Genomic DNA, 144,179 nt, shown 5'->3' with positions numbered 1-144,179 from the left:
CAATCCCTCTCTGAACTGTAAGGAGAGGAAGGTTTAACTTGGATGCTTAATTTCAGGTGCCTCCCATGGAACATCCAAGGCTCTGAGAAGGAAGGTCACCAGCTAAGGTAAAAGGACTGTCCAAATCCCTGGGGAGGACACCTTACTGTGATTCCACCCAAAGTGTCTGACCAGTAGTTTGACCCTGTCTCTTCTTTGTTGGGTCTCTAACAAATGGACATCTGAGGTGTCTTTAACATATCAAAGCAGACCTGGTAACCAGGTTCTTCAGGGTGTGCCTGGCACACCCCCACCCCCTAGCCTACCTTTCTCTGCCCAGGGGCTGGGTTGTCCTTAGGCTGCTCTTCCCACAGAATCCAGACATTTTTCTTACCTGTGCCTTTTAGGTCTACCCTCTACTCTCTTGGCCCTCCCCTCTCCCTTCCCTCTTCTAACATGTCTCAGGGTCCTGCTCACTGTGGATTTCCCAAGATGTCTTTGCCTCAGGCTATATTCTCCCTCTTATCTACAATAAACCTCTCCCCCCCATTCCTAGGATTGGTCATGTCTTTCCTTATTATTTATCTTTTTCATTCACTGTACTCATCAGGAGCCTTCCTCACTCCATTTTGTATGTACTAACTTTTTTTTAACCTCTTGTTAAAAAGATATAAAGAGATAAAGTTATGAACCCCTTGGCTCTCAATACACCTGTTTCCTTTTTCAAATAAAATGCCAACAAACATTTTTGTCTCTATAACTTCCATGTTGTTTGGTCAAATTTTCTTATTGTCAGGTCTTACTGACATTCCTAATCTAACTCAGTATAGGCTACCTATACTAGTACAGTAGTCTGAGGCTCTTTGGTTTGAGGACTGTCCAATATGAAGGCTCCATACTGGATGTCATCAATGGATCTGGTCAACTTCCTCTTCTTAGTTGTGGTTTTCATGGGAGCAACCAAAGGAGGCAGTTTACATATGAACTGAGACCTAAAACTAGAGAAAAACTGAGAGGGAGCCGTTAGCAGTGCTGTAAGTATTGCTTGGTAAAGTAGGGAGACACAGCCCTCTTTTGAGTAGTGGCTAGGTGCTCATGTGCTGGTGCTTGTATGGGATACCTGACTTGCCATTCTCTCTACTGAGTTGAATTTTTTTTTTAACTGTCTAGTCCAGAGAATCTCCAGCTCTCCCCCAGCCCATAATAAATGTCCACTGTGTACCTGAGGCTTAGCCTGCTCTTTACAGTGTGTAAAATGCTAACACACTAGTCACTAATAATCCTGAAAGGAGCAAATGAAGGCTTCATGAGTAATCACCATACTATTACCATCTATCTTTCATTTTAATATTTTTTTCAGGCATTGATGATTGAGTTTGTCAAGATAATATCGGATGAAATTCTATAGGATTTTGTTTGATTTTATTTTATATCTAAAGGTATTTGCCTACCTCAGAGGCCTGAGGCCCTAAACTGGCATTACAGACAGTTATGAGCCACCATGTGGGGGCTGGAAATTGAACCTAGGTCCTCTGCAAAATCAATCAGTGCTCTTAACCACTGAGCCATCTCTCCAGCTGTCCTAGGAATTTTCTTAAAGATGTAAACCATTACTTTCAGAAGTATTACAAGGGAAACCAGGCAAACAACCTCAAGAGGAAGTATTATTATATTATATTTTAATGTGTTTTGTACATATAAATAAAATCTGGTCTAGGAAGCATGTTGTAGCCAGTTTTTCAAAGCTCTACTGATCCAGTTTTTCAAAGCTCTACTGAGAAAATGCTTGTTAATATAATTTCTCTGTTTGTGTTTGTTGTGTATGTACAGGTGTGGGAGATGAGGGCTTCAGAGGCTCATATTAGTTATCTTCCTCAATCTTCATCTTATATTTTTGGACAGGCTCTTTGAGTGGACCTGGAGTTTAGTGGTCCAGCTAAGTCCTCTGGCCCACAAGTCCCAGGGACCCACTGGGATCGCAGGCCTGTGCCTGTGCTTCTTTCTTTATGTGGGTGCTGGGGACCTGAACTCAGGCCCTTGTGCTTGCGTAACAACTGCTTGACCAATTAAAACATCTCCCCGTCTTAGAAATCCTGTCCTTTGAAATGTCATCTTGCCACATGAGGTAATCACCAGAAATTCATTTTAAAGACCTAAGTTGATTTGCAAGAGGATGCACAGAGTTTTAGTGCATTTTTGGACTTGCTACAAAAAAACCACACAGGCAATTAAGAAATAAAAGAGGGAAAAACCCATATGAATTGACTGTTTAAACTAGCTTCCCCTCAACAACACATCATTTCATAATAGCAAGTGCATATTTCAGTCATCTTCCTCTAGGACAGTGGTTTTCAACCTGTGGGTTGAGGCCCCTTCAGGATTAAATGATCCTTTCATGGTGTCACCTAAGACCATAGGTGAACGCTGATATTTGCATTATGATACACAACAGTAACAAAACTAGCATTATATGAAATAACAATGAAAATAATTTTATGGTTGGGGTTCACCAAAATATGAGGAACTATATTAAGGGTTGCAGCATTAGAAAGGTGGAGAATGGCTGCCCTGTGGGCTGTATTTGTGTGGTAGTTTGAATAGGAATGGCTCCCATAGACTCATGTGTTTGAATGTTTGGCCTATAAGAAGAAGTGGCACTGTTAGGAGGTGTGGCCTTATTGAAGGAAGTGTGGGGGTGGGCTTTGATGTCTTAGATGCTCAAGCTCAGCCTAGTGAGTCATTCCCATCTGCTGCCTACAGATCAAGATGTAGAACTCTCATCTCCTTCTCCAGCACCATGTCTGTCTGTTTGCTTTCATGCTTCTTTCCCACAACGATAATGGATAATGGACTAAACCTTTGAAACTGTAAGCCAGCCTCAAATTAAATATTTTCCTTTATAAGAGTTGCTATGGTCATGGTGTCTCTTGACATCAATCAAAACCCTAGTTAAGACAATTTGCCACATTAGTTCTGTCTCTCTTCCAGTGTGCTCTTACTCTTATCCCGTTAGCGAGATAGATCCTCTTCCGCATCTATAGAAAGCTTGACAGTTATTGGCCTCAGCAGAAGCCTCCACCCAGTGCCAAATCCTTATATCATATCTTTACGGTCAGCATGATGATGGTATTAGGAAGAGAGTGCTTCGGAAGATAAGTCATAAGAGAATACTCATACATGGCATTAGTGTCCTTATGAAAGGGATCCCAGAGAGTGCTCTGTCTCTGGGATCCATTTCTGCTGTGTAAGAAGGCAGATGTGTGTCTGGAAGTAGACCTCACCAGACACTGGATCTGCCCACATTGTGATCTTGGACTTCTCAGTCCTCCAGAATTGGGAGAAACATTCAAGTCATACCTCTTTCTCTCTCCTTTGTCTCTGTCTATATATCTGTCTGTTTCTCTCTCTCTCTCTCTCTCTCTCTCTCTCTCTCTCTCTCTCTCTCTCTCTGTATGTGTGTGTGTGTGTGTGTGAGAGAGAGAGAGAGAGAAAGAGAGAGAGAGAGATTCATGTGCAAGTACATGTAGATTATTAGTACACGTGAGTGCAGACACAACATGTGTGTTAAAGGAAGTCAGAGACCAGCTTGGAATGCTGGTTTTCACCTTTCACCTTGTTTGAGACAAAGCCTTATTGCTATTTCTGCATGAGCTACACTAGCTGGCCTGTGAGCTACTGGGCATTCTTCTGTCTCCATTTTCCATCTTGCTGAAGGAATCCTGGGGTTCAAGATGCATACTACCACGCCAGGTTTTGTCTGTTCTAAGGATCCAAACTCATTCATACCTGGTTTTACCTACTGTGCAAGGTCATGTCTTACGACTATGCCTGGCTTACTTCTACATGGCTTCTGGACATGGGACTCAGGTCCTCTTGCTTGCACAGAAAGTGCTTTCTCAACTAAGTTAACTCCACAGTCCAGGGGCCAAAGCTTTACAGCTAATTAAAGACTTTTGGACTAAGTGGAGTATTTAATGGATAATTCAGCCTTTGTTCTTTTGTAGATAATAAATGCAGTTATTAAAATGTAGTTTCTTTCTGCTCGTTAGAAAGGGATTGTCAAAGGGATAAATTGGTGAAGTTGAACACACTTGTGTTTTAGTAATCAAAATAATCTTTAAATTTCACACTAAGAGACTCACAGTAAGGAGTTCTATACAAGGTTCTATACAAAGCCCAAAGTTTCTAACACTGGAAAAATTCAACCAATCCAGTTTCCTGGCACCATTAGAATTTTCCGGTTCTGTCTTATTGCTATGTGAACATGTGTAAATTATGTGACCAGAGAATCTCTTATTCTTTATTTACAGGACAGCCATGAGTTCATGTGTAGAGTTGTCTAGCATAGGATAACGACCCAGTAAATAGCACTTCATTTAACAAGTTCTCATTCAACATGAGAGTGTATGGTTTGAAGGAGACCTCAAAAAGATACATAGCAGAAGACGTGGTCCATGATGGTGTTAGCTTTCTTCTGTTCGTACAATGCTGGCTGTGCCATCGATGGCAGTGCTCTTTAATGCTTAGGGGCATCCTGTTCTCCTATTTTGAACTTTATAAAATCTCCATCAGAAAGTCTGGTAATGAGCTTTATTCTCGTGATTTTAAGGGTAATACTTCATATACTGTTGTAAATAAGCTCAACAGATTCCGCAAGCATCATACACATACGGTCCTATCTGAATTATAGTTACTTTTTTTTTTTACTTTAAAAAAATACACACTTACCCTGTGCACCCCCAACCTCTTGCTTCTCTGTTCCTGACCCCTTTGTTGTCTTTAGAATGGAAGCAAGTGACTGGATTGGTTGGTACACTCATAAATCAAGCTTTGGAAATGGTGGAACTCTGGGATGAAAGCACACAAATTTGTTGTCTTCTCTTCTTTTTCCCTGGTGCTGGGATTAGCTATAAAATGAGCTTTCCCATGTCTAGCCTCACCCAGTGCCTAAGCTTCTCCGTCCACTGGTCACTATTGGCTGCTATAAGTACCTGAGCTCCCTCTCCAGTATTGACTTTATCACTACTATAGGTCCTGACCTTTGTTTGCTGAACATGTCTTTATTGGTTCTGCATTTTGGAGAGTAAAACAAGGATGTTCTTTGTGTTCTTGAGATGTAGCACAATTTAGGAAAACCAAGGTGAGAAACATGTGAGGACCCACTCGTTCATGTACCTAGGAAACCCAAATCTTCAGACAGAGTTGTGTTTTCTGTAGTATATTGAACAATCTATTTACCCTGCTTTTCATTTACATATGCTATTTTAAAGCTTTTATTACTACATACCAGCTCTGTGTCTTCTCATCTGTACTGTATAGTTAATACCGCCTGACAGCCAAGATTACTGCAAACATTAATAAAGTCTATTTGAATCTTGTAGTTATTGGTACCTGTCTTAGTTTAGGGTTTTGTTGCTGTGAAGAAACATCATGATGAAGGCAGCTCTTATAAGGACAACATTTAATTGGGCCTGGCTTACAGATTCAGAGGTTTAGTCCATTATCATCATGGCGGAAGCATGGCATCATGCAGGCAGACATGGTACTGGAAGAGCCAAGAGTTCTACATCTCACCAAGGGCAATCAGAAGGAAACTGTCTTTGGTATGCAGCCAGGAAAAGGCTCTCTTTTGCATTGGGTGCATCTTGAACATTAGGAGACTTCAAAGTTCACCTACACAGTGAAACAATTCCTTTGACAAGACCATACCTTCTAATAGTGCCTCCTTCCCATGGGCCAAGCATATTCAAACCACCACACTACCGTGCTCATCATCTTCCATTTTTATATTTACTAGAAACTGACATCTCTTTTAATAATGGTTAACAACCAAGTATATACTTTTAGTTGATTTTTAAATTGTTTATAATAAACATGTTCTTCCCTTAAATTTTAAATCACACTCAAGAATCAATATACTACCATGTCTGCAGACACAGTGTAGGGATGGAAGCCTTTTTAAGAATAGTTTGTGAAGGTGGAATTCTAAGATGACTCCCAAAGTCTCACATCCTTTTTCAGTCAATGCCCTCTCCTTGAGTGATCTGTCCTAATCAGTGTATTTTGAGGTAATCAAAGGGGAATCACCCTGATTAGAACTAATGGATTTTGACTGGGTATGATAGCTTGAGCCTTTAATCCTAACACTTAGGAGGTGGAGACAGGCATATCTTTGAGTTTGAGGCTAGTTTAGTCTATAGTGTGAGCATTAGTACAGCCAGGGGTACACATAAAAAACTTGTATTGGTAAAAACAAAAAACAAATATGCAATGCCCCATGAGAAAGCAACCAAACAATCCTCCCAACCCAATTAATTGAATATTAATAAGAAAACTGAGACTCAAGTTATATAAACAAATGTGGTGGTAATGAAGTCCCTTTTATGTTATAAATAATTAGTTTCAGTTAGTTAACTTTTGACTCTATTCAACAAAAGAGCCAAGTGCTATAATAAGGATTTTTTTTAAATTTAATTTTAGTTTTTTTATTTATTCACTTTAAATCCTGCCTATTGCCCCCTTCCTGGTACTTATACCCACAATCCTTACCCCATCCCCCACCCCTTCTCCTCTGAGTGGGTGGGGGCACCCCTGGCTATCCTAGCCTGGAACTTCAAGTCTCTTTAAGATTAGGTGCTTCCTCTCCCACTGAGGCTACACAAGGCATCCCAGTTAGAAGAATATATCCCATGTGCAGACAACAGTTTTTTGAATAGCCCCATTCCAGTTGTTCAGGACCCACATGAAGACCAAGCTGTATCTGCTACACATGATCTTGGAGGCCTAGGTCCAGTTCCTTGGTTGGTGGTTCAGACTCTTGAGAGCTCCAAGGGTCCAGATTAATTGATTCTGTTGGTCTTCTTGTGGAGTTCCTATGCCCTTTGGGTCCTGCAGCCCTTCCTCCTATTCTTCTCTAAGAGTCCCCAAGCTCCATCCAGTGTTTGGCTGTGGGCGTATGTATCTAAGTCAGCTGCTGGGTGGAACTTCTAGAGGGCAACATGTTCCTGTCTGCAAGCACAACAGAGTATCATTAATAGTGTCAGGAATTGGTGCTTACCCATGGGATGGGTCTCAAGGTGGGCTGGTTATTGGTTGGCCATTCCCTCAGTCTCTGCTCCATCCTTCGTGCCTATACCTCTACTGGGTGGAGCCTGGCTACAGGAGATGGCCTCTTCAGGTTCCATATTGCCAATGTTGTGAGTCACAGCTAATGTCACCCCCACTGATTCTTGGGTGCCTCCCTTATCCTAGGTCTCTGCCTTGTCCTGCAGATGTCCTCTACCTGTCAGTTGCAGATTTTCATTCATTTTTGTGGCCAGATAGCCATCTCTCCTGTCCTTTCTTGCACCTTATCCCAACCCCCATTTCCCTCCCCACCCCTCCTCTCAGTTCCCTTCCTGCACCTGCCTCTTATGACTATTTCATTCACCCTTCTAAGTCCTTGCTTCCCTTCCTTCTTGTTTAGCCTCTTTGGCTCTGTGGAGTGTAACATGGTACCTGTATTTTGTGGCTAATATCCACTTATAAGTGAGTGTGTACCATGCATGTTTTGGGGGACTGGGTTACCTCACTCAGGAGCATGTGTAAGTTGGCTCTTGGGTCTTGGATAGGCATTTCCTAGAGCATAGACATGAAACAAAGGTGTATTCAGTGTCTCTGTCCCATTACTAAAACAGATTCAGGGGAAAGGTACACACAGCTGAGGAGTAGAGTCTCACTATGTAGCCCAGGCTGGCCTAGAATTTACAGGCTTCCTGCTTCAGTCTCCCAAATGCTGTGATTACAAGAGCGAACCACCAATCCTAGCAGGTTTGATGTCTAATTGGCACAGTGCTCTTGTATTTCATCTGTGCTGCTGTGTGCATCTGTTTTGCTTTTTACTGTGTTCTGTTGCCAGACTCTACCCAGTGGGCTTATTCCTATGTACTCACAGATAGGTAGTTATACCTGTTTTAGCTGTTCTGAATAAATTTCTGTGAAACATTCCCGTACATCTCTGTGAAGACTCAGGTTTTCATTTCTCCTGGGGAAACGCATGGGAGGGGAACTGCTACCACTCAAAGGTAAGTCTAGCCTCAATATAATGAAACTGTCAATTTGTTTTCCAAAATGGTTCATTCAGGTTTTCCTTTTTTTTTTTTTTTTTTTAAACAGAAAGGAGCTGTTAACTCTTTTGGTGCTATGTACTGATACTCTCAGAGACTCTTATACAAGCTCCTCAGAATGTCCGTGTGCGGCTGGTGGGTGAAAGCAGGGAAGTGTGGATGAGGCAGCTATGCTGGAGACTTCTGCTTTTCTTCCCCAGCCCACCTGCTTAGAGCTAGCCGGGCAGCCTATGCCCCTGCTGGTCCCCTCTTACTTAAGGATGGGTCTATAGAGACAGGAAGCATTCAAACTATTTCAGGATTTATTAGTATTACCCTATGCCCATGGGCAGCAGTGCGTGTCACCCCAGCTGCCAACTCAATTTGGGGTTTGTGAGCTCAGCACTGACCAGCACACTGCACGCTTTTCCAGGGTTCACTTCATGCTGTTACTGTGCCCTGCTTCATAAAGCCAAGCCCTCTGCGCTGGCTTGACTCTGAATCCCCGCTTGGCCTCCCGTGCTGATCCGTAAGAACTAAGCCATTGTTTTCATAATTAATCTCTCCTAATAATGACACCGTGTATTGGCACATTCACTCTTGCTTTATTACCCGGGTAGTAATCTGTACCTATCTAGTTATCTGTACCTATCCCCCAATCTCCTTTAATTTTTTTTTAAATTTAAAATAATGGGTTCCTTGTGATGTGAATTCCATGAACTCTGTTCCAACTTACCCTCCTCTTCTTCCCACCTTCCCTGTCTTCCTCCCCCCAAAGTCTCACACTTATGTATGTGTGTCTGTATGCATGTGTGAATGTGTGTGCCTGTGTGTGTGCAAGCACACCCTCCCTGACAAGAGTCTGAAAGTCGGAAGACAACTTTGTGGACTTGGTTTTCGCCTTCCATCTTTCACAGGTTCTGGGCATGAAACTCAAATCATCAGGTTTATTCAGTAAGTACTGTCACTCACTGAGCCGTCTCACCAACATTGAAATAGGTTTGTTTTTTAAATTATGCATTTGAGAGAATATACAATACTTGTTGTTTTGTGTCTGATTTAATTTGCTTAATGATGGCCAGTTTTATTTATCTTTCTGAAAAGCATGTAATTTCATTTATATTTTATGATCAGATAAAATTCCATTGTGTATATTACATTTTGTCTGTTTATCTGTTAGTGAATATCTAGGTCTATTCCATATCTTATTTAAGGTTCCCTTTTGTGTATATCCAGACATGCTAATGCCTCAATTTTTATACCAAACTCTCTCTCTCTCTCTCTCTCTCTCTCTCTCTCTCTCTCTATATATATATATATATATATATATATATATATATAACATTATTTCACTACATTATTTATATATGTCCATATTATTATATGGACATCTTCAGGCATTGATTATTTCATTAGAATCTCAAACCTCTGCTCAGCAGTGTGTATTTTAGCATTAAGATGAGTTCTAGGTCACCTTCAGACTCTGCAGTGTCTTTGCACCTGTGCCCTCCCAAGCCTACTGGAGGGGCTCATCCTCTCTCTTTGCCAACTGTTTTCTTTCATATGATAATTTTGCAGCTTTTGTACCAAGCCTTCTGGACTGCTGTCTCTATGCTCCTGCCTCATAATGCATTCCTCAATATCAATTTAGTACAAAAATATTAATTCATTGCTACTATTATATACTGCTTTCTCTAAATACACATATTTTTATACTGGGAATTTTTCTCTTTGAAATAATTGTATCTTTGTGTGTGTGTGTGTGTGTGTGTGTGAGAGAGAGAGAGAGAGAGAGAGAGAGAGAGGGGTATGAATTGGAATGTGGAGGCCACAAAAGGTGTTTTCCTTCTGTCCTCCAACTTGTTTTTTGAACTGGTGAGTGCATTGAACCTGAAGCCTACTGTTTCGGCGAGGCTTGTTGGCCAGACAGATGCAGACTGTACTGGTCTCTGTCCGCAGTGCCGGGATTACTGGCACACATAGGTTGTATGATTCCTGACTCTTATGTAGGTAATTGTCATCTTGCATACACAGCAAGTCCTCAGACCCACTGAGCTTCTTCCCCATCACTAGATTTTCTTAGGTGAACTGTTAAATAGTTTAGAAATCATATAGTCCCATAAAAATGAAACAATATAGTTTCTCCTCAAAGAGAGATGAGTCTCATACATATATCATACACTGAATCTGTCTCCAATGCTTAGAAATAGAATAGAGACTCATAGGCAAAATTAATACAAACACTTAATAATCTTCTTCCTTCCACCATGCCCTGCTTAGAACAGACAAAAGTCTGTGCTTTAAACAATGGCAGAATTTTATTTACACTTGTTGGTTTCCACGTTGCACTCACTACTGGATAGTTTTATTACTTTCACTTAGTACTTTTCTTCAAATACTCTTGGAAAGGTCCCTTCTAAGAAACTGTGTCCTTAAATTCAATTAAGTACCCATGTTGTGATTGTTTTTAAAATGAACATTTGATTAACAGGTATGAACAGGTCACTTAAAAAGCAGCTAGTGAAAACGGTTAATAAGCACATTTAAAAGCTTCCTTCACTTCAAAGAAGTTCATTTGAGATTACCCTCTGCCTCCCAAATGAACAGTTTAAAATGGAGGAACTGTGGATAGGACTTCAAACCAGCACACTATTCTGGGCTTCTCATATCCATAACAGAAGCTCTGAAGTATTCTAATGTGCCCATGAGGCACAAGGACCCTTTTAGAGCCCTGGCTACATGAAGACCTATCTTCACTCTGGAAACACTTGATCTATGCTGAGGCTGAGGTGGGGTAGGAGCAGGGCACAGTGAGGGAGGTGCTCTAAGAGACTTATCTCTTAGCAGCAATCCTTTTAGTTTGGTTTCTGCTTTCTGAGACTGGGTCTCATGTAGCCCAGAGGCTAACTTTAGACTCCTGATCCTCCTGTCCTCACTGAGGGCTAGGATTCTAGGAGAGCACCACCACACAGCTCTGTATTCTCCATTCTCCAGTTTCTAACCAAATACAGTCAGTCAACTTCCTGAGTAAGATGTATTAGCAGAGCTTAAGGTTTGCAATGCAATCAGGCTTTCAGACTTGGTGGGACTTCCTCCTACTTGTTGATAAGAGGCTTATGTCTGAAGTCATAGACACAGAATGAAACACAGAAGAGTCAAACATCCTAAGAGAACTTATCTCCTAAATCACTGATAGGGCAACTGAGGGAAAACTTTAAAATATTTTAGTAAATGAATGGGTACTGCTAATGGAGACACATAGAAACTGCTGTCTTCTACCCTGACTCAGACATAGACATCTGAGAATTGGTCTTCACCACATTATTTGGGGGGAATTGTTTTAAAAAAGAAAACCTTTATACATTCTCCATTAATCCATCCATCTATCTATCTATCTATCTATCTATCTATCTATCTATCAATCAATCCTCTGGATATCTGTCTGTCTGTCTGTCTATCTAATCTATGTACTATGTATTTAATGTGTGCTTGTGTGCCCATGCACCCACTGCATGTTACGTTTGCAAGTATGCCAGTGGGAAGACAGCTCAGGGGAATTAGTTCTTTCCTTTCATCCTGTGGTTCTGGGGGTCGAATCCAGGTTCTCAGGCTTGGCAGCTAATACTTTACTCCCTGAGTGATTGCTGGCCAGAGGGATCTATATATAAAGTGGGTGAATTACTACTTTCTGCTTTTGATTTTACTATTTTTCTATAGACACTAAAAACTCCAGAAGATATTTGAATCATCAAATTTTTATTAGCTCCACGTATCTGTTTAAGAAAGTATGCCAACATCCTTATGCCGAAGAAAGCTAGACTTCCCCTTTAGCTTGTCATTGTCTCTGTGTTGCTGATGCCATGTTAAGACCTATCTCACATTGCTCTGTGCACATATGTGTCATATCACGTTTGTGTTGTGATACATTGAAACAGACATTCATACGCACGCATGATGCAGATGGCTGCATATAGAACACTGATGTAGTTACAGTGTGCTGCTATAATCACATTTGTGTTCCATATATATCTGGACTGTACCTATATCAATATTTGCATTGTGGGCACAAATAATTAAGTGTACGTGAAGTTTTCATCATGCCTGACACATTGCAGTAAGTCAGCAGTTGTGTGTGTACAGTGCAAGGAGTGGGAAAGGAGGACTTTGGGGTGTGATTGAAAAATACCATAGCCTGGATAACTTAAACAGAGACACTTATGGAAGTCCAAGGTCAAATGTAGCAGATTGTGTTCTGGGTCTTCAGTTTGTAGATCCTGCCTCAAATGAGTACAAAAGGAAGGACATGTTGTGTGTAAGCGAAACACTTTTCTCATAAACACCAGTCCCATCATGAGAGTATTTTATGGCTTATCTCTAGAAAGTTCAATGTCAAAAGTCTATTCCACTGAGGATGAAGGCTTCAGTGTGAATCTCGTGGACACACATGGAGTCATTTACACAAGTGGTAGTCTGAAGTCTCAAGGATTTGCTTTATATAGGAGAGGATGTTAACAGAAAAAATTTAAATTTAACAGCACTTTGTATTTTCTGTTTTAAATCTGAAAAACCAAACCAAAACAAAAAACTTTTGTATTTTTCCCCTTCATTGCTCTATTGCATCATGGGAACCTAGTAGCTTGTTTCCAGAGATAAGATTTCACATTTTAAAAACAATTTTATATGCAATACTGAATTTGAATTTTCAAAACACCTTTTATGAATAATTTATTTCATGGACAAGCTCCAGAGATTGATAATTTATGACTAAAAGACAGTAGTGCTGAGTGAGTGGGCTGTACTGCCTAACTCACATTCAGGCATCCTCACCCAAGGACACCACAACGTCCACCCAGCACAGCTCACTCACAACACCACACTCAACCAATGACGTGCTCTGCCCAGTTTCTGCATTCTGTTTTCTTTGTGCTATATACTTGCCTGATCTGTTACTGTGATTTCTTTAGGGTCAGCTCCTAAAAGAAAACCCTCGTAATTGCATGGAAATTTAACCCTTCCCTTAACAGTGGCCCCATTTTTTTTTTTTTTATAACCAGATGATCATTGTCCATTGAGAAAGTGATTGAAGCAGAATCGCTGTGGGTTATCACAGTGTTACAGTGTTTCTGTATTATAGTGTTACAGTATCACAGTGTTACAGAATTTCCCTGTTACAGTGTTACAGATGATACAATCTTCTATCAAGGTGCTGACCCTTTAATCCCTAATGGGTGAAGATCTGCCTGAGGCTATGATTGCATCATCATAGCTAACTCCAATACAGGCACATCCTGTATTTTCCTGTTTTTTAAAAGATTTACTTATTTGTATGTACATTGGCATTTTGATTGCATGCATGTATATCTATCTGAGGGTGCCAGATACCCTGGAACTGGGATTACAGACAGCTGTGAGCTGCCATGTGGGTGCTGGGAACTGAACCAGGGCCCAAGCCTGGTACTCTTCACTGCTGACCAATTTCTCCAGCCTTCTTCTTTTGTCCTCCCCTTTCTTCTTTAAAAGGAGCAGGAAATTGGTATCCTTGAGTTAAGTATCTTATTTTAGAACCACAGAAGATCTGGCAGTGACAGATTAGTTTGGGTACAACACCCTGCCATTCAAAGCTATTGTAGTCCATGGTGCACCATGCTTCAGTGGAGAGAGGGTGCACCATGATTCCCTGGATATGTAGTTAGAGATGGGAGTGAATGACCAGTGGTTTTTAGACTCCACTATCCACTTGCATTAGTCCCACATTCCAGAGAGGTCTCATCTCAAATAGTATATCATTCTCCAGACATTACAATGGGATCTCTTCTAGTATATTTACTGCTAGTGTTCAAGACTTGGAGATAGTTTACTTCCCCTTCTGAGTGAGATCCAAGCATCCTTCATTGTTTCTCCCTTGCTTTTTAGCTTTTTTGGGTCTGTGGATTGTAGCATGGATATCCTATGCTTTATAGTTAATATCTACTTGTGGGTACATATGATGCATGTCCTTTTGGGTCTGGTTACCTCACTCAGGGTATTTTCTAGTTTTATCTATTTGTCTGAAAATTTCATGATGTCCTTGTTTTTAATAGTTGAGTAGTATTCCATTGCATAAATGAACCATATTTTCTTTATCCATCCTTTGGTTGAAGGGTATCTGTTTAACCCAAAATTTGACATGCCTACAAGAAGTACAGGGACAAAAAATGGACCAGAGAGACAGAGGGGGTTACTAATCAATGACTGGTCCATCCCATGGTCAAGAGCCAATCTCTGACACTATTAATGATGCTCTGTTAAGCTTGCAGACAAGAGCCTAGACAGGAGTCCTCTGAGAGGCTCCATTCAGCAGCTGAGTGAAACAGATACAGAGACCCACAGTCAAACATTGGATGGAACTCAAGGAGTCTTGAGGAAGAATTGGGGGAAGGATTGAGGGGCCCATAGGGGATAGGAACTCTAGAGGAAGACCAATAGTCAACTGACCTGGACCCTTGGGGGCTCCCAGAGACTGAACCACCAACCAAAGAGCATACATAGGCTGGAACCAACCCCCTCCCCCATATGTAGCAGATATGCAGCTTGGTCTTCATGTGGGTCCTCCAACAATTGGAATGAGGTCAGAGGTGGTTGATGTCACTAAGTCTGTTGACTGCCTGTGGATCTCATTCCCTCAACTGGGCCACCTTGTCTGGCCTCAGTGGGAGAGGATACCCCTATTCCTGCATGACTTGATGGGGTGATATCCAGAGGGGGCCTCCACCTAATAAGAGGAGAAGGGGTGGTGTTAGGAGAGGGGCTGTGTGAGGGGGAGCCAAAAGGAGAGGGAGCTGTGACTGGGATATGAAGTGAATAAATAAATTAATGAGGAACAAAAAGACTTGGAGATAACTTTCTAGGCCATTTTTACCTACCTCTAGACCTACTGTCTTGCTGCAGATGTGGTATAACTCCTGAAATCCTCTGTTTGCATAAAATACATCTTCATAGATTTATATTCTTAGAGATTACAGTAGAAAAGATATGTTGAGATAGGAACCGTAATAAGGCAAACAGAAGTAAACAGGTAAGTACAGTGTAAGAAGGACATCTGTCAAAGCGCTTGGTCACCAGGACACAAGATTACCACCTCACTGCCTAATTCCCAGGATTTGCATTTGGTTATAATGCTCACTCAGGACCTTCACAGGCAATTTTATTATTTTTATTATTTTATTTTTGTAACTAAAAATTGTTTTTCATGCAATATATTCTAATTTTGTCATCCTCCAAGAAGCCAGGGGTTCTGTGGGTCTCTGGTTCAGCTGGAAAAGGCCAAAGCATTTCAGCTCTCAGAAGAGAAGCCTGCACTGGGCAGGGTCCCAGAGCTCCCCCGCTACCATGGCAGCACCAGTGCCAGTGGAAGGGGTGGCTGTGGCAATGGCAGTGGCAGGTGGCAGCAGGCAGATGGTGGGTGGTGGCAGCAGTGGCAGGGATGGCAGGGACATGGGGCCAGTCTGCCAGGCGGGTCTAAGATCCAGTGATGAATGCTTTGAGAGAAAAAACTCTTGCCCAAGGTGTTATAGCTCAGCAAAACAGCCACTCTCAGATGATTCTCCATGAAATAACTTGTGCACTTTAGTCGATGTGGACAGGGACTTTATAAACATTGAGGGGTAGAGTGGGAACCAGGGGTAGATGTTTCCCACTGGCTCAGTTTGAGATGCTAGTGAGGCTCTATTAGTATTGGAAGGACTTCAGGAGTTTTCCTGACTTGACTGATTGTCATGGTCCTTTCAGTGGGTGTCGTGGCTATGAGTTCCAGAGCAGGTAGAATTTGGCAGGGAGTTGACCCCACACCTACCAAGTACTCAATTCCGAGTTTCATGGTGTTTGAATTCACCCAGTGCTTCTGTCTGGTGGCACAGTCTACTTTCCCTGCATAATTACACCCCTCCCCCACTCCTCCCAGTTCCTCCTCACCTTCCCTCCATTTTTGGATTCACTTTTTCTGTCTCTCATTAGAAAATAAACAGACTCCTAAGGGATAAAATACAATAAAACATAATATGATAAAATAAAGCCATGCCAATCAGAAGAGGAAAAAAAAAGGACAAGAAACACATACAGATGCAGAGAAATATAATTTGTACATCCAGAAATCCCACAAAAACATAAAACTGGAAGATGGTATGTATTTGCAAACGACCTGTAAGGTTAAATGCCCTGACACAACATTATGAAACAAAGAGCCTCCAAAGACGCTATTAATTTTTTTTTTTTTTGCATGCAGCCTGTCCTTAAGAGTAGTTTGTTTCCCCAGTGAGACTCCTTTGGAGAAACTAATTTTCTCATTTGCAAGTGGTTATCAATTGGAGGTTGTTTCTGGCCTAGAGATGGGGCATGTGTCCATTTCTTCTTTTAGCTCTAGGCCCCTATCTGGTGCAGACCTGTGCAAGCCCTGTGCATGCTGCCTCAGTCTCTCCACAGGCAATCTTAACTAGCAGTATACCAGGGGAGAGAATACTCACTCATTAAGATGTGCTCATCAAGTGCTCATGAAGAACTTAGCAATGTAAGCAGCAAATGCCCCACAGGCTCCCTGGACCACATGTATAAAAAAGCAATAGAAGATTATTTAAACCTTTCATGAGTATATTGACTTAAATAAGTGACTTTAGTACTCAAATCTCTGTTCGCCTCTCAGAACTGAGAGATTCTGATGAATAATAATTGTGTGTTCCCATTGTGAGGACATCTTTATTACATCTGAGTTTAAGTATTAGAGAGTATTCTTTGAGTTAGTGGAAAAAATAAATTTCTCACAGCTTGCTTTTTTTTTTTTTATTGCTCAGAGCATTAGAAGTATTCCATACCTTGTAGAATGATATAGTAAAAGCAAAGTCACATGCACACACATACACAGATGGATGCATGCACACACACATGCACACACACACACACACACACACACACACGCATGCGCGCGCGCGCGCGCATGCACACACAGTCTATCTGGGGAATGTCTCCAGATTACCCATACTTCTTGATACAGCTCTCTGGTGTTACTCACCATTTCATTAAAATTCTCCCTTCTCATTATTTTTAGCTCTCCACAATTGTTACGCTTAATTAGCTCGATCAATTGTGGATTACTGCCAGTTATATTTGCAGAAACATAGCACTTTATTAATCTTCAAAAATGCCAGAAGATAATAGAAGTGCTGGAGGACTGATAATTAAATGCATCTTTTTAATTTCTAGCCTATAAATTGAATTTAGCTTGCGTTGGAAGGTTTTCATCAATGCGCACGCTCTACGATAGTGTCTTTCCCCTGCTGTGCCCATGTGTGGCACTCCAGGGAAAGAGTGAATCATGGCTAAGCTTCTACACAGGGTACCGAGTATGAGATGTTTTATCATAAGCCATTAATGAGAGACATTTTAAGGTCTTTGGAGGAAGATGTTTCAACTGACAGAGAGAGAGAGAGAGAGAGAGAGAGAGAGAAAGAGAGAGAGAGAAAGAGAGGAGGGGAAGAAAGGGAAAGAGGGAGAAAGGGAGGGGAAGAGGGAGAGGGAGGGAGGAGAGAGAGAGGGAGAGGGAGAGAGAGAAAGAGGGAGAGAGGGAGAGAGAATGTGTGTATATGTCTTGTGTGTAGGTGACATTGGGTGTCTTCCTTGATAATTCTTTATTCTTTGAAACAGAGTCCCTCACTGAGCCTAGAACTCAGGTCTTGTCTTCACTAGCTGCCCAGCAGTAGCTGCGGGGACCTGTCTGTTATTGGCTCCCGTCACCCTCCAGTGCTAGCAAAGATTCATACTGTTATGAGCTTTAGAAATAGCCTATTTCTAAATGCTAGGGATATGGACTCAGGTCCTTGTGCTTGTGTGGCAGGCTCAAATTAACTGATCAAGCAGCCTCTACGCATTTTGTTAGCTACTGCTTGGTTACATCCTAGCCAAGAATCTGTCACAAGAGGCATTTGTTGGAAAAGTGAGCAGTTTCTTATCAGTATTACCTATGGCAGAGAATCCATACTCTCCTGGTCTCCAGATATCATATATCAGAGGACACTTCTGTAAAATGAAGAGTAGTGATGCATTCCACCACGTATTACTAGAGAGCAGTTTACTCATCCAGCCTAGAAAGCATCATCTTGTAGGAATTAATTGGACCTTTGATTCTTGATGTTCTTTAAGCCACATAAATCATGCATAAGACTTAAGTTCATCATCTTAGGTGTGCCATTGACACTGTGAGTTTTGGCTGAGTTAATCGCAGCGCTCAGGGGGCAGAGGCAAGTAGATCATCCTATGTGCTTTCCCTGTTGAATTTAATCTACGCCTTTCACTGTAATAAGCCATAACAGTGAATGTAATGGCTCCCGACTCCCGACTTCTTGCTAATCACCCAGCCTGCAAGTGGTGATCCTGGGTCTTCCCAGTATTCAATGTTTATAGAGTGATGTATTTGAGGCCACTCCCCATCCCATTCCCTTATAGCAGCCTTCTCCCCAGTAGAGAGTGGAACTACAAATGTCTCTGTTAATACCCCCCAGCTCCTCATATTTGCTTGAGCCTCTCTTCAGGGGAGGCTTAGACCTACCTTAATTGCCCTGAAGAAAATAAAAATTTTCAGACTCATCACCTGAAAAAAATTAAACTCTTCCTAAAACCCAGCATATCGGTTGACCTGTGGTTTTGCAGATCTTGCTGAAATGTGGGTTAATAAAATAATCACATATCATCCAGAGACTAGCAACACACTTCTGCATTTGAAATCAGATGGAAATATGAATTCTAAATAGCGATGTCTCCATCCTTCAAATGTCACCTGGAGTTGGTTGTTACAGACATTTCACTTTTGCAATATGTTGCCGTAATGTCCTGAGAAATGCTGAGACGTTGCACAGTTATTAAATTAGTCATCTGTCCCTCTCTCTGAGACCATGCACACTGAAAGCGTGTGTCTGCCTGCTCTTCAGTGCTGTGTGAGCTTATGTTTTGGCATAGAGTAATTGCATTGCTCTTTAGGGTACCTATTTAGATGTCATCGGAACCAGGTAATCTAGTAAAAATTGTGCTGCTCAGATCACTAACAAATTGGTTAAAATAGATTGTATTTATGGTTATTTTGGTCTTTTTTAAAAAATATTGCCTATAACTCTTAAAGCAGCTTTTACTGTTTTATTTTTTAACCTGGAGAAACTTACTTTAGAAATGGAAATATCAACTATAAGTGTATTTATTTATTTTGTTTTCTCTTTGGAAATAGGGTCTTGTTATATAGCTTAAATTGGCCTGGAGGTTCTTGTGTAGCTCAGGTTGGTCTGGAATTCACTTCACTTCTTCTTCAGACTCCCAGAGAAAGTGCTCCTATCTATAGCTAAAACTCACTTATTTAATTGAAATATTTCACCGTTATTTCAGTAAGAATCCAATCTATAATTGCTAGGCGTTATTTCTTTTTTATTAATTAATTAATTACACTCCATATTTTATTTCTTCCACCCCCCCCACCCCATCTACCCTTTGACTGTTCCACATCCAGTACCTCCTCCCCACCCACTGTCTCTACATGGATGTCCCCACCCCCACTCCCCCTGACCTCTAAACTCCCTGGGGCCTCCAGTCTCTTGAGGGTTAGGTACATCATCTCTGAATGAACACAGACCCAGCAGTCCTCTACTGTATGTGTGTTGTGGCCTCATAACACCTGATGTATGCTGCCTGTTTGGTGGTCCAGTGTTTGAGAGATCTCTGGGGTCCTGATTAATTGAGACTGCTGGTCCTCCTACAGAGTCGCCCTTCTCTTCAGCTTCTTTCAGCCTTCCCTAATTCAACAACAGGGGTCAGCTGCTTCTGTTCATTGGTTGTGTGCAAATATCATGTTCCACTATGTTCATAGTGGCCTTGTCTGTGATAGCCAGAAGCTGGAAACAGCCCAGATGTCCCACAACAGAAGAATGGATACAGAAAATGTGGTTCATGTACACAATAAAATACTACTCAGCTATTAAGAACAAGGACATCCTGGGTTTTGCAGGCAAATGGATGGAACTAGAAAATATCATCCCGAGTGAGGTACTCAGACCCAAAAGGACAAGCATGGTATGTTCTCATTTCTTTTATTTCTAAACCATATTTTTATTTTCTGGAGATACAATTTATGTACATTATTGTCAACTAGTCAAGATATTATTTTGACAGGAGATTTGGTATTATAGAATTTATACATTTTAAATGTTTCTGTGCAAACAGAAAAGCTTTATTTGTGAAGAAAATAAAAGCAAATTTCATAGCCGATCTCAACAGATATTTGATAAGAGTTAACCTCATAGTTTGAGAGTAGAAATCAATTGGATTCAATACAGTCAAGAGACTTGGTTCATAAACATTATACTTTTAGTTCATTGAACTCCAAACAAGCTCTTAGGAGCTATAATCTAGAACATGCTGTGGTATGAGATTTTAGATGTATGTGTATATATATTCTATGGGTGTGTGTGTGTGGGAAATCACCTGTATTCTTTCATTCACTGGGCTTATTCAAGGTCTCATGATAAATTCCAAAATCTTTATTGAGCCCCAGTCTTCAATTTTACAATCTCTTTAGTTTTCAAGCCCTCTTTAGCTTGGCACCAGTGTGTTTGATGGAGGGGAGTTCAGTAGAGCTTGTGCCCTATAAAAAAACCACTCCTTTTCCTGTAGTGGTACCTACTTTAGTATAGCTGACATCACTAGCATTCTTTTGGTGTCTGTGCTGGATAGTTTTATGTCCATCTGTCACGAGCTAGAGTCATCTGAGAAGAGAGGACATTAATTGAGAAAATGCACTCGCCCAGCCTCACAGACTGGCCTTCGGGAAAACCTGTGAGGCACCTTCTTGATTGATAATTAATGTAGGAGTGTCCAGCTCACTGGGTCCATTCAGTTCTTGCTCTGACTTCACTTAATGACACTGGGATATGGAAGGATAAGCAAAATCATCCTTTTTTTTTCTCCAAGTTTTTATTTTTTTCCCATCATGGTCAAGCAACAGAAAGCTAACTAAGGCTGTCAAGACCAACAAGGAGTTTAAAATATCGGTTTTTTAAAAAAAATCCTGTCATCCTTTGACTTCCAAGGCCTGCCAGACCAGTCCTTTCAGCATTTTCTTCCACATCTTTTCCTGTCTTACTTTCATCCTCAGGGATTATGCCTGCCTTTCCTCCTCTGAGCCAAATGATACCGGAGCCATCACATTCCCCCAAGTTCTCCGTTTGCAAATGCTCTTCCCTTCGTCCTGAAGGCCTCTTCAGGATCCACTGACTCCCACACAGCCACTGTCTACATCCACGGGGGATAGAACAGACACCTTCTCCTTGATGGTATTTCGGCACAGAGCCTGGTGTGTTGGGCTTATAATTATGATTTCTTCTTTTGGATATCTGCTTCTGCTCAACTGGGATCTGGTCTGCAAAAGTGAAGAGAGCAGGCTTTCTTAGACAGGGGAATTAATTCCTTCTTGGCCAGGCGATGAGGGAGCCCCAGCCCTCCCCACTACTCGTTTTGTTCTTCCCGACACGGAGCTTGTCTTCCTGTGTTTACACTGTGCACTGGGCTCAATGCTCTTCGGGACACGCTCTCCTTTAGCACACCATCTGAGAAGCTTTGCACACCATCTCCATCTCCTCTTGGAAACTGTCTTAGGCACTGTTCTACTGCTGTGAAGAAACACCATGACCAAGGCAACTCTAATAAGGAAAGCATTTAATTGGGGCTAACTTATCGTTACAGAGACTTAGTCCATTAGTGCATTCATGGTGCCAGACAGCTGAGCACTGTTCGGAACCACAAGCAGAGATGGAAATACTCATGGCTTGGCATGAGCTTTTGAAACTTCAAAGCCCACCATCAGTGACATTTCCTCCAACAAGGCCACACCACTCTTTCCTTCCTTCCTTTCTTCCTTTCTTCCTTTCTTCCTTTCTTTCTTCCTTCCTTCCTTCCTTCCTTCCTTCCTTCCTTCCTTCCTTCCTTCCTTCCTTCCTTCCTTCCTTCTTCTTTTCTTCTCTTCACCACAGTTCCCCCTCCCCCATCTTCTCTCAGTCCCTCCCTATCACTTCCCCTCCATCCCTTCCCCCACTCCTCCATTTCTCTCCAGAAGAGGGCAGGCCTCCCTTCCATGGATACCAACCAGCCATTGCCTATCAAGCTGTAGTAAGACTAGCCACCTCTTCTCCTTTTGAGGCTGGATGAGGAAAGGGTCCCAAAAGCAGACTACAGAGTCAGAGAGCCCCTGTTCCTGCTGTTAGGAGTCCCACCAGAACACCAGCTATAACTATTACATGTGTGCAGAGGGCCTCGGTCAGCCCTGTGCAGGCTCCCTGGTTCGGTCTCTTTGAGCCCATATGGGCCCAGGTTAGTTGATTCTGTGGGTGTTCTTGACCCCTCTGGCTCCTATAGTTCTCCCCCCCCCCCAGCCCCTTTTCTTCAGGATTTCCCCCAAGCTCCACCTAATTTTTCACTGTGGGTTTCTGTATTTATTTCTGTCAGTTGAGGATGAGGCCTCTCTGACGACTGGGGCTAGGCACCAATCTATGAGTATAGCAGAATATAATTAGGAATTATTTGATTGACTCCTCTTTCTGTTGCAGGTAATGTTTGGCTTAATCCTGGGTGTGTCTTGGCCCTCCAGGCAATGACAGAGGTGAGCTTCCTCTCATGGCAGGGGTCTCAAGTTGAACCAATCACTGGTTGAAGGCCACACTTCTTAATCCTTTCAAGCATTGCCACTCCCCAGTGGCAATTAAATCTATGAGCTCCTGGGGCCTTTCCTACTCAGACCACCACAGAAGCTCCAAACTAACCTGCCTTTGTTCTGTGCTGCTTGTTTTTAAGGTACATTGCTTTGTTCATGTTGATAATTCATTCTTTATATAGTAACCTTTACATTTTGTTGTTTATCTCTATTTGTTTCTTATAGTGAGCTTTTGTGTCTACAAAGTACTTAGTATAAATTGCTTGGCTCCTTAAGTCTTAAAAATCATAATCAAATTATCCTTTTCAAGGCTTCCTGAACATTCTTTTAAAGTATGATAAACAAGTAGATTGTTTAGTGTTCTTTCTTAATCTGTCCTCACATTCAAGGACTGTTACTTTTGTAATTTAGGTTAATTTCTTGTCTCAGTGTTATGGGGTACATTATTGGGAGTGTATGTGTATCTGTACTGAGAGACTCAAAAGGAATTACTCAAGATGTGTCACACTGCCTGAAATGTGACGAATTCTTTAATTGAATAAGAATCTCTTTCAAGGGGGTGATTTGATTGGCAAGGTATGTCTGTGGGGGAAATGAAAATTGGAGTGAGGAGTCACTCTCCACCTCTCTGAAATGCCTGACAAATGTTAAGGGCAGCAGAGGGTAGGAAGTCAAAATGGTGGCCAGGGTTTTGGTCTCCACACCTGCTGTGCTCTGTCTACAAGTCACTCTGCTTTCCGAGTTGAAGTTTTCCTATGTCAATGGGTACCATTACTAAAGTGGAAACTTGGCTTACTTATATTTTAGGGTATTTTGGGGTGGGGGATAAAGTTATCTTGTTGATATGTATTTTAAACTTTATTGTTATAAAAGAAATTTCTAAAATAAGAAAACTAGCAAGTATGAGGTAGTATTTTGGTCAGCCATTTTACCTCTGATGATGGCTCATTCAAACATATTTTTCATGTAAACTTCATTTCTTCGGGGATGATTCTTATCATTAAAGGTATTTTATGGCAAAAAGGGTGGTGGGAGGTGTGTAGGAATGATTGAAATCTTGGAAGTTGAGGTTCTTTTTTAAGTTTACCAATATTCCAAGGTCCATTGTGTACATGCGTGTGTGTGTGTGTGTGTGTGTGTGTGTGTGTGTGTGAGAGAGAGAGAGAGAGAGAGAGAGAGAGAGAGAGAGAGTGTTGGGGATGGATCTATGATGCTCAGAAATTCTGTAAAAAGAATGAGTCACCTCTGAGAAAGCCATATGATTTTAGAAAGAAAGCCTGGGCTTGGAAGGATGCACAGTGTGAGTTTTCTGTCCAGGCAACACTGGACAGGACTTACCTGGCTGCAGCTGGTGTAATGATTAGGAAAGACATATTATTCACAAGGTTTATGTCTTCACACCACGAGGACAGGAGTCTGGTAGCTGGTGGCATCTAGTCATCTCTGCTGTCTAACACACAGCCTGCAAACTTCCTTGCAGCATGGTCATGAGAGTCCCATCACGAAGGTGAGTCCTGGAGGCTAAAGTTGGAAGCTAATGGGTTTGTACAGCTGGGCCAAGTTGTACAGTAGCTTCCAGTCTGAGCATCTCAGAGCTCAGACAGGGAGGAGGCTCAGACCACCAGCTCTCAGGGGAAAGTATAAGTCAAAAGATTTGGAGGACATGTTTGAAAACTACAGATGGAGAATGGAGGGGAAGAAGCAGGCAGAAGAAGGCGGTCGGAGGGGAGCAAGTGTGAGGTGTCAGGTGGCTTGTTAGCCAGAAACAAGAGATGCCTCACATAATTATTCAAGAAACAAATACAAGGCTTTTGTTAATTTACAAGTTAGGGTGAATATGGGTTGGAGGGAAGACTGCCAAATGCATACTTGTCTAACTTTTTAATTTTCTTCAGGCTTTATCTTGGCCGAGGTGGGCCCTGTGTTTATTAGTTATGTCGTTTAATCCCCAGTAGAAAAACTTTAAGATTTGCTATGGCTTCCTTTTCATTATGTTTTCTAAAGCTACAAGTTAATTACTTAGTATTTTATAATAGGCTTTGTAAATTGCTAATTATAAGTTGAATTTGATCAACTATATGCAGGTATTGACAGACACCAAACCTGCTGTCATTTATGTAACTCTGTAGATTTGATGACAGAAGGTTTGTTAGCCTGATCATTATCTCGGTTATCACATAAACATGGTGAAGCAGGCAGTCAGTTTTGATGGCCACTTTTCTTGACATAGGGAGAAAGGCATTTATTTGCCTGTGAGCTACACACATCAGCATGGATGCTAGACTGAAGCACTACCCTTGCAGAGCCCTTTTCTCTGACGGATAGCTATACCTGGCCCATTCCTCCCGTTAGGTGCCCAGGGCTCTCTCTGCTCTTTGTTGCCGCTGTCTTTCTCTAGAGCTCCAGGCAGAGGCCCTCCAGGACAGAGTCTCAGATATTACAGCAGAGCGGACTGTCAAGTTCTTGGCTAGAGGTCCTTGACATCTGGGCTTGATGAATGGGATTCCTCGCTGGGTAAATGGCAAGAGGCTCTGCTCACTCAGCTGCAAATCCCGCTTTATTCCTTAACCCTTCTAGGAAGCTGCAGGTGGGATTTAGAGGGTGTTATCAAACTTTTATCCTTCAAACTATCTTCCCCATTAACCAGACAGATTCTAGGGCTGAGAAGACAGCTCAGCGGGCAAAAGTAAGCATAATGATTGGGGTTTGGTCTCCAGAGCTCAGGTGGAAAGGTCTGGGAAGGATGGTACATGCTTGAAATCCCGGTGCTGGGGAGATGGAAGATGCATATGTCCTTAGGACCCAGCCAGCTTGGCCTTGTTGCTGAGTTCCAGGCAAATAAGAGACTTTGTTTCACACACACACACACACACACACACACCTACACACCCGAGGAGTAAGAGCCATTCCCACATAAATGAATATGCACACACACACACACAAAAGGTAGATTCTTTAACAAATGATGCTATATTTATTCATTAGTCTAATTTTTCTTTTTTAGAAAAATCAGCCATTTTTATTCTCAAGAGCCTCCAGATTATTTGCATTTGCTGCTTGGAAAATCCTGACTTATGAAGAGGGGAGCTGTCGCTCAAGAAGCCAGAGCTGTGTGCATTAGCCCAGTGTCTGCACTAGCATTTGTTGTGACAAGATGAAAGTAGGCTTCATGGACCACTGGCCTCCACCGCCCTGAGAGCTTGAAAGACACTGGCACCTTAGTCTTACAGAAAAATCTCCTCACGTTACCGCAGAGAATGTCAGAATCTTCTGGAAGACTTCCTGCCCCTTTGTAGTCAGACTGCTTGGAGACATTATTTTATGATTAAAAAAAATCTTCTCGAAGAGGAAGGAATCCTTTGAAGAAACATGTTTCCACTTCCTGGAGTTTAATCTTGGGGGGGGGGGTGTGTGTGGCAGTTACTTGTATTTTGGTTAATGAAAAACTCTTTTGTTATTTCAAAAATGTTACTTTTTTTGTTTTTTGTTTTTGAGACAGGGTTTCTCTGTATAGCCCTGGCTGTCCTGAAACTCACTCTGTAGACCAGGCTGGCCTCGAACTCAGAAATTTGCCTGCCTCTGCCTCCCAGAGTGCTGGGATTACAGGCATGCACCACCACTGCCCGGCTAAAATGTTACTTTTTTATGTAGAAAAATTTTGGGCGTCCAATATAGGACAGTAGGAGTCGTACATGGATACTAGGTACTTAGAGAACCTGTTAAATTGCCATTAAATTGAATACTTTTAACAAGCTAATTAAAAAATTATGAGTGGTACAAAAGAATGAGAAATGATGTTTGATGGAAAGAGTCTACATTTTCCAGTTTATGCAAAACCCAAGTATGTAATATCTTGGCATAAAATCAAAAGAAGAAATAATAAAATGGTGAGTTAGCTCAGTGGTCGGCGCTTACCTTCCGACTGGAGGCCCTGATTAGATCCATAGTATTGCAAAACAAAACACTGATGAATTTAGATACATTAAAAGAAAAAAAAACCCTTGACGTTGATTAAAATATTAAAAGTTAAGGTGAGGATAAACGTGTACAACCATAGCAGCTGTTATACAGAATATTGCAAATATAGACAATATTCTTCTGTTCAACACAGCCCTTTGCCCATTCATAGATTGAGTTGTCACAACCACAATCATCATCATCATCACCATCATCATCAACCATATTAAATACACTTAGAGGATGCTACATTTTAAACTCAACTTTCCCAATAAAGTTTTGAGCATACAATCTGACCCAACGCTTACGTTCTCCCAAAATTCATATGCTCACAGCCTAACTCTAGAAAGCGGAGTTTTGTGAAGTGGTTCGGTACAGAGAGGTGCAATAAATAGTAGCAGTACCCTGATGAGGGATCCCAGAGAGATGCCCTTGCAGATCCTGCCGTGGGAGGTTACAGCGAGAAGAAGGGGAGGGGCAGGCAGAACACACTCTGCCAGTGCCTTGACCACCAACTCCGCAAAACGGAAGTTACTCCAAAGCAATTGAGAGTTCAGGGAACAGGTTTAGCAGGAAGCTAATGGTTTTGGAGGATTTGCCACAAGCCTTCATTTTGACCTCACCTTTCTAAGGGCTGCATTAAAGCGATTGAAGGCAAATCCTGATGCTCGACACAAAACTCCGTGTTTGAAGACGATCATCAGTGCTTCGGTGAGCTTGGAGGAGGAGAGGAGCTGCAGTTTACTGCACTGGTCCACCCTGATCAGAACGAGTCTTCAGAGACAAAACCCCCAAACCGAAAATCAAAACCAACCAACCAACCAAATAACCAACTAAACAAACAAAAAACAACAAAACGTTGCTAGAAATAACTGAAACATTTCTTTTGGCGCTTTGAGCTTTCTCAGGACTGAGTCCTTTTATCGTCAAAATGGTATTTCTCATTAGTAATTTGTGTATAGCGCGCGCGTACACACACACACACACACACACACACACACACACACACACACACACACCTCCCATATCTGCTAGCCTTCATCCCTCCCCACCCTGGCCATATCATTGAAGCGAGGAGAAAATGAATTAGAGAACTTGTGCTGCGGGTAGCTTCAGAGACCGACCCTACAGGTCTGGTCTCAGAAGCCTTTAATCACATTGGCGTCTTGGTGGCAGATGGTCAGTGCGCATCTGGGCAGGAGGAAAGTTTTGGGCCATTCCTCTGAGGACTTAGGGCATTCCCAGAGAAGACGTGGGCATTCAGTGTAGCGAAGCAGACACAGGAGAGCCAAGTCTGGCTGCAGCTCTGCTTCGGGATCGCATGGCTTCTGAGCTCCTGGGTGGCGGACAGAGTGACTGGCAAAGGACTCACCCATGTCCTCTGCCCCCTCCCTGCAGCCATCCTCGGTAGAAGGCGGGACAACACAGAGCCCTCGGGGGACCCGGGTTCCCAGACTCTAGGGAGCTAGCAGTCAGACCCCCTGAGAGTCCTGGCTCCTGCTCCGCAGTCGCCCAGCCCAGCGGTACCTCGCTCCCCATCGCAAGTTTGGCGCATATTGAAGAAGTAAGCGAGTCTGGGATAGGGACTGCTTGTACCTTGGGAGGTTTTGGACATGGCCTGGCTGGAGGTTTTACCCTACATCTGTGGATGGCTGATTCTCCATAGCTGTTTCCTGGTTGGCGCGCAGGTAAGAGACGAGACGCGAGCCGAGGGGCGCCGCACCGCACTGGTCCCTCCGTCGGACCACATCCTCTTTAGGCGGGAGGTCCCAGTTTGGGGCATCAGACCAGTATCTTGGGGATCTGGGAATGCACTGCTGGAAGGGAAAGAACTTTGTTTTTCCTGATAATCTCCGGGGTACTCGCTCAACCACCACAGTGGGTTTATTGTCAATTCACCTTCCTGTTTGAGAGCTTAAAACTTCTAGAATCGATGATACAGTGTAAAGGTATAACTGTTTCTCTCTCTGATACAGAAGCACGTATTTACGAAAAGGAGCTAGCCTGAATAAATATCGTATTAAATACAGCTCGGGTCTTAGTCGTTGAATAGCAGTGGTTGTAATTTTCTTATTGCCACTGTCGCTTAGGGGGTTTCTGGGAGTCTTTCATAGTGGGTCTCTTTAATATGCACGAAACAGTTCATCCTCAATTTTTTTAGAGTCAAAGAATATGTAAGGTTCATAGTTTTATTTATTTATTTTTCAAACGAACTAGAAAGATGTGGTGTGTGTTCTGTGGTTTGAGTCCTATGATTTAAAACATATTCAAGGTTATAGATGTCCGGTTCGGTAGAGGGCGCACATTGACCGTCAAATAAAGATTCGACTGGTTTAAAAAAAAATTCTTTCCTTCCACATAGTTAAAAGCACCCATGACTATGTTCCAGTGGTACTTAAAATGATATCTTAGTCCTTTAAATGACCAAATTAAATTTTAATTATTCCAAAGATACAGTTAAAAAGCCCCAATCTTCCATAGTCGTAACTACATAAAAACAGAAGGTATTCTTGAGAAATGCTGATCTTACTTAGCAGGATCAGGATATGTCATGTAGACTTATTGTGTTATATAAAAAAAAAAGAATGAGCAGTGTATCATAAAATGGACACTTAAAAATAGGTTCTCTTAAATTCAAAAGTAGCTCCTAAATTGGCAGAAGGAATAAGCACGCATGGGAGAAAGCCTTCTAGACTGGAGAAGACATTTCCATAGGGTTACAGAACCCAGTGATCTCCCAGGTGCCACCTACGTTTCTGTCTTATGAGGCCCTTGGATACTATGTTAAAACCCCTATCTAATTGTGTAAGGGGCAGATCTGCTCTGACCAGTTCTTTTCACTGGTCAGAAAGGAAGTTATGGGTTCCTTTCAAGAAATTAGGGATAGTATTTAGCACAATAAAGAAACAAATCACTGTGAAGTCAAGTGTAGATTGTTCCAATTGCCTTTTGCTTTCAATAAAACAAGTTGGGTCTTCAGCCTGGGCACTACAGCCTTGTGGGGACACATACCTGTCTCTTTTGGAGTTGTCTCCTGAAGTGACAGGACATTCAGCAGAGGCTCTGTACTCTGTCCACTAGAGGCCAGTGGCACCCCTGTGGCCCTTACAGTAGCAAACATTTGCAGATATTGCTAGATGTCTTTGGGTGTTGAAATTCCTTCTGGTTGGGAATTATTTAACACTGATTTTTATGTCTTTTTTTCTTCCCTTTCATTCCCTTTCACCCTCTCATTGTGTGTGTGTGTGTGTGTGTGTAGGAATTTGTAACCTGCAGTATGATGACATTATATACCAAATTTTTAATCCTTAAAGAAAAACTGTAGTTTTAAACATATATGTACCCTCTGACTTTCAGTTTTTTGTATTAAAAAGAATTATATTGGACTATTTTTTAATAAAAATTTGGTAATTCTTAGCTTATTACTTTAGTTGTGGTTATTATATATTCTGAAATTATATTAGTTAATTGGAAGAATTATAGAACTGAAATGCATCGTGGGTATTATTTATCCAAGTGCTACCTGCTGATTCTATTAGCTAAAGCATAAGAGACGGGGTGTTTATGAAAAAGTGAGTGATGAATAGATTTCTATATTGAAAAAATACCAAATAAGACTCACTTGAAAAGAATAAACTGGTATAGAATAGATGTTTGTCGATCAACATTGGCTCACATCACAAAATAGATAACATGGACCAGTGCTCATCAATTCTTATAAAGATCGCTATGGGTTTTGTAAAGAATTAGCCTTGCCTGAAGCACAGTTCAGTAGCCATGTGTTCACACTCCTAATGTTATTAGAGAGTCTGGCAGTGCATGTCTTAAAACCAGATGATCACTTAACACCAGGACTATCATAGAGACATACTTTGCGTTTCCTCTACTGTGCCAGGGAGCTACCAGGAAAGAGACTTTGAGATGGAGATAGGGGTGTACAAGGTTTGTTGAGGGACAGAGTGATGTCTGTGGAAGATAAAAGAACCATGAACAGGAGAGAGTTCACACATGTGATGCTAGCTCTAGGTCAGACTGATACACAGTGTGTGTATTAGGAAGTAGATATAAAAGATCACAGAGTCTAGACAAAACTCCCAGAAGCAGCTCATTTCAATGGAAGGAAGTATGTAACCCTGTACAGTACACAGTGTGAACAGAGACCAATGTGCTGATCCTGCCTTCCTGCAGCCACTCTGAAGGGGGCGCTAGCCCTGCTGTGGTCAGTCTCTGGGGTTGGGTGGAGTGAGAGCCGCCTCAGGAACCTGGGGCACTGCATTCACATCTCTTGGTCTGCAGTAAATCTTTGTGCACAGACCTGGGTCCCTCCACTTTAAATGCCCCCTTCTGTGCAGTGAGGCAGGGGTTTGTGAACTCTACTGACCTACCCTGAAGATGCAGTCTCCTGGCAAGTCAAAACATGATTCCACTTAGTCACTAAATGCCCAATAACGTGCTAAGCGTGTTGGTCTCCCATTTAATTCCCACAAGAACTCCATACTTACAAGTCATTACTTGCATTAGTATACACAAGGAAAGTGGGCTTTGAAATGTCAGAGAATGTACAAATGCACATAGTTGCCATTACAGCAGAGAATTTACACTCTGGCTTTGGCTTTCAGAGCTCCCATCCCCTGCTGGGTGCTCCCTTTGTGGAGGTCAAGGTAGCACAGCTCAGCTAATTTATGTGCACACACTCCCTCTGTCCAGCAGTGCTCACTCCTGAGATGTTATAGTCTATAGAATTTCTCGCCTTGGTCTATAAGGAGCACCAAAGCAGGTCTGTGCTGCTACAGAATTGGGCACAACCTGAATGTTCATAACGGGGCACTGTGCACAGCAAGAAGCAATGGGTTAAATATGGCCTCACCAGCATGATGATATCACAAAGCAGGATGAGATGTGACAGAGAAGCCCTGGGAGAATAAGGAAATGCCATTTACATATGTTAAAACACGGATAATGCAAAGCACTAACGCACGCTGTGTAAATGTGTTCAGATAAAAATGTATGTCTCACATAACATTTATAGGGAATAGGGAAATGTGAGTGGGAAATAGGGAAGAGGACAGACAAATCAGCACGTGGTCACTGTGCATTGTGCACCTCAACGCCTCATTGGGGTTTTGTAAGAGATGGAAGGACCAAGGACACATCACTGGTGGATAGAACCGGGAGGAGAGCCCTAGGGCCTGGGCAGCTAGGGGACTCTTTTTAGCAAGATCAAGCAGAAGTGTGACTGCTGATTATCTCCCCATTGTGCAGATTGCTGCAAGCCCTGTTGTAGCTAACAGGGGAGAGGGTGTGTGTTTTGAACTGACACAGGAGAAAATTTATGAGGCCTCCATCTGTGATTTTCTCCTCTTATTCCTCATGACTCTCTAGAATCCTATTTCTTTCTGACAGCAACTGGATCCTTTAACCATATTGCTTATGCTTGTTATAACACGTGTATTATTTAGAGGATTTGACTAATATGATATGAGTCAGGGTTATTGAGAGGAACAAAACCAAAAGCATTGGATTCGGTTTTTTGTTTTTTGTTTTGTTTTTTTGTTTTTGTTTTTGTATTTTGAGACAGGGTTTCTGTGTAGCCCTGGCTGTTCTGGAACTCACTCTGTAGAGCAGGCTGGCCTCAAACTCAGAGATCTACCTGCCTCTATCTCCTGAGTGCTGAGATTAAAGGCATGCACTACCACCATCTGGTTCTTATTCAAGAATTTTAAAAGTCAGTTTTGCTAAAAAAGCAAGTATCACTGGCTAAATTATACCCCGAGAGGCCAAGAACCTGGTCCTTGCCTGGTCCTTGAGGCCAGGCGCCTCATCAGTTCCCATCTCGTATTGAGAACCTGAAAGATTCACAGGGAATCCCTTGTCCCTCACTGTGCGATAGAAGCCTGGAAACACTGGCTCTGATATCAGCAAAGGACTCATTATCATCAACAGCAGGGTAAGTCAGCTGAGCTGTGGGTGGGAAGGCCAAGCAAGGTGCAGTGGGCTGCCCACCCCAATGATTTATATTCTTGAATGAAAGACACAGACACACACACACCGTCTTTGTATTTTAATAAGCAGAACAATAGCTGGGCGACTACCTAGCCTCCATGCTGCTAGAATCTACCTCCCACCGATAATTCTGAGTTACTACTTAGTCAATTCTTGGTTCCATCTTGGCTGCTCAGGATCCACTTATACAGCCCTCTGGCCCACGCTTTCTTGGCCCAGAGCAGAGCCCAGCGTGCTCTCCTTGCTTCTCTCTACACCACTGTGTGTCTCCTCTCGCCGCACTCTCCTAAAGCATGGCAGATCAATCGCTCCCTTCTCCTGCTGGTCCCAAGCCCGGGAAACCTAAAACCCTGCCTCTGCCTGTTCTCCCCAGCTATTGGCTGCTGGCATCTTTATTTACCAATCAGAACCAAGTGGGGGCGGGTTCTCAGAAGCTATGTGCAGACCCTCTCCTCCAAACAGGGTTTGGGGGAACATAATTAACATTTTGTAATACAGGCAGATACACTTTGCTTTGGGCATACCCTGCGCATACCTGACTGGTATCAGAAAGTGCCACCCGCAATTTGGGCAAGGCTTCTCATGTCAGTTAAGGGAGCCAGGACAAGTCTCTACTGAAGGTTCCTTACCACGCTGATTCTAATTTCTGGCAGGTTTCTATTAAAACTGACCGTAACAATCGACTTAACCTCTTTCGTCAGGGAAAACTCAGAATCATAAGGTAGTTAAATCACCATGTTAGGAGAAAGGGCTTGTGGTGGAGTAGAGGTACACTGACTGTTTGTTCCAAAATGATCCTCCCATTGCTAGGTCCATGGTCTCTCAGTCTCTGTGAGTCCATTCGACTAGCAAATTCAGTTAAACTGGCTAAAGATTTTCTTCATGTTACCTAGTTGACTGTACAACTGGCACAGTTTTACCTCAAAAACAGTATCATATTTTCTCTTTGTATAGATCCTAGAAAACTGAGAGTATCTTCCTAATCAAAATACAAATGCCAACTCATGACAGTTCAACTCGGCAGGTGTCCTGAATGTCTCTCATGCTCCAGTCTGGGAGAATCTGCAGAGACAAAGTCAAACGCTAGTCCATGTTTGCCAAAAGATCATGTCTAATATTTTTAAAGAGATGTTTCTAAATTTGAGTCAATGCTATAAACAAATTTGGAGTGATGACAGTTCAGTAGGAGGGAGATGAAACAAAGACATGTCTTATTCTCAAATTGCTACCTCTTGTGTGTTGTCCCTCAGTCTGTATAAAAGTCTGGGTCACAAATTACGTTTATACTTCACAATATTGTCCAGTGTAACATTTTACCCTCATGTGGATCTGGCTTTGCTGACAACACATAGAGTTTCTCTTTTAGAAGCCTTCACTTTTTCCCGGAACTGTTGACTAAATTGCCCAGACATCTGATCTAGTCTAAGACTACTTTCTCTTTGGCTTCTTTCCTTTCACCCACAAAGGCTGATAGTCATATCTTTATATTGGAAAATGAGGAAACTAAGGCTTCACTTCCAGATTTAGCACTAAAAAAAAAAGTCTATGTACTTATTTACTGTGTGTCAGCTCTCTCTCTCTCTCTCTCTCTCTCTCTCTCTCTCTCTCTCTCTCTCTCTGGTGTGTGTGTGTGTGTGTATGTGTGTGTGGTGTCTTTGTTGATTGTATGCCTACATGTGTGTACAGATGCTTGACTCTGGCTAAACCTGTAGCTATCAACTGTCCCTCTCTATGAGTCTATACATTTTATTTGAAGCAGAGTTTCTCCTTGGGCCTTTCATTGTTTTTTTCTGAGTCAAAAGCCAGCAAGTCCCAGGGGTCCTTCTTCCCCTGAGAGCCATGGTTGCAAATGTAAATAGGATACCTCCTTTGTTGCCTGGGTGCTGGTATTCAAACTCTGTCACCACAATTGCCCAGCAAGCACTTTGAGTGATCACTCTAGCCTTACTGGGTTCAGCCTTTTGAAAGGCTGTAGAAAACTATTTAATTGTCTAGGTCTCATGTTAAGTTTTCCTTGTGTTCTTAATCGACATGCATAGTTGTTACTATGGTGGGTATACAGAGTTTCCATTGTTGTATACAAGTTTATAGTTTGGTGACTGTATTATTAATAATGATTTTAATCTCATTGCTTCTGTTCAAAATTGGCCTTCTCACTGATGATTGATATTAGCCTTGTTAGTTTTCCTGATCTCTACTTTCCCCCAGTATGGTACAACTGTGCCCCATGGCAGATGCGTTGCTTCAGGGTGGCACTAGTGACAAATGGCTTGCCTATTGGCCATTGATACTATTTTGTGCCCATCTATAATTTGGCCCACACTCCGATTCTGTAATCTCAGATTCTGTCTGTTAACTGCCTGAGGAAATGATCTCCTTGACAACTTGCCATGTCTCAAATTAGGCCGACGTTGTTTGTATGTTAGAACCTATTGAATGCTTGTCATTTCCGGATGGAATGAACGCCATGGTGGTCGAGCATATCAGGAGTCACCCTGGGTAACAGCAGGAGCTCTACAAAGTCCTCCTGGGAGCCCATACCTTTCCAAAGGGTTTCAACAGGCACATGTCTGACTACCACATCTCATTTTATTCCAGAGCAACAGTAGAAGGTTTTGAGCTCTGACATAATAAGGGAGTCAGATTTTTTTGGGCTACCCATACATTTTTTTGCCTAAATCTGAGTTCAAGGCAAAAATGATTTATATCCCTATTTATTATTTAACTACATTCATATTAAGCTAATACATACTTTGAGTTATATGATACGTAAGATTTTATATTACAGCTCTCATGCACACAGATATATACACACACACACACACACAGAGAGAGAGAGAGAGAGAGAGAGAGAGAGAGAGAGAGAGAGAGAGAGAGAGAGAGAGAGAGGATGTTTGTAGAAGGCTGACAATTTGAAATTGTTAGATTATGTTCCAAATGAACTGAGGGCATTGTCTTTGCTGTCTGTGCTCTTGCGCTGTTTTGGGTATGCTACTCCGTGAGGCTGCCAACACTGTTCCAGATGTGGCTGCAGAGAAGTAATTATTATGGAAACTTTAAGATCTAAAAGGCTCATAGCTTTCGGATACAGTCCGATATCACTGGTGTGCAGAAAGGAAACTTGGCTTTTAGAAGTGAGGGTATCTAAGAAACCAGCCCTTACAAATGGTCAAGTAAATTAGGTCAACATGGAATTCAGTCATGTAAGAGCCACATAACAGTATTATGTTGATATACTAATTTTGAAAATGGTTTACATGGAGAATATAAAGTATTGATAAATCTGATCATGTATCGTTTTCACACTTCTGAAGTGTTTTAGTACTGAAAACATTTTACTTATCGATTTTATCTAAGTAGCTACCTTGAGTAATTTCACAACTAAAATCAAAGGATCATTCACTCTACAGATTGCATTCTTGATATAAATGGTGACGGTGTAGCACATCTTATACAGCTGCATGCCCTGAAGCAGTCCCCTAACTATTCCCCAGGTAATAGCCATTGGACTATTTATTTTCTTACATGTTTTGCATCTTTTACCAGGCAGTGAAGGCAGTGAATATTCTCTTAAAGTTATTCCCATTATAGTAGGTAATTTTGAGTTGATATAATTCCAGTTCTGAAACTTTATTTCAAAAACTCCATTTACTTAAACATAAATTGACAAAAACTGTGGTCTGACATCTAAATATGACCTACAACCTGCTTCTCTCTATAGGTTGTGAGCTAAGAACGTGCTTTACATTTTTAAGGGTTGAATAAAGATCAAAAGAAAGACCTAGGTTAATGTCGGCAGTGAATCGTCTTGATTCTGGATGCTGCTGCTATGAATACTTTATGAATGGTGTCTCACTTCTGTGAACTTCTATTTCTAAGTCACTTCAAGCCAGTCTCAATCAAAATACTGGATACATCATCCCTAAGGACTTCACATAAAGTGCCCAATCACTGCTCCTCAAAACTATGAAGATAATTAAAAATGAGGAAGTATGGAAACTTAAGAAAACATCATACACTGAGCTGTGTATTCTGATGAGATGTTGGAACATAAAACATTAAGAGCTATCAAATTGGGGTTTCTCTTAGACTTTATGTCTCTGACACTGGAATTCAATTTTATTTCAAGTTACAAATGGTCACACGTGCCCAGAACAAGTGACTGTCTCTTGTATTAGATGTAGCACTTTGTTGTGGATGCTGTGATTGGTTCTGGAGTAATAGACACTGAGGAGGAAGCTTTGCTCCTGTGTTTTAGCTACACTATCATTTTCATGTCACTCTAAGGCAAGGAACAAAGCTTGCACAGTTGTGCTCCATGTCCTTGATATGATGTTCTCCTCTTCCTTCATAAAGCATGTCATTTTTATATGAAACTAGTAAATACTGGCAAAATGGATAATTAGTATGTGGGTGCATATCTTACCATTATAAAGTCCCCAGTTTTAAGCCAAGGAGATGGATGAGATCATTTAGAGCAATCTATTTCTTTCACAGATAAATAAACTTAAAATTGTGTCGCATGCTGTATCCAGGTTTCACTGATAATTTTTATGAGAGTGCTGAATTTAGTCTTCTATTTCTATGCAATATAATAGCCACATTGTGAAAGAATTTGTAATGCACTATGTCTTGATACTATGCTTGGGATTTTTACTCTTTACTATTTCTTCTTGTTACATTACGTTTTAAATGTAATCACCTAATTACAGTTTAGAGCTTCCTTGCATTTTCTGGTGGTACATTTAAAATTATCCAAAGATGTTGCTATATGAATTATCTTTTTATTGCTATAATCAAACACCAGAGAGAACAAACTTAAGGGAAGACTGATTGACTTTGGCTCACAGTCTCAAATGATTTGGTTTATGTGGTTGCTTGAACCCTTGCAATCCGGTAAAACAGCATGATGGTACAACCATGTGGTGGTGGTGAGATGTTCACTTCATGACCAAATAGGAAGCAGGGATGAGTTAGGAAGTGGCCGTAGATAATAATATACCCCTAAGGACCCACCCTGGGTGACCACCTAATTCTTTCAGGTCTACCCCATCTGGTAGGTTCTAAAATGCCCCCATGTAGCACCATTATCTGGGACCTAGCATTCAGTTCCTGAGCCTGTGGAAGACAGTACATATTCAAATCACAATAGCGTATCCTGATGGGGAACTGTTTCAGTTAGCTTGATTGGAAATGAAATAAGGAGAGCGTTTTCCTCCCTTTAAGATGATGGGGAATGATGGTGTGTCCTTTGCATCCACAGCTGGATTCTGATGGCACCATCACTATAGAGGAGCAGATTGTTCTTGTTATGAAAGCTAAAATGCAATGTGAACTCAACATCACAGCTCAGCTCCAAGAAGGAGGTAATGATGCCAAGAAATGTCTTTTCTTTGTATTCTTCACTGTAACCAGTACAAACATCACAAAATCCTCCTTACTGCTAGGGAGGTCCTCATCAATCATCTTCTGTGTTTCTATATGAAAGGTATGTAGAAAGAACAAAGGTCTTCCGTCTTTTTACCACACATACCTTTTCTCTCCTATGAATGAAAGGACTGGTCTGATAAGTGAGTTTTGGGGTATATCAACTGGGCATGTGCATACCTGGCCTCTCTTTGGGTTTATCTATTGTGTGGGGTGAGCATGTTGGCTTGCTCTTGATTGAGCAGTGAGCTGGGAGGAGGAAGAGGAGACACAGCCCCTGTGGATATCATCTCCAGTCTCAGGTCGTGATCTCAGCTCGGACCAGCCCCTAAGCCATGCTCTATCAAAAACTTTTAAAATAAAATAATAATTTTCCAGGAAAATTTATAATTTTCTGAGTTTTCGAGTCATCTCTTACTTATTTCTAAATTCAGGTCAGAAAAGGGGGTTAATTTACTGAGTCTCCTAAGTCTCGACTAACTGAATGAAGCAACGTCTCTAAAGCTATTTATACCTCATATAATTTTCAAGTTAACATCTGCTTATGCTGATTTGTAAGTGTTGAAAGACTGTGAGTGATTTTTCCATTTGTTATGATCAGAAAATGTAGTTTGCATGATGGTGACTTATCAGAGTGGGTTGAGACCTGGTGGTATTTACCAAAGCCACTCCTGATGAGTGATCTATATGGTTTTCAAAGGAATGTATGTGCTCCACTTTACACCATTGTGTTTTATAGACTCCTCCAGGTTAAGCTAATCAGTTCTGTATCCAGAATAATGATCACTTGACCTATTATTTCTTAAGATACATGTTGTTATAATAGCATGATGGTGAGTTTTTCATTGAAAAGTTCATTGAATGTTTCTCAATTCACGTACTTTGAAACTGTTACTAAATATATTCAAGTTTAGAAATTTATTTCTAGTGCTTAAACATGTTATCAATATAAAGAAGGCTTCTATAACTCTATAGATGCTCATGGTTGGAATATTAAAATTATATATACTTAAGCAATCAAATTAAAATAGTAATATTTAATCAACATCAATTTCTTGCTTTGGTAATTTAGTGTAACTGTTTTTAATCCTTTAAAACTGTTTTAAATGTGATATGTACACAATTTCAAAGTTACAATTTTACCTACATCTAAGTTTACTATTCAAGTGCTAAGTATGTTCACATTATTATATATCTTACCTCCAGAAATTTTTCATCTTGAAAATTTATAATAATATCTTTGAGATTAGTACTTATATTTTCTATTATTTTATTAAACTTTTCATATATGTATATTTTAGAAATATCTTTTTTTGTTTTGAGATAGGATTTCTCTATATAGCCAGGAACTCACTGTGTAGATCAAGCTGACCTCAAACTCACAGAGATGCACCTGCCTCTGCCACTCAAGCTCTTAGATTAAAGGTGTGCACCTTATTTATTCTGATAATCTTTGTCTATTAAATAAATAATTCTGACCACCTGGAACAGGAGTTACAGATGACGTGCGTCATCTCTGCTGCTGTACTTCACTTACTTTAGTCTATCCTGCTCCAACATCTATAGCTAATTATTAGGACACTTAATTCCTTTAGTGGTTACCCTAGAATTAAAAGGTATATATTTAATTTAGAAAGTTTAAAAGTTATTCTAATTTCTTCTTTCCAGAAAACATCAGAATATTTGGGCACTTTTATTGTTTCCAAATTGTAAGTTATTGTCACACAGGATTTTAGTTTCATTTTAATTTTATATTATTTTTCCCCTTTCCTCATATATTTTTGTCTCTCATTTATTTTTATATCTAGTTACATTGGAATGTGCTTATTGTGCATATATATATATTGGATCTATTGTCCTTGTTTAAAGTGCGTCTGGTAGCGTCAGAACATACTATCTCATTTTTGTCCTAGATCCTGTTGCTTCTACTGCTGAAGCAGTTTTCAGTCTTTGAATGTGATCTGTTTTTCTTCCTTGCTCTTTTTAAGAACTTCTCTTTGACTTTTATGTTTTCAGTTTCACTCTGCATTCAGGTAGGAAATCTAAAGAACTGGATTACTAAGGGTTGGCTCTGCAGGGTCTCCCCAAAAGGCTTGGTCTTGAGCTGGTAGCATTATTTTGAAAGGCTTTGGAAATTTGAAGCAAGCTTAGCTGGCAGAAGGAGGTTATTAGGCATGTTTCTTTGTTGTTACTGTTTTTCCTTTAATTTATTTATTCTAATTTTACATCCTGATTGCTGCCTCCTCCTAGTCCCTCTCACACAGTGCCCCATTCCCCCACCACTTCCCTTCTGAGAGGATGCGTGTCTCTCTTCCATCTCCTGTATCTCTCCATCTTGTAGCATCAAGTCTCTGTAGGGTTGGGGCATCATCTCCTGCTGAGGTCAAACAAGGCAGCTTAGCTAGAGGAACCTATTCCATAGACAGGCGACAGCTCCCTGCTCCCATTTTAGGACAAACCTAAAGTCCAAGCTGCAAGTTTGCTACATAAGTGTGGAGGGGCCTAGATTCAGCCCATGTGTGCTCTTGATGGTTCAGTCTCTAAGCGCCTCCAAGGGTCCAGGTTAGTTGACTCTGTTGGCCTTCCTGTGGAGTTCCTATTCCTTTTAACCATCAATCCTTCCCTCAATTCTTCCATAAGAATCCCCAAGTTCCATCCACTGTTTGGCTGTGAGTGTCTGCATCTGTCTGAGTCAGCTGCCAAGTGGGGTTTCTCAGGGGACAGTTATGCTAGACTCCTGTCTTATAAGCATAACAGAGTATCATTAATAGTATCAGGGATTGGTGCTTACCCATGGGATGGGTCTCAAGTTGGGTCAGGTATTGGCTAGCCCTTCCCTCAGTCTCTGTTTCATCTTTGTCCCTGCATTTCTTTTAGACAGGACAAATTTTGGGTTCAAAGTTTTGTGGGTGGGTTGCTGTCCTCATCCCTTCTCTGGTGGGTCCTGCCTGGCTACAGAGGGTGGCCTCTTCAGGTTCCATGTCCCCACTGTTAGGCATCTCCACTAACGATACCTGCATTAACTCCTAGGAGACTTCCCTATTCTAATGTCTGTCACATTCTAGAGATAACCCCCACCCCTGCCAGTTAGCCAAGAGGAGAACCTCCTTGAGGAAATGGCAGCGTCTGCTGTAGTGTGGGTATGGCCAACTACTCAACAGTGCCTCCTCAGTCAGTTGTCTGACACAGCTGGTGGCTGGCCGTGGTGGTGGAGGAAGAGGAAGAAGAAGAGGAGGAGGAGTTAACAATGCTTTTTTTAAAAATTTTTTTTCTATTAGATATTTGGTTTATTTACATTTCAAATGTTAACCTCTTTCCACATTACCCCACTGAAAACCCCTATCCCATCTTCCCTCCCCCTGCTCACCCCACCCCTGCAATTTCCTAACTTGCATTTCCCTATTCTGGGGAATCCAGTCTTCACAAGACCAATGGCCTCTCCTCTCATTGATGTATGAAATGGTTATCTTCTGCTACATATGTAGCTGGAGCTGTGGAACCCTCCATGTGTACTCTTTGGTTGGTTGTTTAGTCCCTGGGAGCTCTGGGGGTACTGGTTGGTCCATATTATTGTTCCTTCTGCGGAGCTGCAAACCTCTTCAGCTCCTTGGGTCCTCTCTCTAGCTGCTCCATTGGGGATCCTATACTCATTCTATTAGCTGGCTGTGAGTCATGGGTGTTTTGGTCCACTTTCCAATAAGGATCAAAGTATACACACTTTGGTCCTCCTTCATCTTGAGCTTCATGTGGTCTGTGAGTTGTATCTTGGCTATTCTGAGCTTTTGGGCTAATAACCACTTATCAGCAATTGCATACCTCATGTGTTGTTTTTTGATTGGGTTGCCTCACTCAGGATGATAGTTTCTAGCTCCATTCATCTGCCTAAGAATTTCATGAATTCATTGTTCTTAATAGCTGAATAGTACTCCATTATTTAGATATATCACATTTTCTGTATCTATTCCTCTGTTGAGGGACATCTGGGTTCTTTTCAGTTTCTGGCTATTATAAATAAAGCTTTGAACACAGTGGAGCATGTGCCCTTATTACATGCTGGAGCATCTTTTTAGCTGGGTCCTCAGGTAGTACTATGTCCAGTTTTCTGAGGAAATGCCAAACTGATGTCCAGAGTGGTTGCACCAGCTTGCAATCCCACCAACAGTGGAAGTGTTCCTCCTCCACATCCTCACCAGCATTTGCTGTCCCCTAAGTTTCTAACAATGCTTTCAAAGATGCTGTAGAAAGTGCAGCAGATTGCAGCAAAAATTGGAAGTGATGCTGGTACATGATTGAATTGAAATGACTGTGCTTATGGGCGACAAAAGAGACCTTTAGAAGATGGAGATCAACCAGATGCTAAGAAAGAACCTTCACAAAATGACTCTTGGAGTACAGTTACCTTTCATGCATCAGCAGCAAAGCAGATCTATAATGACAGAAGAATACAAAGTTCTAGATGGAATGGTTGGATTTATAATTGAAGGAGGAGGTGAACAGATTGCACGCATACAGCAGGAATCTACAGCAAAATACAGATAGATCCTGATAGTGGTGGCCTTCCAGAAATGTCTTATATGCTAACTGAAACATCTGGATCTGTCCAATCAGCAAAAAGATCATTGGATCAGATTATTGAAAAGGGAAAACCAGCCCCTGGCTATTTTCATGGTGATGGGCCTGGAAATGCGGTTTAGGAAATAGTGATTCTAGTCAGCAAAGCAGAACTAGTTATTGGAAAGGGGGTCGGGGGAAGACTATTAAACAACATCAGGAATGGGCTGGTGTTCAAATGGTTATGATTCAAGATGGACCTCAAAACACTGGTGCTGATAAACCCCTTAGGATTACGGGTGACCCAGACAAAGTTCAGCAAGCCAAGGAAATGGTATTAGAGTCAATTCGTGATCAAAGAAGTTTCAGAGAAGTGAGGAATGAGTATGGCTCAAGAATAGGAGGAAATGAAGGGATAGATGTCCCAATTCCAAGATTTGCTGTAGGCATTATAATAGGAAGAAATGGAGAAATGATTTTTAAAAAAGTACAAAATGATGCTGGTGTTCAAATTTAGTTTAAGTCAGATCATGGAACAACACCTGATAGGTGTTCTAAAGGTCTCCGTCTTCTAAAGGATAACACAGATAACAGGAGCTCCAGACAGATGTCAGCATGCTGCAGAAACTATCACAGACCTTCTACAAAGTGTGCAGGCTACCAATCCTGGTGGACCTGGAACTGGTGGTAGAGGATGTGGTAAAGGGCAGGCAACTGGAATATAGAACCACCTGGTAGACTTCAGGAATTTAAGTTCATTGTGATAACTGGGTAAACTTGATTGATAATTGAAAATGGCAACACATTTTAAACTCGTTGTTTTGACATACTAATTTTTTCTGGACACTTATAAACAAATGATACCATTTATTTTTTAATGCATTTCAATAGAAAATGGGTCTTATGTGGCAACTAAAACAAGAACAATCTTAGTGTATGTTAAAAATGGGATTGTGGGTACCACAGTACCCAGAGCTGATCCTGTGCTACAGCACTCTATACCCTGCTGGGAGAGAGCTGATCTCCCAGAACTGCTGGCATACCTGTGAGCCTAGGTAAGAGCACTACTTTTGCTCAAATTCCTAGCAGAAGAGGGACCAGCCCAGAGTCATCAGGACACAGGAACCAAGGAATAGGCAGACACAGGATCCTTCAGCTTTCCATCTATGCCCCAGAGCTGACCCCTGTGCCACAACTCTCTATACCCAAATTTATTCCAGAGAGGACTGGTCTCCCAGGAGGACTGACAGGCTTGCAGGAGAGAAAAACCACAGTCAGAGACAGCAAGACCAGCTAACACCAGAGATATCCAGACGGCAAGAGGCAAGGGCAAGAACATAAGCAACAGAAACCAAGGGTACTTGCCACCATCAGAGCGCAGTTCTCTCACGATGGCAAGCCCTGGATACTCCAACACACTGCAAAATCAAGACTTTGATTTAAAGTCACATCTCATGATGATCATAGAGAACTTTAAGAAGGACATAAATAACTTCTTTAAAGAAATACAGGAGAACACAGGTAAACAAGTAGAGGCCCTTAAAGAGGAAACACAAAAGTCCCTTAAAGAATTACAGGAAAACACAACCAAACAGGTGAAGGAACTGAACAAAACCATCCAGGATCTAAAAATGGAAATAGAACCAATAAAGAAATGACAAAGGGAGATAACCCTGGAGATAGAAAACCTAGAAAAGAGATCAGGAGTCATAGATGCAAGCATCACCAACAGAATACTAGAGACAGAAGAGAGAATCTCAGGTGCAGAAGATCATAGAAAACATTGACACAACAGTCAAAGACAATGCAAAATGCAAAATGCAAAATGCAAAAAGCTCCTAATTAAAAACATCCAGGAAACCCAGGACACAATGAGAAGACTAAACCTAAGGAAAATAGATATAGAAGCAAGTAAAGATTCCCAACTTAAAGGGCCAGTAAATATCTTCAACAAAACATAGAAGAAAACTTCTCTAACTTAAAGAGATGTCCATAAACATACAAGAAGCCTGCAGAACTAGAAGTAGATTGGACCAGAAAAGAAACCACATGATCATCTCATTAGATGCTAAAAATCACTTGACAAAATTCAACATCCTTTCAAGTTAAAAGTCTTGGGAAGATCAGAGATTCAAGGCCTATCCTAAACATAGTAAAAGCAATATACAGCAAACTTGTAGCTAACATCAAACTAAATGGAGAGAAACTTGAAGCAATCCTACTAAAATCAGGAACAAGACAAGGCTGCCCACTTTCTCCCTACCTATTCAATATAATACTTGAGGTTTTAGCTAGAGCAGTTAGACAACAAAAAGGAAGCCAAAGGTTTACAAATTGGAAAGGAAGAAGTCAAAATATGACTATTTGCAGATGATATGATAGTATACTTAAGTGACACCAAAAATTCTACCAGATAACTCCTACACTTCAGCAAAGTGACTAGATATAAAATTAACTCAGACAAATCAGTAGCCTTCCTATACTCAAAGGATAAATGGACTGAGAAAGAAATTAGGAAAATGACACCCTTCACAATAATCAGAAACAATATAAAATATCTTGGTGTGACTCTAACCAAACAAATGAAAGATCTATACAAAATGAACTTTAAGACTCTTAAGAAAGAAATTGAATACCTCAGAGGGTGGAAAGATCTTCTATACTCATTGATTGGCAGGAAAATATAGTAAAAATGATCATCTTGCTGAAAGTAATCTACAGATTCAATACAATTTCCATAAAAATTCCAACTTAATTCTTCATAGACTTAGAAAGAGCAATTCTCAATTTCACAGGGAATAACAAAAACCCAGGATAATGAAAACTATTCTCAACAATAAAAGAACTTCTGGGGCAATCACCATCCCTGATCTCAAGCTGTACTAAAGAGCAATAGTTATAAAAACTACATGGTATTGGTACAGTGACAGGCAGTTAGATTAATGGGAATATAATTGAAGACCCAGAAATGAACCCACACACCTATGGTCACTTGATCTTTGACAAAGAAGCTAAAACCTTCCAGTGGAAAAAAAGACAGCATTTTCAACAAATGTTGCTGGTTCAACTAGAAGTCAACATGTAGAAGAATGCAAATTGATCCATTCTTCTCTCCCTATACAAAGCTCAAGTCCAAGTGCCTTAAGGATCTCCACATAAAACCAGATACCCAGAATCTAATAGAAGAGAAAGTGGGGAAAAGCCTTGGACACATGGGCACAGAGGAAAAATTACTGACTAGAATACCAGTGGTTTATGCTCTATGGTCAAGAATTGATAAATGGGACCTCAAAAAATTGCAAAGCTTTTGTAAGACAATGTACACTGTCAAGAGTACAAAATGGCAAACAACTGATTGGGAAAAGATATTTACCAATCCTATATCTGATAGAGGGCTAATATCCAATATACAAAGAACTCAAGAAATTAGACTCCAGAGAACCAAATAAGCCTATTAAAAATGGGGAACAGAGCTAAAGAGAGAATTCTCAAGTAAGGAATACCAAATGCACAGGAAGCACCTAATGAAATGTTCAATATCTTTAGTCATCAGTGAAATGCAAATCAAAAGAACCCTGAAATTCCACCTCACACCAGTCAAAATGGCTAAGATCAAAAAGTTAGATGACAGAAGATACTGAAGAGGATGTGGAGAAAGAGGAACACTCCTCCATTGCTAGTGGGATTGCAAGCTGGTACAACCACTCTGGAAATCAGTTTGGCAGTTCCTCAGAAAATTGGACATAGTACTACCTGAGGACCCAGCTATACCACTCCTGGGCATATACCCAGAAGATGCTCCAACATGTAATAAGGACACATGTTCCACGATGTTCATAGCAGCTCTATTTATAATAGCCAGAAGCTGGAAAGAACCCAGATATCCCTCAACAGAGGAATGAATACAGAAATCTGGTACCTTTAAACAATGGAGTACTACTCAGCTATTAAAAACAATGACTTCATGAAATTCACAGGTAAATAGATGGAACTTGACAATATCATCCTGATTGAGGTAACCCAGTCACAAAAGAACAAACATGGTAAGTGGATATTAGCCCAAAAGTTTGAAATACCCAAGATACAATTTATAGAAATATATATGAAACTCAAGAAGAGGGAAGACTAAAATGTGGATGTTTCGGTGCTTCTTAGAAGCAGGAACAAAATACTCATAGGAGGAAATATGGAGATAAAATGTGGAGCAGAGACAGAAGGAAAGGCCTTCCAGAGAGTGCCCCAACTGGGGATCAGTTCCATATACAGTCAGTCGCCAAACCTGGAAGCTATTGTGGATGCTGGGAAGGGCTTGCTGATGGGATCCTGATATGGCTGTCTCTTGAGAAGCTCTACCAGAGCCTGACAAATACAGAGGTGGATGCTTGCATCCAACCATTAGACTGAATGCAGGGTCCCTAATGGGGGAGTTGGAGAAGGGACTGAAGGAGCTGTGGGGGTTTGCAGCCCCATGGGAGGAGCAACAATGTCATATGTGGCAGAGGATGGCCTTGTTGGACATCAGTGGGAGGACTAGCCTTTGGGCCTGAGGGCTTTGATGCCAGGAAGAGAAGGCGGGAATGGGTGGGTGGGTGGTAGAGAGGCAGGGGAAGAGGGTACATGGGATAGGGGGCTCCCAAGGGGAGACCTGGAAAGGGGATAACACTTGAAATGTAAATAAAGAAAATATCCAATAAAAGAAAAAAAATGATATTGTGTCTCGACTGCTTCTAGGAAGAGGTGACCAAGAAAGGGTCAATTATCTTTGATCCTAATTCAAATGGGCTATGTTGGTGGTTTGTTTTTGTTTCAGTTTTTGTTTTATATTTAACTTTTTTTATTTATAAAAGCTGTTTATTGAAATATTTTTCTGTTCTAACTCACATTAGGTTATGTATATATTTTAGTAGATTTTAATGTATTTTGTATGAGTTCTGTATGGAAGAATAGAATAAATAGGAAATCCTACCCATCTAACCCCAAAAGTGAGTAACACCATGTGAGTCCTTTGGGGTCTGGTTTACTTTGCTCAGGATGATATTTTCTAGTTCTTTCCATTTGCCTACAAAATTCATGGTGCCCTTGTACTTAATAGCTAAATAGTATTCCATTGTGTAAATGAACCACATTTTCTGTGTTCATTCCTTGATTCTGGACTTCTGAGTTGTTACCAATTTCTAGCTATTATGAATAAAGCTGCTGTGAACACAGTGGAGTATGTGCCCTTGGGGCATGGTGGAGCATATTTTGGTATATGCCTAGGAGTGATATAGCTGAATCTTTATGAAACTGAAAACCTTCTGTAAGGTAAAGGACACTGTCAATAGGACAAAGTGGTAGCCTACAGACTGGGAAAAAAACTTCACTAACCTTACATTTGACAGAGGTCTAATATTAAAAATAAATAAAGAGCTCAAGAAGTTAGACACCAACAAACCAAATAACCCAATTAAAAAATGGGGTGAAGAGGTAAACAAAATTCTCAATAGAGGAATCTCAAAGCTGAAAAGCACTTAGGGAAATGTTCAATGTCATTAGACATCAGGGAAATGCAAATTAAAACAACCCTGAGATTCCACCTTCTACCAATCAAAATGGCCAAGATTAAAAACTCAGGTGACAGCAGATGCTGGCAAGGATGTAGAGAAAGGGGAACACTCCTCCATTGCTGGTTGGATTGGCAACTTATATAACCACTCTGGAGATCAATCTGGCAGGTTCTCAGAAAATTGGAAATAGTTCTACCTGAGTCCTCCTTCTCCCTTTCCACCCCTCATCTCCACCCCTTACCCCCTGTACCCCTTCCCTCTCTTACTCCTCTCCTCTCCATCTCTTTCCTGCTCTCTTCTGTCTGTAAACTATGAGATAAATGCTTTCTGACTATTCACTCAACCATTATGATCTGTTGCACCACAGACCCAGAATCAACAAAGCAAAAGTTTATGGAGTAGAACCCCTGAAGACACGAGCCCAAATAAATCCTTCTTTCTTTATATTTTCAGGTTCTTATGGGTGTTTTGTCACTGTGAGAAAACCAAGATAGGTGTATTTGGTGAGGGGAATATTATTGATCTTTCAAAATCTGCCCTCCTCTATGATCCCTAGTATCATCTGGAACTTCATGTAGGTAACAGTGAGAGCATCTCATACTGATTCTCTGGGTTAATGTCTTATTTATAGTCTTTTCCTTTGTTTCTTTGTGCCATTTCAGTAATTTATTCAAAGCATTTTTCACTTTCCCAGTTCATTGTTTAGCACTGTGTAACAGTTATCTCATGCATTGAGTTTTTTTTTTTTAAAACTAAAACCTTCATTATCCTACTTTAAGTCTTTTGTACTTTTAACAGTCTCTGAATCTCTTTTATTTTCCAGATAGTAATTTCAAACTTTGTGTTTGTGAGTTTGTTTACCTACAGACTTTGCTGGTGAACCAGAGTTCCTTATGTGTCATATGAGATATGATGAAGATCTCAAGGTTTTAATTATCTATCTATCTATCTATCTATCTATCTATCTATCTATCTATCTATCTATCTATCTATCTATCTACCTATCTACCTACCTACCTACCTACCTACTATAAGACCCATATAGGAACTATTGACTTGACTTTAAACTCAATTAAAACAACTTATTGCATATGAGCTTATAGTTACAAAATTTTGGATTAAATTTTTCCCCTCACTGTGTTTTTGGCTCTAAATCTTCCTGAGTTTAAAAAGGAACAATCTCTGTTGAGAATGATGGTTTTGTTTCACATTTGCTCACAAGTGTTTGGGAGCATCTTTTGAGGATACTGACTTTATAGCAGGATGTGCAGTATCGTGGAAGTTTCATAGACTTGTTATGGCCTAGGCTTATCTTTCATTACTCAAAGACAGTTAGAAATCCAACAGGTTAGTGGGAGCTTCTCAGATAAGACTTAAATACAGGGATCAATGCCCCTATAGGATAATTTCTACCCTTATATTTATTCCTTTTACTTTATGGTCCATGTTATAGGAGAGAAGAAAAAAATTTTTCTTTTTTTCAGAAACAATAGTAACTCAATCTCTGGGCACAGCAATTAGAATCCTAATCTTGTAAGCCATAGGAAATCTAATTTCTCTGGTGGTGAATCCTGGTTGATTTGCCATAAGCTAGGAAATACTAGTAACTACATCTTGTCCTCATGCTATCCCTGGTCCAAAAAAGACTCTCTCCCTCTCCTCCTCCTTTCTCCCCCTATCCAACCTGGAAGTTCCTCCTACTTGCCCAGTTATTGGCTCCTTTATTTGTTAGGGGATTGTTCACAAGAAGTCACCTCGGTAGTGACTGAGTAGCTGTTCCCAGGAGAGCAGAATTAGCATCAAAATACAAACAGCACCAGGTCCATTCCCAACACTTCTCCCTTTCTGTCCTGATAAAACCAAAGCACTTCTCTCAAATATAAATAGAGCACAACTATTACCATTATGTAATTTATAAAGTATAAGATAGTCCTAACACCTTGTCCATCATTTTTGTTAATAAAATAGGACAATATCACCTATTCTAACTTAAAAAAGACTTATAATTCTATACTTGACTTATGTCCTGGCTTTAGATTGTATGCCATCTGAAAACCATTCTCTCAAATCTGTTCTCTCAATGTAAATAGCCTGGGTTGGCTATGAGACTATAAGTAGTCTTTCAACCCTGTCAGAAACCTGAGAATGACAAACATTAACTGAAAATATATAGGAAGCCTAACACAACGTTCAGAACTGAGACAAATTGTAGAGACAGGTGCCTACCTATACAGCCCCAGTAAGTCAGTAAGTCTTCAGCCTTGGCCTGGGATCATCTGACAGAACTTAGAGAAATAGAAATATTAAGGACTAGTCTATTCTGTCTCAGCAGAACTAAGCTGTCGTAACCTGTAAATTGTGTCCTTTCTAGAACAGTACAGATCTGCAGGAGAGATTGGCAAATTCTGCCCAGTGGCGACTGAGTCACAATGTACTACCTCGCCTGGAGGTAAGGTGCTCAGGTGCTTCTTTGAATCCATGAATGGGAAGCTGATACCAAAACCACACAAAGATCCAACAAAGAAAGAGAACTTCAGACCAATTTCCCTTATGAACATCGATGCAAAAATACTCAATAAAATTCTTGCCAACTGAATCCAAGAACACATCAAAACGATCATCCACCATGATCAAGTAGGCTTTAGCCCAGGAATGCAGGGTTCGTTCAATATACGGAAATCCATCAATGCAATCCACTACATAAACAAACTCAAAGAACAAAACCACATGGTCATTTCATTGGATGCTGAAAAAGCATTTGACAAAATTCAGCATCCTTTCATGCTTAAAGTCTTGGAAAGAACAGGAATTCAAGGCCCATACCTAAACATAGTAAAAGCAATATACAGCAAACCAGTAGCCAGCATCAAACTAAATGGAGAGAAACTTGAAGCAATCCCACTAAAATCAGGGACTAGACAGGGCTGCCCCCTTTCTCCTTATCTTTTCAATATTGTACTTGAGGTACTAGCTCAGGCAATTCGACAACATAAGGAGGTCAAAGGGATACAAATTGGAAAGGAAGAAGTCAAACTATCATCATTTGCAGATGACATGATAGTCTACCTAAGTGATCCAAAAAACTCCACTAGAGAACTCCTACAGCTGATAAACAACTTCAGCAAAGTGGCAGGTTATAAAATCAACTCAAGCAAATCAGTGGCCTTCCTATACTCAAAGGATAAGCAGGCTGAGAAAGAAATTATCGAAATGACCCCTTCACAATAGCCACAAACAGTATAAAGTATCTTGGGGTGACTCTTACCAAACATGTGAAAGATCTGTATGACAAGAACTTCAAGACTCTGAAGAAGGAAATGGAAGAAGACCTCAAAAAATGGGAAAACCTCCCATGCTCATGGATCTGTAGAATCAATATAGTTAAAATGGCCATTTTGCCAAAAGCAATCTACAGATTCAATGCAATACCCATCAAAATCCCAACTCAATTCTTCACAGAGTTAGAAAGAGCAATTATCAAATTCATCTGGAATAACAAAAACCCCAGGATAGCTAAAACTATTCTCAGCAACAAAAGAAAGTCTGGGGGAATCAGTATCCCTGACCTCAAGCAATACTACAGAGCAATAGTGTTAAAAACTGCATGGTATTGGTACAGTGACAGGCAGGAGGATCAATGGAACAGGATTGAAGATCCAGAAATGAACCCACACACCTATGGCCACTTGCTCCTCGACAAAGAGGCTGAAAACATCCAATGGAAAAAAGATAGCCTTTTCAACAAATGGTTCTGGTTCAACTGGAGGTCAGCATGCAGAAGAATGCGAATTGATCCATCCTTGTCTCCTAGTACTAAGCTCAAATCCAAATGGATCAAGGACCTCCACATAAAGCCAGACACTCTGAAGCTAATAGAAAAGAAACTGGCGAAGACCCTTGAGGACATCGGTACAGGGAGAAAGTTTCTGAACAGAACACCAATAGCGTATGCTCTAAGAGCAAGAATTGACAAATGGGACCTCATAAAATTACAAAGTTTCTGTAAGGCAAAGGACACCATCAAGAGGACAAATCGGCAACCAACAAATTGGGAAAAGATCTTCACCAATCCTACATCAGATAGAGGGCTAATATCCAATATATATAAAGAACTCAAGAAGTTAGACTCCAGAAAACCAAACAACCCTATTAAAAATGGGGTACAGAGTTAAACAAAGAATTCTCACCTGAAGAACTTCAGATGGCAGAGAAGCATCTTAAAAAATGCTCAACTTCATTAGTCATTAGGGAAATGCAAATCAAAACAACCCTGAGATTTCACCTTACACCAGTCAGAATGGCTAAGATTAAAAATTCAGGAGACAGCAGGTGTTGGAGAGGGTGTGGAGAAAGAGGAACATTCCTCCACTGCTGGTGGGGTTGCAAATTGGTACAACCACTCTGGAAATCAGTCTGGCGGTTCCTCCGAAAACTGGGCACCTCACTTCCAGAAGATCCTGCTATACCACTCCTGGGCATAGAGGATTCCCCACCATGTAATAAGGATACATGCTCTACTATGTTCATAGCAGCCCTATTTATAATTGCCAGATGCTGGAAAGAACCCAGGTATCCCTCAACAGAAGAGTGGATGCAAAAAATGTGGTATATCTACACAATGGAGTACTATTCAGCCATTAGAAACAATTCATGAAATTCTTAGGCAAATGGATGGAGCTAGAGAACATCATACTAAGTGAGGTAACCCTGACTCAAAAGGTGAATCATGGTATGCACTCACTAATAAGTGGATATTACCCTAGAAAACTGGAATACCCAAAACATAATCCACACATCAAATGAGGTACAAGAAGAAAGGAAGAGTGGCCCCTTGTTCTGGAAAGACTCAGTGAAGCAGTATTCAGCAAAACAAGAACGGGGAAGTAGGAAGGGGTGGGTGGGAGGACAGGGGGAGAGAAGGGGGCTTACGGGACTTTTGGGGAGTGGGGGGCTAGAAAAGGGGAAATCATTTGAAATGTAAATAAAAAATATATCGAATAAAAAAATATTTAAAAAAAATAAATGGATCCAGCTGAAAGTTCAAGACATAAAGAGTTTAAGCAGGTCAGGTCAGCATGTCTAAGGATGACACTCACCAAGGCTGTATATTCTGTAATATACAAAACTCAAAACAAAATTTTAGTATCATCAAGATAATTTTTTTGTTTTATTCTCTGGAATCTAATCCTCTGGGGGCCTCCCTTTGTTATATCTGATCCATATAACTCTGGAAGGTGTAAAGACCCTAATTACCTTTTCTAAAGACACAAAAACAAAATGTTTCTCCCAAAATTGCATATCCTTCAGTCAACAATCAGGAAAGCTTGTATCCTGCCCTCTCTTACAGAGGAATAATAAAACCACAAAACTCAAAATCACACCCATTTTGAAAGTTACAACAAACCAAAACAAATGAACTATAATATGTGCCCATTCTTAAGCCTTATCTATTTTGAAAAGCAGGATAAAACCCCAAGATTCCCGTGGAGCTCATGTTAGACAGAATTTGAGTATACTGTGAGGTGAAAAAGCAATCTTCATACCATCTTACTGCTCAGCTCTCTGTCTAGAGCAACCATCTTGTTATACCATTTATCTGTTCTGCTCGCTGTCTGGAGCCACAGATATTTTTTATTAATACCTGTGTAATATCTATCTGCTGATCTCTCTACCTGGAATTACAGACAATAATTAATGCCTGCACATAGCAGGCAACCAGGCAATTATTATTACTGTATCTCTACTAGGAGTCAGTAATTAATTTTCCCTATCCTAGTTCTGAACCACAGGTGAAATTCCCCAGGATTCGGGCAAAATCTGTATATAACTCTTTCCTAAATGCAAATAATCCAAATTTTATAAATTCACAGTTAAATCATCTCTGCCCTAAGAAGTAGGCAACTTCATTCTTCTCCTGTTCAGAGCAGCCTGCAATTCCCCACAGCAGGGGACCTCAGAGCCTGCTTTGTTTCTTTTTTTTATTTAAATTTTTTAAATTTATTTTCTATATTCTTTGTTTACATTCTAAAAGCCTTCCCCTTTCCAAGTCCTCCCCCCCTCCCCATATGTCCCATAAGTCCTCTTCTCGCCATCCATTCTCCTATCTTTCCCCCTCCCTTTTCTCTGTCCTGGTACTCCCCTACAATGCTGGATCAAGCCTTTCCAGGATTAGGGCCCTCTTCTTCCTTCTTCATGGGAATCATTTGATATGCTAATTGTATCTTCAGTGTTCAGAGCTTCAGGGCTAATTAATATCCACTTATCAATGATTGCATTCCATGTATATTCTTTTGTGATTGCGTTACCTCGCTTAGGATGATATTTTCCAGTTCCATCCATTTGCCTAAAAAATTCATGAATTCATTGTTTTTAATTGCTGAATAGTACTCCATTGTGTATATATACCACATTTTCTGTATCCATTCCTCCATTGAGGGATATCTGGGAATTGAAGACCCAGAAATGAATCCACACACCTATGGTCACTTGATCTTCAACAAAGGAGCTGAAAACATCCAGTGGAAAAAAGATAGCCTTTTCAACAAATGGTGCTGGCTCAACTGGAGGTCAGCATACAGGAGAATGCGAATTGATCGATTCTTACCTTGTTGTACTAAGTTCAACTCCAAGTGGATCAAGGACCTTTACATAAAACCAGACACACTGAAACTAATAGAAAAGAAACTGGGGAAAACCCTTGAGGACATAGGCCCAGGGGAAAAGTTCCTGAACAGAACACCAATAGCTTATGCTCTAAGATTAAGAATTGACAAATGGGATATCATAAAATTACAAAGCTTCTGTAAGGCAAAGGACACCGTCAAAAGGACAAAATGGCAACCAACAAATTGGGAATAGATCTACATCCGATAGAGGGCTAATATCCAATATATACAAAGAACTCAAGAAGTTAGATCCCAGGGAACCAAATAACCCTATTAAAAATGGGGTACAGATCTAAACAAAGAATTTTCGCCTGAAGAAATTCGGATGGCTGAGAAGCACCTTAAGAAATGCTCAACATCATTAGCCATTAGGGAAATGCAGATCAAAACAACTCTGAAATTTCACCTCACACCAGTCAGAATGGCTAAGGTTAAAAACTCAGGAGACAGCAGGTATTGGCGAGGATGTGGAGAAAGAGGAACACTCCTCCACTGCTGGTGGGATTGCAAGATGGTACAACCACTCTGGAAATCAGTCTGGCGGTTCCTCAGAAAACTGGGCATGGCACTTCCGGAGGACTCTGCTGTGTCTCTCTTGGGCATATACCCAGAGGACTCCCAGCATGCAATAAGGACACATGCTCCACTATGTTTGTAGCAGCCTTATTTATAATAGCCAGAAGCTGGAAAGAACCCAGATATGCCTGCTTTGTTTCAATTCTGGGTGCTTGAGTCCACATGACTCATCGGCACTACCCAGCTAGTCTCTAAAAAATTAAAATAAAATAAAACTCTAACTCTCAGGCTAAGAAACTTAAATTTCTAGTGGACTCTTGCCCAACACTTTGGTTCGCCACCTGTTGCGGGAAATATTAAAAAAGAATGGCGCGTTCCTGTGTTTGTGCCAGCAACTCTCTGCCCCCATGGTGGAGACTCTTCACTCACAACTCCAACATTTCTCCACCTAGCTGGCTAGGTTCCCACTGGCAGGTCGCTACCAGGCCAGCTCCATGCTTCAATATCCCCTTGGCTTTTGTGGTGCACATCAGGCAAACTCTTGCTTGGCTGCTGTACCTTTCTCTCTGGAACCCAGTCAAGTTGCTGCAAGAAGAAAGCACCACACAAATTTAATTCAGAAACAATGGCAACTTTAATCTCTGGACATAACAACTAGAATCCCAATCTTGTAAGCCATATTAAATCTAATTTCTCTGGTGGTGAATCCCAGTGGGTTGACCATAAGCAGAGAGACACTAGTAGCTACATCTTGTCCTCACGTTATCCTGGTGAGGATAAAAAGAGAATTTTTTTATATTAATTTGGCTTTTATATATGCCATATAAGACAAGTGCTCTTTGTTTCTTTGTTTCCTCCCTTCCTCTCTTTCTTTCTTTCTTTCTTTCTTTCTTTCTTTCTTTCTTTCTTTCTTTCTTTCTTTCTTTCTTTCTTTCTTTCTTTCTCTTTCATTCTTTTGTTTTCTCTCTCTCTCTCTCTCTCTCTCTCTCTCTCTCTCTCTCTCTTCTTGAAACAGGGTTTCTTTGTCTAACAGTCCTGGCTGTCCTGGACTCCATTTGTACACCTCGCTGGCCTCAAACTCAGAAATCTGCTTGCCTCTGCCTCCCTAGTACTGGGATTAGAGGGGTATGCTACCACGCCCAGTGAAGAGTATACTTTCTGAAATGCTACTCTGAGAGTATCCCAAAGGAAAATGTTCAAGGTGCCATTAAAGAACACTCAGATATAAACATCTATTAGCAAGAAGTAGTGCATGAAAGAACTTGGAAAGATTATCCTTGATATTCATGAAAGGTGAATGAATTGTTTTCTATGATGTCTCCCCAAGTGTTGAACTGTATATCTTAGAGATTATCTAGCCTATCCCAAACTTCTGTGTCTCTCTAAAAGTCGTATGAGTATTACTGTGTGCATCCAGGGTGCGGCTTCAGTAGTAACCACTGAAAACCATGTGTAAGATGCTATTCTTTGCCCCATGGGCCTGATGGTTTCATGAGAGTGGTAGACATGCTTCAGAATGGTACATAATTTTTTTTTTTTTTTTTTTATTATTCGATATAATTTATTTACATTTCAAATGATTTCCCCTTTTCTAGCCCCCCCACTCCCCGAAAGTCCCGCAAGCCCCCTTCTCTTCCCCTGTCCTCCCACCCACCCCTTCCCACTTCCCCGTTCTGGTTTTGCTGAATACTGTTTCACTGAGTCTTTCCAGAACCAGGGGCCACTCCTCCTTTCTTCTTCTACCTCATTTGATGTGTGGATTATGTTTTGGGTATTCCAGTTTTCTAGGTTAATATCCACTTATTAGTGAGTGCATACCATGATTCACCTTTTGAGTCTGGGTTACCTCACTTAGTATGATATTCTCTAGCTCCATCCATTTGCCTAAGAATTTCATGAATTCATTGTTTCTAATGGCTGAATAGTACTCCATTGTGTAGATATACCACATTTTTTGCATCCACTCTTCTGTTGAGGGATACCTGGGTTCTTTCCAGCATCTGGCAATTACAAATAGGGCTGCTATGAACATAGTAGAACATGTATCCTTATTACATGGTGGGGAGTCTTCTGGGTATATGCCCAGGAGTGGTATAGCAGGATCTTCTGGAAGTAAGGTGCCCAGTTTTCGGAGGAACCGCCAGACTGATTTCCAGAGTGGTTGTACCAATTTGCAACCCCACCAGCAGTGGAGGAGTGTTCCTCTTTCTCCACACCCTCTCCAACACCTGCTGTCTCCTGAATTTTTAATCTTAGCCATTCTGACTGGTGTAAGATGAAATCTTAGGGTTGTTTTGATTTGCATTTCCCTAATGACTAATGAAGTTGAGCATTTTTTAAGATGCTTCTCCGCCATCCGAAGTTCTTCAGGTGAGAATTCTTTGTTTAACTCTGTACCCCATTTTTTAATAGGGTTGTTTGGTTTTCTGGAGTCTAGCTTCTTGAGTTCTTTATATATATTGGATATTAGCCCTCTATCTGATGTAGGATTGGTGAAGATCTTTTCCCAATTTGTTGGTTGCCGATTTGTCCTCTTGATGGTGTCCTTTGCCTTACAGAAACTTTGTAATTTTATGAGGTCCCATTTGTCAATTCTTGCTCTTAGAGCATACGCTATTGGTGTTCTGTTCAGAAACTTTCTCCCTGTACCGATGTCCTCAAGGGTCTTCCCCAGTTTTTTTTCTATTAGCTTCAGAGTGTCTGGCTTTATGTGGAGGTCCTTGATCCATTTGGATTTGAGCTTAGTACAAGGAGACAAGGATGGATCAATTCGCATTCTTCTGCATGCTGACCTCCAGTTGAACCAGCACCATTTGTTGAAAAGGCTATCTTTTTTCCATTGGATGTTTTCAGCCTCTTTGTCGAGGATCAAGTGGCCATAGGTGTGTGGGTTCATTTCTGGATCTTCAATCCTGTTCCATTGATCCTCCTGTCTGTCACTGTACCAATACCATGCAGTTTTTAACACTATTGCTCTGTAGTATTGCTTGAGGTCAGGGATACTGATTCCCCCAGATTTCCTTTTGTTGCTGAGAATAGTTTTAGCTATCCTGGGTTTTTTGTTGTTCCAGATGAATTTGATAATTGCTCTTTCTAGCTCTGTGAAGAATTGAGTTGGGATTTTGATGGGTATTGCATTGAATCTGTATAGTGCTTTAGGCAAAATGGCCATTTTAACTATATTGATTCTGCCGATCCATGAGCATGGGAGGTTTTCCCATTTTTTGAGGTCTTCTTCCATTTCCTTCTTCAGAGTCTTGAAGTTCTTGTCATACAGATCTTTCACATGTTTGGTAAGAGTCACCCCAAGATACTTTATACTGTTTGTGGCTATTGTGAAGGGGGTCATTTCCCTAATTTCTTTCTCAGCCTGCTTATCCTTTGAGTATAGGAAGGCCACTGATTTGCTTGAGTTGACTTTATAACCTGCCACTTTGCTGAAGTTGTTTATCAGCTGTAGGAGCTCTCTAGTGGAGTTCTTTGGGTCACTTAGGTAGACGATCATGTCGTCTGCAAATAATGATAGTTTGACTTCTTCCTTTCCAATTTGTATCCCTTTGACCTCCTTATGTTGTCGAATTGCCCGAGCTAGTACCTCAAGTACAATATTGAAAAGATAAGGAGAAAGGGGGCAGCCTTGTCTGGTCCCTGATTTCAGTGGGATTGCTTCAAGTTTCTCTCCATTTAGTTTGATGCTGGCTACCGGTTTGCTGTATATTGCTTTTACTATGTTTAGGTATGGGCCTTGAATTCCTGTTCTCTCCAAGACTTTAAGCATGAAGGGATGCTGAATTTTGTCAAATGCTTTTTCAGCATCCAATGAAATGACCATGTGGTTTTGTTCTTTGAGTTTGTTTATGTAGTGGATTGTATTGATGGATTTCCGTATATTGAACCAACCCTGCATTCCTGGGATAAAGCCTACTTGATCATGGTGGATGATCGTTTTGATGTGTTCTTGGATTCGGTTGGCAAGAATTTTATTGAGTATTTTTGCATCGATGTTCATAAGGGAAATTGGTCTGAAGTTCTCTTTCTTTGTTGGATCTTTGTGTGGCTTTGGTATCAGCGTAATTGTGGCTTCGTAGAAGGAATTGGGTAGTGTTCCTTCTGTTTCTATTTTGTGGAATAGTTTGAAGAGTATTGGTGTTAACTCTTCTTTGAAGGTCTGATAGAATTCTGCACTGAAGCCATCTGGTCCTGTGCTTTTTTTGGTTGGAAGACTTTCTATGACTCCTTCTATTTCTTTAGGCATTATGGGACTGTTTAGATGGTCTAGTTGGTCCTGATTTAATTTTGGTATTTGGTATCTGTCAAGGAAATTGTCCATTTCCTCCAGATTCTCCAGTTGTGTTGAGTATAGGCTCTTGTAGTAGGATCTGATGATTTTTTGGATTTCCTCAGTTTCCGTTGTTATATCTCCCTTTTCATTTCTAAGTTTGTTAATTTGGATACTTTCTCTGTGCCCTTTGGTCATTCTGGCTAAGGGTTTATCTATCTTGTTGATTTTCTCAAAGAACCAGCTCCTGGTATTGTTGATTTTTTGTATGGTTCTCTTTGTTTCTACTTGATTGATTTCGGCCCTGAGTTTGATGATTTCCTGCCTTCTACTCCTCCTGGGCGAAATAGCTTCTTTTTGTTCCAGGGCTTTCAGGTGTGTCATTAAGCTGGTAATGTATGCTCTCTCCATTTTCTTTTTGGAGGCACTCAGGGCTATGAGTTTTCCTCTTAGCACTGCTTTCATTGTGTCCCATAGATTTGGGTATGTTGTGTTTTCATTTTCATTGTGTTCTAAAAAGTCTTTAATTTCTTTCTTTATTTCTTCCTTGACCAAGGTATCATTGAGTAGAGTATTGTTCAGTTTCCACGTGTATGTGGGCTTTCTGTTGTTTCTGTTGCTATTGAAGACCACTTTTACTCCATAGTGATCGGATAGGAGGCATGGGATTAGTTCGATCTTCTTATATTTGTTGAGGTCTGTCTTGTGGCCAATTATATGGTCGATTTTGGAGAAGGTACCATGAGGTGCTGAGAAAAAGGTATATTCTTTTGTTTTAGGATAGAATGTTCTATATATATCTGTTAAATCTAATTGGTCCAAAGCTTCAATTAGTTTCATTGTGTCCCTGTTTAGTTTCTGTTTTCCTGATCGGTCCATTGAGGAAAGTGCAGTGTTGAAGTCACCCACAATTATTGTGTTAGGTGCAATGTGTGCTTTTAGTTTTAATAAAGTTTCTTTTACAAAAGAGGGTGCCCTTACATTTGGGGCATAGATGTTCAGGATTGTCAGTTCTTCTTTTTGTATTTTTCCTTTGACCAGCAAGAAGTGTCCCTCAGGGTCTCTTTTGATGACTTTGGGTTGAAAGTCAATTTTATCTGATATTAAAATGGCTACTCCAGCTTGTTTCCTGAGACCATTTGCTTGTAAAATTGTCTTCCAGCCTTTTACTCTAAGGTAGTGTTTGTCTTTGACCCTGAGGTGTGTTTCCTGTAAGCAGCAAAATGTAGGGTCCTGTTTACGTATCCATTCAGTTAGTCTGTGTCTTTTTATTGGGGCATTAAGTCCATTGATGTTAAGAGATATTAAGGAATAGTGATTGCTACTTCCTATCATTTTTGACGTTATTTTTTAAATTTGAATGCTTAACTTCTTTTGGGTTTGATGAAAGGTTACTATCTTGCTTTTTCCAGGGTGAAGTTTCCCTCCTTGTATTGGTGTTGTCCTCCTATTATCCTTTTTAGGGCCGGGTTTGTGGATAGATATTGGGTAAACTTGGTTTTGTCATGAAATATCTTAGTTTCTCCATCTATGGTGATTGAGAGTTTTGCTGGATATAGTAGTTTTGGTTGGCATTTGTGTTCTCTTAGAGTCTGCATGAGATCTGCCCAGGACCTTCTAGCCTTCATAGTCTCAGGTGAAAAGTCTGCTGTGATTCTGATAGGTCTTCCTTTATATGTTACTTGGCCTTTTTCTCTTACTGCCTTTAGTATTCTTTCTTTGTTTAGAACATTTGGTGTTTTGATTATTATGTGACGGGAAGTATTTCTGTTCTGGTCCAGTCTGTTTGGAGTTCTGTAGGCTTCTTGTATATTCATGGGCATCTCTCTCTTTAGGTTAGGGAAGTTTTCTTCCATAATTTTATTGAAGATATTTGCTGGCCCTTTAAGTTGTAAATCTTCACTCTCCTCTATGCCTATAATCCTTAGGTTTGGTCTTCTCATTGTGTCCTGGATTTCCTGGATATTTTGGGTTACAAGCTTTTTGCATTTTGCATTTTCTTTAACTGTTGAGTCCATGGTTTCTATGGAATCTTCAGCATCTGAGATTCTTTCTTCTATCTCTTGTATTCTGTTGTTGATATTTGTATCTCTGTCCCCTGATTTCTTCCCAAGGCTTTCTATCTCCAAAGTTGTCTCCCTTTGAGTTTTCTTAGTTGTTTCTACTTCTGATTTTAGATCCTGGATGGTTTTGCTTAGCTCCTTCACTTGCATGTTTGTGTTTTCCTGTAATTCTTTAAGAGATTTTTGTGTTTTCTCATTCATGAGCTCAGCCTGTTGACCAAAGTTCTCCTGTATTTCTTTAAGAGATTTTTGTGTTTCGTCTTTCATGACCTCAGCCTGTTGAGCAAAGTTCTCCTGTATTTCTTTAAGTGTTTTTTGCATTTCCTCCTTGTTGGCTTTTGTATTCTCCTGGATTTCTTTCAATGATTTTTGTGTTTCCCTTGCAAGGGCTTCTACCTTTTGATCCATTGTCTCCTGAATTTCTTTACGTATGACCTTCATGTGTTCCTGTACCAGCATCATGACCAGTGATTTTAAATCCAGATCTTGTTTTACTGGTGTGATGGGGTATCCAGGACATGTTGGTAGAGGAGAATTGGGTTCAGATGTTGCCATATTGCCTTGATTTCTGTTAGTGACGTTCCTGCGTTTGCCTTTTGCCATCTAGATCTCACTGGTGTTAGCTTATCTTGTCAGTGCTGGACTCACCAGTGCAAGCTGCCCCTTCCCAGTTGGCCTCTGGTGCACAGCTTACCTCCTGCACTGCTTGTAGACAGTGTGCTGCTGCCCAGGCTGTTCAGATCCCAAAGCAGGCACCCGAAGGCTCCCGCTGGGGCCCGCTGGATTCACTGGAGCACACTGACTTCTCCCAGCTGGCCGCCCGGAAGCCCAGCTAGCCACTTGCAGGACTTGGAGATGTAATGCTGCCGCCCAGACTGATCTGGATCCGGAAGAGGAGAGAGTAGAGCTAAGGCCTTCTGTCTGAGGCCTTGCCCCAGATTGTGTCTGTGGAGCAGATGGAGCCCGTGTGCACTCCCAGGGAGTGCCGACGGTGTATGCTACTGTGACCTCCCCTGAGTTCCGCTCACTCCGCTGGGCAGCCGATCTGCCAACCGGGCTATCGCACACAAGGTTAGCCTGGCCGCCCAGTCCCTGAGTCCAGGCAAAAGCCTGGGAGGCCAAGGTCCGAGCAAAGTTCCCCTAAGGCTTTGACTGTTAATTGGGTTTGCCAGGTGACTAGGATGGCGGGCGTGTGCGCCCGCGCTCCCTGAAAGCGCCGGGAGAGTCTGCTTTGCTAACAATCACCTGGGCGGGTTGACTCACAGATGGCCCACCAAGCCGCCCAGTTCTTGGGGTCAGTCCTGTGCCTTTTGGGGCCTGGACCCCCGCTTTGTTAGCCTTAGGCTATGCCTGTTACAGGTCTGCCCGCCTGAGCTCCCTGTCGTCCTGCAGGCAAAATGGCGGCGGCGCGCTCGCAGGCCTGGGCAAAAAACCTCCTGGTTGGGTTGGCACCCCGATGGCCCCCCGACCCGCCCAGGGCCTGGGTGCAGGCCAACGCCCGTCGGGCTCAGACCACCGCGGTGTTGGCCTCGGATTATGTTTGTGTACCTCAGTCTGTCCGATTCCTGGAGTACGGAACCAAGATGGATCCTCCTCTCCTGACTGGTGGGAGGCCGAGTTCTGAAGTGGCCTCCGTGCAGGAAAGGCGCCGCACAACTGCAGCTGCTTGCTGTCCGGCTGGTCAGCGAAGGTCAGTGGTCGTGGGCGCAGGGCCTAACTGGACCCTGTGACGCCTTGGTTCCACTGCTGATGGCCCTTCAGCTGGAGCAGCCACTGCTGCCGCTGCTGCCGCCGCCGCCGCCGCCGCCGCCGCCCCAGAATGGTACATAATTTTAACAGTAGAAACACTCACAACTGTGAAACCATTGCAAATGTCTCAATCTGTGAGGGGTCAGACAAAGTTTCTTGGGTACACAATTATCACATCTTAAAATTAAAGGGGGAAGAGTTAGGTGGATATAGCAAGAAATCAATAAAAAAAAACCAAACAAACCAACAAACAAACAAGCATTTCAGGAAGAGGGATTAGGGCAGCAAAGATTAGTAAGTATAAATCAGTAGCATACTGTAGAAACATCACATAGAAAACTAAATTATTTAGATGTATTAACCTGTGTAACACCTGATATTTGTGAATATGTGCATTATGTTTATGAATAAATAGTAATATAGAGAATCTTGTTTTACAGTTTTTCTTTATACAGAAGTAATATAGAATGAAATATGGTCAAACTCTGGCCTACCTTTCAACAAAATGCTTAATTATATGTATAATTAACTAAAACACTCTGCACCTTAATGTTGTTAAAATCTAGACTGACATTTTGAATTTATTAGCTAACTAAACAAAATTTCATTTTAAGTGATCTGAAAGTTGAAAACAGTTATAAAAATGTTTAGAAAGAGGCTGTCAATGCTACATATAACCATTGTAAAGCTATATAAACACGTGAATATAGTATTCATTATATATAATATAATACATGAATAATAGTATATAATAGTACATGAACATAATAATATTATACATGAATATAATATAAATTTTATAACACACTAACAACTATCAATTCTATGTTATAAGCATATAGTCTTCTTTTTTATTTCTGAAAAAATTTGGGACTGGTGAGATGGCTCAGAGGTTAAGAGCTGTTTTTGCAGAGGACTCTAGTTCTATTCTTCGGGCCTACATAATGGCTCACAACCATCCATTACTCTAGTTCAATTCCTAGTGCCCATATAATGGCTCACAACCATTTATAACCCTAGTGCCAGGGGTTTGAGCCTCTTCCTACCCCCTTATATACTACATATATGTGGCTCACATTCATGTGCTCAGACAGACAGACGGACACTAAATATTTAAAAAATCTATAGTAAGAATATAGAAAATTCAAATGTTTGTAAAAGGAAAGTGATCCATAAATGCAAATACCTAGTCCTAAAATTATTGAAGATTTAAAAACAAAAAACAAAGGTTTTATGCCTCTGGTCCTACTTCCAAGTATGATCTTATTTTGTTATGAGTAACTCAAAAGCTAAAAGGATAAAATCTGGATTTTCTAAATTTTAGACCATTCTGTGTAAATATCATGACTGTACAATAATTAGCTTTGCTTAGCATACAGAAGGGAGTGAGAGTTATAATTAGTGGTGTTAATTTATAAAAATGAGAATGACGAGGGATTAGTAATTAGTGTTGTGTCAGATAGTCCAAGTATTTCTCATGGGAAGACAAAGGAGAAGATATTAAGAGCTCCACATTGTATGCTTGAGGTCCAAGCTTCCCTAGTCTTTCTAACCCTTGGTGAATATTTATTCTTCTTCTTGTCAAAGAGACACCTGAGACATTAACGCGTTCTATAAAAATCTTGTTTTAAAGGTTGTTGGTTTTCTGAATTTGGGGGTGAGGTCTGAGGCTGTGTTCATTCACTTATGTGGTAGCATCTTATAGAAACCAGAAATTTTTCTCAGAACCTAAGAAAAATTCTTTTCATGAGTGTTCTAATACTGAGCAATTGTACAATATACTGGCTCATAGATTTGACACTTACATGAACACTTTAACTCATCACTCTAACTCCCAAACATAGTACATGACATTATAGCAAGCATTTTCCAGACAGGAAAACAAGACCAGGCTTCCACAGGCCCAGTTTGTGTTGTGGTGAAGTGTATATTAGGTACATATTGATTGGACAGTAGCATTAGACCTCTGAAACAATAACAAACTGGGCTAAATAAACTTCATAGAAAAAGGATTATTTGGCTCTCACAGGCTTAGTTTTATTCTAAGACTGGCTGCCTCTGTTGCTTTGGGCTCATGGCAGGATAACATGGCAGAAACATATTGTAAAGCAATACTTCTCAACTCCTAGAAAGAGGAATGAGGAAACCCTGGTCCTTGCAGGGCATGCTCCCAATCACCAGAAGATGCACCACTGGGCCTCACACATTGAAGTTCCCACCGCTTCTCAATCACATATCTATGACTAAGCCCATGGAACTTTGTGGGACATTTAAGAGCCAAACTTTAGCAATGGTCCAGCTTTGAAAAGACACATGCCTTACTAACAACAACACAAATGGGCAGGAAGTCATAGAGAATTCTAATACATTCTATAAGAAACTGATGGGAGATTGAGTTGTTAGTCACTTTGAACAACAAGAAAAGCAAAGGACCATTGCCACATCCAACAACAGCAACAACAACAGTGACAGCAGCAAGAGTCACAGCAACAGCAACAGGACAGCAACAGCAGTAACAGCATCAAAATCACCACCACCACCACCACCACCACCACCACCACCACCACCACCATCAGCAGCAGCAGCAGCAGCAGCAGCAGCAACAGCAGACACCCCACAGGAAGAGAGGCAGATGCAGTGGTGGCAGAAGTAAGAGGCAGTGGATGAATTCCCGGGTTGCCTGTGGTGTGCAAAATCAGACTGTGATTGTGAGGGAAGTGAGGCTGCTTCCAGGAATATGTTCTCTTCTGTAAGAACAGTGTGGGTGAATGAAGACATTTTCTTTTCTTATTCCTTCAGCAAGCCACAAAGCAGACCAAATGTTTGTTTATGTGTAACAATCAGACCCTGAGAAGTTATTCCAGGTTGATGCTGGATAATTACCGGGGATGTCAGTGTTTGCATGAAGTTCTATTGGGCTGACTTTCCTACTAAATAGCTGGACATGATGAGTGTTAGTGAGTACTTATGATAACAAAATAATGGAGCCCCTGAAGAATCCACTGCTAGCACATGGTGGTATGCCCATGTATGCTATGCTGCAGAGCCAAAGGGACGTTGTAGATGGAATTAAGTTTATGTACATTAAAATGTGGAAGTTATTCTGGATTATCTAGGTTGGCATAATATAATCATCTGGTCCTTGTGTAATGGAGGAGGATGGTGGCTGAATCAGTTGAGTTGTAAGAAAAGGAGAACCGAGAGAGATTCAAAATGTAAGGAGGAGCCAGTCTATACTTTTGACTCTGAAGATGAAAGAAGTCAAGAGATAATGATGTCACCTGCTTTCTGAGGCTGGGCAAGTCCACTGCTAACAGCCAGAAAGAAATCATTTTTCCAGTGGATGAACTGAACTCTGCAAACTATTGAAATGAGCAAGCAAACATGCATATCTTCTGAGTCTTCAGAAGAGAGCACGGCCTGTCAGCTCTTGGATTTGCTCTAAGTTCTACCGAGCCAAGGTTCAGACCTTGTTTAAAACTGAAATTTGTCAAGGAAAATGAATGCAGCACTTACAACAAGTATCTCTGTTGAGGCTGTGGGGCTGTGATGTGGCTGACAAACTCTCTTCTTGGTAGTTCAATGTATGACCAAAGGTCAGGAGCCCTGAAGAGCACAGCATCGACAGTGAGCATTTGTTAAAGCCACTCGGTGTCAGGGGCTGTGCCTGGAGTCTGACACACGCATGAGACAGAACAGACCAAAGAGCTCTACTCTCGGGTTTCTTCAACTCTATGACTTAGGGAAACAATAGAAAAAAGAAAGAAAGAAAGAGAGACATTGGGAGTGTTGAGAGCTGTGGAAGAATGATAACAGGAGTGGGGAGGGGTGGTTTGGGGTGCAATTTTAGATTGGGAACATTTACTCAGAAGTTGACATTTAAGAAAGAGTCTGGGGGAGGTAAGGGAAGGAATATTTAGGTAATGAGGAGGAACAATGTTGAAACCCCAGAAGAGCAAGCTGAGCTGAACCTGGACATGTCCGTGACACATCTTGGGGGAAGGAAGATCCTTAGTGTCTTCAGAAATGGCCAAGAAGTAGACTGTGTCTTGGTGAGCTGGGGGTTGGGGGCTTTGGGTGCCAATGGGATAAGAATAAATGTGAGTGCACATTCAAGTGTTTGAATCAGGTTTGGTAGAATACTCAAACATGTAACAGGAAACAGGAAGTAGCTTTACCTGCTAAACAAGTAGAAAGGACAAGAGAAGCCAAGGATTCATCATGCGCTTGTGGCTTGAGGCTTATCCTTGGGAGCATTCGGGGGTGGATAGACTCTCCACTGCACACTTACCACTTTGCAGACACTTGAGTCACCCAGAAAGCTTCCTACCTTGTGATGTACAATGCAGAGAACACATAGTATGATGCAGGAACTTCCTGGGTCTGAGAGGGGGCTGAACACAGGCAGGTCTTCCCTAGTCAGTCTTCGGCTGTATCCTAACATGTTGCATTCCCACACTTTACACAGCTAATCATAAGAAGCATAGAGACAGAGGTGGGGAGGACTATAGAAAATTGTCCTCCAGGAGGATGGTTGTCCTCCATAGAGGGTTGGGGTGGAGGGAGAAAGAGGAAGAGGAGATGGATGAGATGGAGATGGAGATGGAGATGGAGGAGGAAGAGAAGAAGGAGGAGGAGGGGGAAGTGGGGAGAGGGAAAATGTACTAAAATGGCTTACTGAATACTCATAACTCTAGCTAGGGGTGTGACAGACTGGGAGGTTGTAAGAATGATGAGATTACATTCATCATGAGAAGTGTAGATTTATGACAGTTGTGTGAGGTGAGTACAGACTAATACTTTTTGGTAAAAACCTATATCTTGAATCACCTTTGTGTATCAAGTTCTTCAACAGCAGTTAAAAAAAAATCTCAGATAAAATTGTAGCTGCTACCAAGATAGTTGGAAGAAATATGCCACATCTGTTCACAGTGATGTCCAATGTTTTTTATACATTAATTGTCATTGCTTTTATAGTGAGTTTCCTGGAATGATTTAGATACTTTCATTTAGTAGATCAAAGACTCCTGCTAATGTGCCCACGAGTTGACCAAGCAGGTGATTTTGGGGGGGGGGGGGCAGTTACACCTCATCTCTTCTGGGTTAGTTTCCAAACTTGTCTCTTTGTTTTACATTTCACCCCAGGGAATGAGCTGAAGTTTTCTGTGTTGAAAGTATTTGTTCAATGTTGTTTTCTTGTCTTTCTTTACTTCCTTTTATCATCAGAAGGCAATTGCTTCCCGGAATGGGATGGACTCATTTGTTGGCCTAGGGGAACAGTGGGAAAAACGTCAGCTGTGCCATGCCCTCCATATATTTATGACTTCAATCATAAAGGTATTGCACTTTTCTGTGATGATTGGTCGTGACTAGACATTTACTCTTGTCTTTGATGTTTAATAACAGACTTGCAGGGAACTTCAAATCTCAGCGACTTTTTTGTCTTTCCAGGAGTTGCTTTCCGGCATTGCACCCCCAATGGGACATGGGATTTTATTCATGGCTCAAATAAAACATGGGCTAACTATTCAGACTGCTTTCTGCAGCCTGATATCAACATAGGAAAGGTAATGATGTTTCTGTTTGTGAATCCCCAAGGAGAGCAGAATGGTGTTTTTACACAATTTTTGCTTGCCAGCCATTATCTACAAAATCCTTTTCATTTAATGACATGAAGATCATGAAAGTTAAAATCTCTACTAGAATCCCTTCAGATATACTTGAACCTTTCTGCTGTTTTCCTTACGTTAGAGTTATCTGACATGCATACGCGTGTGTGCTCACACACATTGTTTATTATATTACCTTGTTATATTATTCTATATCATGTTATAGTGTATATACAAATAGGTGGTGAGCAATGAGACTCATGATTCATTCTTAATTAACTATGAGTAGCCAATCCCACCTCACTATATTCTGAAGGATCTTTTCATTTTAGTGCAGTGTGTTCCATCTCAGAAGATTGCTCCTGATGGTTTCATTTTAAGTGACAAATCAGAGTTGTGCAATTACACTGAGCAAGGGTCAGCATTATAGGCCTTTAGTACAATACTGTTATTTCACAGATGTGAGTCAACTGTGAGTCAGTGGAACAGTGCGGACCCAGGAGACAGTTTATAGATGGCAGGGTTGAGAGCCAAACTACAGTGTCTGAGTTTCCTATTAGAGTGGTTTAGGGCGACAACCATGTATTAATGGGAAAACATTATTCTTGGTGGTTTAAGAGTCATCAATGAATTCTAACCACTTATACCCAACGAGCGAAAGTGTGTGGTGGCACATGCCTAGGAAGCTGGTGATGACTGTCATGAGCTGTCATAAGTTGCTTAACAAGACCAGACTGTCGTGCAGGAGCTCTGTTAGGAGAAAGCACCATAAGGGGAAGTGTTTGAGATGAAGCATTATTTGTCAGTTCTGTGAAAATAGATCTTCCTTTCTTTTGTTCTATGGGAATCAGCACCCCAGTGAGTACTCTGGTGATTTTCAACCTTTAGTTTTGTACTTTCAGGTTGAAACAGGCAATGTGAGATTGCTATATATTTTACAAGGCAACCCATGCTGACACTGAGGTGATGAATATGAAATACTACAAAAATTATTTCAGTTCTTGACAGGAAAAAAACCCAATCACTGATAGCTAAAGGTAAAACAACTAGTAAGCTAACTAGTGGTGCTTTAAAATGCAGATATGACTTGAGTGAGAAAGAAAAACAAAGCAGTCACCCTGACTAGTCCTGTGCCTGTGGATGAAACAATAACAAAACCCTATCTCAAGTTCTTACATGGCTATCCATCGACATGGCTTTATTCACACAGAGCTCTAATCTTTAAACTATTCCTTGTGAATTTTAAGAAGTATAATACTGAAGGATGTTTAAGGAAAATAAATATTATTTTACCCCATTTTCTTGTACATGTGCACATGTGTATGTGTGTGTGTGTGTGTGTGTGTGTGTGTATGTGTGGTGTGCATTCTTGTGTGTGCATATGTGTACTTGTGTGCCTATGCATGTGGAGTCCTGATGTAGGTACATCTCAGTCATTCATCCACTGTCTTCATTGAGGCTAGCTCTCTCAGTCAAACCTAATGCTCACTCACCCTGGGCTTTTAGGGATCCAAACTCTGGTTCTTACACTTTCCCAGTAAATGCTTTAAACATGGAACCATCTTATAGTCTCCAGGTGTATATTCTATTTCATGTGAAAATTACTTGAGTTTATTAAGAGGTAAAAAATATTGTGAACATTAAACAGTTCTATTTATTTAATAAAACACGCAGAGGACTTAGGTAGAAAGAAGGCTCAGTGGCTAAAGGACTTGGTTCATGATGATATACTTTGGCTCTCCAGCACCCATGGAAAAGCTGGGGGCAGCAGGATGTGTCATAACCCAAGTGCTGTGGATTGGAGACAAACAGATCCTTGGTGCTTGCTGGTCAATCCATGGTTGCCAAAATGGTGAGCTTTAGGTCAGATTATATAAAAAAAAAATTGCAAGTATGAAATCAGGCAGAACTTGGGGGAATCTTGTTGAAGAGGGGAAGAAAGAATTGAAGAAGTCAGAGAGGTCAAGGACACCCCAAGAAAACCTACAGAATCAACTAATTTGGGCTCATAGTGTCTTGCTGAGATTGAACCACAATCAGAACATTCATGGGGCAGACCTAGGGTCCTTTGACTCTGAGGTATGCCTTTGGATCATTTTCCCCAAACTGGGCTGTCTTGTCTAGCCTTAATAGAAGAAGGTGCACCTAGTCCTACAGTAACTTGATATGCTATGGTGGGTTGATATCCATGGGAGGCCTCCCAGTATGAGGAGAGAGGGAGGATGGGGGAAGGGAGAGGAGAGGAGGAAGTGGGAGAAGGAAGGGAATCTGTGGATTGGGATGTAAAGTAAATTAATTAGTTAATGAAAAACTTGCTAAAGAACAAGTTTAATTAACAAAAGAATAATAATTAAACTTAATTGTCTAAAAAATAGAATGCAAGAAAGAGTTCCAATACTCTTTGTAAACACATGGAAGGGTTAGCTAACTCCATTTGAGCCTGTTTTATCAAGCAGTAGCTTTTTATAGAAAGTATCATGCAAGCTATCTCTTGCCTAATAGCTATATCCAACTTAGAATGCATTTAACAATTTATATTAAACACCTCAAAGGGCTGTCATGAACGTAGTTTCCCTCTTATAACTAGAAGGTGCAGTCTCACAGCAGGTTACCTGATCGCTTTGCTCTTCAAAACTTTCTGCCCCTTCTTCATGTTTTCTGAGATTGAGGTGCAGGAACTGTTTTCTAGATATTTTACTTGGGAACAATATGGTTGAGTAAACAGAACTGGAACAATTCCAACACCAGGTGACATGTCAATACTGATGGAGGAAGCTCCATTCTTAGATAAAGAGTGACAGCAATTAATCACTGCTGAGAGAGGGAGGAGCAATCTTCCTCAGGGATGACTGGCAATCTGATACCAGATGGTTAGCCCTAGAAACATACTGAATGGACTCAGCAGGTTTTTGTATATGTATGTGTATGTGTGCGTATGCGTGTGCGCGTGCATGCGCGTGCGTGCATGCGTGTGTGTGTGTGTGTGTGTGTGTGTGTGTGTGTGTGCATGTATATGTATATATATATTTATTCATTTATTTGTATATGTAACAACAATGGTTAGAGAAGAGTGAGCTGTGAATTTCAGGTAGAAGTGGGAAGAATATGAGACAGGAGAAGAAGGGGGTAAATGATGTAAGTATGTTTTCATTGGAACCTTACAAGGATGCACACACCCCTGGGACCTTACAAGGATGCACACACCCCTGGGACCTTACAAGGATGCACACACCCCTGGGACCTTAACAAGGATACACACATCCCTGGGACCTTACAAGGATGCACATACCCCTGGGACCTTAACAAGGATGCACACACCCCTGGAACTTGACAAGGATGCACACACCCCTGGGACCTTAACAAGAATACACACATCCCTGGGACCTTACAAGGATGCACACATCTCTGGGACCTAACAAGGATGCACACATCTCTGGGACCTTACAAGGAGGCACACATCCCTGGGACCTTACAAGAATGCACACATCCCTGGGACCTTACAAGGATGCACACATCTCTGGGACCTTAGAAAGATGCACACATCCTTGGAACCCTGTGGCTATACTAATTGCCTTCCACCACTCTGTTTTGCCACCTTTGTGCTTTCCCCTGCACCTCGACATTGTAAATATTAAATCTCAATTGAGGGTTTAAAAAAAAACAGTAGAGAGAGAAACAAAATTTCAAAGGGCCATGCTTCTAGCTATCATAATCTCACTTCCAAGATTGATGATAAAGATTTGAGTTGGGAAGTTGGTTTGAAAAAAATCTTCATCAAACAGTTAGTTGTTGTAATGTATATTATGAATGACTTAAATTGTACTCCAAACCAATAGTTTGTAGAAATCCATCCATACAAGTAATGGGTAATCTTTTTTGTTTAGAAAAGGAAGAGGCTCCTGGGGCCATTTATCTGTGGGTGTGCAGCAGAAGGAAGAAAGCAGGTCACAGTAAAGAAAGTAGGAAAGGATAAAAGCATTCAAACCAACTTTTAACATACAAGAACTGGCATAAAGGCTCAAGAGTTCCAAGGACTAAGCCCTTGGGGTCTTTACCATGTGTAGCACTGAAACTTGCCAAAGGCTGGGACGGTGAGGGATGTGATGAGAAGTCTCTCCAGATACACACAGGGCTGACACAGATAAAAGGTGTTATCTGAAGTTATCTGAAGTCATGCAGAGGGAGCACAGGAAGGGAGAAGGCCCCTTGGGGCACATGAAACTCTCATTAGGTATATGAGGAGTGCATAGCAGGCAGACCACAGGAAGAAACACTCTCTGGCCACACATACAGGGCTCCTTGAGCACAAGACTACAGCCTGACAAAGGAGCTGAGAAAGGTTTTTATCTGATGCCAGATGGCTGGCTGAAGAGTGTCTCACAGCAGCAGGTGAAGGAAAGCCCCTGAGATGCAGAAAGAAAATGAGGGTGGTATCTGTTATCTTCTACTTATTTTAACTCTGGACATTCTCGCAGAGAAAGAAAGGAAGAGATAATAAGAGGCATACGCATTGGAAAAGAAGTAATTCCGATGTAAAAGACGAAAAAGAAAACCCAGTAAACCATTCAGTTTGCTGGTAATTGCAGATGTTGTAATTTTATAGAAAAATCCCAGAATCCAAAGAAGAAAACTACTAGAGCTGATGAATGAATTCAGTAATGTTTCAGTGCCCCCCACCCAAAAAGTCTTCAACCTAACCGAGGATTTACTTACATTGATAAATTACCCAAAAAGAGGAACAAGAAAATAATCTTATTTCTGTTCTCTACATGACATGAAATAATTAGAGATAAATTACTCAGGGAGTTTAAGAACTGTACACTGAAACTATAAAATGCTAATGGAAGAAATTAAAGTTACAAATAGGTAGAAAGGTAGCCAATATTCATGGATTAAATGAATTAATATTATTAAAATGCCCACAGTAACAAAATTGATCTACAGATTTAGCTAGTTCGTATGAAATTTTCAGTGGCTTATCTTTTTTTTTCCTCCCCACTTGTGATTTCTTTCTTCTCCCACCCAAGTGGGACTAAGGCATCCTCACTTGGGCACTTCAGCTTGCTGAACTTTTTCAGTTCTGTGGACTGCATCTTGGATATTCTGTACTTCTATTGGGGGGGGGGGTAATATTCACTTATAAGTGAGTACACACCATGCCTGCCCTTTTTAGTCTGAGTTATCTCACTCACCATATTTTCTAGTTCCATCCATTGCCTGCAAAACTCAGGATGACCTTGTTCTTAATAGCAGAGAAGCAATGAATTGTGTAAATGAACCACATTTTCTGTATCCATCATTCTGTCTTGGGACATCTGGGTTGATTCCAGCTTCTGGGTAGCACAAACAAGGCCACTATGAACATAGTGGAACACATGCCCCTGTGCCATGGTGGGGCATCTTTTGGGTATATTCCCTAAAGTGGTATTGCTGGGTCTTCAGGTAGATCTATTTCCAAATTTCTTAGGAACCTCCAGACTGATTTACAGAGTAGTTGTACCAGTTTGCAATCTCATCAGCAATGGAAGAGTGTTCCTCTTTCTCCACATCCTTTCCAACATGCACTGTCACCTGAGGGTTTTGATCTTAGCCTTTCTGATTGGTGTAAGGTGGAATCTCAGGCTCACTTTGATTTGCATTTCTCTGGTCACTAAGGACTTTGAACATTTCTTTAGGTGTCTCTCAGCCATTCAAGAGTCCTCGGTTGTGAATTCCGAGTTTAGTTCTTTACTGCAGTTTTGACTTGGTTGTTTGGTTTTTTGGTGATTAGTTTCTTGAGTTCTTTATATATTTTGGATATTAGCCCTCTATTGGATGTGGGGTTAGTGAAGATTTTTTCCCAATCTGTGGGTTGCTGATTTGTCTTGATGACTATGTCCTTTGCCTTACAAAAGCTTTCCAGTTTCATGAGGTTCCATTTATCAATTCTTGATCTTAGAGCATGAGACATTGGAGTTCTGTTTAGAAAATTTCCCCCTATGCCAATGAGTTCAAGGCCCTTTCCCACTATCTCTTCTATGAGATTCAGTGTATCTTGTTTTAGTTGAGGCCCTTGACCGACTTGGACTTGAGCTTTGTGCAAGGTGACAAATATGGGTCTATTTTCATTTTTCTACATACAGACAACAAGTTAGACCAGTACCATTTATTGAAGATGCTTTCTTTTTTCCATTGTATATTTTTGGCTTTTTTGTCAAAGATCAAGTGCCTGTAAGTATGTGGTTTTATTTCTGGGTCTTCAATTCTATTCCATTGATCAACATATCTGTTTCTGTACCAATACCATGCAGTTTTTATCACTATTGCTCTGTAATAAAGCTTCAAGTTAGAGATGCTGATCCCCCAGCTGTTCTTTTATTGTTAAGATTCCCCCCCTGCTATTATGGGTTTTTTGACTTTCCAGATGAATTTGACAAATTGTCTTGGGATTTTGATGGGGATTGCATTGAATCTATAGACTGCCTTTGGTTGGATGGCCATTTTTACTATGTTAATTCTGCCAATCCATGAGCATGGGGCATCTCTCCATTTTCTGAGATTTTCTTTGATTTCTTTCTTGAGAGACTTGAAGTTTTTGTTATACAGGTCTTTCACTTGTTTGGTTAAAATTACCCCAAGATATTTTATATTATTTGTTGCTGTTGTGAAGGAAGTTGTTTCCCTAATTTCTTTCTTAGCCTGTTTATCATTTGTATAAAGGAAGACTAATGATTTATTTGAGTTAATTTTATAACTGGCTATATAAAATTAACTGTTTATCAGTTAATAAGATATCTGTTTGTCAGCTGGAGAAGTTCTCTGGTAGAATTTTTGGGATCGCTTATGTATACTATCCTATCATCTGCAAATAGTGATACCTTTATTATTTCTTTGCCAATTTGTATCCCCTTAATCTCTTTTTGTTGTCTTGCTGTTCTAGTTAGCACTTTGAGTACTATATTGAATAGATATGGGGAGAGCAGGCATCCTTGTCTTGTCCCCGATTTCAGTGGAATTGCTTCAAGTATGTTTCCATTTAAATTGATATTGGCTGTTGGTTTGCTGTATATTGCTTCTATTATGTTTAGGTATGGGCTTTGAATTCTTGATCTCTCCAATACTTTTAAGATGAAGGGGTGTTGTATTTTGTCAAATGCTTTTCTGCATCTAAAGAGATGATCATATGATTTTTTTCTTTGAGTTTGTTTATATATTTGATTACATTAATGGATTTTCATATATTAAATCAACCTTGCATCCCTGGGATGAAGCCTACTTGATTGTGGTGAATGATCGTTTTGGTGTGTTCTTGGATTCGGTTTGCAAGAGTCTTATTGAGTATTTTTGCATTGATATTTGTAAGTGAGATTGGTCTGAGTTCTCTCTTTTGGTTGGGTCCTTGTTTGGTTTAGGTATCAGAATAATTGTGGCTTCATAGAACAAGTTAGGTAGTATTCCTTCTCTTTCTATTTTATGGAATAGTTTGAGAAAGTTGGTATCAGGTCTTTTTTGAAGATCTGGTAAAATTCTGCACTAAATCTGGCTTACCCTAGGCTTGTTTTGGTTGGGAGGTTTTTAATGACTTCTATTTCCTTGTGAGATATGAGCCTATTTAGATAGTTTACCTGCTCTTGATTTAACTTTGGAATGTGGTATTTATCTTAAAAAACTATCATTTCATCTAGATTTTCCATTTTTGTTGAATATAGGCTTGTATAGTATCATCTGATAATTTTTTGAATTTCCTCTATTTCTGTTGTTATGTCTCCCTTTTCATTTCTGATTTTGTTAATCTGGGTACTACTTCTCAGTCCTTTAGTTAGTTTGACTAGGGGTTTATCTATCTTGTTGATTCTGTCACAGAACCAGCTTCTGGTTTTGTTGAATCTTTGTATTGTTCTCTTTGTTTCTATTTGGTTGATTTTGGCACTGAGTTTGATTATTTCTTGCCTTCTGCTCCTCTTGGGTGAGTTTGCTTCTTTTTGTTCTAGAGCTCCCAGGTGTACTGTTAATTTGTTAGTGTAAGTTCTCTCCAATTTCTTTATCTGGGCAGTAATGCTATGAACTTTCTTCTTAGCACTGCTTTCATTGTATCCCATAAGTTTGGGTATGATGTGTGAATATCGGGAAGTCTTTAATTTCTTTCTTTATCTCTTTCCTGATCAAGTTATCATTGAGTAAAGGGTTGTTCTGTTTCCATGTATATCTGGGTTTTCTCTAGTTTTTGCTGTTATTGATGACCAGCTTTAGGCCATGGTGATTTGATAGGTTGCATGGGATTATTTCAATCTTCTTGTATCAGTTTAGGGTTGTTTTGTGACCAATTATATCGTTGATTTTGGAGAAGGTTCCATGATGTGCTGAGAAGAAGGGCTATTCTTTTGTTTTAGGGTGAAATGTTCTGTAGATATCTATTAAATCCATTTGGTTCATAACCTCTATTAGTTTCACTGTACCTCTGTTTAGTTTCTGTTTCAATGAGCAGGGTGTTAAAGTCTCTCAGTGGGAGTGTTAAAGTCTCCCAGTATTATTGTGCGGCGTTCAATGTATGTTTTGAGCTTTAGTAAAGTTTTGTTTTTTTTTTTATGAATTTGGTGCTCTTGCATTTGGGGCATAGATGTTCAGAATTGAGACTTTCTCTTGATGCATTTTCCCTTTAATGAAAATGAAGTGTTCTTCATCACACTTGATAACTTTTAGTTGAAAGTCTGTTTTATTGTATTTTAGGATGGCAACTCTTGCTTGTTTCCTGGGACCATTTGTGTGGAAGACCTTTTTCCATCCTTTTACACTAAGATAGCACCTGTCTTTGTTATTGAGATGTGTTTCTTGTATGCAGCAAAAATGCTGGATCTTGTTTGCATATCCATTCTGTTAGCTTATGTCTTTTTATAGGTGAGTTGAGTCCATTAATATTCAGAGATATTAAAGGGATAGGACTGTTGGTTCCTGATGTATTTGTTTTTATAGATGGCGTTATGTGCTTGTGGTTCTATTCTTTTTGGTTATGTTGTGAGATGCTTAATATCTTGTCCTTTCTTTGGTGCAGATACCTTCCTTGTGTTGGAGTTTTCCTTCTGGTATCCTCTGTAGAGCTGGATTGGTAGATAGATACTGTTTGAATTTGGTTTTGTCCTTGAATATTTTGGTTTGGAATACAATGGTTCATTGTGTCTTGACTTTTCTGGATGCTTTGGGTTAGGAGATTTTTATGTTTTGAATTTTTTTTCTACAGTTTTGTCTATCTCTTCTATGGTATCTTCAACCCCTGAGATTCTCTCCTCTATCTCTTGTATTCTGATGGTGATACTTAAATCTGTAATTCCTGACCTCTTTACTAGGTTTCCATTTCCAGGTTTGTCTCCATTTGTGTTTTCTTTATTGTTTTGACTCCCACTTTTAGGTCTTAGATTACTTTATTCAATTCCTTCACCTGTTTACCTGTGTTTTCCTATATTTCTTTCAGTGAGTTATTGATATCCTTCTTAAAGGACTCTATTATCTTCATGAGATAGGATTTTAAGACAGATTCCTGATTTTCAGGTGTATTGTATTCAGGGCTTGCTGTGGTGGGAGAACTAGGTTCTGATTATGCCCACGTATATTGGCTTCTGTTGCTTATGGTCTTGTGCTTGCCTCTTGAAATCTGGATATTCCTGATGTTTGTTGGTCTGGGTGACTGCGTCTGGAGTCTGTCTTTTTTGTTGCTGGGTTGCTTCCGGTCTCCTGGTAGGCCTATAGTCCTGGCTATAGCAAACCACCTATGGTGCCTTCCAAATGGGGGCTCTTCAGAGGGGCAGAGAAACTGCTGATCTGTTGCCCTCGCTGCAATAGACCTCCTGGGTGGCCTTCAGACTGTTGGGTCTTCAGTGTAGCAGTTATGCTCTTGTGCTGTGTGAAGATGTTCTTCAGGGCGCCTACAGACTGTGGTTTTTGTTTCCCTGTGTGCAGCAGAATTCTAGGGAGGCTGTCCGTCTGCTGGATCAGTTGCCCTGCATGCCTTCTAGCTGTGGTGTCAACTACTCTGAGTGAAGTGGATCCTCTAGGATGGCCTAAGATATGGTGTCTTCATGGGAGCAAACCAGCTGGCAGTCAACTCTTCTAAGTACAGTGGATCCTCAACTGCTCTGAGTGCAGGCTATCCTCTTCTGCTCTGAGTGCAGTGGATCCTCAACTGCTCTGAGTGCAACAGATCCTCTAGGATGGGTCAAGATATGGTGTCTTCATGGGAGCAGACCTACTAGGAGTCTGCCCCAGCAGAAAGGACCAGGAAGAAGGGGCAGAAGGACAGTGGTATTCAGGAGGGTGGGGGTTTTGGTGGGTGATGGGTTCCAAGTCCGCTGGGCTCCCAGAGGCAGCTCTGAGACTTTGGGGGCAGGGAGTTCTTACCAACTGCTCTGAGTGCAGTGGATCTTCTAGTATGGGTCAGGATATGGTGTCTGCATGGAAGCAGACCAGTTAGGAGCCTGCCTCAGCAGAAAGGACTGGGTGGAAGGGGCAGAAGGGGAGTGCTTTGTTTTTTCTAAACTTTGTTTTTGTTTCTTGTTTTGATTTTTTATTTGTGTGTTTTCTTAGTTTGTTTTGCTGGGGAAGATGTAAGGGTGGAGGGTAGATACAAGTGGACAGGGAGATGACTGGGACTGAGATACAGGAAGCTCACAAAGAATCAGTAAAAAGTTGAAAAAATGTAAGAGTGTTCACGTGTGATAAGATTATATGTGATAGCACTTAGTACTTTGAAATTGTATTGAATTCTTGGTTTTATATCTTAGTTATGATAATTTTAGATATAACATTAAAGGATAATAATGGATGGAGGGTACATGAATCACCTTTTACCATGTTTTCTATGATCTTACCATTTTAAATAAAAAAATTAAAAGGAAATAAAGTATAAAAACATGCAACAGTATTGAAGATTATGAAACATAGTTTGTTGACAACAGAGCATACATTTTATAATTTTTAAGCCTTTTAAGAAGACTCTGGAAGAATATGAAGTGTGTGAACAGAGAAAGCTAATTTGTAGTGACAGAATCGAAATTGTGGTTGTGTGTGGGTGGACAGTGGGTGGCTTTTTTACTAGCAAGGGGTTCCAATGAACTTGGTGTGTCAAAACATGTCAAGTAGCTTGTCTTAGATTTGTCCATTTTACTGCATGTAAATTACAGCCCATAAAAGCTAGAGAGACCCAGACAAGATATTCCAAATATGATATAATTGTTTTCAACCATTTTTTTTTTTACATATGTTGACTGTCTCTTCTCCTATAGCAAGAATTCTTTGAAAGCCTCTATATCCTGTACACTGTTGGCTATTCCATCTCTTTTGGCTCCTTGGCTGTAGCCATTGTCATTATTGGCTACTTCAGGTGAGTAGTTAATGTTGTTTTCTCCCCAGAGTGTTCTAATGTCCATCTGTAGAACACATCCAATGTATACAATCTGTGGTCTCTAACTTTTTCCTGTAGAAAGTTGTTTTCTGAGATAGGGTCTCATGTAGCCCAGGCTGGCCCCAGATTCACTGTGTGGCTATCCACGATCTGATCATAATCCTGCATGTGTCTACTTTCACTGTGCTTGGATTGTAGTATAAATACTGTACCTGGTTTATAAGGTCCTAGGGATTGAATCTAGAACTTCATGAATGCTACACAAGCAGTCCACCAACTGAACAAGATCCCCACTCCAACTCCCCATTTTAGCTTGTACAAGAATTTTAGGGAAACCTATTGTCTTGGACAATTCATTTTCACATTTTCTAAAATCTGAAAGCATTAAGTGTGTGAAGCCTTTATGCTAATAAATCTTTATCTCGATCCATTGGTTTGCGAAGTGCTTGGTACTGCATGCAATTTAACAAAAATATTCATTCATGGTGGAGTAACTCATTTTCCCAAATTATTTTGATACTATTGTATGAAGCTATGTTCTGAATTATTTGATATCAGTCCAGAAAACAGCATTACATTTGTGACCAACAAAATTCTATATAATTTAAATTGACACAAAATTGTGACCAACAAAGTTGAATTACACCAGAGAAGCATAGGATGGTTATACTACTATATGCACAGTCAGTTTTGAATCTACATATGCACAGTCAGCTGTGAGTCCAGGAACTGATAAATGAAGTAGTAGATGATACTCTAAGTGCCCTGAAGGAGCACACAGTGCTTTCCACAATGTGAACCAGGGTGGTACTTGTTTTGGAGGGTAGAAAGAAGGGTTTCTATTGAGACCTCAGTGATGCCTAAGTATAAGATGTAAACAAAGAACAGACAGGGTAGGAATAATCCAATCCTGTCTAAGACAAGAAATGTTGGGTTATCTGAGAACTCAGAATTTCTTTTCATTTAGTGAACATATAACAGATTCTTACTGATGAAATCAAAGAGAAGAGTGGCATGAGACAGAGACAGAGACAGACAGAGAGAGAGAGAGAGAGAGAGAGAGAGAGAGAGAGAGAGAGAGATTAGAGATTGCCAGGACTGTATTGACAGCAAAAGTTGGATTCCAATGATGGTAGGTTAGAATATATTTGAAATGAATACTAACCAAGTTACATTTTGATTTTAGAATCAAGCTATTTTTTCTTTTCTTTCCTTCTTCCTTTCTTCCCCTCCTCCTCTTCCTCCTCCTCCTCCTCCTCCTCTTCCTCCTCCTCCTTTTTGGTGTAGGGGAATGCCAGGCTTGATCCAAACCATTTTTGTTAGAAACCTAGCAATGACTTTTCACCTTTGAGTTTATTGTGTTTTTCCTTTGTGAGTGTGTCTGTGTATGTAGTGTGTGTGTGTGTGTGTGTGTGTGTGTGTGTATTTTCTTCTTCTGTTCTAATTCTGTCCAACCTAAATAATTAATGTTTTCTCTGCACAGGCGATTGCATTGCACTAGAAACTATATCCATTTGCATTTGTTCGTGTCCTTCATGCTGAGAGCCATGAGCATCTTTGTCAAGGACAAAGTAGCCCAGGCTCACCTGGGAGCAGAGGCACTGCAGTCTCTGGTGATGCAGGGTGACCTTCAGAGCTTCATTGGAGGACCGTCTGTGGACAAATCTCAGTATGTACGTGCTCTCATTTTCTCTCATTACGGAATTTTTATAAATAAGTTTCACATCATATTCCACAAACATGTATTATTTTGGGTTATTCTGCTTCTTCTTTAAATTAATTAGATTACACACACACACACACACACACACACACACACACACACACACACAGTCCTTTCATGTCTAACCACTCTTTTGAACTCCAAGAAAATTCTATAAAATGCACAAATGTAATGGAATCTGATGTGTGGGTCATGGTAGCTGTCATGGTTACTTTCAAAAGTAAAACCTCATCAGCAAAAACAGAAGTCTGAGATTTAAAAGGCTACCATATTCGGTTCCCTTATTCTATTTTTGAAGTCTTGACACAACATTAATTTCCAAGGCATATGACTTTTCTCTTAAATGCCCCAGTCTTAGAGTTTAGAATCACACAGTAGTTTAGTAAATTTGATCATGGGGCTGGGGATGGAGGTGGAGATGATCAAACCTGGCACTTAACTATAGCAGATTGATTTTCTCCATAGTCCCTGGGAATGACCATATGTAGCTCTGTTTCCCTTTTGACTTTATGTTCTGTTGTGTGTTATAGGCCTGACCTGTGATCTGTTTTTCCCAGTGTTGTGTGGTCAAGTGACAGGGTCCTGGATAAAGCAAACTGAGGGAGTCTGGCAAGGGTTAACTGAGCCCAGCTTAGCTCAGCAGAACTGTCAGCCCCTTATATCAACAACCCTCAGATGTGAAATGTTTACTGTTTCCAGTCATTAGCATTTGGTGTAATTTATTTGCTGAGGTAGTCACATGAAAAGCCCAGAATGAAACAAATTTGTCATAGAAACACGACTAATAGTGACATTTTCCTCATTTTTTATCCTTCTGTTTTTTCCTGATGATTATGTTATTTTTATATAAAGAAAAAATTATGAAATTTGGTAACACTGAAAGAAAAATGTTATTTTAAAAGTGGAATCAAGTCTGTAGTCTGCAAAGTCCTGTATTAAGACAACTTGATTCTGGTCTTTTCAACATTCTTAGTGTTCTCATCAATTGAGACATTTTTAATTATCAGAAGGTAAGTGGAAGAATTATTTTTTAGGGGATCTTGGGGCGGCATCCAGCACAATAAAATGTCCTAATTCAAAGCACTTCTGGTTCATTCATAACAGGTGGGGTGCAAGACCGCTGTCGTCATGTTCATTTATTTCTTGGCTACAAACTATTACTGGATCCTGGTGGAAGGGCTCTACCTGCATAACTTAATCTTTGTGTCTTTCTTTTCTGACACCAAATACCTGTGGGGCTTCATCTTGATAGGCTGGGGTAAGCACGCAAGTCCCTTCCTTGTGATTGGTTATGGGATTGAGTACATTGCAGCCTGTCCCTCACCAGCCCTCCTTCAGCCATCTTTTTTTTTTTTTTTAAAGAATCCCACCCATCTCACTTATTATTTTTCTCTTGTTTCATTGTTCTGTTAATGAAATACATTTAACAACATTAATTTTATCATTCTCCTAGGAGTAACAAACTTTTCAAGGTTAAACTGTGGTTAGTGTTTCTAGGTCAAATTCTAGCTGTGGACGAAGCTGGAAGGACTTGCTAGCCGCACTTGTTCAAACCTTTCAGGCCCACGCCTTATGCCAAGCCTGCTTGCTCCGCAGTGACGTCCTCCTAACAGTTTTGAAGTTTGACTTTGACTTTATAGACTACACCAGTGTCTCTGACTTGTATTTTTAGGTCAAATAATGAGAGTGTCATAAAAGCATATTTTGACTTCATTGAACACATAAAGATACAAACTAATTACAGAGCATTACCATTCTTGAATGGTGATTATTCAAATTAATTTCAGTAGAGTAAATTTAAAACATGATATTCAGCTCACATTTTACAAATGACTTTCAAGGACTGAAGCAGTTATTGGCCCAGGAAGGATATCAACATGGAACAGAGAAAAGGATTCTGTGCACTTGTTAAAATTTTAGGATAAGGAAAGCTCAGAGGTGGTTAAAAGAGATGCGCCTGGAGATTTAACAACTGCAGACAGATCTAAGTTGCTACTTTAGTGTTTGAATTGTAAGGAACTCAGCATATGAGAAGAACACAATTTAGTCTCAGGTATAAATTGGAAGACTTGTTTTTTTTCCCCTTAAAAATTGTCATGACAACCGAAAATGTGAAATACTGAAAAGGAAACTTTTGGTTAACTCACTGAAGGTCTTTAGGATGACGAAATGTAATGTTGTACTTACTCACTTTGAAATGATGTTTGGGGATATATTTGTTCCCCAAGACAGCTTGCTTGTTTACTTTTTGCATTTCTACATTGATCATGTGCACTCTAAGTTCATTTTTCTCTAATTTCTTATGGCTTGATAAGAAAGAGGGCTAGGCCTCTTCACCAACTCTTTACTTGAGCTCTGGACACTCAGTGCAGTCTACCTTTGTTCCGTTAAATTTGGGAATTCCTCACAGTGAAACCTTGGAGGAATGAAAAAGGATAAAAGTTCCCTGTTTCTCCTATACTTTTATGCAAGTGTAGGTTTCTAACTTTTTTTTTTGCAACTTTTTCTTAATTTGCTCACAATGTTTTTGTCATTGGGATGATGCAAGAGTAAATTAGCAAGGTCCTTTGAGATCTCCATCTCACAAGGGAGGTGTGACTCCACTAAAGGTCATAGGATCCTCACAGGCACCAATACATGGGCATTTTTTTACCCGACGTTAGGTTGATTTCATCTGAACGATGCCACACAATAATAACTACTGTACCTAGTGTATCTTTGAACTTTATTCACAATTCCAGTCCTTAAAAGATATTCTAGATCAGTGGTTCTCAACCTTCCCAATGCTGTGACCCTTTAGTACAGTTAAACTCATGTTGTGATGACTTTCAACCAGAAAATTATTTCCATTGCTACTTCATAACTCTAATTTTGCTACTGTGGTGAATCATAATGTAAATATTTGATATGCAGGACAGCTGGTATGTGACTCCCGAGAAAGGGTTCTTCAATCCACAAAGGGGTTGCCACCCACAGGTTTAGAAATATTTTTCTAGGCATATTTAATGAAAAGAATAGTAATATCCATCTAAGACTGACTCCTGGCTCCTAAAGCAGAACTCTTAAAAAACATTCATATTCCATCGTTGATTAATAGATTGCTGCCCTCATATTTCAAAAACCAAGAGACTGATCTTATTTTTACAAACCCATTCTTTAATGCTTGAAACCATGATGGTGGCTTTGCATGTTATAGAAATAATTCACAGAGACTCCAATTGCATATCTTCTCTCCATGTCATGATTTATTGGGTTTATTGTAGAAGGGAACTTGGTTGCTCTTTGTTTACTGCTCATTTGGGCCAATTATGGCTTTAAACTCTTTCATCTAGGCAAGTACTCAGAAACCTAGTACTCATCTTGTAGTGATATTGGGCTACTCTATTTACATTTTTTTCAGTTTTCATTTTTTCGAGTCAGGGTTTCTCTATATAGCCCTGGCTGTCCTGGAACTCACCCTGTAGACCAGGCTGGCCTTGAACTCAGAAATCCACCTGCCTCTGCCTCCTAAGTACTGGGATTAAAGGTGTGCACTGCCCGGCTACATTAATTTTTAAAATACTGATTTTTAAACAATTCAAAGGAAAGTTTTAATCTGAAGAAGAAACAAGGCTTATCTGAATGTTACTTTTTAAATCCAGTATAACTTTAGACAAATATTAAAGTGACTGCTTTTATACTGAGTTTAGTTACAAAGATACAGAGAGGGGACTGGAGACTGACCAGCAGTTAAGAACTCAAATCCTTCTACCAGAGGACCTGAGTTCAATTCCTACTACCCAGGTGACTCATAACTGCCTGTGACTTTAGCTTATAGGGACCCAATGCCTCTGGCCTCAGTATGACCCCCTCCATCCTCCCTCCCCGCCCCCACATGACACACACCTTTACACACACATGTTCATACAGTTAAAAATAATTTTTTTATAAACAATGCACAGAGGAGTAAACATAAATATTGACCTTTTCTCTTTTAACTCCACACTTCCTTACTTCTCTCTGTCCTTGCCTCAGTTTCCCCACAGATGATACTTTATTTTCTTTCCATTCATTCTCTCATCTACATATCTTTCTATATTTTAATTTTTAGTTTAAAAGGTTTCAGTTCTAGTTTTCACCATTATGAATATGATACTTAACTTTTATATACTTAATCTTCAACTGTCAAAAATGGTGCCAGTGTCTGTTTATTTGTATATAAAGTACTTATTCTGGTTATTTCATCTGCTCATGGACCTGTTGTCATCCTTTGAAGGTAGAAAAAAAATCACATCCTGTGTTTTTTTTTTTTTAATCATCAGCAGATATAAACACATCATTACCTGTATATAATGTGTTACCTGTCTCAGTCTAGCAAACAGTTTTCAATTGTTCATTTGGTGGTAAATTAAATATGGAAGTATATGTGAGCATCTCTGCCTTAGTTCATTTTGTGTCGCTATAGCAAAATAGCTGAATCTGGATAAAGAATAACCAGAAGCAAGGCAACAATTCTGGAGGTCTGGGAACGTCTGCTTCCGGTGCAGGCTTCGTGGCAAGTGACAAGGTGTTGCAGAGTATGTTCGTAAGGGCGAGCAGCTGCTGAGGGAGGAAGCCAAAGAGTGGGCCGAGGAGCCCTGACTCACTTCATAAAACCTGCCTTCTAAGTGGTCGGTTCAGTCCCTCGAGTGTGGACAGATGCTTCTGTTTGGCGTTGGACTTAGGTCCAAGAAAGGACAAACTTTCTTTCTGAACTTCCTGACATTAGAAGCTTCTGGAAGCCTTCCTCTTCCGCTTTTAAAACGTGGAAGTGTTCTAAATGTGCCGTCGACTGAACACTGGAAGGATTTTAGGACCGCAGCTTCTCCCAGCTTTTCTCTGTCATTGTTGCCGCGCTCCGTGTGGCTAGTCAGGGTGGACCACTCTCTGCACGGCTATGGCTCTGCCAATTTTAGTCCCTTCCTAATGTGGCTTCCTCCCCATCCCTTCCAGAAAAACTTGACAAAACAGCATCACCCTCAGACTTCTGGGGGCGATGTGCCTTTCCGGCTGCTACTCATTGCTCAAACAAGAGGGCATTAGGTGCAGTGTACGTGTCTTACTGAAAACAATATTATTTTGTGTATTTATTTATTTTTCTCTCTTAAGTGCTAATATTATAGTCACCTGAGGGGGAAAAACAACAGGCAAACAAAACAAAAAGTATCAATCTTTGCTCTGAAAGTAAATATGGGCTCCAAATCTTTCTCTGTTTTCAGGATTTCCAGCAGTATTTGTTGTGGCCTGGGCAGTGGCACGAGCCACTCTGGCGGATACCAGGTTAGTGGAAATCAAAATGGGGTGGGAGTTTCTGAGGACTGAGGGTTTCTGTGGACTCCGGGTTTCTATGGGCTCGGGCTTTCTCTTGGCTGCGTTTGCTGATGCTGTGATCCTTTGCGGGAGTCAGGTGACATTGCCTGTATGCCGTGGTAGACGCTCACACATTGTCCGGAAGGTGGAAGCAGTTTAGCTCCTAGGTTAGGGGAGCTTAGGAGGAATGAAGACCAGGGTGTGGATGCTTCAGCCCTGCATTGAGGGGAAAACAGGATGATTACAGGAGGTGGAGGGAGGGGAGCACCTGGGAGAGAGAAAGGAGGGGGAGGAAATAAAGGGGGGGCAGTAGTATCAGGTACTGGAGGGAACAGAAGAGAGGAGCAAAGTCCTATTCAATTCCTATTCGATTAGGAAATTGAATAAAAATATGTAGCATGAGGGCATGAGGAATTGGGGTTAGTCACTGGAAGATCCCAGACGCCAGGGAAACGAGAGGCTCCCAGGATCCAATGGGGATGATTTTAACAGAGAAGGAGAGATAGAACCTGTAGCGACCACCTCCAGTAGATAGGCACTAGTGGTGCGATGGGAGCCACACATCCATTTCAAAGTTTTTAACCCAGAAATGATCCTGTCCAAAGGCAGAACAGGGACAAAGAGATAAAGCAGAGACTGAAGGGAAGGCCATCCGGGGACTGCCCGCCCAGGGATCCCTCTTGTCTGCAGACACCAAACCTGACACTGTTGTCTTTGCCGAGAGGCACTTGCTGACAGGAACCTGGTGTGGCTGCTCCTTGGTGAGGTTCAGCCAGTAACTGATCAATATAGATGTGGATGCTTGGAGCCAATCATCAGACTGAGCTCAGAGACGCTGATAGGGTAGCTTGCAGAAGGACTGGAGGAGCAGAGGGGGATTGCAACCCCTTAGGAAGAACAACATCAGCTGGTAGGACGGATCACCCAGTGCTCCCAGGGACTGGACCACCAACCAAGGAGTGTACAGGGAGGGATCCATGGCTCCAGATACATAGGTAGCAAAGAATGGCTTTGTCTGACATTAGTGGGTGGGGAGGCCCGTGGTCCTGTGGAAGTTTGATGCCCCAGTGTAGAGGGATGCTGGAGGGCTAGGAGCTTCACCTTCCTGTCCTGCTGTGTCAGAGGTGGTGTAGCCCAAGTCGAGCTTGTAAATAAAGACCCTAGTGCAGCTGCAGTTGGCTCCTTGGTGGTCTTTTGGGGTTCATGGATGCTTCCTGGCACAACAGTTTAAATTAGGTTGCCCTGTGAGCATGTCTTAAGTGATATAGGACGACCCTGATAACTGTGGGTAGCACAGTTCCTTAGGCAGGGGTCCTGAACCATATCACATAGAAGAAATCGAGCTGAGTACCTAGCACACAACACAAGCAGGCAGCATGGGTCCATTTGTTACTCTCTGACTATGGATGTGACAGGAGTAGCTATTTGGATTGTGGCTTGGTTTCTCCTCATTGATGGACTATAACCTAGACATGTAAGCCCAATAAACTTCTTTCTCCATAACTGCTTCTTGTTTGGGGCATTTTATCACAGCATCAGGAACTAAGCCAAAATGGTACCTTACTACTTTATTCTTGCTTCATTTAGAGGTGGTAAGGGGTACCATCGAGTGGAGGACCTGTAACTCCTCTGTTCTACTTTAGCTTCAGAAGAAAAGGTGGGATGTGCAGTAGAAAAGGCAGCAATAATGTACTTAAACGTATATTATTTACGCTCAGGAGTCACCCCACAAACCACACAAACACCATCTCAGCCAGACAGAGATCGTCTATTGAACGCACACCCTGATGCTGATTGATCTGGATCACAAAAAGGAATAACCTAATTGTGGTACCAGCTTGTTCTCAGGGAAGGCTTTTTAATAGGAAAAACCAAACCCAAAAGTTTAAGAAGGCAAGGAGGAGAACAGTATTATGTTTTGACTTACTAGGCAAAGTATTTTCTGCTGAGCTTTAAGCTGATTGGTCCTGAGTGAGGTAAGAGGGGTGGTAGACGAGTGGTGAACAGGGGAATTTTTGAGCATTGAGGTAACAGAGCATGAGTATTATAATCATAACTCTTTGGCTTATTAGTAGCATTCTTCAACATTAACCGTGAAAACCACCATGAGCTCAGACAGAGGTGTAGGAGGTTCTGCCTGGTGGTCAGCTCTGACTCAAACCATAGCAGTTCATATTGACCTTTAGCTTGATGGGACCTACATAAAGATTTGTGGGGTTGCTTAAGATTAGCAAAACTCTGGACGTACAGAACAGAATGTAACAGGGTATGTGATCAGCATGAATTTGCTCTGAGTCAAGTTATTTTTCCGTGTCAATGACTGACAGGCATGTCACAGCAATAATAAGAAATAGCTGGCAGGCATGGAACAAAATGGGTACAGGTATTCTGGGGGTGGGGTGGGATCAGACCACAACAAAACATTTTACAGTTTGCATAATCTCCAGGGCCTAGCCTTTCTTCTCTATTTTTACTGAATATGGTAGAGAGGGAAAGGGAGGGGAAGAGGGAGGGAGAGAGAGAGGAGAGAGGAGAGAGGAGAGAGGAGAGAGGAGAGAGGAGAGAGAGAGAGACAGAGAGACAGAGAGACAGAGAGACAGAGACAGACAGACAGAGACAGAGAAAGACAGATCCACTCACTGAATATCTATGGTAGGCTGATACAAGTTTCAGTGTTGGTGTAGAAATTCCTACTGCCTAGTCAAATCTTTTAGCCTGATACTACAACATTCAGAATTTTATTTCTTAGAGTGTTAAAATCTATTTTAAAACATCCGAATAGAATTTAGTCCTCAGCTGTGTCTGATTTGGGGCATTGAAGAATTAATTTAAAATAAGGAGTTATAGCATTTTCTTGAAAATGCCTGAAATCTCACTTGCCTCTCTTATTATGTCAAAAAAGAAAATTTGAAACGTTGACATCCTAACCCAGAGAAGTCAAATTTTTGATGTGTTTAGAGCCAGCCAATTTTGTCCTACTTCCAAATACAGTGATTTTTTTTTTAGAACTAGAATTGTGTGATTGAGTCTCATATGTTAGGAGACACGATGGTAAAATGTCATTGAGGCAGAGAAAAAATAATTGTGAGGATAGTATCAAATGCTCAAAACTAGAATGAAAATGTATGGAATCTAAAAGCCTTGCAGCTGGTCCAGTAAGACTTTTGTTACTGATGAAAGCTTTTGAGGGAGGTGTGGCCCAGGATCTGTGCAGTTCAGTTAACAATGCTTTATCTTTCTTGTGCACTGAGTAATGTGAAAGAGAGGCACCTATACATGGTTCTGTAAATGTTCAATTCAGTGTTCAGGGTACAAGTGTCTTGATCCCATGCTAGTAACCTTCCAAGTTCATTGGCTGTACAGATTTCAGGTGGGCAGGGCCAGAATTAGTATGATGTGGGGGTGTTGTTAGTTTGTATATACTATTGTAACAGAATATGTGTGCCTGATATCTCTTGGTAACAATGTAGAAACCTATTTATGCACTTTCATAGGTATATTCAAAGGAAAATAATTGCACAGCCACATATAAATGACAGCATTTTGTGAGATAAGTGAGTTAGTGTTTTCGTTTAGTTTATTGCTTCTGTGACTAAATGCCAAGACATCAGGAATTATTTCTGTTCACGGTTTGAGGGTTATGCTGAGAAGGTGGTGCTCTGCTCGCTCTTTCTTTTTTATTCAGTTCAGGACTCCAAACCATTGAATGGTGACACTCATCTTTGGGTGAGTCTTCAGAATTCAATCACCCAATTGAGAAATGCACAGACATGGCCACGGGTTTGTCTTGTAGGCGATTCTAGATCATATCAAGCTGATAATCAATATCAGTCATCACAGATTTCTGTTACTGTGACTTAATACTCAAGACAACCAACTTAAAACAGGAGAAACTTTATATTAGACTCTGCGAAGAGGTTTGGATCCATGGTTGTTTGATCCATGGCCTTGTTGGGCCTATCTAGTCCATCACAGTGAGAGGGGCTATTTAGTTTATGGTATCTGGAAAGAGAGAAGGTACCAGCCCCAGTTTAGCCCTCAAGGGCATTCTCCTAACACTTCAGCTTCCTTCCAGTAGGACCTACGTTGTAGGGATCCTTTCACCTCCAGTAACACCGTCCACTGGGGCAAGGCCTCTACCACATGGGATTTTGGAGGGTAATTTAAACTCCAAATACAGCAATAAGGGAAAGTAAGACTATGATGTCTGTATTTGTTTGGAAATGCATAGGCACTATGAACATATCTAACACAATGAGAGAATATGGGGAAGGTCAAACTGTCTCAGTATCTGTCTCCTAGTTTATGGATTTTGAGATGAGAATGTATTAATTGTACATGAAAACTATGCTTTAAGAAATACATCATTGTTAGGTATGGACTGAAAATGTTTTGCCTTTTAAAGTTCAAATAGCACTTCATTGTCTATGTTACTTATAAAGTATAATTTCTTGATGAGTTTATCATCTAGAATTTGAAAAATTAATGTTGTGCTCTCCAAACTCTTTATATCATTTATCATTGGAATAATCAATGCTGAGTTTTGTCTGTGTAGAAAGAAACAGAAGCCTTTTGTTTACATGTCTGTGAGATTAAACAGTTGCTTCAAGTGTTACATTAAACTTTCAAGTACAATAATAATATAAAAACCTTTTGTACTATTTAATCTAGTTTATGACTTTTACCAGTACAAACCAGATTAGGTGAGGATGAGTTAAACTTATTTTGACTTGAATTTATGTAATTCCAATAAAACAAATATTTAATGACCATCTGTATCCTATTTAGTGTTCCAGGCACTAGGGTAGTCCACTGTCTTTCATCACCCCAGACTGATCTCTGCCCATGTATTACTTAAATTTTAGTTAGGAATTAGAAATTAATAGTAACAAGTAGCTAAATTATGGGTTATTTCTTTATCAATGCTATTTATACTGTAAAAGTTAAATATAAAATTATATGTCATAAACTAATATGAAATGAATACCTGCCAAAAAATTTAATACTTTATTGAATGAGGAATGAGGAAGATGTTAAATTGGTTCAAATGAGGCATCAATGAACCATTTATATTTATGAAATTTAATACTGAAGATTTACAAATAAATGCAAAATACCCAGGCAGGATTCAACAGGACACTAATGGGTTATAGTCTGTCAAAGACAGCTGAAATTTTATTTCTATGATAAGAACCATTTGTGTTCAATTTTATGATGCATTTCTATAGGTAATAAACTACAAAATAAAATTGCTCTAAATTCTGAGAGTTTTTTTTGCCAACAACTTTTAAATTATTATGTTTCATTTTAATGCTAATTAAAACAAGGTACCATTGTGCCACACTTAGGAGACTAGTTGTTTTGTGGTCTTAGAAACAAGGTATTGAACCTGACTAGTATAGAAGTAACTCTCTAATGTTATAAAACTCATATACAGGCTCCCTCACAGTAAGGAAACCAGGACCTATAGTGTTTTCACTGGTCTGGGTACTTCAGAATAAGAATTTTAAAGATGTATTCGTTTTTCCTACCAAGAAGGTAGGGCTAGCATCGATTCTCATTTATTTAATTTGGCAAATTTATTCACTAAAATTTTTTTTTCCATCTTAGGTGTTGGGAACTTAGTGCTGGAGACAGGTGGATTTACCAGGCTCCGATCTTAGCTGCTATTGGGGTAAGTTGTAAAGTTTGTGTAGCCTCAATGAATAATAAATGAACAAATGAAATTGCTACTAAAACTCTGGGCAAATTTGCTTGTTGCTTTCCTGTACGGTAGGTTGAGGACGCTTCACATGTGTCACAATAGCTAAGAGAAGCAGGGCTTGGGTTCAGACCCCTATTTGTGGTTGACACTAAGACTTGTGCAGAAAGCGCTTCCAATTCTATGAATTGGGATAACTGGGTGGCCCCTGGAGACAGTTCTGAGGCTCAACTACTGTTATGACTTATTATTATTATCTAACATTTTTTTACAGTCTGGACTTTAACCCCTCCCCGTCTACCTTCTGACTGTTCGACACCCCATACCTCCTCACCACCACCGCCCCCAACCCTGTCTCTACCAGAATGTTCACAGTCCAATGGTTGGGTGTAAATATTTGCATCTGACTCTTTCAGTTGGGTCTTTTGGAGGGCAGTCATGATAGGCCCCTTTTTGTGAGCATGCCATAGCATTAGTCAGGCCTTGGGGTCTCCACTTGAGCAGGATCCCAATTTGGGCATGTCACTGGACCTCCTTTTCCTCAGGCTCATCTCCATTTTTGTCCTAGCAGTTCTTTCAGTCAGGAGCAATTCGTTTTTGACTGTGGGATGGCAATCCCATCCCTCACTTGATGCCCTGTCTTTCTATTGGAGGTGGGTGGGCTCTACTGTAGAGCATTTCATCTAGGGTCCCTCCCTTGAGTCCTGAGAGTCTATCACCTCCCTGGTTTTGGTGCATTCTGGGGAATCCCCCAACCCTACCTCCCGTTTCCATTCTTTCTGCTGGCCCTCAGTGCTTTAATCCTGTTTCCCCCACCCAGTACCTAATCATGTTTTCCTCTTCCCCTCCTTGTCCCTTTCCCCAGCCAAGTCCCTCCCTTCCCCCACCTCCTCTGATTGCTTTCTTCTCCCTCCCAAGTGGGACTGAGGCGTCCATACATGGGCCCTTCAGCTTGTTAACCTTTTTTGAGTTCTGTGGACTGTATCCTGGGTATTGATGTATTTTTTTTTTTTTTTTTTGGCTAATATCCACTTATTAGTGAGTACATACCATACATGTCCTTTTGAGTCTGAGTCACCTCACTCAGGATGATATTTTCTAGTTCCATCTAAAATAAATGAATACAGCCAGGACAAGAAGACTCTCAAAAATGCTTAGTTTTCACTGAGGAGTGAAAATGAGAGACTTTATAGCATCAGTTTTTCTGTGGTTTGATGAAGATTATGCTAGCTAACATTCTCCTGGACAACTCATGATGTCCTCTTTAATAATAGCTGAGTAGTATTGCCTTGTGTAAATGAACCACATTTTCTGTATCCATTCTTCTGTTGTTGGACATCTGGGCTGTTTCCAGCTTCTGGCTGTCACAAATAAGGCCACTGTGAACATAGTAGAACATGTGTCCCTGTGGCATGGTAGTGTATCTTTTGGGTATATGCTTGAGAGTGATATAACTGGGACTTCAGGATGTTGTGACTATTTACACATGCAGAGAATTTTAAGGCCCTACATTACAGCTCCTTCTTCATCAATTGCATCTGGAGTTAATGTTCTCAACACCTATCAGTAAAGCAAGGTGGCAAGGAGGAAAGGGTGGGGCAACGGAAAAAGAGTATAGTGGGGACCTATGCACAGCATTGTGGGAAATTTCTGTTTCTTGTCCTTGCTCTGTCGAGACTGTTCTGTTCCTCAGGAAGAGATGCCCTACAAGACTGTCTATTAGGTAACAGGGAAAAAAGCTAGAGTTCATGTGTTGTGCTTGAGCCCTATGTATTTGACTGTCTCTACTGTGTACTGTACCTGGGATGCAGTGGAAAATAAATGTATACAGCCAGGACAAGAAGACTCAGAAAAATGCTTAGTTTTCACTGAAAAGTGAAAATGAGAGATTTTATAGTATCAGCTTTTCTGTGGTTTGATGAACCATAGAATGCTATTATGCTAGCTAACATTCTCCTGGTGTTCTTGTATGTAATACAAGATAGTACACATCCTAAAAACACAAATGCTAGATAGATATTAACACACTAGAAAGTAACTTGAAAAGACATATGGTCACTTAATATTTGACAAAGGAGTTAAAAACATCCAGTGGGAAAAAAGAAAGCATTTTTAACAAATGGTGCTGGATCAACTGGAGGTCTGCATGCAGAAAAATGTAAATCGACCCATTCTTATCTCCTTGTACAAAGCTCAAGTCTAAGTGGATCAAGGATCTATACATAAAACCAGACATGCTGAAGCTTATAGAGGAGAAAGTGGGGATGAATCTTGAACACATGAGCACAGGGGAAAAGTTTTTGAACAGAACACCAATGGCTTATGCTCTAAGAACAAGAATCAACAAATGGGACCACACAAAACTGCAAAGCTTCTGTAAGGCAAAGGACATGGTCAATAGGACAAAACAACAACAAATTGGGAAAGATCTCTAACCCTACATCTGATAGAGGTCTTATATCCAATGTATACAAGGAACTCAAGAAGTTAGTCTTCAGAGAGTCAAATAACCTAATAAAAAATGGGGTACAGAGCTAAACAGGGAATTCTCAGCTGAGGAAGGCTCTAAAGCACCTAAAGAAATGTTCAGCATCCTTAGTTATCAGGAAAATGCAAATCAAAACAACACTGAGATTCCACCTCACACCTGTCAGAATGGCTAAGATGAAAAACTCAAGGGACAGCAGATGCTGGAGAGGATGTGGGGGAAAAGGAACACCTCTCCATTGTTGGTGGGATTGCAAGCTGGTAAAGCCACTCTGGAAGTTTGGCAATTCCTCAGAAAATTAGGCATAGTATTACCTGAGGATCCAGCTATACCACTGCTGGGCATATACCCAGAAAGTGCACCTACATGTAATAAGGACACATACTCCACTATGTTTATAGCTGCCTTATAATAGCCAGAAGCTGGAAAGAACCCAGATGTCCTTCAACAGAGGAATGGATACAGAAACTGTGGAATATATACACAATGGAGTACTATTTCAGATATTAAAAACAATGAACTCATTAAATCCTTAGGCAAATGGATGGAACTAGAAAGTATCATCCTGAGCAAGGTAACCCAATCACAAAAGAACACACATGGTATGCACTTACTACTAAGCAGATGTTAGCCCAAAAGCTCAAAATAAACAAATTATAATTCACCCAGCACAGGAAGCTCAAGAAGAAGGAGGACTTAAGTGAGGGTGCTTTGATTCCCCTGAGAAAGGAAACAAAATATTCACAGGAGCAATAAGGGAGACAATGTGTAGAGCAAAAACTGAAGTAAAGGCCACCCAGAGACTGTCCTACATGGGGATTCATCCTATAAACACTCACCAAACCTGACACTACTATGGATGACAAGAAGTGTACACCAAAAGGAGCATGATATGGTTGTCTCTAGAGGGGCCCTGCCAGAGCCTTACAAATACAGAGGCAGGTGTTAGCAGCCAACCATTGGACTGAGCATGGGGTCCCCAATGGAGGAGCTGGAGGAAGGTCCAGAGGAGCTGAAGGGGTTTACAGCCCCATGGGAAGAACAATGATTTTGGCCACCCAGACACCCCAGGATTCCCAGGGACTAAACCATCAACCAAGGGGTACACCTGGTTCCAGCCAAAAATGTGGCAGAGGAAGGCCTTGTTAAGCATCAGTGGGAAGAGTGGTCCTTGGTCGGGTACGGGTCAATAGATGGCCCAACAAAGGGAAATTGAGGGGGGAGGGGGAGGGGGTTAGGTGGAGGGGCATATATGTGGAGGCAGGAGGTGGGAGGAAGGGTTGGGGGTCTTTGGGGAGGGGGAAAATCGGGAAAGATTTTGCCATCGGCAATGTAAATGAAGACGATATTCAATAAAAAAAGAGAACGTAACTTAAAAGCCCAGTTACTCCATCTGCCTTTCTTCGATCATGTTTCTTCTCTCTGCCCCTCCCTCCCCCCTCATATCCATCCTTCCTGCCCCTCTCTCCCCTTCTCTTTCCTGACAATGTTAACTCACGTTCCCAGCCTGTGACCACACTGAATCCAGATGAGCTGCTGGTTATATATCTGGTCTCTTCTAGACAAACAACAGGAGTTTATTTTGTTTTAGATTTGGTAGAAGGACAATTTGTAAAATTGGTAGAAGGACAGAGTATAGATCAGAAAGAACCCTCTCAGGAGGATATGGATGTCTAAATTGGGAAATGAAACGGTGTAGAGATAGGTTCAGGAAGGCAGTTTGTACCTTACCATCATGTTGAAAAACTAGACCTGTGTCTCCAAAGTTCAAAAACTGTGTCAGGATAAAGGAAGGAGTGACTTCAATAATCCTTACCTTACAAGCAAACTAACGGCTACCCTGCGAATGCAGTGACAGCTGGAGCTGCAGCGTGTCTCTGAGACAGCATCTGTAGCCTGAAGGAGCCTTTGACTACACTAAGGGTCTGCTGGTCTCCGCTCCGATTTCTCTCTTCCCATCAGCTCTTCCAACCTTTGTCTTGTCCATATTTCTAGTTTCTTCCCTGAGCATTTGCTTGTTCATGTCTGACTTGTCTTTTTTAGGAGTGACAATGTTTCTCTTACTACTTTTGTGTTTTCAGTTTAATGATCCAAAATGTACCTGTGGTCCATACAGCAGCTGTTTTATTTTTTTCATTTAAAAAAATGAAGGAAATTCTAAGTCTAAGAACTATTTACAGAATTGTTGGAATTGAAGTTAAAAAATAGTAAACTATCAGGCATGTTCTTTTTAAAAAATGTATTATTGTTATTATTATTATTGTTGTTGTTGTTGTTATTTTACTTATTCACTTTACATCCTGCTCACTGCCCTCCTCCTTGGGTCTTCAGTATGATAAAAGAGGTGAGAAGGTATTTCAGCGTCTTCTTAGGTAAGTGGTATGACAAAAGGAGGAAAGGAGAGTCTTCCATTTTCACCATAAAGAGTGAAGTCTTTGACTTTTATTTGTTCATATCTTTACTCCTAGCAGAAGTCCCCAAGTTAGTTTCAATGTAAAACCATCTTGAAGAGACTTCTAGGGAACTCTCCTACATCATATTCTTCTCCTGGGATTTCAGATTCTTTGGGGATTTCTGTGCCAGGCATCCCATATCCTCTAACCTGTAAAAGGAAGTGAGGCCAGAGTTCCCTCATGCTGTTCAGAGAGTGCTCTCTCTCTCTCTCTCTCTCTCTCTCTCTCTCTCTCTCTCTCTCTCTCTCTCTCTCTCTCTCTCTCTCTGTGTGTGTGTGTGTGTGTGTGATTCTGTGTTGTGAAACCTGAGTGAACCAAGAGAATGGTCACAGATATGACACAGTGCTCACCATGTGCTGGGTACAGGGGCAGGCAGCTCATAAGAATTCTAAATGAGAAAACGAACCAGGTTGCTAAGCTAAGTGGGGAGAGCTGAGATTCTAATGTGAGGATCTACATCATTGCCTGAGGAGCTCCAGACTTCTTTAATAAACCCAACATCTCTCAGGATGTAGAGAGGAGCTGCCACGAACGCTCACACTCCTTTACACAGTCCGTTACCTGAGCTTTTTCACCTCTGCTGATGCTGCTCTGTTCCTTCTGTCTTTCTAAACCACTGGAAGGCTAAGATGTGTTTCTCTTGCTTCCTTGGAATGCCACATCTTCAGGTGACCTTTCAAATTGCTTCAAAATTCCAAGAAACCAAAGACTGTCTACCTTGCCCACTAAGCTGCATGGTATATGTGAATAAATACAACACAGCCTTTTAAATGCCTGTTTTCGTAATACATCTTGAGAGTTTCTTGAAGCACAGTACTCACTGGATCAATGGTAGTTGAAAGAATCAACTACTCATACAAAGTCGATGTGCTTGGGGACTGAGACAGAGGATAGGCAAAATAAGTGCAGACAGTGTAGAAATTCTCAGTCTGTTTCAGGAGATTTTTTTTTTCTGTCTAGAGGAGAAAGGACAGCCCTACAGATAAAGGTCATATAGCCTCATGACAAAACAAAGATCATACCCTGCATTTTGACCCTATTTATTTCATTTGCACTCGAAAACATGACAAATTCTGCCTTGAGCAATTATTGGGAAAAATCTTTCCATTTCAACGGGCACATTTATACTTTAAAAAAGTATATTAGCTTTATAATGTCATGTTTGTTTTCTTTATGGCCTTGTATGCCATGGCATTATGGAAACACACATGCTTCCTGTGTACAACCACAAAAATATGTAGCACAGACTTTTCAATCCAAATCGGGTCCCTAGCCTAATTCTGGATTTGGCTGTTGTAACAGTGCAGTATCTCTTAATGGAATGCTTGTGCATCTGAGAGTAGAACCAGAGAGAATGAGGTCAGAATTTCTCATTGGCATACAGAACAAAATAAGTTTAAGGGAATAAAGGAGTTCTGGGAAGTGGAAGAAGTATATCAGAGAACCCAGGTTTCCAGATGAACACTGACTTCAGCATAAATGTGGAAGTATCAAGCTGATTTTGAAAGGGTAGTACTGAAAAATCAATCATTGTCCTGTTCAGTTTCATTTTCCTGTGTTAAAATGTTTAAGAGAGTCAGTTAGTCATTAGAAAGTAATGCTGTGTAATGAAAATAAACATCCCCCAATTTGGCAGTCGCCTATTATACTGGCTAGTTTTGTGTGTCAACTTGACACAGGCTGGAGTTATCACAGAGAAAGGAGCTTCAGTTGGGGAAGTGCTTCCATGAGATCCAGCTTTGGGGCATTTTCTCAATTAGTGATCAAGGTGGGAGGACCCCTTGTGGGTGGTGTCATCTCTGGGTTGGTAGTCTTGGGTTCTATATGAGAGCAGGCTGAGCAAGCCAGGGGAAGCAAGCCAGTAAGAAACACCCCTCCATGGTCTCTGTATCAGCTCCTGCTTCCTGACCTGCTTGAGTTCCAGTCTTGACTTCCTTTGGTGATGAACAGCAATGAGTAAGTGTAAGTGGAATAAACCCTTTCCTCCCCAACTTGCTTCTTGGTCATGATGTTTGTGCAGGAATAGAAACCCTGACTAGGACAGTTATTAAACCCGCTGTCTTCATGTTGATGAGTATGGTTTTTGAATTATCCTATACAGTACCAAAATATAAGGGGAATATGTTCTAACTAGCAGCAGATAGACCAGGCATGCAAATGATACCTCTAATTTCAGCACTCTCTAGGCTGAATCCGGAGGATCAAAGTTCGAGGTCATTCTCATTGGGGTTGAGAATTCAAGACCAGTCTGGGATACATGAAATTGTGTCTCAAAAAAAGTAAAAACAAACAACCAAACTGGAGCAGGATTTTTGTTTGGATTCTGGGCCTTCCATAGCTTCATCTTAAGGCTCAGCGACTGGAAGAGTGGGAAAGGGAGCAGCAGGGCCAGCCAGGCCTGAAACACAACGGCAGATTCAGGAGGTACTCAATAATCGGGGGCTCCCCTGAGACACCAAGACCTGCACCTAAGGTCTGAATCAGTGCGAAAGAGTGGGATCTGGAAAATATCATCCTAAGTGAGGTAACCCAGTCACAAAAGAACACACATGGAATACAGTCACTGATAAGTGGATATTAGCTCAGAAACTCTGAATACCCAAGACACAATTCACGTATCAACTCATTCCCAAGAAGAAGGAAGGAGAGGTCCCGGATTCTGAAAAGGCTTGTTTCAGCACTGTAGGGGAGCACCAGGACAGAGAAGTAGGAGGGGGTTGATAGGTGAATGGGCAGAAGGAAGAGGGCTTAGGGAACCTATGGGGGAGGGGGGAACCCGGAAAGGGAAAATCATTTGGAATGTAAACATAGAATATAGAAAATAAAAAAAAAAGAAAAAGAAAAAGAAAAATGCAGATTGACTGAGAGAAGAAGCAGACTTGCTTTGGGACTCTTCAACATGTCTTTGAGGATGCTCATTGGGTAGAGAGTGGCTTGGGTATCACTAGACATCTGAGATCTTAAATTCATAGATTAGAAAAAAGTAAAACATAAATAGATATTGGCTTTTATTTAAGCATCTCTTCATACAAGGTGTGTTTCCTGTCCCAGGAATGAAGGCACAACTGCATACCACATAAAGGGTTAATCGCCAGTCAGATGGCAGTACAATCGCCAATGAGTATCATTTCTTTTAATTATTTTATTTGTTTATATTTCAAGAGTTATCCACCTTCCTAGCTGTCCCTCCACAAAACTCCCCATCCCATCGCCCTCTCCTTTTCTTCTAGGAGGGTGCTCCTCCGCCTCCTCAACCCACTCCTGTCTTACTGCTCTGGCCTTCCCCTATACTGTATCATCGAGCCTCCACAGGACCAAGGGCCTCTCCTCCCACTGATGCCATATAAGGCCATCCTCTGCTACACATGCGGCTGGAGCCATGGGTCCCTCCATGTGTACTCTTTGGTTGGTGGTTTAGCCCCTGGGAGCGCTGGGTGGTCCAGTTAGTTAATATTGTTCTTCCTGTGGGGTTGCAGTCCCCTTCAGCTGAGCATCTTTTCTACCTAATGTATGTTGTAGTTTTCCATAAAAGCCCAGTGACACGTGGAGAGATTTAGAGAAAATTAGAGATTGGAGTGGTGTTTCTTTTTTCCCCCAGGCTGGCCTTGAACTTGCTGTTACTGAGCATAGCCTTGAACTCCAGACAGTCCTGCTTCTACCTCTCCAGTGCTGAGATTATAGATAGAATCTCCAAGCCCATTATGTTTTGTTTATTTATTTGTGTGGAAGGCAGGCAAGGGGTGCACATACACTTGTATGGAGACAAGTGGGGCTGGTTTTGTCTACCATAGGGATTCTGAAACTGAACTCAGATAAATCAACCTAGGCAGAATATACCTTTTCACTCACTGAGCCAGCTTGATCCCTCCCTTCGTTTTTTTTTCCTTTCTTTTTTTTTTTTTTTTTTTTTTTTTTTCTGTAATGCTGGAAACCAAACCTAGGGCTTTCTGTCTGTTGTTTGAAAATTATGCCGATGTTCTCTGGCTCAACTCTCGCCGCAGAGTTTTTGGTTTTTCTCTCTGGTTGTCGCCTGCTCTGATCTCATCCTTCCTGCTCTGCTCTGCTGCTCTGCAGAGTGAAGAGGCTGAATCATCTCCCCACCCAGTTCGTGCCTTTCTTCTTTTTCTCACCTTGGCTGCTGCAGCCACTGCTGCTCAGCTGCTATCTGTGCAGCGCATTTCCCCCACATAGTCCTCGCAGCCTATGGCGGAGGCCGCCTTGGGTATTTATGCTCAAGGCAACCACAGCCCTCTTTAAAATTCCGCTGAAACCGCTTTCCTCGACTCTTCTCCCAGAGAACTTTCTGACCGAGTATACAATTACCCAGAAGGCCTAGGAGAAGTGCTATATAGAGAGCAGTTCGGCTTCAAGGCTGAGACACCTTGGGAACCTACCTGATGATGGGGTTGGGGTGGTGGTGGTTCCATCTCCTAACTTGTCCATTTTGTTGCGTATTCTAAGGACCCAGACATAGGCTTGGTAGCCCTTCTCATGTTTTTCCTGGTTTATGACTTTCGGCATTGTGGAATACGGCTGAGATGAAATGATTTATTGACCATGCAAACTATTTCGTTGGCCTGTTGAATGAAGGAACAAACCTTGGAAATGTTATTGATAACTGTGTTTATGAACATACCCTAACAGGGAAAAAATGCATTTTTTTGTGGGGGATCTTGGGAAGATTGTGAAGAAGCACAGTCAGTGGCAGAACGTGGTGGCTCAGAAAAAGCCACTTTACATGGTGAAGTGCAACTCCACTTCAGCTGAACTTGAGATCTTGGCAGCTCTTGGAACTGGGTTTGCTTCTTCCAGCAAAAATAAAAAAAAAAAAATTAGTGCAAGAATTGGTTGTATCTCCAGAAAATATCATTTTTACAAGTCCTTGTAAGCAAGTGTCTCAGATAAAGTATGCCGCAAAAATTGGAGTAAATAATGTGACATGTGACAATGAAATTGAATTAAAGAAAATTGCAAGGAATCACCCAAATGCCAAGGTCTTACTACATATTGCAACAGAAGATAATTGGAAGTGAAGATGGCAGCATGAAGTTTGGCACTATACTGAAGGACTGTAGGCATCTTCTGGAATGTGCCAAGGAACTTGATGTCCAAATAATTGGGGTTAAATTTCGTGTTTCAAGTGCTTGCAAAGAATATCAAGTGTATGTAAATGTCCTATCTTATGCTCGATGTGTGTTTGATATGGCTGGAGAGTTTGGCTTTACATGAACATGTTATAGACATCGGTGGAGGCTTCATAGGAACTGAAATTCAGTTGGAAGAGGTTAATCATGTTATCAGTCCTCTGTTGGATATTAGTTCCCTGAAGGATCTGGTATTCAGATAATTTCAGAACATGGAAGCTACTACGTATCTTCTGCATTTACACTTGCAGTCAATATTATTGCTGAGAAAGTTGTTGAAAATGATAAATTTTCCCCTAGAGTAGAAAATAATGGGAGTGATGAACCAGCCTTCCTGTATTACACAAATGATGATGTTTATGGTTCTTTTGCGAATAAGCTTTCAGAGGACTTAAATACCATTCCAGAGGTTCACAAGAAATACAAGGAAGATGAACCTCTGTTTACAAGCAGCCTTTGGGGTCCATCCTGTGATGAGCGTGATCAAATTGTGGAAAGCTGTCTTCTTCCTGAGCTGAATGGCGGAGATTGGCTTATCTTCGATAACATGGGAACAGATTCTTTCCAAGAACCATCTGCTTTTAATGATTTTCGGAGGCCAGTTATTTATTTCATGATGTCATTCAGTGATTGGTAAGAGATGCAAGATGCTGGAATTACTTCAGTGTAATGATGAAAAACTTCTTCTTTGCACCCTCTTGTATTCATCTGAGCCAAGAAGACAGCTTTTCCACTGAAGCTTAAACAGGCATTAACGCTTCTTTAGATCTGAAGTCGCAGGTTAAGCTTATCTGGTCTACATTCCAGTGTAGGGGAAAATATTCAATCAATCTTTATTCTGTTAATTTTCTTGGAAACAAATTCATAGTAATAGCTACTTGGGACCAGACAACATCAGCTTTCATCTATAATTCATTGGGGGTAATAGGGGATTCAGATAATGTATCCAGATTTAAACATAGCAGTTTGACCCAACCCTTAAGCGTTTAAAATAAAATATGCAACCAAATGGATGACTTAGTGGAGATAGAAGCCCATTAATTGGGTTCCCCCATCAAATCGTGTGCATACAAGTACACAGTTTTTATAATAAGAATTCCTGTTAAAAGTCTTGTAAAGTTGATGTCTTTCACCCAGATATATCACACGTGAGTGGAAGACCAGTATGACTTTATTAGATATGTTTAGTGTATTTAGAATATGTAAATTTATGCTTTTGAACTGTAGTTTAATAAATGTAAAATTGCATCATAATATTTGTTGTATTTGACCTAATGTAACCCTTGTATGATTGCAATAAAACTTTGTGTAGATTTTGCTGTTTTTTCAGACTAAAACTTTGGGAATGGGGCTAGCTAGCAAAGGTAGTTTTGAACTAGCTGTGTGTATGGTCTGTTTTGAGGGTTAGTTTTCTTTATAGCCCATTTAAGTTTGGTTTGGCTCAATATATTCTCAGTTACTTAATTAGTAATTTAAGTAAAAGTGTTCGGTAATCATTGTGAAGTTCAAATTTATTATGAAGAGTTGATATGCAGTAAGCATGATGTGTAACAATTTTAACACCAAAAATGTTAATCTTGCACAAACCAATTATAATAATAATAGGTGTTTCTGTATAGATAGGATACATAAGTGTACTGTAGTAAATCTTTGAATCACAAATCTTTTGGCTGACTGAAAAGATTTTATTAAAAACTGAGAACTTGGTGAGAAGGGAGAAAGACTGCAGAGAACTGCAGAACCCTAACCTTAAAGAAGGGGTATGTCTGTCTATTTCCCGTATCCTGATGCCCCTTTGCACAGAGATTTAAATCCAGAGGGCTTTAGGGTGGTGAAGCATACTTTCTCACTTGTAATAGTATCAGGTTGTATTTTCTTTTTTGGTATTGATATTGATTTGAACCTAGTCCCTTAGTTTCTTGTTATTTCCCATTTGTTCAAGCTTAGTAATTCTTCCTTCTTACTAAAGCTTGGTGGTTGGGGGAGGATTTAACCTGGCAGTGTTGCCAAGAATTTTGGCTTTGTTCATTGCTGGTATGTTAGTTCTAAGTTCAGAATCACAGTAGTAATGAGACAACTTACAGGGGTTACTTTTCCTAAGTTAACTCTTATGTTCACAAGTGGAATTCCTGTCCTCCAAGAGGAAATGTGACTTCACTTTGGTGCCAACGGACAGAACATTCTGCCTGTGCTACATAGAAGTATGGGATGCACTTGAATAGCTAGCTGGATTTTACACCTTGATTTCAAGGTAGAAAGAAATTAATCATGAATCTCTAATTTCAAATCAAACCAGAAGGTTGCTAATATTTTTGATTTGAATATTGCCCACTTGAATATCATAGGTTCTATTAATTAGAAGAATAACTAAGGGCCCCAGTCCACTGTCACCTGGTTGCCCTTGGACTATTTCCCAAGGTATACTACAGGGTTTTATGCAAAATTCCAAGCTACCTTGTGCATTGTTATGGTCCAGAAATGCCAAAACTTAAAGGGTGGTACAACTTGAGTCCTTGGCTTGATTGTACAGGCTTGATCTTTGTGGCATATCAGTTTTGCCATCTGCAAAGGAGAGTGGTTGTATGTAACACAGCCCAGAATTGCTAACCTCACATGTGAATGATAGGTAAACTTAAGAATGTCTGTATTGTATTTGAAGACTGTTTGCCATAAATCTAAAATCAAACCTATGTATTTCAATTTGGTATGCTTATGAATAATTAATGTAAAATCTTTTTATATGATATTGTCATCAGTTCAAATTTAATTGCAAATATAAAACCCAAATGATTTCTTTTTTTTCTTTTGCAAAGTATTTTTTTATTCGATATAATTTTTTATTTACATTTCAAATGATTTCCCCTTTTCTAGCCCCCCACTTCCCGAAAGTCCCATAAGCCCCTTTCTCTTCCCCTGTCCTTCCCACTTCCCCGTTCTGGTTTTGCCGAATACTGCTTCACTGAGTCTTTCCAGAACCAGGGGCCACTCCTCCTTTCTTCTTGTACCTCATTTGATGTGTGGGTTATGTTTTGGGTATCCTAGTTTTCTAGGTTAATATCTACTTATTAGTGAGTGCATACCATGATTCACCTTTTGAGTCTGGGTTACCTCACTTAGTATGATGTTCTCTAGCTCCATCCATTTGCCTAAGAATTTCATGAATTCATTGTTTCTAATGGCTGAATAGTACTCCATTGTGTAGATATACCACATTTTTTGCATCCACTCTTCTGTTGAGGGATACCTGGGTTCTTTCCAGCATCTGGCAATTATAAATAGGGCTGCTATGAACATAGTAGAGCATGTATCCTTATTACATGGTGGGGAATCCTCTGGGTATATGCCCAGGAGTGGTATAGCAGGATCTTCTGGAAGTGAGGTGCCCAGTTTTCAGAGGAACCGCCAGACTGATTTCCAGAGTGGTTGTACCAATTTGCAACCCCACCAGCAGTGGAGGAGTGTTCCTCTTTCTCCACACCCTCTCCAACACCTGCTGTCTCCTGAATTTTTAATCTTAGCCATTCTAACTGGTGTAAGGTGAAATCTCAGGGTTGTTTTGATTTGCATTTCCCTAATGACTAATGAAGTTGAGCATTTTTTTTAAGATGCTTCTCCACCATCCGAAGTTCTTCAGGTGAGAATTCTTTGTTTAACTCTGAGCCCCATTTTTTAATAGGGTTGTTTGGTTTTCTGGAGTCTAACTTCTTGAGTTCTTTATATATATTGGATATTAGCCCTCTATCTGATGTAGGATTGGTGAAGATCTTTTCCCAATTTGTTGGTTGCCGATTTGTCTTCTTGATGGTGTCCTTTGCCTTACAGAAACTTTGTAATTTTATGAGGTCCCATTTGTCAGTTCTTGATCTTAGAGCATATGCTATTGGTGTTCTGTTCATAAACTTTCTCCCTGTACCAATGTCCTCAAGGGTCTTCCCTAGTTTCTTTTCTATTAGCTTCAGAGTGTCTGGCTTTATGTGGAGGTCCTTGATCCATTTGGATTTGAGCTTAGTACAAGGAGACAAGGATGGATCAATTCGCATTCTTCTGCATGCTGACCTCCAGTTGAACCAGCACCATTTGTTGAAAAGGCTATCTTTTTTCCATTGGATGTTTTCAGCCTCTTTGTCGAGAATCAAGTGGCCATAGGTGTGTGGGTTCATTTCTGGATCTTCAATCCTGTTCCATTGATCCTCCTGCCTGTCACTGTACCAATACCATGCAGTTTTTAACACTATTGCTCTGTAGTATTGCTTGAGGTCAGGGATACTGATTCCCCCAGACTTTCTTTTGTTGCTGAGAATAGTTTTAGCTATCCTGGGTTTTTTGTTGTTCCAGATGAATTTGATAATTGCTCTTTCTAACTCTGTGAAGAATTGAGTTGGGATTTTGATGGGTATTGCATTGAATCTGTATATTGCTTTTGGCAAAATGGCCATTTTAACTATATTGATTCTACCGATCCATGAGCATGGGAGGTTTTCCCATTTTTTGAGGTCTTCTTCCATTTCCTTCTTCAGAGTCTTGAAGTTCTTGTCATACAGATCTTTCACATGTTTGGTAAGAGTCACCCCAAGATACTTTATACTGTTTGTGGCTATTGTGAAGGGGTCATTTCCCTAATTTCTTTCTCAGCCTGCTTGTCCTTTGAGTATAGGAAGGCCACTGATTTGCTTGAGTTGATTTTATAACCTGCCACTTTGCTGAAGTTGTTTATCAGCTGTAGGAGCTCTCTAGTGGAGTTTTTTGGGTCACTTAGGTAGACTATCATGTCTGCAAATAATGATAGTTTGACTTCTTCCTTTCCGATTTGTATCCCTTTGACCTCCTTATGTTGTCGAATTGCCTGAGCTAGTACCTCAAGTACAATATTGAAAAGATAAGGAGAAAGGGGGCAGCCTTGTCTGGTCCCTGATTTCAGTGGGATTGCTTCAAGTTTCTCTCCATTTAGTTTGATGCTGGCCTCCGGTTTGCTGTATACTGCTTTTACTATGTTTAGGTATGGGCCTTGAATTCCTGTTCTCTCCAAGACGTTAAGCATGAAAGGATGCTGAATTTTGTCAAATGCTTTTTCAGCATCCAATGAAATGACCATGTGGTTTTGTTCTTTGACTTTGTTTATGTAGTGGATTGCATTGATGGATTTCCGTATATTGAACCAACCCTGCATTCCCAGGATAAAGCCTACTTGATCATGGTGGATGATCGTTTTGATGTGCTCTTGGATTCGGTTGGCAAGAATTTTATTGAGTATTTTTGCATCGATGTTCATAAGGGAAATTGGTCTGAAGTTCTCTTTCTTTGTTGGATCTTTGTGTGGCTTTGGTATCAGCGTAATTGTGGCTTCGTAGAAGGAATTGGGTAGTGTTCCTTCTGTTTCTATTTTGTGGAATTGTTTGAAGAGTATTGGTGTTAACTCTTCTTTGAAGGTCTGATAGAATTCTGCACTGAAACCATCTGGTCCTGTGCTTTTTTTGGTTGGAAGACTTTCTATGACTCCTTCTATTTCCTTAGGCATTATGGGACTGTTTAGATGATCTATTGGTCCTGATTTAATTTTGGTATTTGGTATCTGTCAAGGAAATTGTCCATTTCCTCCAGATTCTCCAGTTGTGTTGAGTACAGGCTCTTGTAGTAGGATCTGATGATTTTTTGGATTTTCTCAGTTTCCGTTGTCATATCTCCCTTTTCATTTCTAAGTTTGTTAATTTGGATACTTTCTCTGTGCCCTTTGGTCAGTCTGGCTAAGGGTTTATCTCTCTTGTTGATTTTCTCAAAGAACCAGCTCCTGGTTTTGTTGATTTTTTGTATGGTTCTCTTTGTTTCTACTTGATTTATTTCGGCCCTGAGTTTGATGATTTCCTGCCTTCTTCTCCTCCTGGGTGAAATAGCTTCTTTTTGTTTCAGGGCTTTCAGGTGTGTCATTAAGCTGGTAATGAATGCTCTCTCCATTTTCTTTTTGGAGGCACTCAGGGCTATGAGTTTTCCTCTTAGCACTGCTTTCATTGTGTCCCATAGATTTGGGTATGTTGTGTCTTCATTTTCATTGTGTTCTAAAAAGTCTTTAATTTCTTCCCTTATTTCTTCCTTGACCAAGGTATCATTGAGTAGAGTATTGTTCAGTTTCCACGTGTATGTGGGTTTTCTGTTGTTTTTGTTGCTATTGAAGACCACTTTTACTCCATAGTGATCTGATAGGAGGCATGGGATTAGTTCGATCTTCTTATATTTGTTGAGGTCTGTTTTGTGACCAATTATATGGTCGATTTTGGAGAAGGTACCATGAGGTGCTGAGAAAAAGGCATATTTTTTTGCTTTAGGATAGAATGTTCTATATATATCTGTTAAATCTAATTGGTCCAAAGCTTCAATTAGCTTCATTGTGTCCCTGTTTAGTTTCTGTTTTCCTGATCGGTCTATTGAGGAAAGTGCAGTGTTGAAGTCACCCACAATTATTGTGTTAGGTGCAATGTGTGCTTTGAGTTTCAATAAAGTTTCTTTTACGAAAGAGGGTGCCCTTGCATTTGGGGCATAGATGTTCAGGATTGAGAGTTCTTCTTGTTGTATTTTTCCTTTGACCAGCAAGAAGTGTCCCTCAGAGTCCCTTTTGATGACTTTGGGTTGAAAGTCAATTTTATCTGATATTAAAATGGCTACTCCAACTTGTTTCCTGAGACCATTTGCTTGTAAAATTGTCTTCCAGCCTTTTACTCTAAGGTTGTGTTTGTCTTTGACCCTGAGGTGTGTTTCCTGTAAGCAGCAAAATGTAGGGTCCTGTTTACGTATCCAGTCAGTTAGTCTGTGTCTTTTTATTGGGGCATTAAGTCCATTGATGTTAAGAGATATTAAGGAATAGTGATTGTTACTACCTATCATTTTTGACATTATTTTTTAAATTTGATTGGTTAACTTCTTTTGGGTTTGATGAAAGGTTACTATCTTGCTTTTTCCAGGGTGAAATTTCCCACCTTGTATTGGTGTTTTCCTCCTATTATCCTTTGTAGGGCTGGGTTTGTGGATAGATATTGGGTAAACTTGGTTTTGTCATGAAATATCTTAGTTTCTCCATCTATGGTGATTGAGAGTTTTACTGGATATAGTAGTTTTGGCTGGCATTTGTGTTCTCTTAGAGTCTGCATGAGATCTGCCCAGGACCTTCTAGCTTTCATAGTCTCAGGTGAAAAGTCTGCTGTGATTCTGATAGGTCTTCCTTTACATGTTACTTGGCCTTTTTCTCTTACTGCCTTTAATATTCTTTCTTTGTTTAGAACATTTGGTGTTTTGATTATTATGTGACGGGAAGTATTTCTGTTCTGGTCCAGTCTGTTTGGAGTTCTGTAGGCTTCTTGTATATTCATGGGCATCTCTCTCTTTAGGTTAGGGAAGTTTTCTTCCATAATTTTATTGAAGATATTTGCTGGCCCTTTAAGTTGTAAATCTTCACTCTCATCTATGCCTATAATCCTTAGGTTTGGTCTTCTCATTGTGTCCTGGATTTCCTGGATATTTTGGGTTACAAGCTTTTTGCATTTTGCATTTTCTTTAACTGTTGAGTCCATGGTTTCTATGGAATCTTCAGCATCTGAGATTCTTTCTTCTATCTCTTATATTCTGTTGTTGATATTTGCATCTCTGTCCCCTGATTTCTTCCCAAGGCTTTCTATCTCCAAAGTTGTCTCCCTTTGAGTTTTCTTAGTTGTTTCTACTTCTGATTTTAGATCCTGGATGGTTTTGCTTAGCTCCTTCACTTGCTTGTTTGTGCTTTCCTGTAATTCTTTAAGAGATTTTTATGTTTCCTCTTTCATGACCTCAGCCTGTTGACCAAAGTTCTCCTGTATTTCTTTAAGTGTTTTTTGCATTTCGTCATTGTTGGCTTTTGTATTCTCCTGGATTTCTTTCAATGATTTTTGTGTTTCCCTTGCAAGGGCTTCTAACTTTTGATCCATTTTCTCCTGAATTTCTTTAAGTATGTCCTCCATGTGTTCCTGTACCAGCATCATGACCAGTGATTTTAAATCCAAATCTTGTTTTACTGGTGTGATGGGGTATCCAGGACATGTTGGTAGAGGAGAATTGGGTTCAGATGTTGCCATATTGTCTTGATTTCTGTTAGTGACGTTCCTGCGTTTGCCTTTTGCCATCTAGTTCTCACTGGTGTTAGTTTGTCTTGTCAGTGCTGGACTCACCAGTGCAAGCTACCCCTTCCCAGTTGGCCTCTGGTGCACAGCTTACCTCCTGCACTGCCTGTAGCCAGGGTGCTGCTGCCCAGGCTGTTCAGATCCTGAAGCAGGCACCTGAAGGCTCCCGCTGGGGCCCGCTGGATTCACCGGAGCACACTGACTTCTCCCAGATGGCCGCCCAGAAGCCCCCCCTGCCTCTTGCAGGACCTGGAGAGGACCTGGATGTTGCCGCCCAGGCTGATCTGGATCCGGAAGGGGAGAGAGTTGAACTGAAGGCTCCAGCCAGAAGCCTCAGGACTGGGACCCAAGCTCTGGGCAGCAGGAGCAAGCTGTGCTGTTAGCTCTCAGACTGCCTCTGGGTGCACACTGGGTCTCCAGCACTTCCTGGAGACTGAGCGCTGTGGCCCTGGTCGTTCAGATCCCAAAGCAGGCACCCGAAGGCTCCCGCTGGGGCCCGCTGGATTCACTGGAGCACACTGACTTCTCCCCGCTGGCCTGCTGATGTGTTCTTGGGTGCCCTTGCAGCTCTAGTGTGCTTTGCCCCAGATTGTGTCTGTGAACCAGATGGAGCCCATGTGCACCCCCAGGGAGTGCAGAGGGTGTACGTTGCAGGGACCTCACCCAAGTGCTGATCACTCCACTGGGCAGCTGATCCCCCAACCGGGCTGGCGCACACAAGGTTAGCCTGGCCGCCCAGGCCCTGGGTCCATGCAAAAGCCTGGGACTCCAAGGTCCGAGCAAAGTTCCCCTCAGGCTATGACTGTCAACGGGGTCCACCAGGTGACCAGGATGGCGGGTGTGCGTGTTCCCGAAAGCGCCGGGAGAGTCTGCTGGGCTAATAACCTCCTGGGCGGGTTGACACACAGATGACCCACCAAGCTGCCCAGTTATTGGGGTCAGTCCAGGGCCTGTTGGGGCCTAGACCCCTGCTTTGTTAGCCTCAGGCTATGCTTGTTAGCCGTCTCTGCCCTCCCGAGCTCTCTGGGTCCTGTAGGCAAAATGGCGGCGCGCGCCGGCCAGGGCAAAAAACCTCCTGGCTGGGCTGGCACCCCGATGGCTCCCCGAACAGCCCAGGGCCTGGGTGCAGGCCAACGCTCGTCGGGCTCAGACCCCTGCGATGTTGGCCTCGGGTTATGTTTGTGTACCTCAGTCTGTCCGATCTCTCTGGAGTCCGAAACCAAGATGGAGGTGAGCCTCTCCTGACTGGCGGGAGGCCCCCAAATGATTTCTATATATAGTAAATTAAACTGTAAAGGTAAAAAAAAGAAAGAAAGAAAGAAAATTATACTAACTGATCTATATCTTCAGCCTGAAATATGAGTTTTGAAGAGAAAATTTTTGAGGCATCATGTGGCCACATTAGGTGAATTTGTTTGGAAGGGCTGATCTCTGTCTTAGAGAGGCTGGTTACTGACCTTAAACATGCAGTTCTGTTTGACTCTGGTGTCAGTTGTGGTATTTCGAAGGCAAAGGAGACACTCTACTCTTGATGAGTAAGACCTAAGGGAGAAAATCATAAACCATGCTGCTGTTGTAACTAAGGGAGGTCAAAGCTCAACAGCCTGCAGCTGGAAGCTTTTTGTAGTTTTCTGGGAATCAATCTCACATATTCCTTTCCTGAAATGAGTTCTTTGGAGATCACATGAAGCCTGCATGTGTTTTTTTTTTCTGTCTAGCGTGTTGCCTTACCTTCTTAGATGAATTAGATTGCTTATGTCCAATAAAGTGAACCTTTGTGTGTGTGTGTGTGTGTGTGTGTGTGTGTGTGTATGTGTGTGTGTGTGTGAGAGAGAGAGAGAGAGAGAGAGAGAGAGAGAGAGAGAGAGAGAGAGAGGGAGAGAGAGAGAGAGACTCCTTTTTTAGTTCTAACTGTCCTACAACTCATGATGCAGGCTAATCTGTCCTCCAACTCAGATATCTGCCTGCCTCTGCCTTGATTAAGGATATACGCTACTAAGCCAAGCAAACAGTTTCTTTTGAATGAACCCAGAAAAGTAAATGTAATCAGGGCATATAAACATAAATGGGTATCACTAGATGGATAGAAATTTCTTCCAGAATCTATCAATTTCTTCATCCTTCTTCCTTTTCTTTCTGGTCTTCCTTCTTGCCCCTCTGTCTCTATAGTGTCTCATTGTATGCCTCAGTCTATGCCTTTGGACACACTGTGGAGTGGGTGCTTTTCCTTTCCCCTCAGTCCTGAGTTCTCCTTACACTGGAGGGGCTCATGTGATGTGAACTTCTTTTGTTGCTTTTCTCATCTCTGGGGAAATGGGTTGAAGCCCTGGTCATGAATGTAAGACATGGAGTTGGCTTCAGGTAGCCCATCTGTTGTTCAGGGAGTTTTCCCTGAGCAGTGTCTTCCAGATCTCCAGGGATGCATTGCCCCTCAGCATCTTATGCCTCAGTGGGGAAGTCTCCACTATTTACAGGGTTCTTTAAGTGGTCCACTGTTTGAATAGACCTAATATACATCCTCTAGCCCAGCTGTCAGTAACAAGACTTCTGTTTGGTTAACCCTTTTCATAACCTTCACCCTCTGTTGCAACACGTGTCTGTCTTAAAGTCAAATGCTATATAATCATTCCCATCAGAGAACCCCAAAATGCAGCACCACACCACACCATGGAATGGCTTACCTCTTAATCTGTTGAAATGAGGAATGTTTTTACTTTATTGACAGGCATATTGTTATGGATTAATGAGCTTTTAAACTATAAGTAATACACTTCTCCATTATAATGCTAAAATTTGATTCTATAATAAATATAAATGTAAAATGCTTAGCTCATTTCTTATTAGTCTGCAACTCATGGACAGTATCTATTGTATATATTAGAGCTCAAATTTCATTTGCAGTGTTATTTTGAGATATTTGAGAAGGACTTCTGGAAGGAAGATTTTTCTTTAGGAAAAAGTCAATTTGGTATTTGCAGTTCTGTCAAATACCAAATACAGATACTAAACTGAATCTCTATAAATCTCTCCTTTACCAATTTTTCTTATCTCTACCTCTTGATTCTGGAGGTTGACCCTCCTGTGATAGCAGTGGGGGGAAATAATTCCTTGACTTAAAGAACAGAGAGTAGATTATACCTGTTTATCTTCTCTTCATATTTTAAAAATTAATCACTATAGTATTTTTAAAAGTCATCATTTAAGATGTTCCTAAAAGTTTTTATGAGAGGTGCCATCCTGTTCCTTCTGTTAGAATTCTCTGAGATATCTTTTTTATGGGTGTGTAGAGCAAACCACACATAAGATGACAAAAAAAAAATGCCAAGAAAGTCTGAGCTTTGTATTAAATGTACTTCCTTCAAAGTAGACCATTAGTTATTTGAATAGCCTGTCTGCGTCAAATACACAGAGACTAGCTCATAGCACAATGATGGTGAAAAGTGAATAGACCAATGAAAGTGATTCTGAAGAAGTACTCACTCCCAGTCCAGTTTTTCTAATTCTGACTCCCTGTATCATGTGAACTATAAACTCTGCAAGCTGTCACAGCCACATTGATTTATGCAGGGTTATTTAAATGTGAAGAGCTCTACACTAGCATTGCCAAATTACCGTCAGGAAAACATCTTCTAAATTGTTCCTATCCAGAACATATTTTGACCCTTAGATTAATTTTGAAGATTTCTCAGAAAATGAGCGTTCCTACAAAATCAAATGCATCAATGAATAGCCAGCTCAAATTTCTTATTTTAGTTTTTAGTTCTTTTTTTAAATGTCAGCTATGGGTTGCTTGAAGTCTGAGTTTTAGATGATCTATTGCTTTATTGTCAATCAACAGTATTGATTAGCTGTAGTTACTATATGAAAATTAGTTGAATACAGTGACACATCCATAGACTCAGTTCTTGGGAGACAAAGGCAGGAGGCTTAGGAGCTCAAGGCCATCTTTGGCTACACAGTGAATTCAAGACCAGCCTGGGCTACAGTCAGAACAACACAAGCCATGCATTTCTTGTGAGCAATTCACCGAGCAACTAAAGAAAACTAAACTGGGTATTGGAGACACTGAATATCTTACATAATATGGCTTGATTGTTTTTGTATTTAAATGGGTCAGAAGTATGGCTCACTGGTACAGAACTAGGCATGGAATGCTAGTGCTTAAGTGTCTACTTTATGTGTGGATTCATAAAGATCTTATAGTTCCTCGATAAACAGAAAGGGAGAATAAGATTATCTGAAAGACACTGGATTTAAAAAATAAAACAAAACAAAACAAAACAACTGCTGAATTAGATCAACTTGTATACTTTAAAGATATTTTAACATCAGAATGGAAGTCATGGAATATGTTGCATTGGGGAAGAGGCTTTGCCTATGAACGACTATGGGTTACATCCAAATTGGTAAAGATCCAGTCTGAGTAAGAGATGTTTCCACATGAAAGGCATGACTCAAGGAAAGAATTGATGCAGAAAGTCAGCAAGGAAGATGATGTAGAAAGCTGATCCCCTGCATGGGGCAGCTCAACAAACCAGCTGAAGAAGTACATATGGTTCATCATACTGGCAGATTGGAAATCCTTGATGTTAAAATGGACGTTTGCCGAAGGATAGATGGTCAGGAATGCAGTTATGAAGGGTCATTGTTTCTGTTGTAGTAGTAAAACTGTGTATGATGTTTAGGTTAAATGAAAACGGGGAAGATGTAGAAGAATTTTAATTCAGCAACATGGCTGCTCTGGCAAGAGATCATATCAAAAGAATTTCTAGGTCTGTGTGATCCAGCTAGGATGACATACCTTTAATCCCTCTGGATAGAATATGGACACACCTTTAGTATACACCTTTAATCCCACACAATGAAGGTAAAGTTAATTTGTAAACGGAAGCAGCTATGTTTGACATTGCCATCTAATTGAGGGGGAGAAAAAGTGATGAATCAGAGAAAGATTTGACAGAACGAGTCAGAGATTGGATACACTCCAGTCTCACTAGAACAGGCAGGAAAGAGAGGCTACTTAAGAGCAGCACAGGCTGCGTCAGGAGGGGAAGGCAGTTCAGAGAGTGCAGCAGAGTTGAGTTCAGACAATGCAGTTGAGTTTGGCTTAGTTCAGTTCAGAGGCAGTTTTTACCTGGACAATTATACAGAAATTATACAATTATATGATTATGCAATTATACAAGCAAACATTTTTCTCCAAGAACATTGCATGAGGCATGCAGGGACTCTACGTAATTCTCACTTATAGCAGCAACAGCGTGAATAGCCTTCATCACTGAAAGGTAATCATAATAAATGATAGAGGCCACTGCTCATTTGCTCTCCTTCATTGCCCTCGATTGGCGTAGGATGCACCTCTCCTAACTGCAGAATCCTGTCTCTAATCGCTATAGGGATTTTTTTTTCTCTATATCCCTGTTCACAGTCTTTTCTTTAGAAAGAATAATAGCTCAGTAGCTCTCAATTCCTTGTTCTCCATGTAAACACCTTAGCCCCACACAGCAGGAAGCATCCTCCGGAAGGGCTCTTCCAGGGTGGTCTCAGCTGCTGAATCTGTTCTCCTGCTCTGCTGACTCACACCTTGCTGTGTATTCTACTGATTGAAAAACTTGGTTATAGTTTAGTCCCTTTACAATCTCATTCTCAATGAATTTCTGTCTCCATATCCATTTGCGGCTTTATATATATTTAAGGCAAAGTACATTTATTCAGCAATAATTTTTAGAATTATAATGTACAGTGAAAAAAAAACCCGAACTTCTTGGGGTTTTCGAATTCCAGACATGTTATTCTTGGGTATCCAGAGACAATAAATCCAAGGAACTCTCAGAAATTTCAAGGTTGGGATTATTTTAACATAATTCTAACAATCTTCACACTATTATTTTTTGAAGTTAAAATTTTTGTTGTTTTATTGTTGTATGTTTTTTTTTTTTTAAACACACCAAGTTTAGCAGTGCTTACAAAAGAACTACTCATTACAGGAATATTCAGTGAAAAATGCAACTTAAAATTATTGTCTCCCAGGAAGGTAATGGCCCCTCATGGGATCAGATGTGAACACCGCCCATCAAGGACCGAAATCTGTATTGAAAATGTGTTACCCTTTGAGAGTGCACTCGAGAGACATACACAAAGGATACTGTATATGTGATCTCATTAGTATGCCTTTTGGCTTTGTTGCCCTTTCCTGTTCTCTTTTTAAAATGTTAAATGAGATCTACACGTTTGCTTACATATGTACACGTATACGTTACAGGCTGGCGTATGAGTGGATGGAGAACATGGTTTTTAGTCTCCATTCTGAGATCAGGCTGCCTCGCTTAACATCACTATACATTCTAAGTCCATCAATATCTTCCCTGAAGAATTTGTCATTTCATTTTTTCTTCGGAGTTGAATAATATTTCATTTTATATATGTACCAGACTTTCAACATCTTTATCTGTTGACGGGCATCTAGGTTGGTTCCATTTCTTTTCTATAATGAGGATAGCAGCAATAAATATGGGGATGCAAATGTCACTGCGGTGGGGAAAGGGGTTCCCTGGATGCTTGCACACAAATAGCTGGGGTACATGTTAATTTTATTTTTCCTTTTTTGAGAGACTTTCAAACTTATTTTCCTACCTGCTATCTTAATTTTCACCCTACCCACCACAAACAGTAAATGAGGGTTTCTCTTTCCCCACATGCTCTTTAACATTTATTATGAGCCTGTTTGTTGATTGGCTGTTTTATTTCCTTTGTATTTAGTTTTGGCCATTCTTCGAGTCTGAGGTATAGTCGGGAAAGATTTTCTCCCATCTGTGGCCTGTGTGCTATGCTGATTGTCTCAGCTGCTGTGCAGACACCGTTCAGTTTGCTGTAGCCCCACCATCTGATTCTAGGGGCTTCTTCTTATGCTAACGTTCTTGCTGACTCCATTATTTTGAAGAGCATTTTTTTATGTTTTTATCTATAAGTAGAATATTAGATTTAAAGTTAATGTCTTTAATTCATTTTTAATCAATGAAATCTTTTATTGCTTCAATTGTATTGGATGGGCAGAGCAACAGAATGGCCACGAGTTCCACAGTAGGTTCAACTGTGTGTTCTACATTAGCATTCTGCCACTCACTGGCCTAGTGGTTATGTGCAGTGTCTCCTACCCTGCATCTGTGAAGTGATGATGGTGATGTGTCTTCTAGAATCATTGTGAAAATGATTTTTTTTGTAAAAAAAATTCAGGATATTATATAACTAATAACACTTTTTTAAATTACCCTATATTCTATAGTTCCCTAAACTATTTAGAGCAATTGTCTGGAATTTCATGCAGCTATTCTTATATGTATCATTATGTTTATATATGTGCATATTTTTTCTTTGAAACTAACAAGTTCTGCTCAGGCTTAGTTTTTCTTAATACTTTTTTTTTTTTTTTTTTTTAGTAGTCATTTGTCCATTCTTAAATATATCTTCGCTTTTATTTTTTTTTTGTCTTTTTTTTTATTCGATATATTTTTTATTTACATTTCAAATGATTTCCCCTTTTCTAGCCCCCCACTCCCCGAAAGTCCCATAAGCCCCCTTTTCTCCCCCTGTCCTCCCACCCACCCCTTCCCACTTCCCCGTTCTGGTTTTACCCTATACTTCTTCACTGAGTCTTTCTAGAACAAGGGGCCACTCCTCCTTTCTTCTTGTATTTTGCTTTTATTAAACTGTTGGGTTAACTGGGTCACTTCCCAATCAAGAAAAAAAATTGGGGGGGGGGTTCAGAATTTATATTTGATATGTGACATGAGGACAGAGACCTTGGTTCTGGACATTTTCATACAGTAGAGCTTAAGGCTGCACTTCTATTATACAGATTAGGGATTGATAAATGACAGCGCACAGCTGGTTGTGTCCCATAGCACCTCTTGGCTCAATTCCTAACTCTCAGCCATTTAGACAGTTGCTGTGATTCAGCCTTTCCCCAGATCTTCACCCCAGACTTACTGCATCACTAGGAACTGTTTTCTCAGGTAAGGAGAAAATTCTGTGATGTGAAATAAATGAAAGCAATCCCCATGGAATGTTTTAAGTATGTTTTAATTCATCCGGAGAGAGTGAGAGTATGATAATTAAATACATCATGGAACCATGCAGATGGCTTCAAATTCCAGTGAATATCTGGGTGAGCTAGGACAAATCTTTTTGAATTGGGAAATTTAGGTTCTTAATAATGGTACACAATAAAAATTCTCATATTCATGTGAAGCTTAGAGAGCGTTGAAGAAATGGCAGCCATGCGTGGTTAGTCTAGGAGCGCTTTCCTCTTCTACAAAGGAAGAAGAACCAACTCTCTGCCATCTCCCTGTTTGAAGGCAGAACTTGATTCTCTAATGGATTCCACACCTATCCCTTTTCAAATTCAATATAACTTTCTACACCAGCGAGCTTTTCTTATACAGCATCTTGCCTATAAACTATCCTTAACATGTATCTTCCAGTACATTTCATATATCATAGGTGAGAATATTATTCTCTGAACAATTCTATTACTCCTCTTCACGAACACAGAGGCAGAAGCTAGGTTTTAATTTCAGTTTTAAAAAAGGTAGTCCCATTTACACGATAACTTATTTTTGTCCCATCATTCCATGTGGCTTCAGCTGAACTTTGGAACTTGGATTCTGGTAGATTATTATTTGATATTTCTGGTTTCTAATGCCATTAAAATTTTTTTCTTTTATTTTTTTAAATTTTAAATGAAAGCAAATCAAGAATCAGTAGCCTTTAATGCCTTATCCCAGATTCTGCATCCAAATTTAAGGGATGGGTAATTTTTAGTCTTGATACAAAGAAGTTCAAATTAGTAAGTATCTACAAATGTTTGGAAGAGTACTTTAATTTTTGTGTGGTATTATCTTCTTTTGTCTTTCAGCTGAATTTTATCCTGTTCCTGAATACAGTTAGAGTTCTTGCTACCAAAATTTGGGAGACCAATGCAGTTGGGCATGACATGAGAAAGCAGTACAGGTAATACAGAGAAACTTTCCTGAGAGCAAACATTTTGCTTGCCATTTAAAGAATACATACCAGCTGGTCTTTAGGGGATTTGTTCTGTGAATGTATGTTTTTGTTTAATCCACTTACATGATTTGTTGGAAGCAAGTATCTATAGTCAAGATACAAATATTCCCAACCTTCCTACTGTGCCTGAATTCTCTGTATATTTTTGTCTGTTCTTAGCAGGTTGTTAATTTTCTACAAATGGTATGAATTTACACAAAAGTTTCCTGGTGAATATTTTAGGTGGATGTCTATATTTGAAAATAAGTCCTTACTGAAAATAATTAAGTGGGTGCATTTATTGTATTACACCCAATCCTTTGGTAAATTGATAACTCCCAAATAAAAATTTTAAGAACTTCAAATTCACTGATTGGAGGAATTTTATTACTTTGTCTTTTATGAGGAAAAGGACAAATCTAGTGTTCATAATCGAGATCAAGCCATTTTAAGGGAGTGCTCATTCCTGTTAGTGATCATTTGGTAATTCTGAATACTAATGGCTTCTATCCAATTGAACTCACATGTCTACTAATCATGTGGATGAGGACTAGGTTTTATATTTCTTAAATCATTTAACAACTTCTGCTTCATCTTGCTGTGAAGTACTGTCTCAAATACAGGAAGAAACAAACCATGTTCAGTATGTTGACTTGTCTTTCACAAGCATTCTCCAAGTTTTTGCTGTCCAGCAGCAAAGACTACAAGATTGACTGGGACTCTATAGGATGCCCACCAACTCCAACAATGTTCAGTGGTAGCACTGAAATGTACATTGCACCCAAGAATCTATGGACAATGGCCTATGCTATACTAAGATAGCCTGTCTGTTGTGTTATCCACCATTGAAGACACAGGCCAAGAATAATGGCACAGTATGGGGATATAAGTAACCTTTTATCCTTCTCCATAAAGTGAGAAAATGTGGCTATGCTTATAATTGCTTTAGATTTCTAGTTCTGAATGCAGGATGCTTATTTATGTAGTTGTAAATGACATGAAGTTGAATTTCTTTGCAAAAGTTGCCCAAGAGTTTTGAGAAACTTGGGTAAGGAAGGAAGATGATGAATAACATCTAAAAAATCCCAGGGGATTGTTTCTTAGAATAATTGAAGAGAACAATTTATTAAGAATTTAAGTAAGCTGCTATTCAGAATTCAGAATAACTTTTAAATAATCCGATGTCCAGAAATATTTTAACTTTCAAAGTTGTTCATTAGAGAAGGTCTTGACTCATAGGATTTAAGGAATGTAGGTTTTCAGATAAATGGCTATTTTTCAATAGCTGAACCAAAATTCATATTCCTAGTAGTGGCCAGAGTTAAAACACACACACACACACACACACACACACACACACACACACACACACAAACTGTTTCTTATTTGAGAAACTACTCAGCAACTATTTGGAAATTCAGTTCAGTTTCTGTTTTTTGAGACTCCAGATTATCAAATCTTACTTCCAAAGCAGACTTGGAAAGATTAAATTTGTGTTCTTGTTTCAGTAGTGTTAGTATTAATTTGAGAGTTGACTACTTAAATGTGTATGTCTTAGGGTTTCTATTGCTGTGAGAAGATACCATGACCACAGCAACTCTTTCATTGGGGTTGGCTTACAGGTCAGGGGTTTAGTCTGTTTTCATCATCGTGGAAAGCATGGTGGCATGCAAGCAGGCATGGTGCTGTAGTGGTTCTACATCTGGATCCACAAAGAACAAGAAGAGACAGTGAGCCACTGGCCTGGCTTGAGCTTCTGAAATCTCAAAGCCACCCTGTCAGTGACATACTTCCTCTATAAAGCCACACCTACTCTAACAAGGCCACAACTCCAATAATGCCACTTCCTATGAGTATATGGGGACATTTTATTCAAACTACTACATTTCACTTCCTGGTCCTCGTAAGTTTATAGCTATATCATAATGCAAAATAAATTTAGTCCAACTTCAAAGTTCCCATAGTCTTTAACCATCTCAATCCTGTTTAAAAGTGCAAAATTTAAAGTGTCTTCAGAGACTCATGTCATTCTCTTAACTGTAACTCTTTATAAGGTCAAAATAAAAAAATAACAGATAACATACTTCCAACATATAATGGAACAGAATATACATCACTATTTTGAAAGGGTGGAAAGGGAGCACAGTGAGGTAAGACTAGACCAAAGCAAGACCAAAATTCAGCTAGGCAAACGCCAAACTGCATCTCTGTCTGATGTTGAAGAGCTCTTCAGACCTCCAGCTCCTTTCAGCTTAGTTGACAGCGACACGCCTCTTTCTCTTGGGCTGGTTCCGCTCCGTTGTTAGCAGCTTTCCTTGGCAGGCTTCCCATGGGCCTGCCATCTCCAGTGTCTTGGGGATCCCAAGGCAATCCAGGCTTCACATTTATAGCTTCATGTAATGGCCTTGCTAGGCCTCCATGCAGGGACACCTCTGATGTGCCTGATCTCAACAGCTTTCCTTAGTTGAGGAGGGAGATTCCATAACCCCTTTACTGTATCCTTGACTCCAAAGCCAGAACCGTGAGTGGCTGAAGCTGTTAAGTTCTGCTGCTAGATGTGGAATTGGCTCCTTGTTTTGATCAGCTTTGTTTTTGATGTTTCCTTCTCTGTCTAAGCTTGGCTGCACTGGAACTTGCTCTGTAGACCAGGCTGGCCTTGAACGCTGAAATTCTTCTGCCCTACCATCCCTAGTGCTGGGATTAAAGGTGTGTGCTACCAAACTAAGCCCTAAGTGTTTCTGTAATTCCTTTTTACAAATTGGAAGGTTAACTGGGTGGGATCTTGCTCTGAGGTTACCACTCCCTTTAATCCACTTAGCATCAGACTTTTCTTTAATCTGTTGATACTATCTGGTGCTCCCTTTTTCCCTTTCTTTTTCCTTGTTCTGCCTGCTCCTTTTTATTATAAATCTGTGTAATAATGAATACCAATAACTACACAACAGTGTCTATTCAAGGCTGTTTTGAGATTTCCTCTGCCAACACAATTTATCCAAAACTCTTTAATTTAGCCCCAGGCTTAATTTTTGGATACAAGCAAAATGCAACTATATTCCTATCCAAAATATCACTATAGAACAGCCTCTAGACCACATACTAAGATTCTTCTCTTTTGAAACCTCTTGAGCCCCCATAGTTCAAATCACCCTCAGCTACCACTGTCTTCCATGTTCCTACTAATATAGCTCATTAAACCCTATTTAAAGCATTTAACTGCTTTTCTAATCCAAAGTCTTTTTTTTTCTTTAGAATTATTTTAATTCAAAGTCTTAAAGTCCACATTTCTCCAAACAAATGCATGGTTATAGCCTATCACAGCAATAACCTAGTTTCTGGTACCAATTTCTGTCTTAGAGTTTCTATTACTGTGAAGAGACACTATGACCATGTCAACTCTTATGTGGAAAAAGATTTAATTGGGCCTGGCTTACAGTTCAGAGGTTTATTTCATTACCATTGTGCTGAGAATCATAGTGGCACATGCGCAGACATGGTACTGAAGAGATAGTTGAGAGTCCTACATCAGGATCCATAGGGAGCAGGAAGAGACAGTAAACCATTGGGCTTGGCTTGGACTTCTAAAACCTCAAAGTCCATCCTCCAGTGACACTTCCTCTAACAAGGTCATACCTCCAATACTACTACTTCCTAGGATTCTATGGGAGACATTTTGATTCAAACAATATGTAATCTCCAACCGTTTTGTCCTTTAAACTTTTGCAAAAGGTTTCTCTTTTATTAGCTTTTCCTCACACATACTCACATATCTTTTGTAAAAGAAAGCAATACAAATTTAAAGCAATATGAAATGTCTAAGCAGTGGTATCTAAAGTGGTTATTGAGCACATTTCTATGAACATTCTTCTGAAAGACTAAAAATGTTTTTCAGAGATAATATAGTCTCTCTAGAAGAATGCAATGGAATAAGCCCTTTGTGCTTGTGTGTGTGTGTGTGTGTGTGTGTGTGCAGGCGCATGCGCACACATACACATATACATACATGCACAAACATATACACAGACATCTGAAATTTACACTCAATGTCTTACATGATATAGATGATATAGTGCTTTAAAATGATAATAAGTTAACAAATCAGATGTTGAGGTAGCTTCATTCTGATTTACAAGTCCTTCACCCTGTTTTTCTCAGTGGCACGTGAAGGATGGTTTACTATAGGCTATTTTAAAACAAGGTCAATATGAAGACAACAAATCTATGAGATGTAACCAAGGAAAATGAACATTCTCTTTTTAAATTACAATTCAGTTCCTCTTGTTTTGGGAATCCTTCAGGAATAAATACTCATACAACATTAAGAGTGACAGAGAGGAAATATCACCAGGGGACCAAAGCCAGAATAATCCCAGAAAGGCTTTGATCCTGGGCCTAGTTAGTACTCTCATTTGATACTTATACTGGCTGGTTTTGTGTGTCAGCTTGACACAGGCTGGAGTTATCACAGAGAAAGGAGTTTCAGTTGGGGAAGTGCCTCCATGAGATCCAACTGTGAGGCATTTTCTCAATTAATGATCAAGGGGGGAGGGCCCCTTGTGGGTGGTGCAATCTCTGGGCTGTATTCTTGGGTTCTATAAGAGAGCAGGCTAAGCAAGCCAGGAGAAGCAAGCCAGTAAGGAACATCTCTCCTTGGCCTCTGCATCAGCTCCTGCTTCCTGACCTGCTTGAGTTCCAGTCCTGACTTCCTTTTGTGATGAACAGCAATGCAGAAGTGTAAGCTGAATAAACCCTTTCCTCCCCAACTTGTTTCTTGGTTATGATGTTGTGCAGGAATAGAAACCCTGACTAAGACAATACTAAAAAGCCAAAAGGTAGGGCAGGTAAAAAGCAAGATTTTACAGTAGTGTATCTGACAGCCGGCAGGTGTTAAGGACAGTCACCTATTGTTTCAACAATTTCTCTAGCTTTATTCTGTTCTAGGCAGCAAGAGCTTGTCAAATAGGTAGGACAAGCAGTTCTTTAAGTAAACAGCTAAAGAAATCAACACATCAGTATCTAATAATTGATCTTTTATATCTTATTCTATGCTGTTCCCTCATTTTCATCTTCTACAACACTGTATGAATCTATCTTAAAGAAATGGATTGGTACTGGAATGTGAACTGCATTGCCTCTTGGTTGTACTTGCTGCCTGAATCCTTTTAAATACCCCTTTGGCATTTTCTCACACTATTCCTGTCTCCCTTTTCAGTGTTAATCCTCTTGGATTTTGGAAGACCATTGTTGCCAATAATTCTATTTCATTCTGAAGAGTGACTGAGCTTTCCTGAACAATAGCAACAGTCTACTTGATCTGAGTAGAGAGCTGGCTATGATGAACTAATGGATGCCTTATTGCAGAGGCATCAGTGGTAGAGGTCATGGACGCTGTCAGAGTCATTCCCAGAAGGACTGGTAAAAGTGCAGGAGTTCTCTTATTTCTTGAATCTAATGGATGTAAGGGTTGCTGGACCTTGCTTCCTGAGAACATGTCTAAGTTAAAGGCCAAGAATACCCATGTGCAACTGTATCCTGGGTAGCAGGTATAATTACCATTGGAGCAGGCACAGTAGGTATCGCTGGGAGCTACTGTTCTTTTAATTAGTCTAGTACAGCCTTTTCCATTTCCCACACATTGGGTTTTTCTTATGACTTGATGGCCCTGTGAACCAAAGATGTCCCTTTCCTTTTGCTGGTCAGGCTTTGGTTATTAATTCCTACTCCAGGGTAAGTAACCCGGCTTGCATGTAAGCATATGTAACAATCCTGACATAGGTAAAGGAGCACATGGCTGACATTTAATAAAGTCAGTGTTTTAAAACATGTCTTCTTTCAATAAAGGGCTTCATATGGTCTCTTTCCATAATGTTTGTCCATCCCTAAAGGTCCATGATGGCTTTAACACCTTGTCAAATTGTGGGAGATCCTTTCCAGGAACCTTTCATGGCAAAGTCTATGTATTGTCAGTATTGAGATAATGCATAATACTATCAATATTAACCAATTATCAATTATAACCAATATTAACTAACAGGTTTCACACAGTTAATAATCATTCTTTTGTCATTCGGTTATTGTCACTAGAAAGGGCCATCTTTAAAAGGAATCACAGCCTGTTTTACCGGTATGGGCAGTTCTATCACAGCATGATGCAGTCTAGGGGTGATCAATGGGTGTGAATCTGTAGGATCAGGTCATCAGGAGTCAGAGTAGGAGCTGAACTGTTGTCTTCATTCTGAAGTTGTTTTGAGATAGTAAGTTTCAGAGTTTGGTCTGGGTCAGCTCTCACAGTTCACAACAGCCTTAGTGTGGGTGTGGGATTTATTCACAGACTGGCACCTGCAACTTTAAGTTATTTTTTTGTGTAGCATTAGTAAAGTCTTTCAAATTTCCTGGAATTCCATTTGTGATGCACAATTCTAGTTCCAGAGACTTTCAGTGAGCTGAGAGTTAGACCTCTCTGGACTAACTGGGGTCTTGGTGAAGGAGATCTCACTGGGGCCTCCAGAAATGTTTACAGAATCCTTCTTGAGTAATCACTCTGATGCCAATGGGAGTGAAAGAGAGAAAATGTTGCCAGTGGACCAAAGCCAGGAGAGCTCCTACAAGGTTTCGATCCTGAGCCCAGTTTGTATTCTCATTTTATACTCTAAAACCACACTGTAGGGCAGGCATGCAAGCAAGATTTTACACTTATATATGTGGCAGTCAGCATGTTAAGAGAAATAACCCATTGTTTCAGCAATTCTCTCAGGTCATTCTGTTCCAGGTAGCAAGTGACATCATGCTTGGCAAATAGGAAGCACATGCAGATGCTTTGAGTAAATCACTAAATAAATCAACATCCAATAAGGTCCTTTAGATCTTATTTTAATTTATTTTAACGAGTAAGAGGAATTGTTAGAACTTGGAAAATGCAAGTGTGAAAGAGTTCACAAAAAAAGAACACTTGAATAGTTCCTCTTACTGGACTTGTTGTTCAGTGTTAAACTAACATATTTAATGTTTAGGATAAAACTAATACAGCATGGCAGCAAGCAGATAGATTTAAAGGTGAATAGTCACTCATGGAACAATTTTCCACAAATAGCTTACTTCTTTGGGCTTCTATCCACAGCTGGAAATGATAACTTGTGTTTCTTATAAGAAGTGAGGTGACTACGGTAGCATGGTCTAAAATGTCTAACAGTTTCATTTGTTACATTTCATTCTTGCAAGAAGGGAGAGAGGAAGTAAGGAAGGAAAACAAAGCAACTGAGATCTTTACGTTTCAGTGGCTGGGAACCACTTGCATTACTGTGGTAGACAGATCCCAATGATGAACTCAGGGAACCCTAGGTTTTTTTTTTTTTTTTTTTTTTATCATTTATGTGCCATGTGCAATACCTGTCACCTAGACCTTGAATGTGGGCAAGACCTATGATGACTTTGTTGATCTCTTCTTGATTAGGTTGTATTATATGTCAAAGAAAGTGGACTAGTCACTCTTATAATATTTTACAGACACTCCATCCTGGAAGCCTGAGAGGGCCTGTGGTCTGAGTCTAAAGACAGCCCGTAGGATGCAAATGACTCTTGGCTAAGAGCCAGAAGACAAACCTACAAATTCAATGAAGGTCTTTAGAAATCTGAATGAGTTTACAGGGGAACCTTAGGTCCATCTGTGAACCCAGCCTTAGCTGCAGCCTTGACTTCAATCAGGAGATCCTGGAGTAAAAGACCCAGTTATGTTGATGTGTACTTGTAGCATTGTATAACAACAGAGAAAATGGACATCATTTAAGGCAGTAACTTTGTGGTACTTTGTTATATTATAATACACTGAAGATGAATCCAATTACAGTTTTTATAGACAATCCCTTATCCCCACAGAACTATAAAGTAGCTTAGTCATAGGCAAGAGGAGAAAACTCAAAAGACAGAACTAATAGGGTATCTATCAGTTGGATTTCATCGACTAGTGCAGTTTTTCTCTGATCTGTATTAAACTGAATGGTAACAAAACTTTTGCATTTGTGACCATTTTATAATCTATCCCTCTGATTTAATTTTACATTTGAACCTTGGTTTTGGTTCCCAGCAACAAAAGTAAGAGCGACCAAAGTTAGCTTGATTCTGAAGAGCACTCTCCAGGGGGATTTACACTGCATCTTAAAAACAGAATGTAATTTTCTTCTCAGAGAGATGTTAGACAAGAATTTCAAGGCTGTGCAAGTGCAGTTAATGCAATTCCTGAATCTCACTAGACCATATCAGAATGCCTTAGGTGTTCACAGCATCATACTCAATCTTATAGTCACAGGAACTCCGGGGCTCACTGCTCAGCATTCAGGAGTACAAGTACAGGCAGGTCCCGGGAGCTGAGAGTGTTAGTCAGGTCCGAGATCCGATGCTTACCACAATGATGTCTTGAATGGAGTGGACTAACGTGGAATTCGAAGATTGAGGGAACTGTAGGCAAGATGAGTGGGGCTCAGATCAGTGGACGAAAAGTCCACAGACTACAGAGTGAGGAGCAGGGAGCGGAACAGTTTCAAGGGAGCATGATTCCAACAGTGCTGACACACTATAGGCAATGAGGGAAGTAGACAACTCCAGACATTTGAGCTGGACACCTCCATCAGAACCTGTGGGCACTCCAGGAAGCAGGTTATGATGGAAAGTGTGCTGGTAGGAACAGTGACTCCCAAGAAAGCCTCGGGATAGTAGAGCCTTTACAGGCTTGTGGACCAAGATTCCAAATCTAGCTCTCTTTCTGTCTTAGCTGGTGAGATCTTGGCTCACCTACACAGTTTGTTTCCAAGAAGAAAAATAATGAATAAGTAATGTATCTAGAGGAGAGACTGGCAAGGATGGAAGACTAAGTCATTCAAGATTCTTGGTGTAAATTATTCACAAAGAAGACTTTTGGGAAATGGGGAAGAAGTGGTCCACACTTGGTCATTTCTTGGACCAGAAGTACAATTAGAACAAAAGTACCCCAAACTGTAAGATAGTGCACTTGGTATCCTGGTGACAGAAGGAATGGCTTAGTGGCTGTCAACATCACATTTCATTATCTGTAGGTCAGGAATCAGGATGATGGCCCTGTGCTTCTGGCTGTCACGAGGCTGCAACTGAAACACCAGTCAGGGTGGTGGGATCATGGGAAGTTGGGCTGGGGCAGATATATCTGAGTCCTTGTGACTATTGGTAGATTTGGGTGCTTATCGGCTGATGTCTAGATACTATTGTTTCTTGCCACATGAGCCTTTCAGTAGATTAGCTCACAGCATGGCAGCTTGTCTTACTATAGAAGACTAGGAAGATGGCAGTTAGAATCGTAGGCAATACCAACAGAGAAGCAACATTCTATCATCATTGTCATAATCTACTAGAAGAAATTTCCTTACTCAGGGAAAGAACTAACGAGGGCTTATAGCAGGAGGTGGGATTAGTTGGGGGCCATTTTAGACCAAGCCTGCCTGTACTGGACAGGGTTCTCCCAGAAGAATTAAAAGGGTTGACAAGATGTGCACAGGTGTGCAGGCAGATAGATTTATGAATAGTTAGGTAGTTACAGGTAGATGGACAGCACATGCTCAACTCATTCTCGGGCTGGAGAGGCTGAGAAGGTCTGTGGCAAGTCTTCAACAAGCCAAAGTTCAAGGTCTCCATTTAAGTTCTAAGTCTTACAACTAATGAAACAAATGGTATAGCCCTCCACCCTAGAAGGATAACCAACAGCTCCGCAGGTGCAAGTCCCAGATCCAGAGGCTGCAAAGCCTGGAAGGCTGAAGGCAGGTGAGCAGTGTTCCAGCTGCAGACGAGGAAAAGCACACAAACCTTTCCTCTGTCTTCCAGCTCTGGCAGAGGGTCTGTTCCCTTGATGCTGTTCAGCTACCTGCCCTTCGCTCACCATTTCCCCATAGCCTGTGGGCTTTGATCTACTGTTCTCTGTCCTCACCACACGTCTTGCCTACAGTTCCTTCAGTCTTAGAATTCCACCTTAGTACATTTTATTCAAGACAGCAACACTGATAAGCCTGCTTGTATGTGCCCTGCTGAATACTAAGTATTGAGCCCCAGGTGATTGGTAGAACCTGACCCACAGAAGGTAGATCTTCTGTATTGAGTCCAGCTACTCCTGTACCCATCTCCTTTGGAGGCACCTGCACAGACACATCAAAAAGAATGCCTTACCAGTGTTTAAAAATACCATCCCTAGGCAAACTGACACCTAAAGCTAGACATCACCATCATATTGGAAAACTCAGGATTGCTTTAAATGTACAAGAGCAGTAGGGTGAGGCCAGGACAAGGCAGGGATGTCTCATGCCTTTAATTGCAGCATTGAGGCAAAGGCAGAGACAGGAGGCAAGGTCCCTATGAGTTTTAGGTGAGTCTGCTCTACATAGTGAGGTGCAGGCCAGCCAGGGATACACAGTGAGACCCTTTCTCAAATCAAGATAGATAGATAGATAATAGAATTAAATAGAACTACGGGTAGTTTGAAATTAACTATTTGACAGCAAATACTCAGAACAAGAGAAATAACTGACTATATTAGCTCATAAGGAATGGTGAAGGATCTTCAAGAGTAGTTGATTTTTTAAAATTAAATTACAATTTAAGATTTCACATATAGATACCGTATTTACATCATTCTCCCTTTCTCCTTGTGCTCCTCCCACTCCATCTTAAATTCAAAGAGAGAAAACTCTTTTTGTTAATCGTTATTATTAATTAATATTTATGAATTAATATTAATCATTAATATTTCTTAATTCTTATTGCACCTAGAGGAATAAATATATAAACATAGCCTGATGAATCTGTTTACTATTGCTCACCTGCACGCGTTTTTAGGGTTGGCCACTTGGTATTAGATAACATTAGAGGGCTCATCCCTGGGAAAGACTGATTCTCTCAGCAGCCCTCAGTTGCCGATAGCTCTTCGTCCAGGGGTGGGATCTTATGGGATTTCTCCCCATTCACATTGGGCTATTAACTGGTTTTGGATTTGTTCAGGTCTTATTTAGGCAGCCATATTGTTGAGGCTTCATGGGTATGGCTTCCCTGTCATATACAGAAGGCACAGTCTTGCAGCAGACTTCAGGTCTGGTTCTTACAGTTTTCCATCCCCTCTTCCCTAATGTTCCCTGAGCCTAAAATGGCATATTAACAGGCATGAAATGGAAGAAATGCTTCAGTAAGTCTCAAACACAGAAGTTAAAGGTGATGTAGGACAGTGACAAAGGCCACTTAATGACCTTATAAAAACAGCATCCTATCATCAAGGAGACATGAGATTAGAGAGACTTAGGAGATATTGCTTATGGGAAGTGAGAATCAACAACCTGACTTATTATATAGGGACAAGAAGCAGCCCTGGGGGGCGGGGTACCACTCAGTGGGGAGGAACACTTGCTCTGCAAGCATGAGGACCCAATCCTGAGTCCCCAGCACTTGGGTAGAGCTGGGTGTGGCTGCACATAGCTGTAACCACAGCAGTAGGGAGTAGACACAGGCAGGTGATGAGAACTCACTGGTCAGCCAGCTATGCTGTAATGGTGAGCTTCAGGGTCATTGAGAGACTGTCTCAAAAAACAAGGTAGAGAGAAATAGAGGAAAACACTAAATATCCTACTCAGGTTTCTGCATGTTCGTGTCAGGGCCTGTGCACCTGCATGCTCATGTGCATGTAATTACATAGACCATACATAATACACAACACATACACATGTATGACAACGCACATGCATGTCTTACTGTTGAGGCATGCTCAAAATTTTTATACCTTATTTTTCTCTTATTCTTTTTATACCACCTAAGATAACATGCTCTATATAAGAAAAAAAGATCACTCATAGATACATAGTCCCCCAAATACATATTCTCCAAAAGTAATCACCCATAGCCACAAGTTTCATGTTTTTCAAATAAATTACTCAGAGCTACAAGTTACATATTCTCCCAAAACAATCACTACAAAAACACATTCTTCAAAAATAGATTAAAATCATTACACAAAGGGAAATTACTACATGATGGCTAATTATGTATTCTTTTGAAACCCACACCTAACTGAACATTTCTCACCTTTCTTTCTACAAATTCATCCTAACCCCAAGTCAATAATTCTTTTGTCATTGATTGACAAAGTTTCAGTAAGCCAAGTCTATTGTAGGTAATTTTCTCCTATGCTAGCTTATGACAGTTTGTATTTAACAAGATACACATCACTTATTTTATGTCTTATTTTTTGAAACCTTATTCAGCTAATCTGGCTAATCATCTGTTCTTTATTCTTATTCTCACAATAGGACCATTTACTCTTTGTTCACAACCCCGCCTTTTTATGGTGCACATGGAAAACTGTAACTACACACTTAGATAGATAACAAGATCAAGGAACTCAGACCCAACCTAGAGTGAATGTTTTCTCTGATCACTAACCTGTCCCAAGCATGCTTTTCTCTCCCCAAGCACAGCTCAGCTCCTGTGGTGCACGGCGCCCACTGTGCTCCTGTCCTAGCCTTTGCAGCTGTCACTGATCCACAAAGCAGGGCACAGTCTGCCCTTTGTTCTGTGTGCGCTGTGTCTTCTTGGCAAAGCCACCTATGCCATCTCCTGAACCTTCCTTATCAACTTCTCTAACTTCCTAAAACTGTTTAAATCAAATCGGGAATTCTGTAAAATCATTAATTCATATAAGCAGTATTATCTCTGAAAGTTCATCTTAATATTGATCTGCAGGAAAGTTGCCTACTAGAGTGGGCTGTTTTTCATGAAATGATCATACCAGACTACGGGCTACTGGGGTCTTCCCACACCCATTCATACCATGTTAGATACTGGAGGAAGATATCAATGAAAAACATGGGAAGTGGCAGCAGCAGCAGGAAGCAGTCCAGGGATGAACTTCCCAGGGCTGTGCCTCTCCATGGCCCATCCATCGCAGCTGTGCAAAATGATGGACCATCTCCAGGAAGCTCATTTTCCCATTGCAGCAACTTCCTACACATATACACCTCCACACCATACACACACACACACACACACACACACTACCACACATGCACACACATACATACATAGGTATGTACACATACCACAAACACATACATATACAATATACACACACATTTACACATGCACAAATACACACACCACACACAAACCACACACACTACCACACATGCACACACATATATACATAGGTATGTACACATACCACAAACACATACATATACAATATACACATTCATTTACACATGCACAAATACACACACCACACACAAACCACACACACACATACATATACACACATACATTCATACATGCATACATACACACCCATACCACATCACACCACACACACACACATATACACATACACACATACACTCACATACACATACCACACCACAAACACTCACATATACACACACTCATACCCTGTACTGACTGGTTTTGTGTCAACTTGACACAGAAAAAGGAGCTTCAGGTGAGCAAATGCCTTCATGAGATCCAGCTGTAAGACATTTTCTCCATTAGTGATCAGGGGTGGGAGGGCACATTGTGGGTGGTGCCATCCCTGGGCTGGTAGTCTTAGGTTCTACAAGAAAGCAAGCTGAGCAAGCCAGGGAAGCAAGCCAATAAGAAACATCCCTCCATGGCCTCTGCATCAGCTCCTGCTTCCTGACCTGCTTGAGTTCCAGTCCTGACTTCCTTTGGTGATGAACAGCAATGTGGAAGTGTAAGCTCAATAAACCCTTTCCTCCCCAACTTGCTTCTTGGTCATGATGTTTGTGCAGGAATAGAATCCCTGACTAAGACACACATACACACCACCACCACCAACAAACACACACACACACACACCACAAACCACAACCACACACACATATACACACACACACTCAATATACACACACATACACACATACCACAAACACACACACACACACACACACACACACAGCTTAATGTATCCATTGAAAACACCCACAAACATGGAGGAAGGAGGCTCGACAGCCCAGCAGCAGCTGAGGAGTCAGGTCCTCCGGGTATCACTAATGCTCATTTCTCCAGCAAGACGCTTCTCCTGAAGGCTTCTGAGGTCGGTTAACAGAAGACCTGTGTTCTCTTCCAGGAAGCTGGCTAAGTCAACGCTGGTCCTGGTGCTGGTATTTGGCGTGCATTACATCGTGTTCATCTGCCAGCCACACTCCTTCTCGGGGCTCTGGTGGGAGATCCGCATGCACTGTGAGCTCTTCTTCAACTCCTTCCAGGTGACTGCAGTGCCTCTGGCTTGGGGCTCGAGGTTACATTTTGCTCATGTCCTTGACGGGTTTCTCTGCCCTTCTCTTTGACTTGGTGTGCCCGCCTTCTGGGGGCCAGGAGAGGACACTGTTTTCTGGCTTGTACTGTGTTCCTTCCTAGGGCATCAGGTTAATTTTCTGACTCAGAGAGAACCAGTATGGACCTATTTGACAGAGCGACAAGCCTGGGTAGGGAGATAAGAAGGTGTACTGTGGGAGAGCACAGCACTGCGGTGCATTGTGGGAGAGCATACTACTGCGGCAGAGCAGAGTCAGTCATTTGGTGTGTGTATGGAAAAATAAGTGAAATTAAAAAAAGACGAAGGCAGGAAAGGGGAGACAGGAAAGAAGGGTAAACAGAAGAGTTTGCCCTGCTCTCTTCATTTCAGTGTGAAGAGGATGTCTGTGACTTCCCGATGGACCAGTCTTTTCTCTGCCTCCTTCCCCAGCCTTGATTCTAGTGACATATTTATTCCAGAGGGAGTAACAGAGTTTCAGACAAATGTTAGTGTCTGTGGCCTGAGAGCAGGGATTGAAATTACCCTCATGGAAGTGATTATATGAGTGGTTTTAAATCAAAGAACTGAAGGAAGTCATAAAGTACATCAACTATGTTGGTGGAGACCTCAGGTAGGTGAGTTATGACAAGACCTAACTCTCCACTATGGATTTCAGACGAAACCTGATGGTGTTCTTAGCTCTTGGTCCGCAGGAGCTAGCGGTTTGCTAAATCAGTACATTCTAGAGGTTTATACCTGATGGTTAAGATGATGTAGGTCTGCTACAAGGTGAGCAACAAATGACTCTTCAGGGAGTTGAAGATAGCCTGAGATGGTCAGGAACATTTCAGTTCTCCACAGCCACAAAGTTCTAATAAGGCTGCAGAATCTGTAACACAGGGAACATCAGTTCACAATAGCCTGAACAATTGAAACTATTACATTTGGTGGTATTACTTACTTGCCCATCCAAATGTTTCAAGTGAGTGTTGTTTTCCTCCATGCATAGCCATGTGTGGGCTGGAGCCTGTCAACACTCACCCGATCTCCCACTGAGCTCATGGGACAGGGCTTCAGCACTTGTGCTGGGGGTTGGGGACGACGAGGGTGTCACACTCTGCTTTTTGTCTCTGAATGAGCCCCTACCCCATCTTCCTCATCTTCTTCCAGTTGAGATCTTGTTCTTATCACTCTGATCAGCTTAAATGTCACCATGGAGAAGTCTTGGCTGAGTTTCTGATGTAATATACTTGCCCGATTGTACCCCATAACATTGATTTTACCCGTAAGACTCTCATCACCTTGTATTTCTCATGTAGTTGTTGGCTTATATTTTATCCTGGTTCCGTCCCTTCCAGAACTGCCTTGTTTACATTTTCACCCCTATCATGCTGAATCAGTCACTCTCAGCACAGCGTTTAAGCTCGAAAGATATTTCATAGTCATGGAGAAGGCTTTTTGTATTCTTCCCGTATAGCATTCTATGTCGGCAGCCTCTTGCACTTAAGGTATATAAACCTATTTACCAAGCAGGGGATGAGTTCTTGTGATCTCTGAGCAGCAATGTTCACAGAACCGCATAATAGGAAATGGTTCTGTGTACACCTCCGATTAGCTTACTCAGCGGGTTGTTTGCTTTGGCTTACACCAAGGGAAGCTATCACATAAATGTAATATAAACACAAACGTTGGGAAATACCAGGAGAAAACAATTCGTGTGATTTTTGGAAGAAATCTTCAGAAGTCAGCTGGTGAATTTTGACACAATTCTTGTGCCTTTCCTGCTGTGGGTTTCATGCCTTGCCACCTGCCGGCCTCACATCCTCTGTTTCCCTCCAGGGATTCTTCGTGTCCATTGTCTACTGCTACTGCAATGGGGAGGTAAGCCAGCCGATGCCAGGGACCTCTGAAGGGACACTCCATATTAACATTTGTTCTAACCCATTTTGTGCCTTTATGACAGAACACCAGAAACGTAGTGATTTATAAAGAGTAGAGGTCTGTTCCTTACAGTTCTGAAAGTGGGGCTGTGTAACATCAAGGAGGCCATATGGGACCAGAGTCTTCTTGCTATATCATCCTGTGACAGAAGGCAGCGGCAAGAGCTCACATCCTAAAGAACAAGAGATTGAACTCATAACCCCGAGCCCTTTCCCAATGTGCAGGGCGCTTCTTATTCTAGTTAATTCTAAATCAGTTCAGCCTAATACTAAAACTGGTCTTCGCTAAGTTCTATAAATAGTCAATAATGTTCCTTAGGATAAGTGAAATTCAATCGAAGCAGTAAGTTTTACACTACAAGCTGAGGATGGGGTCATCTCCATCCATTTGGAAGTCTTCAGGGAGAAGGAGCTGCAGGGCACACCATTGTGTGGATGACGGACGTGATCCTGGAGCTCTCAGCGTGTCCTGCTATTGCAGTTTTCTTTTTCTCTCAAACTTCCAACTTGCTCCAAATCCCGGGAGGACAAAGATGATTGCTCCTGCAGTAGGCCACCAGCTGCTTCCACAATCAGTGGATTCTGCGGGGTGTTGGTCCTTGCATAAGGAGCTTGAGTAGCAACATAGCAATGCCCTGTTTTTACATTAATTTGCAGCAGGGTTAAATGTGTCGGGGGTTTATTTATTTATCTATTTATTATTTATTTAATCCTTCAGGTGACACCAACTTACAAGCTTTTGCTTCCCCTGGCTGGGTCTTTGCTTCCCCTGCTGCTCGCAGGGGAGAGTCAGTCCACAGGACACTTACACTTTGGTAGCAGGCACGGAGGGAGTCCAGATCCTCTCCTCAGACTGCAGCTGCAGTGCCTGCTTCACCGTGCCTCATCCTTCTTTCTATATTTTCCTCCCTCCTGTTTGCTCAGGCAGGTTGATAATATACCGGGGCAGTTTCCTTCAAGTCCCTGCCTTAACATTCCTCTGCCTTGGGTGGTGTCCGAGTTCAGTCAGTAGCTACTGAGAGTTGGGGCAAAGGGCTGATTTCTGCTCTCATCTGGGCAGAGAAAATTTTAAAGGGAGAATTTGGGAGGCTGGTGTTTTGGGGGCTCAGATCAGACACAGAAAAGCACAGGCAAGAGCTGTTTGGGCCAGGCAGTGGTGGTGCACACCTGTAATCCCAGCACTTGGGAGGCAGAGGCAGGCAGATTTCTGAATTCGAGGCCAGCCACTACATTGTGAGTGCCAGGACAACCAGGGCTACACAGAGAAACCCTGTCTCAGAAACAAACAAATAAAAAAAAACAAACATAACAACACCCCCCCCCCCAAAAAAAAACCCCAAAAGGCTGTTTGGGGCTCAGGGGTCATGGTTAGCTGGCAGTGTCAGCTCAGTTAGGGCTCTACCCTTGCACAGAGACAGGAAAGCAGGAGCCCCAGCCTCTTGATGTCTACAACACTGGGGGTGTGTGTGGTGGGGGGGGGCCGGAGAGGGAGAGGGAAGGGGATGGGGATGGGGAGGGGGAGGGGAACGGGGATGGGGATAGGGAGGGGGAGGGGGAGAGAGTGTTCTGAGTATCAGGAGAATTTGTGGGTTTTTTGCAGTAAATGTTTGAAGAAAGGAAGTGGGGGATTTTATCAGGTATGCTTTTGAGAACCAACAGCAGAATTTCCCGGCAGCTTTAAGCTTTCCCAGACAAACCATTTTAGGAGGACTGAGGTTATTCCCAGGTTGTACAGAGAGACTTTGCTTTGCAGGCAGCTCTCTGAAGCTTTGGCTTCTTTAGGGCAAGGTTTAGGTGGAAGATGTCCTGTGTGGAGTCCTGTGCTCCCTACAGCCACTGTTTATCTCTGATTTCTCCTCAATCCCAGAATTCTCTTTCTTCCATCTGATAAGACGGTTATTTGTACCAGTGGCACTTCAATTCTCATTTAAATACTAAAAATAACACTAACTGGGAAAGGCTTTGGAGGTGTGTGGAGCACACAGATCTGTAGAGTCCCTGGCACCGAGAAGGACCCCAGTCAGTGGCTACTATCATAATCACTGAAATCTAAGTAAAGTTCTTCATGACACGGGTGCGGGGCTCCTTTTTGGTTTCTGATAGGATGCCCGTTTCTTGCGCTATAGGTGCAGGCTGAGGTGAAGAAGACCTGGACTCGATGGAATCTGTCCATCGACTGGAAAAGGGCGCCGCCTTGTGGCGGCCACAGGTATGGCTCGGTGATCACCACTGTCACTCACAGCACCAGCAGCCAGTCACAGATGGGGCCAAGCACGCGCCTGGTGCTCATCTCTGGCAAACCCACCAAGAATGCCTGCAGACAGATCGACAGCCATGTGACGCTACCTGGCTACGTCTGGAGTAGTTCTGAGCAGGACTGCCAAACACACTCTCCCCCCGAGGAAACTAAAGAAAGTCACAGGCGACAGGGAGATGATAGTCCAGTAGGGGAGTCTTCCAGGCCAGTGGCGTTCGCCCTAGACACTGAAGGATGCAAGGGAGAAACCCACCCTATCTAAATCACCATCACTGCTGGTGGGAGGAGCTAAGATGGAAGACTGGAACTCTGGAATAAGGCGTTGCTTAAACATTTTCAGTTACTACCAGTTGACTTCTAGAAATATTAAACACACAAAAGGGTATTATTGGGGTAATTTATTAATTTGTGTGGGCACTATCCCCCAAATTAATACTTTCTCTGTGGTTATTATTACTTTGCTTCTTTTGGATAAGAAAAGTTTCAAACGCCTGGCTCTACCTTTCTCTCATAAATATCACCTTGAATATGATAAGATCATTTAGTTTGCATTATTTTCCTTGAATGAAATCACTAATCTTTATATTCTCATTTTAATAAACTTCTGTTATCACATTCACTTTGTCTATGTACTGGAACAATCTAAGAATGTACGTTGGAAAACTAAAAATCCAAGAACAACTCTACATCAGGAAACCAATTGGACATTAATAAAGCAATGTGTTTCTGACAGTTGTGATTGATTCCAGGAGCAGAGAAAACCATTCTGTTCTCCCCTTGAATGTCTCTTGTGTGGTGAGCCAAACATGCTCTTTGCTCTCTTTTTGTAAACCATGACAAGTCAAGAGATTTCTCCGTCAGCGACCCTGTGCTCTATGCTGATGCCGTGTGGCCTCATGCGCGCTGCTGCCAACCTACTGCACATCTCGCCGTGGTCTTTGTTTTTCTCTTATTTGCTATCTTCTGGATGGTATGTGGGTTACATTAAAAGTTTGTTTTAAAGATATATGTTTGGTCTCCAGAGAATCTCCTTTTATTGTTGCCCAGTATTATGGAGAAGCAGTCTATGTTCTCTCCTCAGGTCTGCAGCTCTCAGCAAACAGCTATGAGGCTTTGCCAAGCTTGAATTTCAGTGCTTCAGTCATGGAAACATTTAGTGAGTGCACGTGACTGAGCAGGCATTCTGCTGTGGGTTTACAAGTACTGACTCACTGCAGGCTCCGGAGTGGGCTTTTTCGGCTGTCACTGTTTTTCTTATGACTTACAAGGCGGATCAACTCACCTGAAGAGTCACTGAGTGAATGTGGGTTCAGATGCAATCTGCTGACTTGAGTCTCATGCATTCACAAGTGTTTGTTTGTTTGAGTTTGTTTATGTAGTGGATCACTTTTTTTTAATTGAATATATTCTTCATTTATATTTCATATGCTAAAACCTTTGTGGGTTTCCCTCCTCCCCAAAAACCATCAACCCCTCCTCCTCTCACCCTTGCCTCCGAGTATATGCTCCTCCACCTGACCTGCTCCCACCTCCCCCGCCCTGATTTTCCTTTGTTGGGGCATCTATTGAGCCTTCACAGGACCAAGGACCTCTCCTCCCACTGATGCCTGACAAGGCATTCCTCTGCCACACTTTTGGCTGGAACCATGTGTACCCCTTGGTTGATGGTTTAGTCCCTGGGAGTCCTGGGGTGGCTGGGTGGCTGACATCATTGTCATACACACACACACACACAATTCACCAATGAAATAGTTTAACAAATTCCTTCTGGGTAAAGAAAGCTTCCCGATCCTGTACTGCAGTATAGCTTAGTGTCTGACTCTCAAGTTTCCATTCATATAAAAGACAAGTCTATGTAAAAGGTATCAGAATAGTGTATTTCCAGCTAAAACATTACAGTTGCAGCTTCTATATCCCACTCTACTTCAGCAATGTTACTATGATTTAGGTACTCTGATACATACAAGATGTTACTATGACTAGGAACTGGGATAAGTACAAAAATGTTACTGTGGCACGGGTACTGTGATACCTATCTTTTTAACCGTCTCTGGACCACAGCATGGAGTCATTTCTTTGCATTCATCTTAAGAAGATGCCATCATGCTTATTTAACCCCCCCCCCAATGCAGTTCCACACTGCTGCCTGTTGCCAGTCTTTTCTAATTTGCGGGTTCTTCTTTTCCCCAGTCTTTATAAACAATGATCAAGGGAAGATAGAGAGATAGAGATCGCTAAACCTCATCTCTCTCCTTTGGTTTCTTCTTTGAGCACAATTATTAACAACCACAAACAAACAACCCACCTGCCCACCAACCACCAACTCTGCCTCTTGAGGCCCGAGCATTTATACACCCTCTGAAAAGTTGCAGGAATTCTAAACATCACACAATCACAGAAACTATCTGCAGCTGCAAAACCAGGTCTCTCCTAGAGTGCAAGGCAAATCATAGTTAGCTGCTGTGAAGTCGCCCCATGTCCCCACACCTGGGATTAAAGCAAAAACATATTCTTACTATATTTCTGTTTTTTTTAAAAAAGAAAACCAAAGTTCCAGAATTCTCATTACAGCTTTTTCCCTGAGCTGCCTGCCTGTAGAGAGATAATCATCATGAGCCGAGTCAGGGATCAAGTCCAGTGCTATAGCTAATTTTATGCAGAATTTTATATCTTAGCTTTTTCTTTTATAACTCAATTGATCCATTTTAAGGATGAAGAAAATTATAATTCAGTTGGTTAAAGGAGATGCTATGATAGATAAGAAAAACCACATAAAAGTACTGTGTGACATAATCTGTGGAAATGCTTGGGGGTTTATGTCATTCTTATTACCACTTTAACTTATACTTATTTTGCCTTATTAACGTATTGCACCTTATAACTAGCCTTAGTTGTCATTATAATTCAATAAGGGATTTTTAGAAGAGATATATAGAAATATTTCTCTCTATATATTTTATATATAAATTTCTATAATCTATATTTAGGATATATAGAGAACATTGAAAATGACTTTCTAGCTGCTCCGAATCCTAAGGCGAGACCAGAACATGTTTATATGTAACAGGCATGAATAGAGGACAGCCCATCTTTACACATCAGATCCCCATCACATGATGCAAAGCTTCACTTTCTAAATCATCACTATAAGATGTTGCATGTTCGTGCACCAGATGCTTGGCAGTTTGGAAATACAAGAAGTTCCAGATGCAAGAGATTTAAACGGTAGGGTAGGTCACAGGAGTATGGGAAGATACTCTAATAATATGACTTACTGAAATGAACACTGATACTATAATTTTCTTGCAGTCAATTAAGGATTTGGCATTAGAGGTAATACTTATTGTCCAAGATAAACATGGACCATTTAGACCAAATAACTATTGTTTTATAGCATGCAATGTTGTAAATATATCCAAGTACCCAACAGCCTTGATTTTAAATCTTAGGGAGAGGAAGGACAGCATATGTGAGTTTCTGTAAGATGCTTGGACTCATACATTGATATTAAATACTTAAGAATGAATCTTGGATAATGTGAGCACACTAATGGCACTGGAGATGTTAACATCCCAATCCTCAGAACTGATGATTCTATCAGGTTCCATGGTGAAGGCAAACAAGAGTTACAAATCAGAATAACAAGAGTTACAAGATCAGCTGACTTGAAAATGGGGGAAATCATCGTAGATCACCTGGGCAGGACCTCATAGTGGTCCTTAGAAGTGGAACAAAAGCAAAGAGGGAAGAGGGAGGCAGAGCGATGTGATGTGATGTCAGCGATGTGATGTCAGCAATGTGATGTCAGCGATGTGATGTCAGCGATGTGATGTCAGCGATGTGATGTGGATCTGGCTGACGGTTTCCAGCTTTGCAGATGGAGGAACGGGCTCTGAGCTGGAATCTCTTGGAGCCTACAGAGGCTGGAAATGGCAAAGTACTGACTTGTGTGGAGCATCCAAGAGGGCTAGCACCTTCATTGACACCAGCCAGATCTCTCCTGACTGCCCACCATAGAAGTGTAGAATAAAATGGGTTGTTTTAGGATTCTAGGTTTGCGGTAATTTATAATGATGACCATAGAAAATTACGACAGAGATTTATATTGTTTTCTAATGAGAATTGAAGTCTTTCATTTCTGTTTCTTTGGAAGTGAATTCTGTGCCAGTCTTTATTTCATATGCTACACTTATAAGGAAGAAAATGTCTTATTTGGCATCTTACTGTAACCTTCATATTTAACAATTGTTTTTTTCCTGGAAATTCAGTGTTGATGTTGTTGGGCAGGACATTTATACTATTTCTAGGTGACACACTCTTTTTTTTTTTTGATATTTTAAAACTTAAAACTGAATTAAATTCAGTGCACATATTGTTTTAAGTCTTTACATCCTGATCCATTAACAAAGTACAATGAAAAGCTTAGACAAGAGTCATACTGATTCTCAGAAGAACAACCTGGAAAGGGAGGTATTCAAAACTCCAACAGGAAAATGGACCCTAAGAAAAATTCTTAGATTTATAGTCTGAAACTAGTATATTCATAAACATGTATTAATTTAAAATTAAAAAATACATGTACAGGCCAGGTATCTATCTGTATGTATGCCATTTTCTATTATTTTTGTCACAATTCTAATTTTCTTTCTTTTTTTTTTAGTTTAATTATTTTTATTAGATATTTGCTTTATTTACATTTCAAATGGTATCCCTTTTCTACGAGTTATTCCTCTGAAACCCCTCTATCCCCCATCCCTCCCTCCTGTTCACCCCCTCCCGCATTTCCTGACTGGAATTCCCCTATCCTGGGGAATCACACCTTCACAGGACCAATGGATTTTCCTCTCATTGATGTAGGTGACACATTCTTGCACTTAAAAGACCCTCAAGAGTCCATCACAAACTCCTACTTTTGAAAGCCTTTCACTACCAAAGTGGCAGAATACAGTAGCTTTTTCTATACACTAAAATTAAACTTGCTGAAAAAGAAATCAGAAAAACAAAAGTAAAAGACAAAAACCTATTCACAATACCCTGAAGCTGGCCAACAAGCCAACTCAAATCAACAAAACAAAACCAAAGGGAAAAATGTAAGTGAGGAGAGTGCGGAGTTCCAGATTGAAAGTCTGGAGACACTGAAGAAAGAATCAAAGATGC

The 144,179-nt window shown here is 40.8% G+C and overlaps 1 protein-coding gene and 2 pseudogenes across 1 annotated transcript; all 3 read left to right on the top strand.

Moving 5' to 3' along the window:
• Window positions 1–28,343: 28,343 nt before the first annotated feature.
• Window positions 28,344–139,284, top strand: Pth2r (parathyroid hormone 2 receptor). The gene is made up of 13 exons (XM_052192515.1): window positions 28,344–28,418; window positions 37,997–38,099; window positions 68,756–68,866; window positions 68,981–69,096; window positions 80,391–80,488; window positions 81,993–82,182; window positions 83,337–83,490; window positions 87,470–87,530; window positions 93,171–93,234; window positions 120,396–120,490; window positions 134,658–134,796; window positions 136,665–136,706; window positions 138,892–139,284. The coding sequence occupies exons 1-13, from the start codon at window positions 28,344–28,346 to the stop codon at window positions 139,282–139,284; spliced, it is 1,641 nt and encodes a 546-aa protein (XP_052048475.1).
• On the top strand, window positions 42,459–43,486 carry LOC127692732 (far upstream element-binding protein 1-like; annotated as a pseudogene).
• On the top strand, window positions 102,741–104,090 carry LOC127692303 (antizyme inhibitor 1-like; annotated as a pseudogene).
• Window positions 139,285–144,179: the final 4,895 nt, after the last annotated feature.

Source organism: Apodemus sylvaticus, chromosome 9 (assembly GCF_947179515.1).
Source record: "Apodemus sylvaticus chromosome 9, mApoSyl1.1, whole genome shotgun sequence".
Lineage (NCBI taxonomy): Eukaryota > Metazoa > Chordata > Mammalia > Rodentia > Muridae > Apodemus > Apodemus sylvaticus.
Note: the sequence above shows the minus strand (reverse complement) of the source record. Positions and strands in the feature narration are given on the sequence as shown.

Excerpts from the sequence above, each read along its gene's own strand:
- Pth2r (XM_052192515.1), top strand. The coding sequence starts at position 28,344 with ATGGCCTGGCTGGAGGTTTTACCCTACATCTGTGGATGGCTGATTCTC. Across the intron at positions 38,100-68,755 it reads AGCTCAGCTCCAAGAAGGAG|AAGGCAATTGCTTCCCGGAA; the intron begins GTAATGATGCCA and ends TTTTATCATCAG. Across the intron at positions 87,531-93,170 it reads GCCACTCTGGCGGATACCAG|GTGTTGGGAACTTAGTGCTG; the intron begins GTTAGTGGAAAT and ends TTTCCATCTTAG.